The sequence below is a fragment of the Armigeres subalbatus genome, unplaced genomic scaffold (genome assembly GCF_024139115.2).
Source record: "Armigeres subalbatus isolate Guangzhou_Male unplaced genomic scaffold, GZ_Asu_2 Contig464, whole genome shotgun sequence".
NCBI lineage: Eukaryota > Metazoa > Arthropoda > Insecta > Diptera > Culicidae > Armigeres > Armigeres subalbatus.
In genome coordinates, this window is record NW_026943221.1 from 24415 (window position 1) to 168593 (window position 144179).

General features: G+C 41.3%; 2 protein-coding genes across 4 annotated transcripts; both read left to right on the forward strand.

The window, feature by feature from the left end:
* Nucleotides 1-6057: 6057 nt before the first annotated feature.
* On the forward strand, nucleotides 6058-8649 carry LOC134204222 (sorting nexin-29-like). The gene is made up of 4 exons (XM_062679052.1): nucleotides 6058-6643; nucleotides 6764-7765; nucleotides 7838-8144; nucleotides 8207-8649. Exons 1-4 carry the CDS (start codon nucleotides 6462-6464, stop codon nucleotides 8351-8353), a joined length of 1638 nt encoding a protein of 545 aa, XP_062535036.1. The 5' UTR covers nucleotides 6058-6461; the 3' UTR covers nucleotides 8354-8649.
* Nucleotides 8650-15025: 6376 nt separating this feature from the next.
* LOC134204221 (kinesin heavy chain-like) lies at nucleotides 15026-84272 on the forward strand. Of its 3 annotated transcripts, none has more exons than XM_062679048.1 (9): nucleotides 15026-15637; nucleotides 18837-19501; nucleotides 59493-60331; nucleotides 60398-61657; nucleotides 61731-61832; nucleotides 78001-78118; nucleotides 78196-78535; nucleotides 78591-78704; nucleotides 83820-84272. In XM_062679048.1, exons 2-9 carry the CDS (start codon nucleotides 19355-19357, stop codon nucleotides 83831-83833), a joined length of 2934 nt encoding a protein of 977 aa, XP_062535032.1. In that variant the 5' UTR covers nucleotides 15026-15637; nucleotides 18837-19354; the 3' UTR covers nucleotides 83834-84272. The 3 variants fall into 3 exon arrangements, with proteins under 3 accessions (XP_062535032.1, XP_062535033.1, XP_062535035.1); XM_062679049.1 differs by having other exon boundaries at nucleotides 15026-15458; XM_062679051.1 differs by having other exon boundaries at nucleotides 15026-15447.
* Nucleotides 84273-144179: the final 59907 nt, after the last annotated feature.

The following is a 144179-nucleotide window of genomic DNA, read 5'->3' on the forward strand; positions in this document are numbered from 1 at the left end:
CTAATGCTTTATGTTCGTATTTCAGAGATATCTCCGGAACCCAATGTCTAATTGCAAAAACAAAATGCAATGGGTTCAATGGCAAAGTCATAGCTTTCGTTTAAAGATAAAATCATGCAAATTGGTTTACAGACGGCTGAGATATTCATGTGACATTATTGTGTTAGTTTTCTGAAAATGCACTTCATGTTCGTATTTCTCACATATCTCTGGAACCAAATGTCCGATTGCAAAAAAAATTGAACTCGTACAATGACAAAGTCATAGCTTTCGTTTAGTGTTAAAATCGTGCAAATCGGTCCACGGACGGCTGAGATCTTGATGTGAGATTTTTGTAACGCACACACATACGCACACACACACACACACACACACACACACACACATACATACATATGCTCAGTTCGTCGAGCTGAGTTGATTGTATATACGACTTGGGTCTCAGAGCCTCGGGTAAAAAGTCGGGTTTTTCAGCGATCTTTTTACCCTTCTTAGGGTGTAAGAAGGGTAAAAAGGGATATTTCTGGAAATTTAACAATTTTTAAAAAATACAAAAAGACTGCAGATTTGATTTGCCGCCTTAAATGGCAATATTACAGCGTTTCTTTAAGCCCAAAAGAATTCAAATCGGGTCATAGACGGCTGAGATATTGGTGTGACAATTCTTCATTAGTAGTCTGAAAATATGTCTCATATTCGTATTTCACAGATATCTCTGAAACCGAATTTCCAATTGCAGAAAAAAATGAATGGGTCCAATGACAAAAACATAGCTTTCGTTTAAAGATAAAATCGCACAAATCTGTCCAAGGACGACTGAGATCTTGATGGGACATATTTTACCAATGTGTGAAGTTGATACGTCTAATGTTTTATGTTCGTATTTCAGAGATATCTCCGGAACCCAATGTCTAATTGCAAAAACAAAATGCAATGGGTTCAATGGCAAAGTCATAGCTTTCGTTTAAAGATAAAATCATGCAAATTGGTTTACAGACGGCTGAGATATTCATGTGACATTATTTTGTTAGTTTTCTGAAAATGCACTTCATGTTCGTATTTCTCACATATCTCTGGAACCAAATGTCCGATTGCAAAAAATTGAACTCGTACAATGACAAAGTCATAGCTTTCGTTTAGTGTTAAAATCGTGCAAATCGGTCCACGGACGGCTGAGATCTTGATGTGAGATTTTGTAACGCACACACATACGCACACACGCACACACGCACACACACACACACACATACATACATATGCTCAGTTCGTCGAGCTGAGTTGATTGGTATATACGACTTGGGTCTCAGAGCCTCAGGTAAAAAGTCGGTTTTCAAGCGATCTTTATACCCTTCTTAGGGTGTAAGAAGGGTAAAAACACAGATTTGAACCCCCACCCACCCCTCCGTGACTTGTTTGTAACATTTCCCTCATACCCACCCACCCCCATCTGTGACGCATAACGTCTTACTAAAATTTCACAAAAATGATAAATTGGTATTTTTAGTGAACTCTTCATTAACTTCCTTCATAGTACATAATAATACCCGTAACCCGTAACCCGTTACCCGTAACAGAACTAAATAAGCCCACCCACCCCCTAGACAAATCGTAACATTTTGTAACGCAATATTGTGTACCCACCCACCGCCATCCACCCCTTGATGCGTTGTGTAATTTGTGAATGAGCCCTATTATGTGGTGCTCTTGTGACGTCAGACGTTGCGTAGGGATCCTATATTAAGAGATGTGCGAATACTTTTCCATACGATTTAGCAACGCTGTTACTTTCGTAAACAAACGCTGCCAGCACTTGCCGCAGTGAAAAATGTTTAGGCTTGCACATGACTTTACATTCGAAGACACTTTTTGATTATTTTATCTATCTTCTAGCAGTGCATTTTCGCTAAAATTAAAGAGCAATACGAATGAACACAACATAAGGCATTAACTAGACTACTTTTACTTACGAAAGCAAAACAAATTGTTTATTCGATAAAACTTTGCATAAAATCTATTTCACCAAAATCGCAATACCTTTCGATCTGCAACAATAACGATGTTCATTTGGCACAGATTTTGACAGTTTTCAATGCTAGATTGGCTCAAGATGGCCGCTTTCGCATATCTCTGAATGTAGGATCCCTAGTTGCAAGCAAATCACTCGCAACGAGCATTTTGCTCGCAAAAAATAACAACTGTCAAAAATTTGCCTGTCTGACTACACCGAAAGTGATTGCATGCAAACAAATGACAACTCGTAAGCAAACGCTCGCTTGCAATGTGTGACTGCTGGGTCTGTCTCATTTGGAGAATTAAACTTAAAAGTGACAGTTCGAAAATTAAAAAAACACCCCGTTATAAGAATGGCTGGTGCTACCCAGCAATTCCAATAAGACATCGATGGAAAATGATTCGATATCTGTCAAAAGTAATCTTGCTCTGCGAGCAGGGTTATTCGATAATTATTGAAATGTCACTTTTAAGTTTAATTTCAGTTTAATTATCCAATTGAGACAGACCCTAAGCGTTAAAAATTTTCAACTCGCAGAAACGAAATTGCGCTTGCTAGTGCAGCACTAGCAAATTTTTCGCTCGCAAAAGTGAAAACGTTTTCAGGTGGCAGTGTTGCATTGCAAAAATAGGAATGAAATTAGATTTTGTGGCCGAAAAACAAGTTTTTCGTTTTAGCTTATATTTGCATGAGAGTAAATCTGACATTTGCTTGAAGTAAAAAACTGCTAGGTGTGACTGCAATTGCGAGTGCTCTCAGAAATCATTCCCTCGCACGAGTGATTTTCTTGCAACGTCTGACGCTTTACTGAATTATTTGAAACTATTCCACAAATGGTAAATCTCAGGTAAATCTGTGTCGGGATTTGGGTGCTTTTGAAAAGTGGAGCTAGTTGTTTTCCGTTTTGTCAAAATGTCAAAACTTGACAAAACAAACAAAAAATGACATCAAAGTTTTTTTATTCGACACAGCAGAAAAAAAGAAAAGGGGTTTTTTCGTCAAAGATCTTTATCGTCTGAAAATATTCTTCTTTAAAGCGCGTTTTCCTATAATTAATAGTACGTTCAGATTATGATCTATATCACTCGATATAGCGAATCTTGACATGAGATGCAATCTGCATTATTTCTAGATGATTTCTAAAACTAGATGTACAAACACTGATGTCAAGATGCTCTATATCAAGTGATATAGCGCATAATCTGAACGTAGTCTTAGAGTTTGTAAAATGATATTGCTTTACTGAATTATTTGAAACTATTCCACAAATGGTAAATCTCAGGTAAATCTGTGTCGGGATTTGGGTGCTTTTGAAAAGCGGAGCTAGTTGTTTTCCGTTTTGTCAAAATGTCAAAACTTGACAAAACAAACAAAAAATGACATCAAAGTTTTTTTATTCGACACAGCAGAAAAAAAGAAAAGGGGTTTTCTCGTCAATGATCTTTATCATCTGAACATATTCTTCTTTAAGGCTGTGAACCATTCCACCGATTCGTTTAACTTTTAGTTAAAATTTGACAGTTCGATGGTTATTTTCCGAGCCGGTGACAAGCGCAGTGTCATCATCATCAATAGACATAGACCGCTGTCATCATTGAAACGCAGTATGAAAAAAAATTATAGCCCGGGACATCCTGGCTACGATTTGGCGATGGGCTAAACAATAGGATGTCAATAGGCTGTTATTTTCCCATCGTGGTTGAATTTTTACTCCGAAGTCGACCCATTTGAGTTTTGACAGATAGATAGTTATTTGGAGCAAAATGGATTTGGCGCCAATTTTCTCACGAGCAAAGTTTAACTATCGAACTGTCAAATCTAACCATGCTCCGGAGCAGGGTTATTTTTAACCACGGAGAAATAACTATCGAACTGTCAAATTTTAACTAAAAGTTAAACGAAACGGTGGAATGGTTCACAGCCTAAAGCGCGTTTTCCTATAATTTATAGTACGTTCAGATTATGAGCTATATTACTTGATATAGCGAATCTTGACATGAGATGCCATATGCATTATTTCCAGTGAAAACTAGATGTACAAACACTGATGTCAAGATGCTCTATATTAAGTGATATAGCTCATAATCTGAACGTAGTCTTATAGCCTATTCAGATTGGGCTATTTATGACTTTGTTAAGTGAGAGGGTATCCAATTATTACGAGGTGTTCAGACTGCAGCAAGATAATATATCTTGACGTTTCCATGTTTCCTCATTTGCACGCTAATACAGGGTTGAATTCAAGGAGAGTTTTAAAATTTAATTTGCGAAATCAAGCATTTGTGTGGCGACAATCGAACTTTTTTTCTGAACAAAGTTTCTACGAAAAAAGATTAAAAAAAAAACATGAAAAGGGATTTTCGAAGAATATTTGAAGCTCTCATTAAGGATAATGAGCGAAGCTACATTCATTAGTTGGGTGCGCCGTTCTTCGGGGAATCAGACTATTCCTCAATTTATTTTTAAGTTTAAAAGTATTTTGATTCTGTACTATGATCGAACGGAGGTTTGATAGAAAAATTTAGATACTTTTGGGAATTCTCACAAATAAATAAAAAAGGACGATTGGACCAATTTTCAAGAAATATTATCGAACTAAAATGTATTTCCACCAGTATCTCCATGTATGAAGGGCAACTCAGCAATTTTTTTTTTTTTTCAAAAGTGAAAATGAACCATAGCGTTCTTCTCGCCAATCAATGATACAGCTTCTAACAAAATCGAATCGTGTGAATGTGATATAATTTAAACTGGATGTTGGATGAATTAATGCATTACCAATCCATGTTTTATTTAATGTTATTCTACTATTATATGTATATACCCATTCAAATCGTACAGTTGTCCCACGTGAAAAATGTTGAAATCCAAAGTATATTAAGCCATTCAAGGAGCAGAATTAAAACAATTTATGAAATCATGTTTATTCATCAAATATATTCGTTTTACAACCATTCCAACGTTTTAAATTGTCTTCCGCATTGGCCCTTGAACTTTGAAAATTTATTCGATTTGTTCTATTAAATCTAGGTTTAAGTTAAATTTTTCATGTTAATTCTAGAGAGCATCTGTTTTTTAAACAATTCATGTATAAATAATTATCATCATTATTTTTCATCATATAAAATGCTTTCCACAAAACCATCACAATCCGAGTTATTCTTCAGCGCTCAGAAGATTTTCATCGAACATGCATTCGACCCTGCTGCGACAGAAAGAGCATGACTGTCAACTACGAAACGAAATGAAAACAGAGAGAATTTTCTCTCTGGCAAAGAGAATGTGACGCTTGTCAGTTTTGTTTTGTTGAATTTCTCCCTGCATTCCAGACAGCATGAAAGCTCTCCCGTAATAATTGTTCGTAATAGACGAATCCAAGTAAAAAAAGAAGAAGACACACGACGGTGTTAACTTTGACAGATCCTACAGCTCAGCATAGGGAGATCATTTTTAAATGCTTATAATAAATTCTAGACAAAATGTAATTAAAATCTGATTGATGTATGATACGGAAAAAATTCCGAACTGTATGATAGATACATTTTGGAAAAAATCTAAAAATTGAGATAAGCTTCCAGATATGTAATTCGGAACTTTTTCCGTACCGTACATCAATCAGATTTTAATTACAATTTGTCTAGAATTTATTATAAGCATTTAAAATGATCTCCCTATGCTGAGCTGTAGGATCTGTCAAAGTTAACACGTCGTGTGTCTTCTTCTTATTTTTACTTGGATTCGTCTATAAATTCTTTATGACTCTTTAGCGGATATCTTTTGACAGCGCAAAATGTATGGAATATTACGTAAATAATGACATCATAAAAGCGTATTTACCCTGAAACGCCAATTATTATGTCATTAATGGCGTAATCTGAATAGGCTATTAACTGAATTATTTATACTTTTAAACTATTCCACAAATGGTAAATCTCAGGTAAATCTGTGTCGGGATTTGGGAGCTTTTGAAAAGTGGAGCTAGTTGTTTTCCGTTTTGTCAAAATGTCAAAACTTGACAAAACAAACAAAAAATGTCATCAATGTTTTTTTATTCGACACAGCAGAAAAAAGAAAAGGGGTTTTCTCGTCGAAGATCTTTATCATCTGAAAATAATCTTCTTTAAAGCGCGTTTTCCTATAATTTTGAGTTTGTAATATGATATTGGTTTAATATTCACGATTGATACTAAGAAAAAAAGTGCTGAAAATAAATCCATAAGTGAAATTTCATCTCGAAGAAGTGATTTGTTCCGTGAGGCGGGAATCCGCCCTCCGATTTCGCATTTGCGTGCTTGCTTTTTTTATGAGCGCCTCGTCACCTTATCTCAAGGCCAGCGTCTCGAGCAAAATAAAAACAACTTGAAGGCGATATCGTCCCTTCAACTCGCTTGATTGTACTCAGAACTAGTGCTGTTTGCGTACGGGAGAAACCCCATCGCGGCCAGTCGTGATGGTTGGGATGAGCAATTTCACGCTGGATCCTGCCATCCTTGGCGTCGTTGGCGGCAGCAGCAGTAGTCGAAGGCATGAAATCGAACGGAAGGCGCTAATGGACGAGCTGCTGACCGTGGTGAAAGAATGCCAGAAAAAGTATGGCGGAAAGACGGAACTGGCAACGGAGGAGGATTCAAGGTAAGGCATTTGCTTTCAGTCTAATGGGATTAGGTCTCACAGTCGTACCACATTTATAGTACAGTGTCACGTTTGCAGAAATGTGGAAGTTAATAATTAAGTGGATTTTTTTATTTTCAGAATTATTTTGCTCTGTGATACTTGGGAAAGAGTGCTGTCGCACGGTTTAAAGTCCACCAGTTCCGTGCTGAAAAATGTAACCGATTTAGTAGCTGGTGGCAGTGTGGAAATGCCGGTTGTATGGGATTTTGCCTTTAAGCATTTGACGAATCATGAAAAGGAAAGGTTCGCCGCCTTGCGACACGTATGGACAAATTGCGGAAAAGGAAAGGCACTGCTGAGGGCTATCCTTAATGAGCGAGCGCTTGAGCGTTATATGTTGATCTGGCTTGGGGATGAGAAGATCTTGGAGGAAAGCTACGAATGCTGGGCCCTGATGAGAGATGGAGAGATCACGGGTCTGCTTCCGAACATGGCTGCTGGGTTGAGCACTATTTTATTTGCCGTATCGATTGATGCTCCTGAATTGAACGCTCCCACGCGAGCTAAACCAGAAATGGTAGAACCGATCATAGCCACGCAACCTCCTGCAGGTCCTGCACGGAAGGTAAATGTCGTTCAACGTGAAATTCTGGACGAAGTTCCGACGAAACCAATTCTAAACTTATCCTCATCGCCGAACACGTTACAAATCGCTCCAAGAACGGCAAACATTGATATTATTCGGGAATACACCGATGTTGGGCCTAGCCAGTCATCTCGCCCTGGTGCATACTCGGTGGAAGATGCCCTCAACAGTCTCTCTATTGCGCAGGAAATAAAACGTGAATCAAAAACGGCAGGTGCCATCGGCGCCAGCAGCCCGGACAACGCACTGGAAGCATCCGAAGACAGTATTATTGGAAACTATTCTTCGGATACATCCACGGCGACAACAACGACGGCAACCAATTCTTCAAGTGGAACCATTTCCGGCTCGGACTTGTCCGTCGCACAGGAATCGCTGGACGAATCGTTCGTGGCGGAGCGGGACGCGGAGATGGTGACCAAACTTAAACGCCAACTGGTGGACTCGGAGGAACGCTGTCAAATGTTGGAGTCCCGTGTCGCTGAATTGAGCTTGTATGTAGTTTGGTGCTTCATTTTGAAAAGTGGAATTGAAACATGTCAAACCTTATTATTATTATTTCACAGGGAAAACCACCGGCTCCGGATGCATACGCGCTCGAATCGACTCTCGTTAATGCACTTCCAGATAAGTATTCCGAAAGCGGTCCTCAGAACACCGGTTAGCGGTCGACGGCGGGAGCACTATTGCTACGAAATACGAATATCACCGAACGGGACCGCAAACGATACCCTCGCCGGTGGTGGTGCCACCGAATCATGGTCCGTGTTTAGACGGTACAGCGAGTTCTACCGGCTCCACAAACGACTCCAGAAGGAGTACTCCAGCGTGCGGTCGTTGGACTTCCCACCAAAGAAAAAGATCGGCAATATGGTATGTTTCGTTGTGAATCTCAGTTTAGCTCAGGTTGTAACTCGAACATGCACTCTTTGCAGAACGCGCAATTCGTGGAACAGCGTCGCCAGCGTTTGCAGGTTTATCTCAACAGTCTGTTCATAACGACGTTACCGGAGGTATCCGCGTGCAACACCCGGTCCCAACTGGAGCGGGCGTTTCCGTTTCTGCACGATGCCACGCTATGAGCCGGAGCTATCGAATCTGAAGACGGTTATGTGTCTAAATCGATTGTGAAGTGATTTGGAACAGTAACCGCGAATTGAAAACCTTGATATTTCCTACGCCGATCATTGCGTTACGTAGATGAGTCGCACTTCTGAAGCGGACTTGGATTTCATGCTTAAATGTATTTATATCTAAACTGTGTTAATCGAGCAACCTTTTTGGGAAAGTAAGATCAAAGTTAGGATTACGTATTGTATAAACAGTTGTATGTAGAAAAAGAAAAAAAAATCGAATTAACATAATCATCAATACGGAATCGAATGGTACATTTCTGTTGTGATGACCTTTTCCTCATTAAACAGATTTATAAGTAGCTGATAATCGTTCGAATGCCAATAAGTGACTTTATAGTGTATGCAATTGTCCACCGATAGCTCAGATAGGGAAATCTGGCCAGTAATTCTGATGGTTCGGGAGATTTGAAACGGCTCACAAAAAATTCCGTTTTGCTTAAGGTTTGCTTTATTTCTTCTTCTTCTTCTTCTTATTGGCATTACATTCCCACACTGGGACAGAGCCGCCTCGCAGCTTAGTGTTCATTAAGCACTTCCACAGTTATTACCTGCGAGATTTCTAAGCCAAGTTACCATTTTTGCATTTGTATATCATGAGGCTAGCACGATGATACTTTTATGCCCAGGGAAGTCGAGACAATTTCCAATCCGAAAATTGCCTAGACCGGCACCGGGAATCGAACCCAGCCACCCTCAGCATGGTCTTGCTTTGTAGCCGCGCGTCTTACCCCACGGCTAAGGAGGAGGTTTGCTTTATTACTTTTCATAAACTCGAGTTCACCTTCGTGTTCCACTTTTGGCGGCCTTGCAGATGATGTAAATATTCGCGTGACCTTTTGCGCCAGACATTTGTTGAACGTGTTCATATCGATCACCTTCTCATCTCAGTTAGACGCCACTGGTAAAGCTACCCAAGAACGACCGATCAAGACATGACATTGGACACAATGGTCGCGAGTTGAGAATGGCCTCCGTTTGAGCGGAAGGTTGTCATCTGCTCGTAAGTAACTCGGGTTTCACTCACAACTCCGTTTGAGATGATATTTCATTGATTTCACATACATTTTGCTCTACAATATTCTTTTACTTTCAGTTGATGTTGCTGGTCTTCGAACAGTTGCCTGAGAGCTGCTAATCGTGATTTTGCACCAACAAAAGTAGTGGCGTTATCGCTGTGTATAGCACTCGGCAAACCACGATTACTGGAAAATCGCTTTAGCGCCGCAATGAAGTTGTCGGTCGACAAACTGGAGACCACCTCGAAATGGATGGCCTTAACGACCAGGCAAACAAACAAAACTACGTACCCTTTGTACAGCTTCATACTACGTCCTCCAAGTTTTAGCATAAAGGGACCGGCATAGTCTATTCCTACCTTGGAGAATGGCGGTGACGGATTTACTCTACAGCCGGGAAAGTTTCCCATGTACTGCTTAGTCCCATGCTTAGTTCACGAACGATTGCCAAAAGCGAGGCCAATAGCCCGTTTCCTTGAAAATGTTCTTGATGCAGCCTAAGAACAATGGATTTGGTAATGTGATTCTTCTGTGGTAGGAGCACCTGGTGTTTGCCATCATAGAAGAATATTTTGAACGACCACCAACTCGTATTAAGCCATCGTCGTCCACAAAGAGTGACAGATTTTGGTTCGGGTGTTACTGAACAGAGTTAGATTTTAGTGACTTCAAAACATCTTCGTAAGATTCGCGTTGGACAAGCAATAATATAGATTTCTCAGCCCTCATAGGTTCGTCGACAGTAATATCACCAGGGCACGTCGAATGCTGGGTAAAGCGTATCATTGGTACTTCGCGTACCTGAAGGAATAAAATAGACCCCATCTCGCGGTCCTTAGCCTCTTACCCAGCTACTCCTATCCCTACCTCATCGTGGTGCTGGCCGGAATACGAGCAACCTTATGGAAGATCGGGTAACCAACCCCGTTAGGAACTATGGTCGTATGCTGACAGGTAAGCGGGGGTTTGCAAGGTGCAAATCTTATTGAGCGCCTGTTCTCCATGTCAGGATTGGCTCACGCAACGAACAATCAACAAGAGAGTACGGACTGGAACCATCGGCGAAGACCACTGCGACGAAAAGGGACTAGCGATTGGAAACTCGGTTCGTGGAACTGCAAATCTTTCAACTTCATCGGGAGCACACGCATACTCGCCGATGTGCTAAAGGATCGTGGATTCGGCATCGTAGCGCTGCAGGAGGTTTGTTGGAAGGGATCAATGGTGCGAACGTTTAGAGGTAATCATACCATCTACCACACGGTAACACACGCCTGCTGGGAACAGCTTTCATAGTGATGGGCGATATGTAAAGGCGCGTGATCGGGTGGTGGCCGATTAATGAGAGAATGTGCAGGTTGAGGTTCAAAGGACGATTCTTCAACTTCAGCAAAATCAACGTCCACAGCCCACACTCCGGAAGCACTGATGATGATAAGGACGAATTCTACGCGCAGCTGGAACATGAGTACGACAGCTGCCCAAGCCACAAACGCTCAGGTTGGCCAAGAGGAGGAGTTTAGACCGACTGTTGGAAAGTTCAGCGCTCACCGGCTGACGAACGAAAACGGGCTACGACAAATTGATTTCGCTGCCTCCAAGAATATGGCCATTCGCAGCACCTACTTCCAACACAGTCTTCCGTATCACCTGGAGATCACCACTGCAGACAGAATCACAAATCGACCACGTTCTGATTGATGGACGGTACTTCTCAGACATTATCAACGTCAGGACATATCGTGGCGCTAACATCGACTCTGACCACTATCTGGTGAGGGTTAAACTGCGCCCAAAACTATCCGTCATCAACAATGTTCGGTACCGTCGACCGCCGCGGTACGACCTAGAGCGACTGAAGCAACCTGATGCCGCCACTGCATACGCGCAGCATCTCAAGGCAGCGTTGCCGGAAGAGGGTAAGCTTGATGGGGCCCCTCTTGAGGACTGCTGGAATACAGTCAAAACAGCCATTTACGACGCAGCGAAGAACAACTTCGAATATGTGGGACGAAGTCAACAGAATGATTGGATTGACAAAGGAGTGCAGACAGATTCTGGAGGAGAAGGACGCAGCATGGGCGGTTGCGCTGCAGCAAGGGACCCGGCAGAACGTGGAACGTTATAGACGGAAGCGGAGACAGCAGACCCGCCTTTTTCAGGAGAAGAAACGCCGCCTGGAAAAAGCGGAGTGCGAGGAGATGGAACAGCTGTGCCGTTCTTAAGAAACACGCAAGTTCTACCAGAAGCTCAACGCATCCCGCAAAGGCTTCGTGCCGCGAGCCGAAATGTGCCGGGATAAGGATGGGAGCATCTTGACGGACGAACGTGTGGTGATCGTATAGTTGAAGCAGCACTACGAAGAACATTTGAATGGCGCTGAGAGTACAGGCAGTGAAAGTCAAGGCAGCGGAGGAGATAACTACGTCAGTTCAGCGGACGATGGAAGCCTACCAGCCCTCACCTTGAGAGAAGTTAAGGATGCCATCCAACAACTAAAGACCAATACAGCAGCTGGTAAGGATGGTATCGGAGCTGAGCTCATCAATATGGGCCTGGAAAAGCTAGCCACTTGCCTGCACAAACTGATAGTCAGAATCTGGGAAACTGAACAGCTACCGGAGGAGTGGAAGGAAGGGTTATATGCCCCATCTGCAAGAAAGGCAACAAGCTGGAGTGTGAGAACTTTCGAGCGATCACCATCCTTAATGTCACCCACAAAGTGATATCCCAGATCATCTTTCGTCGTCTGCCACCATTCCAATGAGTTCGTGGGAAGTTATCAAGCCGGCTTCGCTCGACAACGGACCAGATCTTTACTGTACGGCAAATTCTTCAAAAATGCCGTGAATATCAGGTCCCAACGCACCATCTGTTTATTGATTTCATGGCGGCATACGACAGTATAGACCGCGTAGGGCTACGGAAAATTATGGACGAGAACAGCTTCCTGGGAAGCTTATCAGACTGATCAAAGCAACGGTGGATGATGTGCAAAACTGTTAGAAGATTTCGGGCGAACACTTCAGTTGGTTCGAATCGCGCCGGGGACTAAGACAAGGTGATGGACTTTCGTGCCTGTTGTTCAACATTGCGCTAGAAGGTGTCATGCGGAGAGCCGGATGTAAGAGCCGGGGTACGATTTTAAACATATCCAGTCAATTTATTTGTTTCGCGGATGACATGGACATTGTCGGCCGCACATTTGCAAAGGTAGCAGAACTGTACACCAGCCTGAAACGTGAAGCAACAAAAGTTGGACTGGTTGTGAATGCGTCAAAGACAAAGTACATGCTTGTGGGCGGAACCGAGCACGACAGGGCCCGCCTGGGAAACAGTGTTACGATAGACGGGGATACCTTCGAGGTGGTCGAGGAATTCTCGCTTAACTTTTCAAAAGGACCTAAGTAACATTTTTTTCATGAATTAATTTGAATACTGCAATCAATAGCTTTCATGTGGTTTTGTTGATTGCGCTATTCAAATCAATTCATGAAAAAATGTTACTTAGGTCCTTTTGAAAAGTTAAGCGAGAATTCGTCTACCTCGGATCCTTGCTAACGGCTGATAACAATGTTAGTCATGAAATACGAAGGCGCATCATCTGTGGAAGTCGGGCCTACTACGGGCTCCAGAAGAAACTGCGATCAAAAAAGATTCGCCACTGCACCAAATGTGTCATGTACAAGACGCTGATGAGACCGGTCGCCCTCTACGGACATGCAACATGGACAATGCTCGAGGAGGACTTGCAAGCACTCGGAGTATTCCAGAGACGGTTGCTTAGGTCCATCTTTGGCGGTGTGCAAGAAGACGGTGTGTGGCGGCGAAGAATGAACCACGAGCTCGCCCAGCACTGCGGCGAACCCAGTATCCAGAAGGTAGCTAAAGCCGGGAGGGTACGATGGGCAGGACATGTTGTAAGAACATGACGGCGCGAGACGGCGTGGTGCGCAGCGAGCGAGGTGGGCAGACCAGGTGCAAAACGACTTGGCGAGCGTGAGGCGCATTCGAGGATGGAGAGATGCGGCCTCGAACCGTGTATTGTGGCGTCAAATTGTTGATTCAGTGTTATCTGTTTAGATGTAAACTAAATAAATGAAAAAAATATCACCAGGCACCTGGCTCTTGTACACCTTACAATCGATATACTGATGAATATATGCCTACGCTCTCTGGATCATTCTATCATTGCTGAGTCTGTTGAGCACTATCGTCGGTTTCACCTTCACAACTGACAACACCAGTGATGATTTTAGTTCCGGTAGCATCAATTCATCAAACGATTCAGGTTCACATGACGTAAACTGTATTTCCCAAAGCATTTGTGACCACCGCACCACCACTGTTTCGTTTCCACACTTTTTCGAACTCATCTGATGCCCGGCGTAAAGTCTCTACGTGAAGCTTAAGGTGATTATAGAATGAAGCCCGTGGTGAATTTCAAATTCACCACACGTTTATCTACATACATTTCAAAAAGCCCAAATCTGGCGGAATAGTTTTCGTACAGTGCCGAAACACAAATTATGATTGATCAGCATAACTAAGCAAACGATCCACCATTAATTCAACCACAAACACGTTATTGTTCTTTCATCTCGTGCGCTTGAAAAAAATATTGGAAAAGAACGTGGTTTACAAAATGGCCGATTTCTGGCTTCATTCTATAATCACCTTAAGCAGATGAACGCTGAGACCTTCTTCTTGCAGCGCAGCACTTCTCGGTTAGAAGTGCCTGCCGATCGGATAAAATCTCCAAGCTTTGGGCCATTCTGCGCTTTGTATTCAGCGCCTGCTGTGCTTGTTTCTGTTGGGCTATAGGGCACTGCACGGACTACTTTGTCTCTTTCTCGCTGCAAAGAAATTAGAAAACAACAAGGCCAGTAAACGTCAAAATGTTTGAAGAACGAAAGAGAAACAGATATTTCCGTGCAGTGCCCTATAGTTGGGAATTGTTGAGCCCCTCGTCTTCTCTGCTATGGGATACTGTAAGTGCGTCCATAGAACATTTCTCGCGCTTAGTTTCATGGGGGCGTAACTGTATTCTATTGTATTTTTACAAATATAAAATTTATTTGTAAATTTCTTTAGATTTGATTAGTGTTGAGTTTTCTGAGGTTTGCGCCGAAACAACCGCAAAGATGTTGTACCCTGGTTTTGATATTTCGCGCTACTGTCATAAAACTTTGCGCAACTCGCATGTCATCAGTGTTTCTTTTGTGTTTTGTTGTCCGCACCAACACAACTACAAAATTAGCTGCTCGTTCCTCAGGTTCATTCATCCCTTCGTCTTCGTGCTCCAACAGTCGTTTCCGAACGGTGTAGTCGTCTTGTTGTTCCCGTCACGTCCGGAGCGAGCGGACAAAAATAACGGGAGTTGCTTTGCTTTCTTTACCGTGTTTTGCCCGTTCACCGTTTATCCAGTGGTCCACCCCCGACCCGAAACACCGACGAGCGGTTGCACAAAAGAGACAGCCGAGTGTGAACCCAAACAAAAAAGAGAAACGATCGATTGCATGTTTCGCTCGCACCCAGAGAGCGTGAGCAGGAGAACATCATCGTCATCAGCGCAGCTCAGCAGGAAAGTAAAGTAGTGCAAAAGAAGCCATTTTTCACCATCATCGCTCTGGTGCGGATGGCGAGCAAGCCGTGACCCTAGTTTCGATCTCGTGAAAATTTAGAAAACTGCGATGAAAATGTCCAATTTGGTGTGAAAATTCAGTGCACAGTGCTGAGGAAAATGTCGCAGTAGTGATTGGATCGTGCAATTAGTGCCGAGTGGTTCCGATTTCCTCCGTTTTTCACCGTTTCCGTCTCGGGTGGTGATGTTGAAAATTTCCTAGGTTTTTTTTTCCCTTGCCTACTTGGATCGGTTTCGGTACGGGGAGTGCTAGTGCTGCCGCTGACTGGAACAAAAGTCTTTTTTCGGGGCCCCCTCATCGTCATCATCATCGGCGGAACAGGCAGATAGAGGTGGCTACGACCGGTGTAAAGAGGTGCACCAAAGAAAAGACGGACAAAGTCAGTCGGAAGTAAGGGAAAAAATTAGATCGATATTTTTCCTCCGTCGTCATCGCGGTTGGGTTATCGCGGGGAGGACAATTTGTCGGTCGGGAGCTAGGCGGTGTGACCGTGTCCATCGTCGTCGCGGATTGCTAGTCCCGTTCGCTGGAAAGTGAGCGGTGAAAACGAAGAAAAAGTGCAATTTTCGGTTCGACGGACAGCACATGTGTCGTGTGTGGAGGAAAAAAAAGTGATTATTGGGTTTCTTTTTTTATTTTGAGGGATCATCCATAAATTAAGCATCGGACTAGATGAGATAAAGACATTCAAAATTTCCTGCATGATTGTAGCAACTTTTGTTTTGCCTTTTTCAACTCAGATCGACAAACTGAAGTGATGTCTGTGTGTGCGTGTGAATGTATGTATGTGCAAAATATACTATTTTTTGGAACTCATCTTAATCAATTTGCTTGCAAAAAGTTGCTTCATACAAGAAAGCCTGTACAATTGTTTCCTATTTTAAATTGGACAGGTCGATTTTTTCCTCTTGACCTGAAAAATAGTTTATAACTACCAGGTTTACGTTATTACTAATAAATTACAATTACAGATTGAAGTATGGGTTCTACAGTTGTGGTCAAAACTCGCGTGATTTTTGAAAACCTCGTATGTCCAAATGAGAGACTCTCTTTTATTACGCTCTCTTTCGCTAATATCTAAGCTAGTTTAGCATTTGTTGCAATATTTTCATCTCAGCACGATAGACAAAGCTATTTTCTTCAGATCGGTACTGGAAAATCCATGGTAAATGTTGGTTTGGCTTTGTAATAATCGAAAGAGAAAGTAAATAAGAGAGCCTCTCTTTTGGACTTACGACGTTTTCAAAATCACGCGAGAAAATATCATTTTGTTGTAATGCATGAGAAAGGTACGGTTACGGTTAGGCAGATTATTCAAGGTTTTCTCTAAATTTCATCACATTACGAAGCAGCAGATTTGAAATTTTCAAACTCAGTCTAGCATCTTGTATTTCGACTTGACAAGCTAAATTGAAACTTACATCTTGAAGAAGCACTTAGCGCTGGATGCGGGCATAGCGCCATTGCATGAGTATGTATCTTGTGTGGCAAGTACAATGGATACACTATGCTCAGCGAGTCGAGAATGTTTCCAACCAGAAGACATCCCAGACCGGACCGAGAATAGAACTCGTCATCTCCGAATCGGCAATCCTACGCTTTAGTTCGCAAGGCTAACTGTAAATACCAGAACCGGTATACTGTCGATGGCCTGATAAATTGTCCCATCTGAATGAAGCTGTTAGGAAAGCTTCAAGATATCTACATGCATGTCGTTTCTGTGACATACATGTAGATGAATCGAAACATCTGTTATGCCATTTTTCGGAAATATTTTAGAAGATATCCCAACAAATAATTTAAGTCGAACAAGCTGATTTTTTGTTTGCTGAAGATGGCTGTTTTTGGCTGTATAAACGCTTTACTTGTCATCAAAGTTTTTTTGGGATCAGTTCTTTTTAACACCGTGGTGATAGAACCGTCTATTCTTTGGAGAACAAGTCCCAATATGGTAGTACGATTTATCAGAACCATAATATCGCATCTGGAAAACGGTGGTAGTTGAGACGGTTCCATAAAATTCTATACTGATGTCTCAAAAATTGAAACAAAAACGGAAACAGGAATTCGGTCCTGGTATAGATATCGCTATACCGCTATATCGCTATAGTTGCAATGGGAAACTATCCAACGGTGTTCCATGCGGAGATTTTTGCTACAATGAAATGTACTTATGTCTGTCTTGAGAGGAAATATAGATGTGAATTTTTGCATTTTCACGGATAGTCAAGCCGCATTCAAAGCATTGAGTAGCTTCAAATGCATGTCAAAACTTGTCTGGGAATGCATTCTTTCATTGTGAAAGGTGTGTCAAGAGAACTCCGGAAATCTGTACTTGGTTCCGGGACATTGTGGCATTGAAGGTAATGAAAAGGCAAACAATCTGGCGAAACAAGGTTCAAACACACAGTTTATTGGCCAAGAACCTTTCTGCGGTACATCATACTGTACCATTAAAATTGAATTGAAATCCTGGGAAGCACAATGGTTGATGTCCAACTGGTTGGCCGGTTGTGCTTAATCAAAGAGATTTATAATTTTCAATGTTCCAGTAACCAACAAGCTCTTGGAGCTCAATAAAAGAGCTCTTTGTACCTATACTGGCCTAATAACCGGACATTGCCCGACTAGACAGTATTGGCCAGGTTCAGAATGATATTTGTCGTTTCTGTAACATGGGACGTGAAACCTCGGAACATCTGCTTTGCAGTTGTGATGCATTGTACAAGTATAGATCTAAATTTCTAAATAGTGGCTTTATGCAACCAGCAGAAATTTGGACTGCAAATCCTGGAAAGGTAGTGGGGTTTATCAACTCAATTTTGCCGGACTGGGAAAAGACGCGTCTAAGGTTGTTTACTTGATTAATGATGATCAACCTTCAAGGTGCGAATAGTTGATAGTAATCAGGGATATACCACAAAAGTTCAACTCAATGGACGCAGTGGTTCTACGCCCCAGCAAGGAAAACATCCTCGCGCTCCTCTAATGTGAACGTCAACTATACACATTTGGAAGTGTTGGCTTGACAAATGGATTGTGAGTGATTATCTCGGGCTCATTCAGTAGCTGCTAAGTTCCGAAGGCCAACGGTTGTCCATTGTAGCTTAAAAGCTCCTTAGTTGGTTGAAAGCACCAGTTTTGCGTACACTGAGGGTCGTGGGTTCGAGTCCCATCGAAGGAAAGTGGTTACCTCCAATACATTTTTCAAATCATAATCTTCCACATAATGACATATTCACATCTGAGTTTTCAGAACATTGTAAATGAATGGTGTGTATCATTGGATAACATTCAACGGCTGAATATGTCCATTAACAGATTATTGTGATATAGTTTGTGCCTGATGGTATCCATCTCAAACATAGAGCTCCTTCGCCATCAGAAGTCGATAGCGACTGAAATTTGGGAACGGCAGTGTGCTAGATCGGCCACATCCTACCAACACGAAATCTTAAGTAAGAGGTATTACAAGTTTTGCATTTTTATGAACTCGAAGCCTCACTACTGGCGGGTCCATCATCATCAAAGCTTAGATTGTAACTCAGAGGATCATGGTGGCGTTTTCTTTTTCGAAATCATCATCAATATAGTTTATAGCTTAACTTGTTATTCCGAGGTTGTATTTTGAATTCTAGCAACCATACGCGCCAAGTTAAATATAATTTTTCTGATCATTTGCTCCGTAGCTTATAGATGATCCCTTAATGGTAAAATCGAAACCAAGCGAGCGTGGAAAATAATTGTGATTTCTCTCTGCCCACATAGCCATATAGTCGTCCACTGTATCGCAACGCAACAACACAGTGCCAGTGCAGTCTAGTCGGGAAAATAAATCTGCCGTTTTCGGTTGTCCACGGCTCCCTGGTGCCGTCGCCGACGTGGATTGTTGAAAGTCGATTTTAGTTCGTGCGATCCAACACAGCTACGGAAGTGTTACATTTAGCGAATACGGTGAAAAAGTGCTTTATCCAAAAACGCGGTGAAGAAAACAGACGGAAGGAAGTGTTGCTCTTCTAGAAAACGGGGCTCCACCAGCCAACCAACGCAAACACGACAACTAGGCACAAAACGAAGTAGAAAGACAACGGCCTGCCCGCTGAGACGGAACGACCGACGACGTCGACCGTCTTGCTGCTCCTCGAGAGTGCGAGCGACCCCGCTCCATCGCGGCGCAGTCAGCGTTTGTGGTGCTGCGGAGTGCCAGTTAGTGAGTGTTGTGTTTTGTGATTCGGCAAGCTGAGGAGAGTGAGTGAGAGAACGGCCGAATAATAGAATAAAGAAAAATGTCGGGCGATCGGGAAATTCCAGCTGAGGATAGCATCAAGGTGGTGTGCCGTTTCCGGCCGCTCAATGACAGCGAGGAACGGGCCGGATCGAAGTTCATCGTTAAGTTTCCCTCCGGGCCGGAGGAAAACTGTCTTTCGATAGGGGTAAGTAGAACCAGCGAACCCCGGTGGGAGACGGAATTATGTAAGAATAGGCACTGTGGGAGAGGGATGGTATTTTGTTCACTGTGGTGCGTGGGAGTGGGTTGGATGGTAGAATGATTCATTCTCCATTGGGTTGGGGCTGTGTGGAGTTCCAACAGTGTTGTTAACATGGAGAGCTGCCGGGGTATAGGCGGCTGTTTATTGATTTTTCTCGTATGATGAGAATCGAAAACAGAGCATCGATGAATAAACCTACCTAAGTGGTATGTGCTCACATGTTTTGTGACAATGTTTTGATTCTTTTCTCTTGTGCTTTGATATCACATACTACAATGGTATTATGCCTTAAAACCTATTCAGATTATTAGCATTTACGAGGTATTTAACGTGGTATCATATGAAATGAAAATGAAATGATTGAATTTTGACATCAATGTACTCTTTATTATGTCATTAGGCTCGGTCTAATTATCAAATAAATTGTTTTCTGATGATTTTTTTTGCACTGTATCGAGGTTTTTTTTTAGGAAAAAAAAAACTTAGATTCATTTCCCTCCCTTATTCGCATTCCTTCGCGTACTTTCTTGTTTCTTACAATTGCTTGAACAGAAAATGTATGTATGGAATCACGTTACACGAATCAGCTGTATTAGTTTCGCCGGAAAACCATGTTCTAGCTAAGTTTGCCATCATTCATTTCGTTTCGTACGCTACTTTGGAATTAATAAACAGATGATGTGTCTGCAAGTTGTGCAGCCGAGGTTTATCAATCATTTGTCTCAGGGTGAACATTGAATCCGTCTTTGATCGGCCCTCACGAAAATTTGCCTGAAAATTCGCCGACGAAGCTTCAAACGGTTTCAATCTGTTGATCAGAATACGGAACATAATTTTTCGCCGTATTAGGGCCGATTATTCCTCGGTATCTACAAGAAAGGACACATACTCGATTGTGCTTACTTTCGAGGTATAACACTGCTCAATACCACTTATAAGGTACGCTCCCGAATTTTGATTCGCAGTTGCGAAGACTATTGTCAGCGACTACGGTTTTCGAAAAGGAAGATCAACAACGGACCAGATGTTTACTTTGCGTCAAATCCATGATAAATTCCGGGAATACAACTTGCGGAATCATCATCTGTTTGTGGGTTTCAAGGTAGCGTGCGACTCAGTGAAACGGAAACTGGAATGGCAGATCGGTTTTAAACAAAAGGCTAGAATTGGACTCAGTTTTTCGGTCTCGGTCAGTCATCTCGCGAGCTAATAAAGCAGGAACATTACTTACCAAGAAGCAGCTGGCCGTAATTTTTTCATCCATTTTCCTGACTCCTTTACGTTCCATCCCTACGTCCCTCTTTGCGCCACGGTAACTTTGATAGCATCCTCATTAGACAAGGCCAAGTAGATAAGAAATTAGTGGAATGTTTTCACCTGTCATAAGACGAGTTTATACAATCCCATTGAATTCCACCACTTAATTGTATCTTGACAGATACGTATTTCGACCTCAAAAGTAAGGCCGTCTTCAGTGTCTCGTACTTGACTCGACTCGAGTCTTGAGTCTTGATCAGGTCTCACATACATGCGAACCAGCGCACCTATGCATGTGTATAAACGGCTCACACTCGTGGCTGTTCTGTGCTTTCAATATGACCGTTACAAGGAGGTAAATTTGGCCAAAATTCTATAAACCACAGGAAACAGTGTTATTTGTCATAGAAACATGAAAAAACAAGAAAACAATTTTTTATGGGCCTCAGTATGGGTGTGGCGCCAATTTTCGGCTTAGTGTCGATTTTTGGCAAATTCTACAAAATCATTGGAATTCGGTCACATTTTTAATTGCAATAACCCTGTTTGATGGTGGATAAAATCATAAAGGGCATATGAAAGTTTATTCAAATCACAGACAAATGGACGCAACACATATTCCCCAAAATTCTACTTACTGGTGTGAAAAAGTCACTGGGTATAACTTGAACTCCCAATGGATGATACAATAGATTCGATGAAAAACGAAATGACGGGACATCAACAAAATCGGATTTCATTTATTTGGCCTTTCATTAAAACTATACAGATTAATTAACAATCTTCTTCATCCTCTTCTATGCTGATAATCTCTATTTGATCGAGCTCGTCAAAGAAAGATGACATTAGTCCATCATCATCATCTTTGTTAGGATTGTCATGTGATGCATCGAACTCTTCTTCTATCGACAGTAGTAATGATTGAACACGTGCAGGCAAAGCTTTTTCAGCCTTTCCTGTAGATGAAAGCTAGAGATCAGTGGGTCACTTGTGTCCAACAACCGGCAGAATACATCTTCAAAGTTGTTTACTCGAGATGATCGCCGAGCGTGCCGCAACCGGTATTCTCTGGTAAACTTATTTCTCGCCTCGGCAGCTTCTTCAGACATCTGTCCAACAGGCAAAGGCATGTTACGCAATATATCTCCGCCGTGTACTAAAATTTTATGCAACGTTGGAGTCATAGGTGCCCAAGGATATTTATCCACGTACAGTTCAGCTGTTTCCTTGCATAGCTGGTCAAATTTGGTCGAATCTATTGGCTGCTGACATGCAAGCGAAATTAGAATTGCTTGCATGTTTGTCGTTAGTTGCAGGTCGATTTCCAGTATTTCGGCCAAACGAACAGGATCTTCGAATGCACGTCGAGCAACATTTCCTGGTAAAAACGTAAAATAAGAAATTAAAATCCAACTCCTTCAATCACGATAAATACCTGTTGTGCTGGTGCCTCCAGATGGACGAGGATAGTCCAGCCGCAAATGCAGCTCCTTCCAAAAACGTTGTTGTATTTCTTTCTTACGATTTGCTACAATAGTTTTGTTCTTGTCTCCTCTAGCTTGATTAGATTTGATGGGCAGTTTGTAAGAAATGTGAGTGAGGACTTCAAGGAAACGTATCCACAAGTGAAGTACACTACATCCTTGATTCAGTATTTCTGAATTCGCATGGTAATATCGGACTGCATTCAAGTCGTTCATTTTTGAAGGCGGGCATCCACATACAATACTGGATTTTTCATTCGAAATGTGAAGCGATGCTTTTCCATCCAACATCGTCAAGTAAAACTCACAGTCAACGATTAGAGTTTTTTCTCCAAATTTGTAGTGAATTGGTTGCATGGTTGTTATTTTATGTTCCATTTCGCTTTCGGTTTTTCGACTCAGTTCTTTCGACTCTTTTACAAATTTTATAGATTTTGGCCTGCAAAATCTTACTGATTGCGGTTAGGTTAGGTTAACCCAGAGAACGGTATCATTCTGCGCAGTTAATCGCAGAGGAACCGTCGAAGTTATGAACAGTGATGATTCATGATGATCATCAGTTGAAGTGTAGCCTTGCTGAAATCGAGCTTGATCAGAGCTGCCATCGAATCCCCAAATGACAATCATCTTGGCGTTCACCTCTGGAGACTCAAACATGTTTACATGATTGCCAATATACTCCTGTTGACTTCGAATAACTCTAGTGACAGTGTGATTCATCAAATCCTGCAAGGGCACACTAGCTTCAACCTCATTTACCTGAATGTTATCCGGTCTGCATTGTTTTTTACAATCTCTCACTTGATGGTAAGGTGGTAGAAAAGAATGACCATGCAACAGAGCTGCATTCCTGATTCTCGTGTACTGTTCTTTCGTCAACTCACAGTCCAAAAGAAGTGCCAAGGCCGCTTCTGAACTCATCATTTTTGGACCAACTACACTGGATTTTGTTTTTACACGATTTACACTTTCTTAATTTTTCACCCATCCTAAATGCTTAACGTATATTAATTATCATGTGATTTTTCTTTGAATTATTTAGGATTTTTTGAAACATGTTGCAAAGATTTTGGTGGCAAATTGAAGTCACACGAACAAAAATACGAGCGAAAAAAAAATCGTGTAAAAACAAAATCCTATGTATATCAGAATGAGAATTAAGGTCCCTGGATTTCAATACTTCAACCACCTTCTTATCACCATTTCTAGCAGCAACATACTTTGCGATATCCAAAGCCAATTTCGTGTTATTCTCGAAACATTCTGCTGCTTTACTTATCGTTCTCCGTTTTGTAGTGGCGTTTCCCTAACCTCAATCTACCTGTGCACTGAACTTAAGTTTGAGGAATTGGTGTGGGAAAATGCCTAGAATTAAGGAACAAAAAAAAAAAAACTAGATTTTGATTAGTATAAACGACTCTGATAATTTTCTTTTCCATTTGGACTGTTTCAATTTCAACTTTTTGGGTCAGCGCACAGGTAAAAAGTGAGGTTACGCGACGCCACTGCCGTTTTGATCTAAATATTATTGATCTTCATAGCATAGTTTTCGACGACCTACCTTGCTTCCCCATGGTTTTTCGTCATCAGGGTTTTCTTCAGTGACCTTACTTACACAATGATTTCCGCAACATTAAATTATTTTTGTTATTTAGAACAACTCCAAATCTCTCTTCTATAAATCGGACACAATCAGCGATACTGTCTCGCGTTATTGGGTTTAAGAAAATATGAATCAAAGTGTTTTTATTCAACGCCATTTTTAACCAGTGCTTTGCGCTTAAACCAATTTTAAAACTGACGCGTCCTTCAAATGTTTGTATCCCCTGGCCTAAGTTTTGAAGCGCTGATGGTTGACACATACCAGAACATGAATTCACCAGCTAACAGAGTGAAAGAGACACATATTCGTTTTTTGCAAGTATGTAAACATATGCGGCTCCGACGGCGTTGCATGAAAAAACCTATGATAAGCGATATTGCGACTAGAGATAATTCAATGAAACAGAAACTATGTCTACCAGTAAACTGAATGAGACAGAACATTTTCACTTGTTGTGTTCACTAGTAATAGCAAGCAATAACGCCTTGCTACAATACCTTTTATTATTATGAAAGATCGTATTCTTAGTCAAAATCAAGAATACGTTCTTTCATAATAATAAATACTATAGCAAGGGGTAATTCAACATACTTTTCAATCAATACATTATGGTTAGATTTGTAAGGCGTATCAATTATGTACAAATGCGCCATATACGGTTAATATAATGACCTGGATCCTTCTCTGACCCTTCGTAACGCTTTTTGTGTGGGAGATACCCCAACCCTCCCCCTCAAAATGTAACGTAAAATGTGTTTGACGCCAAATTCAAATAAAGTTACAATATTAATGTATAATGCGAGGCTAAACTACTCATTTTTTGTGAGTAATTCCGTCAAAATTTGATGAAAATGAGTAATTTTACCAAAAAACGGACAATTTTTCAAATTGCTGTATCTCGCAAAGTTGTGCCTTTGGGCAGAATTTTATTTGTGGCTCTCAAAGCTTAACAGTTGAACATTGAAGTGCGTGATATTTTACTGCGGGGTACCTAACTGTTTTGCTGGTTGAATGTTGCGTAAAATTTGAACTTACAAAATTATTAAAAACAAAATTCTGGACGGACCTATTATTGGTTAATCAATTCCATTTTGTAGATCTGCTCAAGAGCTTTCTAACGATATATAAATATAATACTTTTAAGACGAAAATGTAGCAACGCTACCCAATTTACCAAAAAACGCAAAAAAATAATTTCTAGGAGGGGTCAGTTTTGAAAATAGGTAGCTTTCCTTTTTGTATTCAGGCGTTTGGTTGTTTGTATCATTCCAATGCACAAAAAGACACTCTTACATCAAAACATGTGCTTTTTTATCTCTGCCCGTCTATATGTAGAACACGAAACGATGCAACAAACCTTGCAACGAAACGGCGTCGCAGTTCGTTCAAGTTTACGACGTGAACGAAGAAGAAAATAATAAAATATGAGAGAGAATTTTGAGGAAAACTTTCTCTCTGTTCGTTTGTTTGGAAACGAAGCGATGCAACACACTGCGAGCATAATATCGACGCCTTCTCACATTTGGTTGCAACTCGTTCAACTTCAAATTTCCCTGCCCTTTGGTTCAGAAAGGGTAAGGGCGCGTTCTGCCAACTTGGTCGAGGCAGATTTCAAGTGTGAACAAGTTACGACATGGACGTTCTAAAGTGCCTGTGTAGCTTGTGAGGAGCCCTTGAAGATGTGATGTTGGATCAGTATCTTGATATTAATCAGAATTTATAATGTAAATTATTATATATTTTTTTAATAACACTACTTTATTCCGTTACGTATTTAGTAAACTTGAGTTTTAACTAAAAACACAATGTCAGTTTTGATCACAAACACAATGTCGGTAGTAATTACAAACATTGGCGGAACTAAGGGAAAAGTCTAGGGGGGCTAAATTTGTTTTGAGTTTTTCTTTTTTACAGTCAAAACACAGAAAATCTACTATGTTCGCTTTGTTAGCCTATCAGACAGCTAATTAAACATCTATTGACGACTTGAATATTCAAAATTATGTTCTTCGACGTTCAGACCTCATGACATAAAAAATCTAGAAATATATTAGGATTCCCGGAAATAACAAAGCAAAAAAGGCTTAGAAATCCTTCCGAAAGAATTCCAACCTTTATCTTATAATTAATGGTTAGTTATCTCTTCTTGAAATCTCAGTGTTTGCTAAATTTACTGGCAATTCAAAAATTAAAAAAAAAAAGGCAAAATTCTAAAACACTTTCCCAGATAAATTTAGGATTGCCAATCCGAAGATGACGAGTTCGATTCTCAGTCCGGTCTAGAATGTTTTCAGGTGGGAAACATTCTCGACTCTCTCAGGATAGTGTATCCTTTGTACTTACCACACAAGATACATACTCATGCATTGCCGGTCATAGAAAGCTTTCAAATAATAATTGAGGAAATGCTAATACTAAAAAGAAGTTAAAAAGTAGGCCAAGACCTAGTTGGAATGTAGAGCCATGGAAGAAGAAGAACAAGATGATTTTCGAAAGTATTCTTTTAATAAACCTTCAATAAACACTATTTATATTAAAGAAATAAAGAGATTGTACGCCCGGATTAGTAAAAATTACTATCGACACTCTAGAACTGCTGAGAAAATCCATTGAAAATTTACAATTTTTTTGAAATTTGACTCTATGAACCTTAAACATTTTTTTTTTTCCGAGATTTAGTGTTGTCTCAATATTAAGACCATATAAGCAGTTTTGTTTTTTACTTGAATTTTCTATAATATATGTGCAATGCCTATGCAAAGTAGCAAAAATTCTAGGGGGGGGCTGATGTAATCCTAGGTAGGGCTAAAGCCCCCCCTAGCCCCCCTGTAGTTACGCCAATGATTACAAACTTATACTTATCAGTATTTTTACTTGATTCGCGATCCTAATTAAAAACTCCGATATAATAATATTCATAGTTTATTGCGTGTATTCAGAATGTTTTGTTCAAAATTACAAGACCTAATAATGATCCATAATTTGCATCCGCTGAACCATTCTGAACAGCCGTATTGAGAATATCACCTGTAACATCTTCTCTGCTTAAATCACAAACGCGAGACGCCTGATTATGGATTATCTGATTTTCCTCAATCTCTGGTGCTTGGCTTCCCGGTGGAACTTATATCCTTCGGAAAGAATCTGTACCCGGGATGGGGGAGTCATTTAAGGCAACATTCGTTTGAACTGTGACTTGTCTTTGTGGGCGGGGACTCGAGCTCGAGCGTCGATTTCGGGAGTCTGGTGGCGCTCTCGCGCGGATTTTATGCATGTGCATGTGATTCAACGGACATCGTTTCTTGGAGCCTTGAATGGTGGTGCAGACAGGTAGAGGTCATTTTCATCAGTGATAATGATCTCTGCTATGCGGCAATACTTTTCTGAGGCGTTCCCTGATGATGATGAGTCGTAGCCACCAGTGGCGTTTCCCTAACCTCAATCTACCTGTGCACTGGATTTAAATTTAAGGAATTGGTGTGCGGAAATGCATAGAATAACTAGATTGTAATTAGTTTAAACGTCTCTGATAATTTTATTTTCCATTTGGGCTGTCAAAATATCAAAATTTTCATTTTTTGTGTCAGTGCACAGGTAAAAAGTGAGGTTACGCGACGCCACTGGTAGCCACGCTTTAACATAGCTAGGTAGGAATTAACCAGTAGAAAATATCATCAAGACATTAATGGGGAATTGACTCTTGGATTCACTGAGTAGAAGTTCTATCAAAACTAGGAACGTGGCTCCTTTTTATTTTGTTATGTCTCACTTTAACGAGCCATAATTAAAAATACCACAAATTAAAACGATGGTATGCAAACAATCTTACATTGGCTTCATTCTCGATATTTTTTTCTAATGGATAGGGAATAGGCGTGATGACCACCGAAACCACCGAAAAGTGAATCCTATAGCTGACCACGACCCATAAAATAACAGTAATGCTACGCTTGTATGTAAGGCTTTGAGACTATTAGACAACTTAAAGTAAATGGTCTTTGGTCACGTTTGCTTAACTCTTTAGCGGTGCTTACTTATACGCTTGGACTAGGATACTCGCCTGAGAGGAGGTGACCATAGCAATAGAGACAATGAACTGACATCAAAACGTAACATAATCTACAATGAGTATAGAATTGAACTGAAAACCCCAGTTTAATCCACCTACAGTGAGATTTTGACCCTTCCTTAGTCGTAAGGAAATATTGTCAGACTCCAGTATTTAAAACGAGATAAAAGTACTCAACATACCACGGAGATTGAACGTATAAAGTGACAAATTAATTGCCTACCAAAAGACGGATTTCATGGGTGGAGTAACAACAAAATGAATGAAAACGCACTGTACGTCATGCTGCCTATCTATCAGGCGCTCGTCGGATTAAATAGCTATTATAACATGATTAGTAAATATGGTAACGCTGGTATCATATGCATATACTTGAAATTTCCAGAGACCTCGATATTAATTAATCCGGAACTAACTAAATCAGCCATTGATCTGAACGAAACTCAATAGCGTTCAATAATAACATATATTTCGCCTTATGGATGCCTAATTTTGTAATACTAATCTTGTTTAATACCTTAAAAATGAGTGAGATTTATATGTTAGTAAATTTCAAAATTTGCACACATACGCACACATACATGCATATAAGTGCTCACATATGCTATCTATCATAAACTGAAGAAATTTTTGAAATCCCTTAAAATTTTTACGTTTTTGCTTTTCTTAGAAGATTGTTTGATACATGCTTCTATATGTTCCTCAATTAAAATCAATTGTTTCTTTGAAACAAATCAGAAAAATAAACATATTTCCATATCATATGGTTTGTTATAATTATATTTTCAATATTAAAGTAAATTTGTTCCAAATACCATAGATTTTATTTCATAATTCAAGGGATTATTGATAGATTAATACATAACACGCTTGCGTAACGCCTACAAAGCGAAATTATAGACACTTCCGAAGGAATGGTCAAAACGTAGGAAACATAAGATAACTAAGACAGACAGAGTAATAATGACACAGTGCGAAACATTCGACATAATTATGACTAGATTAACAGTAGATCCATAGACATAAAGATCTACCATAAGACTTCCTAAGCCTATCAAAAATTCGAAGCTCAAGAAATGTCTGTAAAATTATTACCTGTTGAATCTTATTCGGAGGCGATTTCGAAGCTTTTGAAGACCAACAGGCCCATAGCAACAGTATTCGGTGTTGTTAAGTTGAGAATTTTTGATGATTGCTGGGCGCACGGTTCTGAAGTGTGGCCTGGTAAATAGACTAAATAGATTTCAAAATAAATTTTAAACGAGTCATATTTATCAAAATCTAGTGCGTTATTATTGTTTCAAAATGCACTTCTATTCGAGTATTTTCTCTCTGTCATCATATCTACAATAAGACTGACTCTCGCGATAGATTATAAGCTTATTATTTTTCGAGCTTCATTTGTTTGATGGAAACTGCAAATTTAGAAAAAAAATGACTTACTATTTTTTCTTTTGCGTTAACATTGTAGTAGGGATAGTAGTGATGTTTGCTGATCTCGATGAAATTGTGAAAAAAAAATGGTTGTTGATATGAAAATGGTGATGTTGTGTGGTTATGAAAGTGTTAGTGAAAAGGTTAATACACAAGTTGGTATTCGTGGTGTAATCATAGTGACAGAAGAAGCTAGGTAAAAGATAGAGTTGATTTAAACGGGATGGGAACATGTTCGCAGTGAGTATGAAGAATGAATTGCAATATTGAGTTGAGGTGCTAGAAGTAGGAATTATTTTATAATTATACTAGAAATAATGTAAAATATTCGGTACATGTCCAATGAAAGCTAGAAGTGTCGGTTCTTATATGATATATAACAGCGCTGTTTTGAAGATCGATTCATTGTGTGTGTGTGTGTTCATGACTGTAAATAAGATATTTGTGATGACAGGGACAATAGTAATTATGATAGTGATGGTGGTGAAAACGATAATAAGTGATGCTACCGGGATTATTTTGTAGAAAACTATTTGAATCAGACCTTAACAGTGACCATTTGAGCAACGTAGCTTAGAAACGTCTGTTAATGATCAAAAATAGAGGCTCGTAGAAGCAAATTTAATCACCGGATCAACAGGGAATAGACCTAGTGTTAAGTTGGAGTGATGAGTGATAGTTATAATGGTGAAAACGGTGATCATGTTATTGAAGGGGAATATTTAATAAAACTATTTGGATCAGGCCTAAAACAGTGACCATTTGAGCAACGTGGCTTAGGAACGTCTGTTATTGATCTAAAATAGAGGCTCATAGAAGCAAATTTAATTACGGGATAACAGGGATGGACTCGGAGTAGAGTTTGAGTCGAGAGATTGCCAACGGGTTACACAAAAAAAAACTCGTTCAACTTCAAATTTGAACGAGCAAAAGACATATTCTTCTGTCGCTTCTACTAATATAGAATGCGCGGAATACAAAACTACACATGATACGGATGTCAGTAGTAACAACAGTACATATTTGACTTAGTTCGTGGGGAGCAGCTTGGTTCAGCATAGTTATTTGAACGTAGTTCATTGTCTTCAGCATATTACGTGGCCGAGTTGTTACTAGTACTGCTCTTTTATTTCAATATTATAGCCTATTCAGATTACGCCATTAATGACATAATAATTGGCGTTTCAGGGTAAATACGTAATATTCCATACATTTTGCGCTGTCAAAAGATACCCGCTAAAAAGAGTCATGAAGAATTTATTACGAACAATTATTACGAGAGAGCTTTTGTTCTAACTGGGATGCAGGGAGAAATTCAACAAAACAAAACTGACAAGCGTCACGCTCTCTTTGCCAGAGAGAAAATTCTCTCTGTTTTCATTTCGTTTCGTAGTTGACAGTCATGCTCTTTCTGTCGCAGCAGGGTCGAATGCATGTTAGATGGAAATCTTCTGAGCGCTGAAGAATAACTCGGATTGTGATGGTTTTGTGGAAAGCATTTTATATGATGAAAAATAATGATGATAATTATTTATTCTCCACTTATTCAACATGAATTGTTTAAAAAACAGATGCTCTCTAGAATTAACATGAAGTATTTAACTTAAACCTAGATTTAATAGAACAAATCGAATAAATTTTCAAAGTTCAAGGGCCAATGCAGAAGACAATTTAAAACGTAGGAATGGTTGTAAAACGAATATATTTGATGAATAAACATGATTTCATAAATTGTTTCAATTCTGCTGCTTGAATGGCTTAATATACTTTGGATTTCAACATTTTTCACGTGGGACAACTGTACGATTTGAATGGGATGTATATATAAAGTAGAATAACCTTAAGGGTCTGTCTCATTTGGAGAATTAAACTTAAAAGTGACAGTTCGAAAATTAAAAATTCACCCCGTTATAAGAATGGCTGGTGCTACCCAGCAATTCCAATAGGACATCGATGGAAAATGATTCGATATCTGTCAAAAGTAATCTTGCTCTGCGAGCAGGGTTATTCGATAATTATTGAAATGTCACTTTTAAGTTTAATTTCAGTTTAATTATCCAATTGAGACAGACCCTAAATAAAACATGATTGGTAATGCATTAATTAATCCAAAATCCAGTTTAAATTATATCACATTCACATGATTCGATTTTGTTAGAAGCTGTATCATTGATTGTCGTGTAGAACGCAATGGTTCAGTTTCCATTTTTGAAAAAAAATTAAATTGCTGAGTTGCCCTTCATACATGGAGATACTGGTGGAAATACACTTTAGTTCTATAATATTTCTTGAAAATTGATCCAATCGTCCTTTTTTATTTATTTGTGAGAATTCCTAAAAGTATCTAATTTTTTCTATCAAATCTCCGTTCGATCATAGTACAGAATCAAAATACTTTTAAACTTAAAAATAAATTGAGGAATAGTCTGATTCCCCGAAGAACGGCGCACCCAACTAATGAATGTAGCTTCGCTCATTATCCTTAATGAGAGCTTCAAATATTCTTCGAAAATCCCTTTTCATATTTTTTTTTAATATTTTTTTTTCGTAGGAACTTTATTCAGAAAAAAATGTTCGATTGTCGCCACACAAATGCTTGATTTTGCAAATTAAATTTTAAAACTCTCCTTGAATTCAACCCTGTATTAGCGTGCAAATGAGGAAACATGGAAACGTCAAGATATATTATCTTGCTGCAGTCTGAACACCTCGTAATAATTGGATACCCTCTCACTTAACAAAGTCATAAATAGCCCAATCTGAATAGGCTATTAGGTGTTCAAGTTCATACATTTCGAGGATGTCTCTGCAGAGGCGTCGCGTGGAATAATTGGGAACCTGTTCAAAAATGTTCAATAATCAAATAACATTCTTATTAACCCTTCAGCACGCGCGGGGTCCTGAAACGCCAGTGCAGGCTCGCTCGTATAAGTTTTTTTTGTTAGTGTTGTACACTAGTGGTCTAAGAGGTGGGTCGCCACTCGTTGCTAGCACGCTTAGTTTCCAAAGGCAACGTTCTTGCACCATATGGTGCCCTACCAAATAACTATGACTGGCGCCACCAGTTACCATCGGAAAATATCTTTATAAAGCTCACTTTTCGTTGTTGGCCGTTAGCAACGGAAAAGCATCATTCAACCCACCCCATGCATAACGAATAAGTTTTCATTGAAAAAGTGAGGTTATGTAGATCATTACAGCTATATTTTAGCCACATATTAAACAAGATACAATTTTATTGCAGATTATTAGTAAAACAATGTTCCACATGCAGAGACTATCATCCACTTAAATTAACTGACCTTCAAATCTTGGAGCTCTCTGTTGACTTCGTCACAGTAGCTGATGTCGTCCGGGTTCACTCTTATCAGCAATGGAATACCAAGGTCTACTTGCTGCTTACTTCAATCGATATTGTCTTAACCAATACGTCAATGGAATCCTTAATCTACTTTTTCGATAGCGATATCTTTTTTTTTTCGCGCACAACACGGATTTTTTTCTGTGAAGCTGCCGTATTTATGTACAACGATGAACGATCTGCCACTTCGGAGTGTTCGGATAACCGATTATAATAATTACACTGCCGTAATCTGAAAAAGTGATGTATGCGCCATTTTACAACATACATGATTTCCATTTTTCTGTTAAAGAAAACGATGAGTACTAATCGTTAACACCATTTTTGCCTTTCTCGTATACTAAGTATACGGTAAAGGCTATATGATCGCTCCAAAAACAAACTTTTTATAGAAGGCCCGGAGACCCATAGTGTTATATACCAATCGACTCAGTTCGACGAATCGAGGTGATGTCTGTGTGTGTGTGTGTGTGTGTATGTGTGTGTGTATGTGTGTGTGTGTGCGCAAAACTACTCAAAAAATGTCACTCATTTTTCGGGCACTTATCCTCAACCGATTTGCTCGCAACAAGTTGCATTCGACGCAGAATCCTGTCCCATTGTTTCCTATTTGAAATTGGTCAGATCGGACTATGGGATCAGAAGTTATGGCCAAAATACAAATTCATACGAAAAAATCGCGTAAAAAATGTCACTCATTTTTCGGGCACTTATCCTCAACCGATTTGCTTGCAACAAGTTGCATTCGACGCAGAATCCTGTCCCATTGTTTCCTATTTGAAATTGGTCAGATCGGACTATGGGATCAGAAGTTATGGCCAAAATACAAATTCATACGAAAAAATCGCGTAAAAAATGTCACTCATTTTTCAGGCACTTATCCTCAACCGATTTGCTTGCAACAAGTTGCATTCGACGCAGAATCCTGTCCCATTGTTTCCTATTTGAAATTGGTCAGATCGGACTATGGGATCAGAAGTTATGGCCAAAATACAAATTCATACGAAAAAATTGCGTAGGAAATGTCACTCATTTTTCGGGCACTTATCCTCAACCGATTTGCTCGCAACAAGTTGCATTCGACGCAGAATCCTGTCTCATTGTTTCCTATTTGAAATTGGTCAGATCGGACTATGGGATCAGAAGTTATGGCCAAAATACAAATTCATACGAAAAAATCGCGTAAAAAATGTCACTCATTTTTCGGGCACTTATCCTCAACCGATTTGCTCGCAACAAGTTGCATTCGACGCAGAATCCTGTCCCATTATTTCCTATTTGAAATTGGTCAGATCGGACTATGGGATCAGAAGTTATGGCCAAAAGACAAATTCATACGAAAAAATCGCGTAAAAAATGTCACTCATTTTTCGGGCACTTATCCTCAACCGATTTGCTCGCAACAAGTTGCATTCGACGCAGAATCCTGTCCCATTATTTCCTATTTGAAATTGGCCAGATCGGACTATGGGATCGACCAATCCACATATTGGTGTTATTTGAGATTTTTCCAAACCTTTTGTACGAACGAGAAAGGCACCATCACCGCTAGGTGGATTAATCTGAGTTTTTGTAGTAACACGTCACTTTGTAGTAGTAGTCTACCTTGTGTTGGATCCTGTTGGGCAAAATTCGTACGAGAATTCGTGCCTACTGCGATTATCTAATGAACTTCCGTACCAGGGCACCCCACACTACAAAAAAATCCACACATTTTTATTGGCAATAATCTAATAATTTGACTTCTTATTCATCTTCTTATTGGCATTACATCCCACACTGGGACAGAGCCGCCTCGCAACTTACTGTTCATTAAGCACTTCCACAGTTATTAACTGCGAGGTTTATAAGCCAGGTTACCATTTTTGCATTCGTATATCATGAGGCTAGCACGATTATACTTTTATGCCCAGGGAAGTCGAGACAATTTCCAAACCGAAAATTTCCTAGACCGGCACCGGGAATCGAACCCAGCCACCCTCAGCATGGTCTTGCTTTGAAGCCGCGCGTCTTACCGCACGGCTAAGGAGGACCACATGATGTTTATTTGTGCACACATAACCACTACTCTTCACGCGAAGTAGAAATATAATCTATAATCAAGTGAAATGTATGTGTGGTCTCTAATATTTATTTATTATTTATTCAGACTAAGGCCAAAGTGGCCTGTGCGGTATATAAGAGTCTTCTCCATTCGGCTCGATCCATGGCTACACGTCGCCAACCACGCCGTCTAGGAGGGTCCGCAAGTCATCTTCCACCTGATCGATCCACCTTGCCCACTGCGCACCTCGCCTTCTTGTGCCCGTCGGATCGTTGTCGAGATCCATTTTCACCGGGTTACTGTCCGACATTCTGTCTACGTGCCCGGCCCACCACAGTCGTCGGTGTGAACGATGGATGACTCTCCCAACAGCTGATGCAACTCGTGGTTCATTCGCCTCCTCCACGTACCGTACGCCATCTGCAGCACACCATAGATGGTACGCAGCACTTTCCTTTCAAATACTCCAAGTGCGCGTTAGTCCTACACGAGCATCGTCCAGGTCTCGTGTCCGTAGAGGACTACCGGTCTAATGAGCGTTTCGAGCGTGGTCTCTAATATGCAGTTATTGAATAATTTCTATGTAGATTCATATTGAATATATTTGAGTCCGAAAAATTGCAAACATTGATGTGTATGACAAATATAATCAAGTTTTTTTTTTCATAGTCAATGAACGCGTACATAACGCATGGAATAATAATCGATCAAATTATTTATCATCATGATAAAGCTTATGACAGCTGTAGTTTACTCTACTCTAATCTATTGTTGACTACGAATCACGACAGTTGAACAAACTCAAAATAAAACTGAGTGAACACTTGCTACCAATAATTTACGATAAAATATGTTTGGATTCACTAGCCTGGGTTTGTCCCGTTTGTATTCGCATGGGTTTTGTAACCTTGAAAGATATGTCCCAGGGGAGCTGTTTCGGTTTTCCATCTTACGCTCTTGTTTTCAGCGAAGACATAACACAAACTAGCGTAACAATACTCTCGCGGAATCTCTTCTGCCGTTCACTTTTTTGTCGATTCATAATATTTCAGCTCTTCTCTTTAACCTTCAGACTCCAAAAAATGACAAACGCCCCCTGCGCCACGGAGCCACATAGGCATAACCCATGTTTGTTCTTTTCAAGGACACATCGAATGCTGTACATACATAGCCTGAGGGGCGGGTAGTGGCTACACAAACGAATCCTAAAATATCCTTGCTTGGTGGGTTTGTGTACTGTGTATACATATAGGGTCGAATTTGAAAGCAAACGAACCAACAATCTGCGTCGACTGTAATCAAGACGCGATACAGAAAGGGATGGCGCCAGCAATGCTGTTTACATACCGAACTGATTAAATTTTGACGGTCCTGTCGTACTCGCTGCCCACAGATGCTTGATTTTTTTTCAATATCAATTCAATATTATTATTCCGTTCAGTCATTTATCACTATGATAAGATTAATTATTGAAGATCTTATCTGATACTCTACAGGAATACGTTGATGTGCAATAATCAAAAACCTTTACTAACAACTTTCATTTAATCCTGAAAGAGAACGGCAAGCACTCGAGAGCTACCAACGTGCAAGAGAGCCGCGTCACGCGGTATCGATTTTTCATCGTAAAAGATGTTTTACCAATGAATTATTGGCAGTGGCTGATTTTCTACCCGCCGCAGCCACATCCAGGCGCTATAGTATATGCACAAAATAGCCAGCAAGAGTTAACCACCAGAAATGTGTATGGCGAAAGACATCTAACGTGAGTTTTCTCAAAATAAGGAACTTTTCATCAAAAACTATTTGGTACCGGTTATGAGGGATGGTGTCCGCTACTACGCCTACCAAATATTTTTTCGATTAAAGTGCTTAATTTTGAGAAATCGAACCTTAGATGCCTTTCGCCATACTGATTTCAGAAAGTTAACTCCTAGTGTGCCGCTGTAAGCACGCTCAAAGCAGTCGATTCATTGCGAAAGCTTTTGGCAATGATTGCTTTTCTTTTCCCAAGTGTTGTTGCTTTCCCATTTCGTACGTATTCTCCAATGTCAGTCTCAAATTACGACGCTTTCATTTTCACCCATTTCAGCTAAACGTCAATAACTATCAATCAACACCATCGCAAATGGAAATTCGCGAATGAGCGACGGGCGATCCTCTCTGCGGTCTCCTGTCGCTTCGTCATCGCGCGGTGAACATGTGCCACCAGCTGAGTAGTCGTCGTCGCCGTCATATACCCCATTATTGTTATAATTAGAGTGTACGTGCTCCGCTGCGAGGCACTACTACACTAATCATATTTTGCGCCAGCGAACACAGTGCTGTAATCATCGCGGAGAAGGGGAAAAAAATCATCAGCTCCGGATGAGGTCATGGTCTGCTTGGTCAGTATAGTCACTGTGTCTGCAACAAATGCGTCATCGATGGCACTTTTTGCATGCAGACAACAACATTTGAAATGCTAAATTTGTGGTCTTCCAATTCGACAGTATTAATTACTCTAATGGTCGAAACAACAAATTCAAAACTTCAACAAGTTTGTTAATATTTTCATCGAAACAAACATTCAAAATATTATTTTTAAGAATCAACCATAAAAAAATGTTACAACAGTTCAAAAGTAACAAATTTCTGTAAAATATAAAAAAATAAAGAAATCTATTTCATAGGACGGGTTGACGGATGATGGGACGCTGTCTCAATTGCAGAGGATAGGTATGACCTGTCTTCCTCACCTTCCTGGCCTTTGTAGGGTATGCTTTACGTCAATTTGCCCTCCTATCACTGTGAAACAATTTCCACTTTCTTCTCTATCGTTTCCTTTGTCTACTCTAGATGTGATACTTGAAATATGTCTTGACGATAGGGTCTATCGCTTGAAATTAGTGTTCTCCAGTTTTGAGCTAGCGTATTGTCTGGATTGCAGCCACAATTTAGGAATGTCAGTCGTTTAACTATCTTATCGCAGCACACTAATGGCTAAATGATAACGTTAATGATGATGAAGTTTGACATCAAACTGACAAATTTGCTTTGGATCTAATCAGTTTGCACATAAGTAGGGGCACAATCGTGTTGAATTTATTTAATTGCTTTATTGTTTGATCGGGGTTCTACGAAACTGCACTCCCAAAGTTTTTGAGACTGTTCTGTGATACTTTATTCGTAAAGGGAGTATGGCGTCTATTTTGACTTCACTCGAATAGTTTATCACTTTTCGCGTGTTTGACTTGACAGGTTTACGACGCGCTACATTCCCAGTGCATTAATACTTCAGTGCTCGAGTTTTTCCACAGTCAATTACCCGACGATGATGACGTGCCGTTTGTGAATTTCAACGGACAATTTTATCGATGAGCTGCTGCTGTGGCTAACTTGAACAAATCGGACCGGGCGGCCACATTATTAGCCTCTCGGTGCCGATCCACTTAGCAGCGCCGTGTGGAGAAAAACACCGAAACCAGTAGATACGGGATTGGGCGAGAAAGGAGATACCGAGCTGTCGAACCACTTGACTGCTCGCAGTTTTTAATTTTTCCCAGCCGGCACACAAACACGGCTGCTGCTGCTGTTGTTAAAGTGGACTGGATGAGCAATTCGGCTCGATTTCAGATTCAGTGGAACGACGATGCGACGCTGCTGGTTGGTTAACTCTGTGTTGCTTCTTGGCTGGGCCTAATGGAGTGCAAGATGCCCATTCACACATGGCATTACCGAGTCATGTTTTGATGCGATCGTCAGTGGAGAACGATTAGATCATACTCTTGTTATATATTTTGGGATGACTAGATAGTGACTAACGAAACACTACCATCCAATGTAATGGAAAGTTTGCACATAGAATATGAACATCGTTTCTAAGAAGTTGCGCAACTTACGAAGAAAGCTGAAGTGTCCGATACTTTGATGCATGAACGTTCTTTCCTTTACGGACATAGCACGCTTCAATTGTAAAATTTTCCTGGCACATTAGTATTCCTTATTGCCGTCTAAAAGGTTATTGTTAATTGACTTTATCGATCGCAGTATTGTGTGATTGGGAAGGGATCTTGCATATGTTGGGTTTCTATTGGAAAGTCTTTAGCATTTCCATTATTATGGCTCGGAAATTTCTTCTGATTTTTTTTTTCAAATTTCTTTAAAAGTCTTAAGCGGGTTGTATCCAAAAATTCACTGAATTTTAAATTATGTGTAACATACAACTAAATAACCCTATGTCGTCCTTCGGAAATATTTCATTTCGGACATAATTAGTGCCGATGAGGACTCAAGAAGCAGGAGCAATGGCAGACGTTCAGCAAGTAATTCTACAAATGGCGAAACTCCTGCATTGGCTAGCCTAGCCGAATACAACATCTAGCTATTCGAAGCAAACACTCAAAGCATTATTGGCAACTAAATAATATTGCAGGGCTGGTAGCAAGTCACTTTTTAGTGACTTGGTCACTATTTTGAGCCTAGTCACTAAAAAGTCACTATTTGCATCCAAAAGTCACTAAAGTCACTATTTTTCGGAAAATGGTCACTAAACCGTTTCGCACCACCGTTTGTAAAAAAAAGTTCAAAATAAAAATCATTTGTACCTACCATTATCATCAACCAAATCAAATGTAAATCTGTTAGCAAAATATATAAAGTTTGAAAAATTGCTCCAAGGCCGTCTTATGAAAGGCAGAGTGGGTTCGAACCATGGACTTCGGGATCGAGAGACACACAGACAGACCACACAGCGCTTAGGCATACGTTTAGGCAACGCCGTATATAAATCGCAGGATTGTTACGATTACGAGGATTTCGCGATTTTCGCTATTCTCGCGGATTTGATGCAGATTTACATAACGGTTAAGGCTCACGGTGTATTTGTCCGAAGAGACTTATTTTCAAAAAATCAGTATCTCCAAAATACCCACTACACGAAAGTATAGGTTTTCCTCTTTCACGTAGGTGCATTTTTTTAATGTTCTATCGGGAGTCATTTTTCCATACATTTTTAGAGGTGTTAAATCGGCTATCATTTGAGATTTCTATGGAGTTTGCACAAAAAAAGTGAAAAAAATAAAAATTGTTCTAGATCCCCCGATAGAACATTTTAGTTTAACCATTATATGAAAGAGGAGAGCATATACTTTCGCGTGGTGAGTGTTTCAGAGGTACTGATTTTTGAAAAATAACATCTCCCCATACAGATACCGTGAGGCTTCGCGCGGATTTAGTTTTGGGTGGAAATTTAATAAATAAGGAGCGTAGGGTTTTGTTTTCGAACTTTCTTCCGAAGTTTTATCTGTCAAACTAATTGATGCGTTGTTTAGCGCATCTTTAGGCGAATCCAGCGCACTACTTCCTAAGTTGGGTATGTTGCCTGTATCTAGAGAAAAATCCACCAATCCATAAAAAGCTTCCTAACTTTGTTTCTCTTAGAGGAACTTTCACTGTAATTTCTGTAAATTCCGTAAAAATTCCACTTTGAATTTGGTTAATAATTTTCGGAAGGCTTTTCTTAGGAATTCTTCAAACAATATCTACAGGAATTCTCAAAAAGATTTCTACCGGAATTCAAAAATCCGCTTGTATTTGAAGGAGATTTTTTTTCAGGGATTCGCGGAGAAGTTTTTATAGTAATTGACGTGCAGTTTCCGTGGAAATTCCTGAAAGCAGGAATGTCTACAAATTATTCTTCCGTGAATTTATGGTATGAAAGAATTTCCGGAAGTTTTTGTGCTGACATTCGCCATCGGATTTCTGTTGGAATTTCCGTTTGAACTCCTGGAGAAAGATTTCACAAGGATTGAAGTATTTTCTGCACAATTTCTGAAAAAAAATCCTAGAAATTTTCACAAGGTTTTCCTCAGAAAATCAACTTCCGCTAAAATTTCTGAAAAAAATTCAGAGTTTTCCAAAGCATCAAATTCAAGATTTTGGATCACATTTTACGAAACTTGAAACTTAGGAAACTTAGGTTCGGTAAACTTCATGTTATATATGGGTTAATGTTTTTAATGAAACCGATGCAGTTCCACAAAAAACTTCGAGCTCATGATAAACTTTATTACCACAATGCTGTAGAACTTGCTTCAAAATCGTTGTTGAAAATTATAAGCATGGTTTAGTGTAAAAACTTGTAACTCGTTACCTGCTCCCGTGTGTTACGGAATAAGGTTTACCATGGTCATATTGCTAGCCTCTGGATGTCCCAACGAATACCTTCCTCAATATCCAACTCTGTGGTATTTATGATGGTGTCGCCAAGTCGGTTAACCCCTGCTAAGATCCATCCTCTCCCTAGTTACGATGAAGATGCACACGGCCAGCAGTAGTAATCCTCATGATTTTGTAATTTTTGTCTTCTCTTGATTTCTGATAGCATTCTAATAAGGATTTGAAAAAACATGATATCCCTAGTTTCCGATCTACTACGAGTTACACATTAACAATACGAATGCAACTCAGCTCACTACCTGGTTAGTACTTCATACAAAAGTCACTATTTGGTCACTTTTTCTGCTTCTGAAAGTCACTATTTGGTCACTTTTTTCGTCATCGTTGGTCACTAAGTCACTATTTTGAACGGCATTTATCGCTACCAGCCCTGATATTGATTCGTCAACTTTATTCTGCTGATGCTGCCCAAAGACCTCAATTTTGTTAACACTATAGACACCATCAAGAATATCTTCGAAGCACAAATGTCCGTGTTCAACAAGCGATACCAGCGCCTGCAACTAATTGAAACGTAGGCAGAGTACAAAATTAGTTAAGTTGGGAAAGCCAACCGTGCTGATAGACGACTTTCAACGGTTCGTCAATCTACAAGCTAAAAATCAGCAGTGTACGCAGTTCAGGAGAAGAAATAAAAAGGAATTCATCGTCTTCAATACCAATGAACATAATGTCGCATCTAGCACCCAAAACTACAGTTCCGGCGGTTACAGGAATATTAATTGTCAAAGCTGAGAAATGAAGCTTCTTTCAACCTCAACTAGGCTACTCGGAAAACTTCGTAGACGAGGCATCCATCTTAATCCACTCAAACTTGAAAATGAAGACTATCGCTACAATTCCCCTTGTAATTAACGTTTCCGAGCTTTGGCCGTACCTGGGCGCCGCCAATTATAAGAATTGTGCACAGCTTTCAGGAATTGTGTTATCCAATGGACAAGCTTTTGAGGAAAGAAACAAAATTGCGTTGTACTCCAGTCCGGAATGCCGGTGGGCTTTCAACCCGTTTGAGACAAAGCTTCAATCAAATTTATTGCTGACGCAATACGATCCCATCAACAGATGTCACACTTCAAACTACCATCAAGTTTATCCATGACGGATGGCCCGCCTGCTCCAAGAATTTCTCCACTGTAGTTCAACCATATTACAACAGACGAGAATCACGCAGCATAATCGACGGTTGTTTGGCGATAGGGATCTAATTTCTGAGGTGTTTCGACGAATGATTCTGTACGAGCAAGAAGCTACTGGCCTGGTATCAACCACGACATTGAGGACTACGTTAAACGTTGTCCACCATGCTCAAAAGCAGCCAAGATGCCTACACAGACGGCATTAGAGTCGTGGCCGATTCCTGCCAAACATCCTGGTCTAGGATTCATTCTAGCGAGGCTACAATATCCAACCCGAAAACATCCTAGACCGGACCGAGAATCGAGCTCGCCATCTCCGGATTGGCAATCCTACGCCTTAGCTAGCAAGGCTACTGAAGAATGTAATTATGAGTACCAAATAAAGTTAATTGTTGTTACGTTATATCTCGACTATCCTCACATCGTAACAAAGTGGCGACTAGTCGGTAAAAAGTCGAGTAAAAGTCGTATCAACACCCGGAGCAGCAAGTTCGACTGGGGATCGGCCGTTCAAGGAAACTATCCTACAGCTGCTCAGCAATCAACACTCGTTGATGACCCGGATGGCAGAACAAATGGCAAGCATCCAGGGGAATATCCAGAATACCAGTCGGAACGTGCTAATATTGGATTCCCTAGCGAGTAATATCACGGAATTCACTTACAAGGGATCCTCTTTCGATGCTAGGTTCTCCAGGTATGCGGACCTCTTCGAGAAGGATGCTTCCAAATTAGACGACGACGCGAAAGTACGACTGCTGCTTCGAAAACTCAATCGCGCCGCACATGAAAGGTACACTTCATACATTCTTCCGAAGCTTTCAAAGGAGTTTTCCTTCGAGGAAACGGTTGCCAAATCGAAAACTATTTTTGGTAGTCATGCTTTAACTTTCCATCGCCGATATCAGTGCCTGCAGACGGCGAAAAACTAAAAGGAAGATTTTATCTCCTACTCCTGCAAAGTCAACCGAGCTTGTGTTGACTTCAAACTGCAGGAGCTCAAAGAAGACCAATTCAAATGCCCTATTTTCGTGTTTGGTTTACGTTCACCCAAAGATGCTGACATACGGATGCGCCTGCTTTCGAAAATCAACGGAGCGCAGGATATTACCTTGGAAAAAGTAGTGGCGGAGTGCAAAAGTTTGATCAACGTTTGAAAAAAGACACCGTTCATATCGGTAGTCAATCTTCCCCCACCGTCGGAGCTGCTGCAACGCATGCTGTTCGAGCGAATTCTCCTAATGGCAGGCACCATAAGAAGAAAAAGTGGTGGCAAGAAATCCGACACTTCTAAAACACCGTGTTGGTCATGCGGCGGCATGCATTTTTCCAGTCAGTGCACTTTCAAAAACCATAGATGCCATGAATGTGGTCGGATCGGCCATAAGGATGGCTACTGTTCCTGTTTCACATCCGAATCTGGGTCCAGAAAAAAGCAGCAAAGTTATAAGAAGTACGCATCAAAGATTGTGACAGTTAAGAAGGTGAATCGCCGCCGGCGATACGTGGAAACGGCTATCAACGGAGTTCCAGTTGAACTGCAGCTGGACTCGGGCTCAGACATAATCATCATTTCAAAACAAAATTGGATCAATGTCGGAGCACCCCAAACATCTCGACCGGACTGCAAAGTTCAAACAGCTTCTGTCGAAAAATTGGGAATCACAGCCATGTTTCGTATTGTTACGTAAGTTCAGCTGACTTTTCCCTAAATGTTTTAGGCTCAGACTTCATGGATGAGTTTGGGCTCTGGGACATTCCGTTCTCATTTTGTAAGCTGGTCAGCAGTCCACAACCAGATCAAGCCGGACGCTCAGCCGATATTCAAACCCAAGCGGCCTGTATCGTACAACATGGAGGCAGTAGTTGAGGACAAATTGAAGCGACTGGAAGACTCAGGCATCATCACACCAGTAGCCTATGCAGATTGAGCAGTTCCAATTGTCGTGGTCCGCAAGCCGGATCGATCCGTTCGCATTTGCGCGGACTTTTGCACCGGGTTGAACAACACCCTTGAATCAAACAGCTACCCATTACCACTACCGGATGACATCTTCAATCGCATGGCGCAATGCACGGTATTCAGTCATATCGACCTATCAGATGCGTATTTGCAAGTTGAGGTCGATGGGGAAAGCAAAAAACTGGTTACAATCAACACCCACAAGAGTCTATACCGCTTCAACCGTCTGTCTCCCGGTGTGAAGACTGCACCTGGAGCGGTATCCCAGGTACAAGCCCATATCTCGACGATATTTCAATCGGCGGTCGAAATGCCGAAGAACACAAGCGGAATTTGTACCCTGTCCTACAGCGTTTGCAAGAATATAGCTTCACGGTGAAGCTTGGAAAGTGTCGTGATTAATTATTTTAGAGCGTCTTAGGGGAAATGCTACAAGGTTAAAAGACTATTATTCTTCCATTTACTTCCACTATTAACTTTTTTATGTATCAACAAGCAGATACGCATTTCGTTTCCTACTTGGAAACTTCTTCCAGTGTTTGTAATCGATAACTAACCTTGAAGACGTTTCCAAGTAGGAAACGAAATGCGTATCTGCTTGTTGATACATAAAAAAGTTAATAGTGGAAGTAAATGGAAGAATAATAGTCTTTTAACCTTGGAAAGTGTCGCTTTTTCATGCATCAGGTGAAGTATTTGGGCCTACTTCTGGATTCTGAAGGCGCAAGCCCGGATCCACATAAGGTGAAAGCAATCATAAACATGGCTCCACCTCACGATGTATCCACACTCCGATCGTATTTAGGTGCGATAAATTATTATGGAAGGTACATTCGAGAAATGCGTACACTACGCCAACCGCTTGATGAACTGCTAAAAGAGGGTTCCACCTTCCGTTGGTCGGATGCTTGCCAGCGCTCTTTTGATCGCTTCAAGGAAATCCTCCAATCACCACTGTTGTTGACGCACTACAATCCTCGTCGAATGTGAGGATTGGTGCCTGCATTGCTCATCGATTTCCAGACGGACAAGAGAAAGCCATCTATCATGCATCCCGAAGTCTAACACCAGCCGAATCCCGCTACAGTCAAATAGAAAAGGAATCTCTGGGTTTGGTGTATGCGGTCACAAAGTTTCATCGGATGATCTACGGAAGGCATTTTGTTCTCCAGACCGACCACAAACCACTATTAGCGATTTTCTGGTCAAAGCGTGGTATACCTCCGTGCACAGCGAATCGCCTTCAAAGGTGGGCTCTCACAATGATTTCCGTATAGAGTACATATCAACAGATCACTTTGGCCACGCTGACATCCTCTCACTTCTATTGAATTCATATGTTAAGCCAGACGATGACTTCATTATTGCATCCATTGAAAATTAAACAGTCATCTGTAACATTGTTTGCCAATCCATCGAGCAACTTCCGGTATCATATAAAATTATTGCCGTCAGGATCGGACACTGCAAGAAATTATGAAGTTCGTGCAAAACAGATGGCCAATAGACGTAAAATTTCTCTCCGGAATTCCGGAGGCTCATCAGTTCTTTCTGCGCCGAGAATCGCTCTACTGTGCTCGGGGCGTACTAATGGACATTGACAGAGTTGTGGTACCGAAAACGTTGCAGCAGAAGCTCCATAGAGGACATTCTGATCGTATGCGGTCATTAGGACGCAGTTATGTTTATTGGCCCAACATATATGAGCAAATCACCGACCTTGTAAGCGCTTGCCAGCAATGTGCATTAGACTGGCCCAGGAAACAAAAAGTTGTCTAATTCCACGGGGCACCCCCCAGGATTGTGTCTTTGGGTGAGAAAATCAATCTCTGAAAATTTCAGCCCAATCGCTTGTTGCATAAGCTGGCGCATTTGATTTGAAGTTTGTATGGGGATTTCAGCCAAAATGTATAGGAAAATACACCTCCGTCACTCATTCGATCTGAAAATTGATTCTGATTGCTCGATTGACCTCAGAATTGCAAAAACGGCAGTTGGTATGCTACAGAACAATTTCACAGAACATTGTATGATGATTAAATGAACTTTTATATAGGTTTCTGCTGATGCGATTCGATCAAAAAACCCAAAAATACACAAATCAGCTCCTAATAATTCAGTCGAAAATTATATAAAAGTTCATTTAATCATCATGCAATGTTCTGTGAAATTGTTCTGTAGCATACCAACTGCCGTTTCTACAATTCTGAGGTCAATCGAGCAATCAGAACCAATTTCCAGATCGAATGAGTGAAGGAGGTGTATTTTCCTATACATTTTGGCTGAAATCCCATACAAACTTCAATCAAATGCGCCAGCTTATGAAACAAGCGATTGAGCTGAAATTTTCAGAGATTGATTTTCTCACCCAAAGACAATTTGGGGGTGCCCTTGAAATTCGACTCACATTTTTTCTGCCCATAGTAATCTGGGCCAGTCTAATGTGCATCGGTTGCGAAACCCCAAACCAATCGTGGCCAATCCCCGAAAAACCATGGCAGAGTGTCAGTGTACACGTGGATTTGGCGGGCCCTCTAAACGACACGTACTTTCTGCTTGTGGTTGATCCTTTTTCTAAATGGCCGGAAGTGATTCCAATCAAGCGTATTACCAACGCCGCTACGATCGCCAGCCTTCAAAAAAAATCGGTAGATTTGGAATGCCGGAAGTTTTAGTGGCCGATAACGGAGCGCAACCAATCAAGCGACGCTTTCGAAGGATTCTGTGAGACAAATGGGATCATGCTCTGTGTGGCAGTGAAATAGCACTTGCCGTTTACTACACACTTAATTTTTTTCGCCGAGATCTCAGCATTTTTTGTTTATTTTCCCGAGGTGGGCACCGCCGAGTTTCAGCAAACATGATTTTTGCCGAGATCTCAGTAAAAGTGACGTTTCAGTTGCTGAGATATGGTAAATATTATGCCGAAAATCAGTAATAAACCAAATTTTATGCGGAAGTTCGGTTCTGAAATTTACTGAGCTACAGCGGTGCCCGATTTTGCCGAGCTCGAGAAAGAAAAAGTTAGTGTGTATATAAGTTAATATTCAATGGCTTTGAAACCATCGAAGTAGGCCTGATAACAATAATCGAAGCAGTCGTTGCACGTGGATGTCAGTCACACGTGCTGCACCATCGAAGGTAAAAGGTTTTCTTGGAGACTCCCGCTTGTATATTAACGGAACAAACTCCACATTTGGCGATCCTGCCAGATTAAAATCATTAAAATCATACATTTATTTAGAATCTGGTTTTAAACAAGCGGGAGTGCCCAAGGACAAATTGTATGTGTACCATTCTTCGTTTGTACTACGCGGGTGATAAAAAAAAGTGAAAGTTAAGTGTTCGAAAAAAAAACACTATTCCAGAATACATAAATGGTGAGTACATATATGTGAAAATATATACGTCACAGCTTTACAATTGCCTTTCAGTTTGGCAACTGTGTTCTCTGCTGGCATTGACGTGCGAAGGGCGCTTGCAATGTTCATACGCTTGCCATGCTTTGCTTTTTGGTTTGATTAACTTGTGAACCAGTGGCGTTTCCCTAACCTCAATCTACCTGTGCACTGGACTTAAATTTAAGAAATTAGTGTGCGGAAACGCATAGAATTACTAGATTTTGATTAGTTTAAACGACTCTGATCATTTTATTTTCCATTTGGACTGTCAAAATATTAAAATTTTCATTTTTTGGGTCAGTGCACAGGTAAAAAGTGAGGTTACGCGACGCCACTGCTGTGAACATACCCTCATTTACGTTGTGGTATTTTCAGACCCATATTTCGGCTCAACATCACGACCGCTGAGTCAACACTTTTCCTAAACTAAGATGTCAGCAAATATCAGTGGAATACTAAGGAAAATAGATAAAAAAAAAACGTCTAAAATGTGTCTAAAAAAATCGGGTTGCTAATTTTAGTTATGAGCGCGAGTGGTACTCGCATAAAGTGCTCAGTGTCGCTATTTTTGTAATGAGCGCGAGTGGTGCTCGCATAAAGTGCTCAGTGCAACTTAGTGTTGCAATTTTTGTAATGAGTGCGAGTGGTGCTCGTATAAAGTGCTCAGTTTCGATATTTTTGTAATGAGCGCGAGTGGTGCTCGCATAAAGTGCTCAGTGTCGCTATTTTTGTAATGAGCGCGAGTGGTGCTCGCATAAAGTGCTCAGTGCAACTTAGTGTTGCTATTTTTTCAAATGAGCGCGAGTGGTGCTCGCATAAAGTGCTCAGTGCAACTAAGTGTTGCAATTTTTGTAATGAGTGCGAGTGGTGCTCATAGAAAGTGCTCAGTACTACTCATACTAATGTGATATCCAGCAGGTTAAATGGGAAGGTTTCTCAGATGGTTCGAGACCCCTCCCCTCTTTGGAAAGGGGGGCTTCCATACAAATGAACCAGAAATTTCTGGATAACTCGAGAACTAATTAAAGAATAAATCAATTTTAGACGAAACGAAGTTCGTCGGGTCTGCTAGTTAGTAATAAAAATGTTTGGTCTCATAACAGTCAAATTCAGCTACCCAACAAACTTCCTAAGCTGAAATAAAGCTAGTTTTCAAGCAGAAGAAGGCTAATTTTTGTTGAATAAGCGCCTTATCAGTTTCCAATGTTTATTGGGAAGCAACTAATAAGAAAATTAATCTTTGAATACAGCCATTTTCATAATATTTGGCAAGTGTAATAATAAAAAAAGGCAAAAAACGAAAAGTCCTGAGAAGGGGGGGAATGTGTGGCAGTGAAATAGCACTTGCCGTTTACTATATCAGGCCTGGTAGCGGGTCACTTTTTAGTGACTTGGTCACTTTTTCCGGGCTAGTCACTAAAAAGTCTCTTTTTTCGACCTCAAGTCACTAAAGTCACTTTTTCTCGCAAAAAGTCACTATTTTCAACTATTTTGAAACTATTGACTACCCAAGCAACCAGAAGTTCGGATAAGAAGGGCTATTTTGGCTTAATCAGCTCTCATTTTAAGTAATTTTTTGTATGGTGGGAGCGTAAAAGTGAACTTTAAAGTTCCGTTAAGGGTGCTTGGAACTTGATGTGAACCATAGTGAACCAATTAGTTCGTTTAGATCAAGTCTCTCCAATTTTGAAGATTGCATGCGCTGTCGAATTCCATAGCAAAAATCGTTCATGAATACGCAACTCAAGTCGGAAAATCTGCGTATTTTGGAGTAAAAATATTTAAAAATTCAGAGAGCATGGTCCTCATTTCAAGCAGGAGGTCGAACGTTCAATCCCAAGCTCGTTGTACACAGCAAAAAAATGTGTAATGTGTGTCGACGTAATCACAGCGACTTACTAAAATTCCAGATGTAATCAAAGTACATCGTGCTGTGTAATATTCAATAATCGATGGATTCAGTGGGTTGCAGCGATTTCGATGTAATATTCAACAACTTTTTTTACTGTGTACATGAATCTTCATAATTTTTGTATAGTTTTCTACCAAAACGATCCTACTGTTGTTCCTGTCGCACTAAAAATTCCAAAAACACCCGTGACGCCTATGACAAATCATTAGAGTTCTCTGCATCTTTCTTAAGTAGGCAGCTAATCCAATGATCGTAATTTTCACTTATTTTCACGAGAAGAGAATGCTCATTCACGCAATGCTCATTCACTCGTCGAGAAATAATTTTCAGGAAAGAAAAACAGGTGTTAAGAGTTATAACCATATTTCGATCACTTCCAGTGGCATAAAAATTTGATTTGCTTGCAGACTACTCATAGTTTTAAGTTGTGCTGCTTTTTATACTAGCGACAGACATATGATTTCCGCACAATGATTTTCGTATCACGCTGTACGCGTACAGTAGACCTCTTCATGGTTTCAAAAATTATCGAAAATTCAACCGGTCAGCCCAGAATAACTATTCTTATGTTAAAATAAACCTCCTGTTAAATTTTCAGCTAATTCGGATAAAATTTCGAGGTGGCTCAAGTCGATTTAGTGTTTTTGGGCTATTTTAAATTTTGAGAGAACTCCATTGTATGGACATGGAATTGAAACTTGGTGAGAGAATTCCATTATGTACATATATTTAAATAAATTATATTAACTATATGATCACATACAAAAAATAACCATCAGTGCACCCGATTGAAGCGATTTGGATAGGAAGAGTTGGTTTACCAACTTCCTATTGTTAACAATTCGTGGATAAAGGGCGGGCTCTTCTCCCCATCTATTGGGTCAATCTGGGACACGAGGGCTTGTGTGTATTATTATCTGTACGAACTTTCTTCTGGAAGGAGATTCTCTATTCATCCCGTGGATTTCGCATAAGTATCTCGACTTATGGAACCACCCCGCCCATTTTGGCCCTTCATACAGGAGTTTGATGAAATGCAAATAATAATATAAACATGATCAAATCGCGTGTCAGATATGGCCAGTGCTATCGGCAGGTGCCTTGCTACAATAGATGGTAGTATCATCATCATCATCATCATCATTTTAAATTTTGAAAAAAATCTACCAAGAGATATAAACACCGAAAACCATCGCAACAACCTCTATATGGAAGCTTTTGGTGTGCTCTACAAGTCTTGTGAATATTACGATTCGTTCCGTTCACGTTTTGGCCATGTTAAAGTGATTTTCAAGCTTTAAAGTGCATAAAAATACTCTTCTTCTTAAAGTCGTTGTTCTACAAAATTCTTGAATTTATGACAAATCATTACTAATTTATTATATTTATTTTCTTCTTTTTTCCCTGGACATTTGAGTATCATAATTGCTAATGTTCGATTTACCGTTAAATTCTTAAAAATCAGAAGCTGAACATTTGTCATAAATTTGCACGCTAGGATTTCTTTAAACAAATTATTCGAACAAAACTTAAATCAAATCATATGATATTTGATGCTTATAACAAACGACTTCCAAATTTGGTTCATTTCACCATATGTCTGTATGCTTTTACCATTTAGTGCGTCGTAGTAACAAGTGAAATTATAGCTTCTTTGTTCGAACAATTTGTTTGACCAAATCCCAACGTGCAAATTTATGATTAATGCTTCTGATTTTTAAGAATTTAACGGTAAATCGGACGTAAATGTAAATGTCCTGGGAAAAAAGAGGAAAATAATTATTTTAAATTAGCAATGATTTGTCATAAATTCAAGAATTTTGTAGAACAACGACTTTTAGTGGAAACAGTGTTAAGTGTTAAGACTTGTAGAGCACACCAAAATCTTCCATATAGAGGTTGTTGCGATGGTTTTGAATTCGCGTAGGCAGTTCATTCATCGATATGAAAGCGTCATAGTTTTCCAATTTTTCGTATAGTAATTTTAGCAGAAATATGGGAGTTCTAGCAAATATTCCGCAGGGCAATTATTTCTGCTGACGTTAATCACTCTATTCTATGGTTTGGAGTGATTTCAGTGCAAACGGCACTGATCGTTCAATTCATTTGGACATTATGAAGGATAAAGCCAGCACCGTTAAATTGGGTCATAGATCCAATTTCGAATTTGTCCAAAACAATAGTACAAAACATTATTCCCATCTAAAAAGTAGATGCTGACTAATGGCAAATCAAAGATCCCGCAACCTTCCCAATCGCCAGACCTCATTCCAATTAAAACCTATGGGATCCTTGCATAAAATGTTCGAAATCACACGATACAGAACTCAAACCATTGAATATCATGCAAAAGTGACGGTAGATCTTCCCAGTAATAACCCAAGAACTGGCCAAATCAATACGAACACTTCCAAAAATCCACACATTTTTATTGGCTGACAGACATATGATTTTATGCTGTACAGTGATGTTGGTATCATATATGTGTCACAAGTATTACTGATATTGAGTAAAATGTCCGTGGGGTTAAAAGAGACGGCAATAATTTTACTTAGTCACTGAGTAGATAAAAGGTACCGAGTACTATTTTCATTTTTCTTCTGAGCTCGTTCTAAGAGAAAAGAGTGGCGAGTGAAAGATGTTTTCCGCCACAAATTACAAACAAATATTCTCCTTCGACCCAAAAATGCTTGATTTCGTCCCATCGTACTTGCAATTGAAATTGAAAGTCACTATTTGGTCACTTTTTCTGCAACTGAAAGTCACTATTTGGTCCCTTTTTTCGTCAGCTTTGGTCACTAAAGTCACTATTTTGAGTGGCTTCGGTCGCTACCAGCCCTGCTATATAAGTAAATATTCAATGGCTTTGAAACCATCGAAGTAGGCCTGATACCAATAATCGAATAAACAATAATCGAAGCAGTCGTTGCACGTGGATGTCAGTCACACGTGCTGCACCATCGAAGGTAAAAGGTTTTCTTGGAGACTCCCGCTTGTATATTAACGGAACAAACTCCACATGCTCCTCAAACAGCGCCGTTTCATCCTCAGAGCAATGGACAGGCGGATCGCTTTGCTGATACGTTTAAGAGAACCGTAAAGAAAATACAAGCGGGAGGGAAAGACTTAAGGCCGATGTCAACGTAGCGGGTTTTCAAGCTGCGTTGACGCAGCGTTATTCGGCGTTGAATCAGGCTGGGAATGCACACGACAAGCGGTAATTTGCCGCAAAACTTCTAACGTCAAACCCATCTGTCACGCCAAATGTCATCCGCCTGCCAGCTGTTGTCAGTCTGTCATTTTTCATTCTCTTCCAATATGAATCGAGTTCTCCATTCACATATTGTCGGCGTAGCACCAACTTAGAATTCGGAAGACTAGTGAAAGTAACTCAGTATTATTCCAAAATAAAAAGTTCAATTAATGCTTTTTAGTAGAGTAGAAAAATTAACTCACTGTAGATTTAAAAGTCACCCATCACTTCTAAAATGAAAAGTTTGAACTTTCGAAATTATTGTACAGCTTTGAAATTGAAATCATGCCGCACAATTCGATTGTTTGAACAAACACGTTTTCAATACAGAGAGACAGATGTTTGGCATCGCTTTCCAATATGTTTTCTACAATCATAATAAATGAATATTACTACAATTTCACAATGTTGCTCATTCTTTATTTCCATTCTTTATTTCCATTTTACTTAAATTTATTACTTCATAGGAGCAGATGAATCTTGAATAATTGTGGATTCAGGCATTCAATCGTTCTTGTCTTGAATTGAGCATCTGTTGCATTTGGGGTACGATTTTTATTAGTTCCATTTATCGGCGAATCATTTGTTACGGAATAAATAGTCATTAAACATTTTGGTCAGATACTGTAGTCGCTCCTACAAATAAGGTGCTCAAAATCCTCCTCCGAAAGCATTACAAGCGATTGCTGGCGTGTTGCTACGTTTGTCGTTGCAATTTTCACTTCACTGCAACACAGTAGTAGCAGTAGCGTAGCCCACAACACTAGAAGAAACGCATTAGTCCCAGAGTCTTACTGTAGCTCGCCATCTCTTTATCTGATCTCGTTTCTTCTTGCAATTGCAATCCACATTATTTGACGACATCCTTCCGTTGACATTCCTAAAAACATGAACATATATCAGCAATAGAAAAGCCAAGATATAGGAACCTCGGTATCGAAACTATATTTAATAATACTGCCCATGACGGAACTGGTATCGCCTTCCTTGGTGTATACAGGGTCCCGCGAAATGCACTTTGTTGGTTGAATTTTGCCTGCTCTGTCATTCAACCCAAAACAGCACATACTTTCGTTGACTTTGACTCTATCCACCAGCATGTACTAACGCAGGAACGAAAGAAACACTTACCGCTCCGAACTATTATAATTGCTATTATTTATTTTGAAAAGTGTTGCAATTTGCAAATTAATTTGCGAAACCAAAATGAACTGATTTGCGAAGTATTTTTGTTTGTTTTGATTTCGCTCTGACACATTCTTTCACATCATCATTTTCCCATTAGAAATCTTGTTGGAAAGAAAAAGAATAGAGAAATGTCAAAAAAATACTGTCGTGCACGCTGCGTTCCTGTGGGGAATTGCGGTGACTTTGCGGTAACGCTCGCCGCAAATGAGACGCGTGTCGACGCCGCGTTAACGCAAGTGCGTGTGCATGATTCTATTTGATGTTAGGTACTTCCTACCGCAATTGCGTTGACGCTGCGTGCACGCAAGTTCAAAACCGCTACGTGGACATCGGCCCTTAGATGGAGCACTCCATGCCATGATAACAAATTTATCAAGCTTGTATAATACAAGTGCGAAAAACAGAATCGGATAGGCACCCCCACAGAGAAGTGATGATTTTCGCTTTGTTTAAGCTCATTTTGTGTTGGGAACCGCACGGTTGTGTAGAACAGGTTGAATTCTCCGAATTTGAAGCCTTTTAAAAGAAATTTCAAGCTCTATGTGGAATAAGGATGAATGTCGCAAGAGAGAATTCTCATCGCCGACTTCCCCTCTTTTAGATAAAAAAACAATGAAAGCTTGCACTCTGAGGTGATAAACCGCGATGAAATCCTCTGTTTGTCACTTTTATTTGAAAGGGGGGAAGTCGACAAAGAAAATGCTCTCTTGCGACATTCGCCCTTTTACCAGATAGAGCTCGATTTATTATGGGGTGTAGGCCTCCGAATCAGTGCTTTACCATGACAGCTTGCGAAAAAAATCTTTTTTGAATTCAATCCTTGGCACTGATTTGACAGCCAAAATGGAAAATAAAACTATCAGATTCGTTTCACCTAATCATAATCTAGTTATTCTATGCATTTCCGTACACTAATTCCTTAAATTCAAATCAATAGTGCACAATGAGATTGAGGTTAGGGAAAGGCCACTGGAAGTTTTCATTTTAAAACAAAGCTTATCATCTTTGCAAGACTGCTTCCATGCGAAATTGATCAAAGTGCCCACGACACTTTCATTTGGAAAAAGGCACTTTTCTCCCTGTCTTATGACGATCATTACCTTTTGCAGTGAAGGTGTACTCGCTAACGGATTCTCTATCCTCAGCATTTGATGCCCAGTCGGCGTCTGCGTGCCAGGACAGTGCTTCAGCATCGTCATTTCGGTTGTTTAAAGCTACTCTTTTCAATGCTTGCCAACGGGTTGAACTTGGAGGCGCCCCAAATTTTCAACGACATAGCATAGTTGAGGTCGGACACATAGCATTGTGTACATTGTGCCCAGCAATTGACGATACGGGTGGGACACGGGATTCTCACCTTGGAGCTTCTTCATTGCTGCCTTAATGTGGTTGCAGTCTTGCATTCCTAATTTCTTCAGTCCATGGTCCACAGCAACTTCTTGCGTCAGGGACATGCATCTGGAGCTTCTTAGAAAGGGCACGCTTGATTTCCTATACCAGGTCCAGCCGGTCGCCAGCGTTCAGCAAATCGTCTACGTAGATGATGGATGATGAACACACCCCTCGATCGTCGATTCTGGTATATGGACAGTAGTCGTGCCGAGAACGGGTAAATCCGATATCCAGAAGAAGGTCGTTCAGCTTATTGTTTCAACATCGGGGGCTTGCAAACGAGATTCGGCGGTGTCCTAACTCCTTCATGTATGGTCATAAAGACGGCTTGTTCGAGCTCTTCATATTGAGTTGGTGAACGTGAATCCTTTGGTGGGATGCTACTGCGAGAACGGTTCGTATCGTATCCATCTTCGCTACGTGAGAACACGTTTCATTGAAAAACGGAAAACTACTCTTATCGAACTTGACATCTCTGGCCAGGAACAACTGCTTTTTCTATTTGTTCCACAAGTGGTAGGCGTTCGGCGCATAGCCGATCATAACAGCAGGTTTGCTTTTGAGTTCCATCTGATTTGCAACCACGTCAAAACACGTCATTTGCTCAGGTCTGGCTTGCGTCCAGTCCACATTTCCGCAGCCGTCTTCCAGCCAGTTACCGCACTGGTTGGACTTCTGTTTGTTAGGTACACAGCCGATAAAACGGCTTCGTTCCACAGAGTTTTCGAAACTTGGGCTTCAATCAGCATTGTACGCATCTTTTGAACGATTGTCCGATTGAACCGTTCGGATATCACACTTTTCTGTGGTGTGTACGCTGCGGTTGGCTCGACTTTGATCCCCTTGGAGGCGTAGAATTCTCGCTGGTCATTAGAACAATACTCGCGACCTTGGTCGACAGTCAGTTTTGAAATCGAATGACCCAGAACAGCACTCATATTCTCATACTCTCGGAACTTTTGGAACACCTCTGACTTCTTCTTGATAGGATATGCTACTGCGAAGTGCGTATAACCATCAATAAAGGTAACGAAGTATACCGAGAACCATCCCAAGCCGCTGGTGTGATTGGTCCGCTCACATCGGAGTGCACTTGCTCTATGGTTACTTCGGAGTGCCCGTGAACGGTTCTAGACACTGCTGTCTGAGAACACAAACATCACAAAAATACAACTTATCTGCCTTCTTGGGCATACCTGTTGCCATGTCGTGCTTGATAATTGTCTGCAAACTATTGCAAGTCGATGATTTCACGCAGCTCCACACATGTTGGCTGTCGACGCACAGATCATGCTCGTAAAAATCGCCCCGCATGGGACATTTCGCAATCAGCTCACCTCCGTGCTTCACCATAGCTTCCTTTTCCGTGAACGTGAAACCCAGGTCTGCCTTTGCCATCTTCTTAACGTTAGGTACGAAGAATACATCCTTCAGGTTGATTTTGTTTCCTTCCTTAACGCACTTAATCGTGCCTTGGTGCCAGGAAATTAGGGATTGGTCATCTTTCGCCACGTTGATGACGACAGGTTGCTCTAGATTTGTGAGGTCGGTGAAAATGTGCTTCACATTTGTAAGGTGGCCTGAGGCTCCAGAATCCAGCTTGAAGGAAACCACATCTTGAAAGCGTATTCCAGTCATGAAGGCCACCGCCTTACCTCCGGAAGCAACGTTTGCTTCGGCACGCTCGTCTGTCTTCAGCCCCACGCGACAGTATTTGGCCTTGTGGCCCTTCTTCTGGCAGCGGTTGCACTTTTCAGCGAACTTACCGGGCTTCTGCTTTGATCCTAGAAATCCGAGAAATGTTGTAGGCAGGAATCCGCTACCGGGTTGATTTTCTTGAGCTCCTCCGCAAGAAGACGCTCGCGACATCCAACTTTTAATTTTCCAGCACAGCTGGGACACGATATCGTTCTCTTCAAGCATCACTCCGGCCGGTTTCAGCTGCCGGATCAATTCTTCGAAGGTCTTGAGGTGATCTTTGACGGACGAACCTTCGGCCATTCGCAGCTTCGCAAGTTGCTTCCTGATAAACGTCTGCGTCGAGACAGACTACTCTCAATCTCCTTGGACGTCTCCTTGTCCCGCACTAGAACCAGCAGATCGTCATGCATGAATGCAGGTAGGCTTCCCGTCTTCTTCGTGGAACTTTGGGAGCTCTTCCGCTACTGTCGGAGGATCCTTTTTGTTAATATCCAATAGCTTCACGGACTTCAAATATATTTCCACTCGAAAACGTCAATTGTCATAGTCAGTGCCCGAGAAAAGCGGAATCACGTGGATCGAATGCTTGCATGAGTCGCTCATAACTTCTTAATGGTTGGAATTAAGCGATGCATCAGAACTCAACAGCGGAAAGATAATTTATTTAACTAGCTTGAGTGGAGGTTTGAACAGGTATGACAGAAAATCTTGCACAATTGTTTATTCAAAGAAAACTGCAGTCCTGAAATCTCCAAGGACAGATTGTTTAACGTCAAAAGTTCGTGATTTCATTTTGAGCTGATCACAAGACTGCTACAAAAAGAGAGTGTCTGGACTCATTTCGAACAGTACTATTCTTTATATATGGACAAATCTTGAACTCAGGTATGTGCGGATACGGATTAGGCAGAAAGCCGTAATTACCACAAGTCTAAAGGGTGTGCTTTATTATTGTCAAGGCGGTATAGTCTCACGGGCATGTCGTAAACAAACATGCGGCCCATGATCTACCGCAGAAGCCGAAATTGTTGCATTATCTAAAGAATGACAAGAAGGACTTTGATTAAAATGGAAGATGTAGACCAGCCTGAGACTAAGAAAGACCGATCGCTTCTGTTCGTACTTCAGCAAATCATTTCAGATTAGAATCTGAAATGGCTAATGTTTAAACACGCTATTTCTCCTTATACAGCAATAAAAGGCTATAATTATCTTCAGCTGATTTTCAGCCTGTAAAAAAACTTAATTTGCTAGGTTTGATTGGCGAAACGTTTGTTACTTGCTGAGAGAAAACTAAATTTAGACACAAAATCCATACATGTCGACAAGTTTGCGATTCCGAATAAGACCAGAGGAATCTTCAATGCTTGTCATTTTTTTCTCTAAAGCTGGGTCTCCTTTTCTCCATCATCAAAAAGCATTTACGTCTAATCCGATTTTTCGGGAAATGCGTTGCATTAGCACAAAAATTGCATCGCGATGCATCGATCCGAGCAGGGTAACTGCTCCAACTGCTCACCGATAATTGCATTGGTTCACTGACCCTTTCGTTCCGATTTTCACGTTGCAAAGTTATTCATGCTCATAGTCGTAATTATGGTAATCAAATAAATATTCAAATCAAATCGTTACGCAAATATTGACGTACGTGGTGCACAATGCGAGTGCGCTATGCCGTCATTTGGGTTTGGGTGTGTGGATAATTTGATCGCAGATGACTGATCTGTTCGTCATTTACGGCTATAGCACGCTGTAGGCTATTGAGTGGATTTTTTGTTTGGCTTCCATGCACTATTGCCTTCACATGCGTAATTGTTTGATTTTTGCTTAGCTTCGAAAGCATATGAGACAGTCATGCGTATAGCAAGCGAGGCGGCACTCGATTGTGTTAATTTGCGAACTTGGCAACTTAAATATTTCCTCGGGATTTGGTTTTGGAATTACCCTTTACATAGAGGCGGCAGTGGCCACCATAAAAGTAGAGGCGGAGAAACAAAAACAGGCGAAGCGAATCTTGATGATGATATGCTTGGAAAGCGAATCGAAGCAGGTAGATAGATTGAATCGAAAGTAGCAACATTTGGGAAAACGTTCATATTTATGTCATAATGGATGCAAGACATATGTGTGTTAAAAATACTATTAGTAAATGATTTTATTTTAAATGCTTGACATAATAGAGGTTTGGCTTTTATAGGCAGCAGGTTTTCTAATGGAATAAAAACCATAGAAGTCCTAACTCTATGATGTTTATTTCCTCCTTTTCAAACACGTGTCTACGCAGCTTTCAGCGATGTCTGGTCCAAAATTCTTCTTTTGAAAGCTAAATATTTTTTGCTACTGAGTTCCGCCTACGGTTGGGTTTGATCTATGTATGGTAAAGGTTTTTTTGCCTGATTCCACATGTGCCTATTCTTTTATTTTTTTGAAATATTCAAAACTAATAATCCATTCATCATGCTCATGTTCATAATCAAAACTAATAATGCATTCCTCTTTTCTGATCCATTCCCGCAGGGCAAAGTATACCTCTTCGACAAAGTCTTCAAACCGAACGCCACACAGGAAAAGGTCTACAATGAGGCGGCCAAGTCGATCGTCAGCGACGTGCTGGCCGGGTACAACGGGACGATCTTCGCCTACGGTCAGACTTCGTCCGGCAAGACGCACACAATGGAGGGCGTGATCGGCGACCCCGGCAAGCAGGGTATCATTCCACGTATCGTCAACGACATCTTCAACCACATCTACAGCATGGAGGTGAATCTTGAGTTCCACATCAAAGTGTCCTACTACGAAATCTACATGGACAAAATTCGGGACCTGCTGGACGTGTCCAAGGTGAACCTGAGCGTACACGAGGACAAAAACCGAGTGCCGTACGTCAAAGGCGCCACGGAACGGTTCGTGTCCAGTCCGGAGGATGTGTTCGAAGTCATCGAAGAGGGTAAATCCAACCGGCACATAGCCGTGACGAACATGAACGAACACTCGTCCCGATCGCACTCGGTGTTCCTCATCAACGTCAAACAGGAAAATCTCGAAAATCAAAAGAAACTTTCCGGCAAGCTGTACTTGGTGGATTTGGCTGGTTCCGAGAAGGTCTCGAAAACCGGCGCCGAGGGTACGGTGCTAGACGAGGCGAAAAACATCAACAAATCGCTCTCGGCCCTAGGTAATGTGATATCGGCTCTGGCCGACGGCAACAAAACTCACATCCCGTATCGTGACTCGAAGCTGACGCGAATTCTGCAGGAGTCGCTCGGTGGTAATGCACGCACCACCATCGTCATCTGCTGTTCCCCGGCCAGCTTCAACGAGGCGGAAACCAAATCGACGCTGGACTTCGGACGAAGGTAAGTCACATATTCAATTTGCGATATCCCGTTGATTAAATTGATCTTAATTTCCCCCATTCGCAGAGCCAAGACTGTTAAGAACGTGGTTTGCGTGAACGAGGAACTGACGGCCGAAGAATGGAAACGACGGTACGAGCGGGAAAAGGAAAAGAATGGCCGACTGAAAGGTAAGGTGGAGAAATTGGAAGCGGAACTGGCGAGATGGCGGGCAGGCGAAACAGTTAACGTGGACGAACAGCTTGATCTGCAAGACGTTATGGAAGCCAGCACACCAAACGTGGAAGTCCTGTTAGAAAAACCTCCCGATCTTCCGGTCCCTGCTACCCCAAGCGGCCTAGCCATGGTGGGCTCGATCACTGCGGACGAGCGAACAGCCCTGGAACAGGAACGAGAACGTCTCTACCAGCAGCTGGATGACAAGGATGAGGAAATCAACCAGCAGTCACAGTACGTTGAGAAGCTGAAGGAACAAATCATGGACCAGGAAGAGTTGATCGCCAACACCCGAAGGGATTACGAGAACCTCCAGGCAGAAATGACCCGCATCCAGCAGGAAAACGAAAGCGCAAAGGAAGAAGTTAAGGAAGTTCTCCAGGCCCTCGAAGAACTGGCTGTGAACTACGATCAAAAATCGCAGGAAATCGAATCCAAAAATAAGGAAATCGATTCGGTCAACGACGAGCTACTGCAGAAGCAGACCTCACTAAACAGCGCCCAGTCGGAGCTGCAGCAACTGAAGGACATGTCTGCGCACCAAAAGAAGCGAATCAACGAGATGTTGAGCAATTTGTTGCGAGATCTCTCGGAGGTCGGACAAGCGTTGGCAGCCGATCAGAACGAAATGAAGCTTAACGTAGAGGCATCCGCTGGAAAACTAGAGGAAGAATTCACCGTAGCCCGGTTATACATCAGCAAGATGAAATCCGAAGCGAAGAACGTTTCGCAACGGTGTTCCAACCTGGAGAACCTCCAGCAAGAAGCCAACAAGAAGGTGGGTGACTACGAGAAGGATTTGAGCGAGTGCCGACTGCTGATCTCGCAACACGAGGCTCGCATGAAGTCACTTCAGGAGTCGATGCGGGAGGCGGAGAACAAGAAGCGAACGCTGGAGGAAAACGTGGACGCCCTGCGGGAAGAATGCGCCAAGCTTAAGGCCGCCGAGCAGGTGTCGGCAGTGAACGCCGAGGAGAAACAGAAGGCTGACCAGCTGAAGGCTGCATTCGAGAACCAGATGGACCAACTGCGGGATGCCCACACGAAACAGGTGGCGACACTTCGTGATGAGATTTCCGAGAAGCAGGAATTCATCAACGAACTGAAGGAGTTAGTATTTTTGTACTAGATGTTCGACCCTTTCCCAATGATTTGTTTTAATTGAATGTCTTCTTCGTTTCAGCACCAACCAGAAGCTATCGCTTGCCCACCAGCAGATGACGGCCGACTACGAGAAGCTGCGACAGGAGGAAGCCGAGAAGTCCGCCAAACTGCAGGAACTAATGTCAGTACCCTACTCATTAAGCTCTACCATTGAATCTACTAACCATCATCCCCAACAAACTAACAACAAACTCGCGTCGTCCCCTGTGACGAAGAAATCTCCCACGTCTCCCAACGATGGCCACTTCGACTTCGGCAACTTGCGCCGTTCCGGTGCGACGCACTGTCGGAGGCCATCGTTGGCAGCGGCCGTCGTTGACCACGACTCGGTCCACGACCGCAGCGATAACGAAGACGACGATAACAACGCCTGCAATCGGGATCAGCTTGATCGGGACGAACAGAATCTGTTGTTTCAGCGCCGGCTGAAGCTGTCCAAGTTGCACAAAAATTTGCTCAATCGTAGAAACCAAACGGGGATGGGAACTGGCGGCGGAAGTCCCACGATCAACAGCTACCGGCAGTTGATCGAGGAACTGGAGCGCGAGGAACGCGAACGCGAAGAAATGGCTAATGGAAGTGGCGGCACCAATAAGATCAAGGGCAAAAGTTTGATGTCGTGCCTGGCATCGACGATTCCGTTGGCGCTTCCGACGTTGCAGTTGCACCTGCTGCTGTCGCTGACGATGGTTCTGCTGACCCATCGCTGTCCGCAGTACTTGATTATTCTGTAATGTGGGTAAATTTAGGGGTACACTACTGGGGGTTATTGGGAGTCGAACGGACCGCTCCTGTCGCTTTCCTCGCTCGAAGTGGAAAGTTTGTCGCAGTGATGGGGTTCCTTGTTCGGCGTGTTGTCACACAGCGACTGAGAAAGGTGGCAAGTAATTTTTCTCTTGGATGTGAAGGAGCATTTCCTAATTCAAGACGAATCGAACTGACTGTAAATTTGGGGTATTGGATTTATTCGAAAGTTCTATTTTTGTACATCAAAATTGTGTACATAAAATTGGTAGCAATTAGCTAACGTTGTTGATTAGTGATTACGTAAACAATGTTTAACATTATTAGGGAATAAACATTAATGTTGATGGCTTAATTCTACTTGTAGTCAATAAGTGCCTTTCTGTATGGTTTTGAAATCTTTTTATTTTATGTTGGTTTTAATGTTAATCGATTTGTGGGCATTACGTTGAAATCAAGAGCAATCGGTCTTATTTGTAGCTTTTCTACCAGTGATTTTTATTTTTTATACGATTATGAATTTTGTAAAATTTTGACGAATCGTCTATATAAAGTCATTAGCAAATTTTGAGATTTTTTGAACGATAGTTTCTCCGAATCAACATTATTTTTTCGTAGTTTAACAAAAAAATGTCTTTTGCGCTGTAAAACATCTACTTTTAAACTATTCAGATGAAGAATACGCCCTCGATCGCAATTGCCAACTCCGCATCCAATGTAGACAAACTATCCGGGATGCAAAACGCATTGGCTGGGAAAAATTTGTGGAAAGTATGAACTAGGGATCCTATATTAAGAGATGTGCGAATACTTTTCCAGACGATTTAGCAACGCTGTTACTTTCGTAAACAAACGCTGCCAGCACTTGCCGCAGTGAAAAATGTTTAGGCTTGCACATGACTTTACATTCGAAGACACTTTTTGATTATTGTGTCTATCCTCTAGCAGTGCATTTTCGCTGAAATTAAAGAGCAATACGAATGAACACGATATAAGGCATCAACTTGACTACTTTTACTTACGAAAGCAAAACTAATTGTTTATTCGATAAAACTTTTCATAAAATCTATTTCACCAAAATCGCAATACCTTTCGATCTGCAACAATAACGATGTTCATTTGGCTCAGATTTTGACAGTTTTCAATGCTCGATTGGCTCAAGATGGCCGCTTTCGCATATCTCTGAATGTAGGATCCCTATTATGAACGTCAAATCAGCCGGGTCCGATAGAATCCATAGAATCGGATATCTGTTTTTCATGAACCTACCTGGCAAAAAGAACTGCTGGAACTGCTCAACCAAGCCTGGGCATCCGACAGTCCCCCGTGTTTTGATGATTTGCGTGTTTGGAGGACCGCCAAGTAAAGATGAAATGATTTTGCGTGTTTAGAGGACCGCAATGGCGTATTTGGAGGACCGCCAAGTAAAATTGTAATGAATTGCGTGTTTTAAGGACCGCAATGGCGTGTTTGGAGGACCGCCAAGTAAAATTGTAATGAATTGCGTGTTTGGAGGACCGCCACGAACCACGTGCTGAACCACGCGTACGATGACCATCGTTGACCGTTGAAGTTCTTGCACGATTAAATGTCTTCTGGTGATGCGCTCCTTCTTAGGCTTGCGCGCGTTGTTCGAGAATCGCATTACCCATGCGATTATTCGTTGGAGCCGTCGGAAAGAACTGCAGGTTTCAAATATTTCCAGCTGCTCTTCGATGAGCGCCGGCATTGCTGCTACATTGGCCTTCAGTTCCGGTAGATCCTCGTCGAGCACATCATTCTCCACCTCAAGACTAGTAACCGGGGAGTTGATATACTTGCCACCAGTCCAGAACAGTTCACAAATCATAAGCTCGCATCCCGAACAGCACAAGTCAGACAAAACTAGTTGCAGCAACTTGATTGTGACTGAATCTGGTCCCATATGAGTTGCAGTAACCTATGTGTAATATGTGTACTGCTAGGGATGGAAGCATCCCACGAGATACAATGTCCGCAGGGTTGTGTTGGGAACGAACATTATTCCAAAGAAGTCCATCGGAGTTGGCTTGAATCTCGGTTATACGATTACATACGAATGTTTGTAGCTGATAAGGATTCTTTTTCAGCCACGCCAAAGCTATTTCGCTGTCGGAATATAACACTACCTTTCGTATGTTGATGCTGAGGGTTGGCAGCACCTTGCAGACCATACGAACGAGTAATAATGATGCGCCACCGCACCAAATGTGTCATGTACAAGATGCTAATAAGACCGGTTGTCCTCTACGGACATGAAACATGGACAATGCTCGAGGAGGACTTGCAAGCACTCGGAGTATTCGAGAGACGGGTGCTTAGGACCATCTTTGGCGGTGTGCAAGAAGACGGTATGTGGCGGCGAAGAATGAACCACGAGCTCGCCCAACTCTACGGCGAACCCAGTATCCAGAAGGTAGCTAAAGCCGGAAGGGTACGATAGGCAGGACATGTTGCAAGAATGCCGGACAGCAACCCTGCAAAGATGGTGTTCGCTTTAGATCCGGCAGGTACGAGACGGCGTGGAATCGTAAGTGCTCGGTATGGTGCCACACTCGATTTGCTGATAATCAGTCTGGATTTGATGGTTCTATCATCCATTATGCTTTGGATATAAACGCAAGATCCGTACGCCGCATTTGACGCATCTGCAAATCCGTGCAGCTCGTAACAAACAGCACCACGAAACGTTACCTGGCGAGGGATTTTTACCTGCATCAGATGAGGGAGCGCGGTCTTGAGTTTGTTCCATTCCATTTGTGTTTGGTCGCCAACGGGTTCGTTCCAATCCAGTTTACATTGCCATAAGCGTTGTACCAATAGCTTTGCTAATAGAATGGAAGGTGCGAATAATCCTAGCGGATCGTAGTGTTTCGCTACCTCTGAGTAGATTATACGCTACGTAACTGGTGGGTCGCGTTCAGTTGGCGCTTTTGCGCATTAGGCAATTAATAGTTCATCGGTGATTGGCTCCCACAGTAGCCCGAGAACCTTGATGACATTGTTGGCATTACGATCTGCAAGCGGCTTCATCGTTTCTTTCTCGTCTTGCGGAATACGTGCAAGTAGCTTGGGTGAATTGGAGCACCACTTGTGAATTGGGAATCCACCACGAGCCAATTGTAGCTGGTGTTGTGCTTCGATAGCATGGTCGATCGTAGCCGTCCCTGATGATAAGACGTCGTCAACATAACAGTCAGACTTGATGATATTTGCTGCTACCGGGAATGTCGCTTCTTCGTTGGCGAGCTGCATCAAGCATCGAGTGGTTTGGAAAGGCGCTGAAGTAGTACCGTAAGTGACGGTCAGTAGCTCCAGAATCTTCAGCGGATCGTTCGGATTCTCCCTCCAATATTTACGTTGCTTGTGTGTGTCGTCGGGGTGCACATTAATCTGACGGTACATCTTGGTTATATCCGCCGAGAAAACAATGGTGTAGTCGAAAGCGAAGCATGATAGAGACGATGTCGCTTTGAACTACTGGGCCTATCAGCAGCACATCGTTGAGGGACAGATTTGTTGGAGCAGATTTAGCGCTTGTGTCGAAAACAACCCGACATTTTGTCGACAAGCTTCCAGGACGTAATACCGCGTGATGTGGCAAATAATCTGGCTTGATGTTCGTATCGTCGTCGACCACATTTACCTCTCGGCAGTGACCGAGTTGCCGATTTTCTAGCATGAAAAACGTCGCATTGCTAGATTTCGGCAGCTGTCCATCTGATTGCCGTTATCGTTAATCGAACCACAAATCGTCCACTGTCGTCTCGAAAGTGTCTTGATGTAAAATGGTCTTCACATAGCTGTTCTTCGGTCGAGGTAGTGGCAGCCTTCGGAACTTCTTCAATTTTCCAGAATTGGCGAATCATTTGTTCGACAGAATCGAAAGATGCAACATGGGAATACTGGATCACTTCTTCTTTTCGTGTTGGCCGATAAGCACCAGTTACTAGCCATCCTTGGTGTGTGTCTCCACAATTACACGTTGATTCTCGTAGCATTCTGTTAGGATTGTTCATGCCTGTGCGTAGTTGCCTTCGCTTATCGTCTTTGCATCGAGTACACCTGCTGCCGCTCCGACCAGTGCCTTGTCCAGGTGGTAGAGTTTGATGGCATCCTAATCGCGGGATTGTGCCATCCCATCCTGAAACATGGCTTTGATTTCGGCTACTTTGTGTACTCACCATCGAAAGTCGGGATCGGTGCTTTCAGCGGCTGCTGGTGTATGACAACTTGTGCTGGAATAATCGGTTGTCGCATGATTCTTGCTTCCACTTCGGTGGATGTGTGGTTGAAATAGTTTTCTTGCGCTTCCAGCTCATCATCCGGAACAATGGAAACAATCTCACTGTGGTATTTCGAGTATTCAGTGTACGCCAACTGTAACTTTGTTGCGTACACTTTCAAATTGAATAACTCGTTCGGAAGTTGCACGTTGACACTTTCGTAGATGCGCAGAATCTTATTCATCGCCTGATCCCTCTGGCGTTTGAGGCATTTAATTTGTGCAGCAATCGCGGGATCGCATGAAGCAGCCTTCGAGTCATCCCTATTTTTGTTCGTGTTCCAGCATTATTGTTGGAACTAGCACCTTTGCTGAGAACTTCTTCGAACCCGAGGAATCCCGATTCATCTTTAGACGTTCTCACTGGCGTACGTTATATCATGTTGGATTTTATTATTCACTGTTCTGCAATCGCAGGCTCGCCCGTAACGCTGGGTAGACAGCTTTACGTGGTGTGTTACGGGGTAAGATCTACCACGGTTGCATTGCCAGCTACAGGCAAATCCTGACCCGACGAATACCTTCCTCATTATCCAACTCCGTGGTATTTATGAGGGTGTCGCTAAGTCGGTGGCCTCTCGTTAAGTAAGTACCACATCAACACTTCCTTCCTCTCACTAGTTACGGTGAAGATGGGCGTGGCCAGGAGTAGTAATCCTCATGCTTTTGTTATTTTTGTTTAAGACTGGAATCAAGGACCACTCCTCTTCTTGATTTCTGATAGCATTCTAGATAAGGATCTCAAAAGTAAAACATGAGTATCACTAGTATCCAATCTACGAATTACACCGTAACAATGCTAATCCTAATGCTAATGCTAATGCACTGTTCTGCAATCGCAGGAAAATTTAATGAACTGTTCTGCACTTTGCAGGATTGTACTTTCGTAGTGTTCTGCCTCAGCAGGAAATTTCTTCACTTTTTCGGAAACTGTTGCCCACGTGGCGACGTGTACTCAGAAGTTTAATCCGGTTCGTTACGGACCATATGTTCGGTCGGGAAAAAAACGAGTTCGGTGGACACAAGATGGACAAACTTCAAGACGTTGCGAACACGGTTCTTTGCGGGCGGACAAGTCGGGAATATAGCGGTCGGAATAATTAAAAATCACGGTCTCAGCGCACTGAAAAACACTAGATATTATTGGGACCCATCGAGATGTTGCTTCGTCGGTAGTCGGACTGAGAGTGATGCATAAAATGGAGGCAAACACGATTCAAATTTTTCTTCTTCCGTTGCGCGCGCTTTCGCGCCGTTTTAAAACTTCCTCTTTCGTCCTTCTCGCTTCCTGTTGAAACGCATATACATTGCGTTTGCGTTGGCTGACTCAACTGTTAAAAAAGTTAAAGTAAAAAAACGCAGAAAAACAGCTATTTAAAAAAATAGACGTAAGTGGAGTTATTACTTTGTTTTATTACAGTATACATAAAACATAACTTTTAATTGTGCTGTGTTTGAATTTATTATGCGTTTCAGATAAGCGCAAAAACTGAATAATATATCTGGTGGTTCTTTCATAGATGATAGTAGGAAACGAATCAACGAGTGTGTAGCGCATTGTGTCAAAAAGGCATGATTTAAAGATTTTGCCTACTTAAAAAAACGAACAGTGGGTAATGTCTGTGACATAACCGCTAAGTGGACGTATGACTTGACTTGACCATGCCTTTAAAATACATAATATGTCCAAATTTCTCACATCAACTATTTTGGATAAATAATCGGCGTTGCATACCATTCCTTGGCAAAATCTTCTCATCAAACCGACACAGAAATCAAATCTACCTCAAACCTCGAACCTCGTGGGCCAATCAGCTAGTGTCTTGTATCCCGCTTCTTTGTCAGCCAAAGCGTCACCATCATCAACGCGTTCGAGAAGGGCTTCTTCTTTTTTACGCTTGTTGCTCGCTGCTGGCGTCTATTTCCTAACGGGACTTTTCGCTTGATACAGGCCAATAAGCCGGGCAAGCGAGCTTAGAATTGCAGTTCAGGTGGGAAGTACGTGTTCTTTTCTGAGACAACATTGTTAGTAGTAGAAGGAAGGAAACACCCGGAAACAATGTTTATCTACATATTTTTTTATCAATGCCAAAATATCCAACATTTGATGAAAAATCGATTGATAGTTTATTAATGTTTGAGCTGTTAACGGTGTTTTTTTTATCCAAATAAGATTATGTGAGAGATTTGGACATCTCACAGATAGAAAAATCCACTGAAATTTACGCTAAAAATCATGCACATAAATGGAACGCCATTATTAGCGTAATTCCATACCGGATATAGCCTAAATGTATACAATATTCAACGTGAATCGTCAATATTGCATACAAGTTGTAAGCAATCTTGTTAGCAAGAGGTCAATTTCAGCGTAGAATAGCGTTAATTTTCGCATGTCAAGTTTTACGCGCTGTTTATTTTTCATTACTTTTTTCTGTGCTTATGAATCTTTAAAGGCATGGTCAAGCGAAGTCCTTCGTCCACTTCGCGGTTAAATCAGAAAAATTATCCACTGTTAGTTTTGACGCTTTTTATGAAAATCACGCATAAAATTTTAACTCTAGAATATTGGATTGGCACCCAAGCACAATTTCTATCCCGAAGGGTTGTCACGCAAGCTAATTAAATTTTTAAAACGATTCTACTGCGAAAAACTCTTTAGTAGATCTTGAAAACTTGAGATCGTAGAAAACTTGATCAATGAATCGTCCACTTTGAACGTACAGGGGCACACTAGAAGTTAACTTTCTGAAAGTGTGTGGCGAAAGGCATCTAAGGTTCGATTTCTCAAATTTAAGCACCTTAATCAAAAAAAATATTTGGTAGGCGTACTAGCGAACACCATCCATTATAACCGGTACCATATAGTTTTTCATGAAAAGTTCCTAATTTTGAGAAAACCCGCGTTAGATGTCTTTCGCCATATCAATTTCTGGAGGTTAACTCATGCTGGCTATTTGCGCATATACGATAGCGCCTGGCTGTGAAAGTGGCGGGTAGAAAATCAGCCACTGTCAATAATTCATCTTGATCAGTGTTGTCATTGACAGTCTACCGTCACACCGCCGAGCCGCGTTTACTGTCCGGTAGGCTTCTCCTTTGTGCGGTGGCCTCGACAATGCCGGACCGAAAATGCCGATGATGCTGACGATTCTGCCTTGCTCTTGAGAAAGCTTAAGTTTGCGATTGCGTAGCTGAGACGATGGAGCAACACTTCAAAAGTTCTGGCGATGCCGTGGTTGCTTTGCCTGTTCTTGTCAGATTTCAGGGTCAGATTGAGAGGAAAAAAATCGCGCTGCGCTTTTTTATGCCTTCCTGACCTAGCGAGAGCTCATTTGCTGACGTCTGCACCAATCAGAGCGTGGCAATAGAATGAAGCAAGAATGATGCGGTACTCATATTTATAGGTTCTCGTGAATTCAATATTTTGCTTTGAAAACAGTTTTGGGCCTATTGAAACAAGTTTTCGGATATTATCAAGCATGAATATGAAAGGCATACTTGAAAGCTGTTGATTGAGTGGTTAACTACAGAAAACTGTTCAATAGGGCAAAAGCTATTTACGTTTGAAATCTTTCAACACAGCGTAACGCGGTCGATTTAAAAAATTTGAAATGACACCCGGTATAGTAAAGAGAGACGTAAGTCCTACGTAAAAAAATCTGCTACCTAAAACCTATCTTTTTTTTGTTGTTTAATTCGTTTATTTAAAGGCTCACTCGCCGAATTCAGCTTTACAGAGCCACTATCTTACAATAATAACTTTTTAAACAATAATTTTTATACGGTAACGTTTTATTTGACAAAGTGTCGATAATTTTTTCCGGGCCTGCATTCTGGGAACATTGGTCAGAACATACTCTTTTTATTTCACTCTCTTTTTGCCTTGATCGCCGTCGTTTATTTGTCACTTCATTGAAATCGGATGATGTGTTTGATGCATTGTCCTCAATGTCTGTCCAGTCGCTATCGTTGTGTTGTTAACGTTCTTCAGCTGTGGATCGTATGGGTACGGAAGACGTCATTTTTTCCTTGTCCATTGGCGGAAAGTCGGCTTGACTAAATAACTCGTCGGTTGGAAGCGGAGCTGTTGGTGTTACTGTTTCATCTTGGCATGATGGTATGGTTGTTTGGTGACATTTTTCCCCTGGATGGGCTGGTTTTGCGCATTGACGGCAAAATTTGGGCTGTGTAGGGTATGTTACCATCGATGTTTCGTTGTGTATAGTGATGAAAGACGGTATATGACGCAACAAGTTCATCCTTAGAACTCGTACACCGTTCGCGATACCGGGAAAATAGTGCTTCCACGTTTCGTTTCTTATAGAAATCACCTCTTCAAATTTAAGCTTATAATCTGCTATGGAGGAATCACTCATTGATGGAGGGAGGTCATGTACCCGAACGGTAACTGCCTCACAGTCCACATAAACAGGTATGCGGAATTCTTTTTCTGCACATACCATACCATTATCCTCTTCCAGTTGTGTCCCAACTGGTAGCGAGATGCGACATCTTTGTTCTCCATTTCAATAAACACACAGTTGCGGGAGTTGTGCAACTGTATGCTTTTGATTTCCGAATATTGGATTTTTAGTTCATTATTCAATAAATCTTGAACTTTCCTAGCATCAGAACACTGAAATCCACTATTAGGATATTCTTTCTTGCACCGCACATTTTCCACAGGTTACGAATAGATGCAAGAGAATTGAAGTGAACACGACCGATGAACGCGAAAGAAGGCTGACAACTGATGATAAAACCTATCTTGGGTTGGCTTGGATTAGGAACGAAGCGGCCTCTAAGAGATGATCAGTGTTACTTTGGTCATTGAACAAGATAAATTATGTTCTTATGCCGTTTAAAATACGAAACGAAGATCATAATTAACATGTTTTGAGCACACGGTAAAGGTGAAATCAAAATCGATAATGTTGTAGCGATACGCTCACTCTAGTCACATCATCACGCTATTTACAAATAGGCACTAGGTTATTTGTTGTACTAAAGCTGCTGCCGTTTGGATTTGCGATGGCTAGAAAACGCTATAGATTGTGAAAGCAAACAAGCAATTCCATTTTTTTTTTGAGACAATCAGAGTGATGTTTATCGCTTCTCATACCAATGTTCTATCTCAAAACGATGACCTTCGAAATTGATACCAGCAGAGGAATCAACAGACTGTTAGCCTCTTCAAAGACGAGGACAATACGAAAAGTGCGGTGAACCATCTGTAGTGGAGTGCAAATGGAAGACAGCATATGGATGAGGCGAATGAACCATGTATAGCAACAACTGTTAGAGAAAATGAACTTTTCACATCGGAAATATCGGTACGTAGCCAGAATGCATGAGCATGAGGAAGCCATGTGGTGGAAAAATCGCCATAATCGCAGTTCTTCGAGTTCAATCCATTTGGGAAATCAATCGGCAATCACCATCGCAAACAATGGTTCGTACAATCAAAAACAACCACGAAGCACATCAGCATGCGATAATATTTCGTGCATTAGAATTTACAGCAGGGTGTATTGACACCGACAGTTGCGGCTTTATTCCCTTCGTCACCATCAGGGAGTCTATCCACGCACATTTGTCCCGTCTGCAGCAGCATTTAACTTCCTCCTCTAGAGCCAAATACCGTTAACGAGACTTATATTTGGCTGCTCTGGTTCTTATTCGCTCTATCTTGACCTTTACTTCTCTAAGCTCCTCAATCTTTCGCCAGGTTGCATCAGCAATTCCCTTTTTTCGCCGACTGCGCAACTCACCCAGGTTGTTTTTGCTCGTTTCATGATGGCCGTCCACTGCAAGTTTAAGTTACCACCGTAGGTATTATGTAGACAAACGGTCTAGGACAGGGCTGCCAAACGTACGCCTCACGGGCCGGATGCGGCCCTTGGCTCTATTTTTTGTGGCCCGCGGCGTGTAACAAAAACACTTAATAACCGGCCCGTAAGTTATTACTTATTAAAAAAAATAAATATGTGCTAGCACGGAGTCGAATAATCCAGCACGGGCCAGTTTTGTTGGTAATGAGATTTTGGCAATACGAATGAAACCAATTCATGACGGAGAACTTGTTAGGGAATGCATATCGGCTGTTGGCGATATCGTGTGCTTTAAAGAAAAGGCTCCTTCAGTAGTATAAGTTTCTCGTAAATTACGATGAAGAGTTAAAGTTCTCACAGAAGATTTAAATATTACGTTTCGTTTAAAATCTACCTGCTTCTGATTCTACCTGTTCGTAATCGATGAAAATACTTTATATAAAACACAAGACACATGTAGCTGTCTTCATAAGGGGCATTAGATGATCATCTTCAAATCACAGAGGAATTAGCAGCTTTGATTCCAATGAAGGAAACGACTACCGGTATAGACCTGAGGAGAGCTGTTAAGACTTTTATAAAGGAGGTTGAACTCTTCTTTGAAAACTTAAGGCCAAACAACTGACGAAGCTCCGGCAATGACAAGAAAAAATACGGGCGCTGTGACACTTGAAAATTAAAGGAATTTGTTTATTTGTTAATTCATTGTTAATCAGCCACAAAAGTTAAATTGTGATTCTTCTTTGCAAGTTAATTTTTTCATTTTCATTTTTCCAGAAAAGATCAATGTGTAAAAACGATCAATATTCGTGATGTAGCGATAGCGACGCTCTTTATTAACCCTTTCCTTCCCATGGTAGCTGTAGAGCTCCATAAAATTTTGCACCTTCCTACATTCATCGAATTATTATAACTACAAAAAGCAGTATTTGGCACAACTTTATGGTTTCATTAGACTGCAAATATAATCAATTTTGAGTAAAAATAGTGAAACTATTGAAAACAATCAAGTAACTATTGAATTACAATCAAAAGCTTTTTTTCGTTTTCCACTAATTTTAGCTATGCCGAATAATCTTTTGTTCTAGCATTTTTTTTTAATAGGTGATTCCTTCCTATCGAAAACTTTGAAAAAAGTCGTGGGAAAGAGAGGGTTAAGAAAATCAACTTTACCTTAGCGAGGAAACTCAACCACCATTAGTTCCAATTTATGTTAACGGAAATGGAAACAAAATACAGAGATTTGTTATGTTAGATCGTTGGCTAACCCATAGTAAATTGCTTGAAAGAATTTATTTTCTTCGAAAAGAAATCACAATTTTTACAAGATAAAGCAAAACCAATGTCCAAGCTGCATGATCCTGAATGGGTGAGTGGCTTTACCTTTATAGAACTTGTCACCAAACATATCAATGACTTTTATTATTCAACAAGCAAAATATTGAAACAAAATTTATACAATTTGGCATAATTGATTGTCCAAACAGATACATTTCTATAATCCAGTAGAAAACAGTTCATGAAAATCTTTTAAATATGCTTGAATCTTTTCGACAGATATTTTTAAATCTATTCGCTGATTTTGGAGAACACAGATCCACAACACCGTTTACTGATGTGAATAATGTGCCTGAAATGTTTCAAATGGAGATAATTGACCTACAATGCAACAACGAGCTTAAATCTAAATTTCAGAAAGACACATCTTTTGTAAGATATTTTCTCTCTTCAGAAGTACATATCTGCGTGAACGACTCTTGTCAAGAATAAAAGCAGTGAAAAGTAATTGTTGATCTTCAATATCTGCTTGCAAAGTATGGTCACCGATTGTGAAATCCATATGCGTTGAATATTGGAAAGAATCCAACAATTCCAAACAAAAAAATACTTTGGTTATTTTTAAAATGTATAAAAAATATGGCCCACCAGCAAATTGTCATTCTGAAAATTGGCCCGTGGCTTGAAAAGGTTGAACAGGCCTGGTCTAGGATGATATTTATTTAGTGTTTAGAATCGGGAGAGGCTCGAATATGTTCTAATGATAAACTTTTTTTACAATACCAAAGCTCAAAAACATTATTTTAGCGATTGGGTGGTGCTCTATAGGTTCATGACTTTGATAATGCGATTCGGAATTCGATTATAATTCATTTATCCATCGATCAAATTCGATCGCATCAATCCAAACGTAGCCGGGAGCGAATATTATACAAAAAAACAATTGTGTCAGAAGGAATTTTCTTATTTTTATCAGGAAAGATGACCGATTGCTCTTTTAATTGTAATTTACCACAACCCTCTTATTGTAAGGCTATAACAAAATGCTGCTTCTGCTTCCATTAGCCGTTTTCTCAAAGGTGGGGAAAATTCAGCCGCACTCGAAATAAGTCATCATTAGATAATAAGCTGAGAAGCATTTACATATAATACCATGACTATTTCTCATAACAGTGCTACGATGAATTGATTAAAAGCGTTGCGATACGCGTTGTGATACATTCGAATGTCAGTATTGAACAATAATTTGTAGAAAATCAATCGTAGAAAATATTTCGCATTTCGTATTTTAATTCCACCTTGTTGCTTAGCAAATACAATACAAGACCGACTAAAAGTGTAAAAATCGTAAATAAATGTCTGTATGTACCAACGCGGTTAAATGTAAATACAGTAGTGCAATAATAGCAACATCAGTATCGCATATTCGATAAGCGCCTATCTCACGAGTCGTAAGTGATTGTTGGTAAATCAAAATGGTAAATGCACGTTCCCTCGCAGTGATCCAACGAAAAAGCGGAAAAAATATATGAATAGGCAATTTAATGCGTGCTTGATGCTTTTCCTAATCTCTAACTATCTGATTTCACGAATCTTTTTTGCAGTAATAACCCTTATATGTATATTCAATCGAAAAAGATAAATCTGAATTTTTCGTTGTAATAATATAATTGTATTACTTAAACTTGAATTTTCGTTTCGCCATGCTTAAGTCACTCTATAGACGAACTTTTCACAAGCTGCTTAACCACGATTCACGACACAAACACAAACATTGACTATTGCTTTGTTTCTCCCTTCACCGTATAAGTTCGATTTTTGATCTCGCCTATCTGTTTAAAAAAAACTGTTTGAGTTTCTTCCGCCGAAAAATGATCGCTATTCGCTACAGTTTGCTACAAACCAAATATGAACCGGTATATGAACAAAAAAAAATGGTGATGATTTGAGCAAATTTGTGATGCAGTTATCCCGATTGCCAGAGTATGACTAGGTCGCGCGTGCCTCGAGTTTGCAAATCATGCCCCTCCCCAAAGAATGTTAATTTGATGGTGAAACGCCCGAAATGAGAACATGATGTGTGCTTTTCTCTAAAACAATAGATCGATGTTGTAGAAAGTCATACTAACGATACTCGTGAATGTTTCGATCCGAGAAGACAGTGTGTGCGTGAGTGCATGTGAATATCAAAAAATAATGTGAACTAACGAACTGAAGCACATTTAATGTGTGCGAGGAAACTGCCAGAGAATCGCGATCATTTCTTGACTAGAGTAGAGTTTTGAGTTGATATTTTTTTCGCGATTAGATTTATGTTTTATTGCTTGTTATGTTTCCATTGTTTGTTTTCACTTAAATTGATTTTCAGATCCATCCGATTCCTGGCATTGTTTCCTGATTATATTTAGTTGTAATTCTGTTTTTAATTAGTTTCTGTCACGTATTTTGCGTTGTTGCTATGGATTTAAACAACACTGGGTTAAATATTTGTACTTTTACAAAAAATAATTGTTGTAATATTTAGTTTGGCCGACTATTCCCAAATAAGTTCAAAGACATTCTTAAACAGTCCGAATATGTAGTAGAGTATTGCACTGAAACCTGATTCAATTTGCAAATTCCATATTTAGGGCAGAATTCGAACTTCGTGAATTTCTTGTTTTATAGGAAGTTATGTTGTTTTGAGATACCAGCTTCAGCTGTAATATCAACAAAGGGGGTAAATATTTTGCCTTTCAATTCTCAGGTTTTACAAAAAGGTCGTCCGCATTTGATATTGAGAGATAACAAAAAAAAAAGTTTATTGCTAATCAAGATGTTTTTGTATAGAAAAGCAACACAATTTGCTTGAAATAAAACGACTGGACTGTTGCAGATGACCGATTCGGTATCATTTTGCTCATTTTGCTTTCTCAACTGGGAAATTGTCGCCACAAAACTAAGTGTATACATTGAATACTTTCGCAGTTTTAAAGCTTTGAAATTTTGGAGCCATGTTACGATATTTTTGGAGTACAAGTATTTAAAAGTGAGCTGAGTATAGCTTTGGCTAACACCTGCCAGCATGTCGATCAGTTTCAAATCGCACCAGGTGCCCCAAGTCCCATTACACGACGTTTGGTCGTTCTTTATTTGGGTTTCGGTGTCCAAATAAACATTTTCAATGCGAATATGATTTCGTCGGCATAAGGAATCTCTCTTATTATTATGTAGAATGAAAGAATACACTATAAAAATTGATAAGACTTTCTCCTGAATGTGCAATTTGGAATTGATTTAAATGTCATCCATACTGCAAAACCCTGTTTCCACCGAGTGTCCCACGTCGGAGCAAAACAGCAGTTCCCACTTTAATATTGGAAAACCAAAGCAGCATGGTACATGACCCACAAAACAACAGGCTCAGAGAAACCGCCGGACACAAATTTACAATCCCACCACCTGGTATACCACCTGGAAATGTGGAATCCTAAATAACTTCAATATGGGACGGTCGTTAGTGATTTAACAATGCAAATACAGCACCTTACTAGTGTTGGTCTTTTTTTTAAGTGCTTGCATTTATTCGCATGTCACATTTAACAAATCGTACAACTTGAATATCTAAAAAGCAGTTTATCAATGTTAGGAATTATAATGTGCAATAAATATTTCAATTCATTTATAGTTTTTGGGCTAGAATTTTATTTCGCTAACGAATCAATACAAATCTATGTTAGCTGCGATATCAAGGTAATGTAAACTAATGAACAAATGTAAATGTCTTTAGATGATAAGAAATAATATTAGAAACAGATGCAATATTATATTCGTATATACAATTTCGAAGAAAAAAACATGCTAAATTAGTAAAAAAATCAGTTAAAATAATGTATCAATGATGTAAATTGTAAAATCATTCACTTAAAAGAACGTACTTATTGTTGATCGAAAACATTCACGAAAGATGATAGTTCAATAAAGTTCTAAAACATGAAAAATACTAAAAAAGGCGATCAAAGGAGCAATAAAATCAAATCCACACATGTTCTCATTTCGACTCCTTCCCAAAATTAAAGTTACTTTGCGACAAACAACCGTTTTACCGAATTCTATTTGTTTCGTCCCCCTGTTCGCAAAATTCCCCGCAGGCTTACAAACGAGCGACGAGAGCAGGCTCGTAAGGATCTCAAGGGACTGGAAGACACCGTCGCCAAGGAGCTACACACGCTGCATGCCCTGCGGAAGCTCTTTGTACAGGATCTTCAGGTTTGTTTGCTAACACGCTTCTACAAAACAGAAATCCAATGTCATAACATATCTTTTTCTAACATTTCAAATGTTAGTCCCGCATCAAGAAGTCCATCAACTCGGAGGAAACCGAGGATGACGGTGGCTCGCTCGCCCAGAAGCAGAAGATCTCCTTCCTCGAGAACAACCTGGAACAGCTGACCAAGGTGCACAAGCAGCTGGTGCGGGACAATGCGGACTTGCGGTGCGAGCTGCCGAAATTGGAGAAGCGGCTGCGGACGACGATGGAGCGGGTGAAGGCGTTGGAGACGGCCCTGAAGGAGGCCAAGGAGGGTGCAATGCGGGACCGCAAGCGCTACCAGTACGAGGTGGACCGCATCAAGGAAGCCGTGCGCCAGAAGAATCTGGCCCGGCGGGGACCGCAGGCGCAAATCGGTAAGCGAGCGGTACAATTCTACTCATTGTGGTTATTAATGGCGTTTCATTGCAGCAAAACCGATTCGTGCCGGACAGGGACACATCATGTTCAAGACGGTTACCTCCGGCGGTTCACCGGTGACACCGAAAGCGGTGACGGACGAGAAGAGGAAATCCATTGTGAAAGGTAATTATCTGATTTTTAGGTTCGCAGTTGGGTTAGTCTACACGACATTCTTCTCAAATCTTTAAATATTTCATTTGAAAATCTATTCGTACAGAAAAACTTGAAAATTAATAAGATCGGACTGCCTTGCGAGACTTCAGAGTTGTTGGAAAATCCGTTTCAATTCTGAACAGCCTATTTTGACGCTTACTGAATGGTTTCGCAAATAGGATCTAAACCGGACAACGATCAAAGTTTTTCCAATTAGTTAAGTGGTAATTCGTAATCAAATGTGTCGAACGTTAAAATCATTTATGCAACATATGATCATTTTGATCTGTGATTGGTAGGACCATGCACTGCTAAAAAAGTTTACACACAAAAGACTTTGAAGTATGCTCTTTTGACTATAAAGTATTCAATTATGACTTCAAAGTACGCTCTTTCGTGGGAGAATGGGACTACACACAAAAAGAAATAAATATTATGCACAATTATGACTAACTTTTATTCAAAAATGATTCACATTTATGCATAAAAACAGGAAAAGTGTGTAAAACTTAATTTTTATGCATCAATTTTTACTCCTTTTGTGGGTAGTCTCCCGCATTGCATTCTCCCGCAAAAGAGTGTATTTCTGCCCAAAAGAGCATACTTTCAGCTGTGCGTGTGGTGCATACTAAGTTTTTCTTTCTCGAACTCGGCAAAATCGGGCTCCGCTGTACCTCTGTAAATTTCAGAACTGAAATTCGGCAGAAAAATAGGTTTATTACTGATTTTCGGCAAAAATCATGTTTGCTGAATATCGGCGGTGCTCACCTCGGGAAAATAAACAAAAATACTGAGATCTAGGCGGAAAAAAAAGTTTGTGTGATGTTAGTGTTACGATGGACAACACGGAGTTATAGTGACTCGTAACAACTAATAACTTTATTATGCGAACTACATATACGCACACGTTGTGGCTTCTATTCGTGATGAATAGGATGATGACATGATGACGTTCGACGCGAAGTTGTCACGTATCCATGTTGATACGGGCTGATGTAATTCTTGCAGGAATTAAACATTCTATCGTTCATCAGCGACTCGAACACTTTTGGCTCCACTCCGAGGGATTCACTGGCACGGAAGTTTCTCGGTCTAGTTTCCTTCCTTTTAGAATTCACGAAAGACCAAAACTTCTTGTAGTATCGTCGGAGATTTTGTTGCATGAAATGAACATAATATTTGTTTATTATAGCACCGATAATCATTGCGGGCGATGTTGAAGTTTCGTTTAGTGAAGGCACACCGTCGAAAGTCCACGGTGGTTTCCTCGGAAGCTTTCGCTTCGGTACAACGGCTGAAACGCAGTAGCACGCCTGGTCTAAAACATTCCTGCCAATACGGGACAAGCATTGTCGGAGCTGTTGAAAATCGGTTTTGCGAAAATTGAGTCGATCGTCATTCATAGGTCCATCGAAGCGTAGATTACATCCGTTGTCCATTGATATATCCAACGCGGGATGTTAGTTGTCAAATGGCACAACGGCCGGAGTCTCAACGACAGTGCATTCATGCAGTGAATAATCATTGATAACCATCAAGTGGAGCATGTTTGATTGAAAGTTGGAAACCCGGTTGATTTGGCTGAGTCCTAGAAAAGCAATCCCATCGACTAGTTGGCGGTTCGCAGGTGTAGTTGCTGACAAGAGCGGATCAGGAAACGGGTGGGTGGAATTTTAAGCGAATTCCAGTGAGCCAAGACGATGATGGTTCGAGCACCATTTCCTTGAGAATAGGATCCAATTCGATTTGGCAGGACACAAACGTCAAGGTGGTCACATCTCTGCCACTGAGAACATGGTGAGCCACCTCCGCCACGTCCGAAATATTTAAACAGTGTGATCTATTTTCTGCACGTCGTCATCATTATTTGGCGGAGTCAATCCCGTCATGTACATCCAAAACTTATCCGGTTGCATAAAAAATGGCACGAAAAGTTGAAATTCCCTGAGATTGATACTTTTCGATCCACATAGCAGCAGTACGTTCATATAGTCTACGGTCATCTCGACGGCGTTTAATACCAAGCCACGTCCATGCCGACGGCGAAAAAAAAGGAATTCCTTCCTGGCAGCCCTCCGAAAGAGCCGCATACTCAACCTCAGTGAAAGATACCCACCAGCGAACGCTACGAAGTATTTGTTGGTAGAGCTGTCTCCTTTTTCTTGTTTTATACACAGGGTCTGGAGGTATATTCGAAATTTTGGCAGTCTGAAATTCGGGAGGCAGTTTTATGAAGATATTTTCTTCCAGGTTCGCGTAGCGATAGATGCATTTGATGTTAAATAGGTTTGTAATCAGACCGTTTCGAATCGCGATTGTCAATAGTGTTCAAAGATTTGTTTGACCACGGGTATCAACATCTCGTCGTAGTCCGTGCTATACATTTGGGCGAGCAGGAATTCGAGGGCGATTTTTCGGACCCAATTGTTTTAGTACCAGTTGCTCCTGTGAATGAGAATAGAAGCAACACCTTAAAAATGAGAGGCGATTCGCGTCGGGACAACATTTTGCAGTATTTAGTTAATAGAAAGGCTGTCTTCATTCTAGTGTGTTTGTTTGCATATTGATAAAGTTATCGACTTTATCGAGAGTTTCTTCCATCCGACTGTGCAAATGCTTCTGTTCTTCGAAGATCTCCAACTGTTTGATGAGCACGAGCCGTTGAAGATCTGATGTTGTCAACTTCGATGTTTCCGGAGTTTCAAAGTTACGCTGCAATTTGGCAAAAGGAAAACGGTGTTATATTTACTAATGTGTTTAGATAAAACAGTAGATATCTGTTGTGAGATCGTCTCTTAGTTGTTGGAATCGGAATCGACGTTGAAGGCGAATTTCTCGGAGAGATAAACTCAACAGCATCTTCTTCCGCATCGGGTAGTACCCTGGAGACATGTTGATGGTGTTGCACTTCAGAAATCGATTTTTGTTCAGAGGTAGATGTCCCGGCTGAAGTTCCATCTGAAATATTTATATGTATAAAGAATTGTTTAATAAAAAAAATGATATTTCTTACACGGTAATTTCGCCACAGTAGGGTTTTCTTCGGCTCCTAGCAGCCTGTAGAATATTTTCTCCCCTTCATTCAAATCGATTTTTTTTATTTCCCGTAGCCTTCATGTCCGTTTTGTTCTTGATGCGAGTTTTCATATTGTTGATCTTTTTGGAAATCTGCTGTTCCGTTACCTGTATTCCTTTTCGGAGAAGAATGAAATCAATCATTTCTCGAGTCGGTCTCGAGTCTGAGATTTCTTCAGTAGCGCAATGCCGCAGTTTTCCAACGCCGTACTGAACTACACATCACTGATTCTGCTCGTTGAATTATCATTCAACATATCCGCCTCATTTTACGTAGCCAAGTTATCATTGACGACCACCGGAGCGCACATTTCACTTTCCTCCACTTGAGCGACCATCCATTCCACTAGATCGTAATCGATAATTCGATCAACAATAACAGGTTGATCACCGTGTTCATCCGTCGGAGTGTTCCTCTCAGCTGTAGCGACAAAACCATTAGCATAATGCTCATCCTTCGAGTTATTCACGAATCATGTGAAACTATCTTCGGAATTTAAAGAAGAAAATTGCGCGCCATTTTAGCATCCACCGGGAGGCAGCGAATCATCTCTCCGAGGTAGCGGTTCTTTCGTTCCGCCACACCGTTTTAATGCGGGCTGTAGCCAGCCGTCATCTGTGCCTGTATTTCTTCCTGTTTATAGAAATGGCACAGCTTTTCTCCAATGTGGTCTCCTCCTTGGTCCGCCCAAAGCGGTTCTGTACGAGTACATAACACATACTGATGACAATTCTTTTGGGAAAAAGGTGTTCGTGAACTCTTTGCTTTCAAGCAATAAAAATGTCTCTTAATCCTAATGCCTCACTCAAACACCATAAGCAAACAAGTCCGCTTACTGGGTTTTCCTTTTTCATCCGAATTATCGCGGCCGATTTCCTGTGCCCGAACCTCCTATGCCCGACGTGCATGACGTATTCTCGTTTACGTCAGTACAATCAAATGGAGAAACGGTTCGAACGAATCGCATTCATTCTAAAGTTACCTAGTGATTATTGTCATTGATGTCGCAGTTTGGATGGAGCTGGTTGATGGTAAGGGTAGCGACTAGGTACTTGGCTCCTTAATTGTTCTGTGGTTTTGTGGATTCAAGCTGTTGGCGCGAAGCTAGTAATAGTTACCCTAGATAAGGGCAAATGATATAAAAAAATAAGAAAAAACTTTTTAGCCAATCGTTAAAAAACAGATCAATTAGTTTCCATTACAGATTGTTTGACAATACTATCAGCAACAAGACTATTAAAAACCATGCAAATAGGAGAATGAATTCACTGATAATTGAAAGTAATTATTATTGATTAAGTTTGTATATCATCAATTTATAAACTTTTTTTCTGTTCAAGTCGAACAATAAAAAAATAGTATACGAGAAAGGCAAAAGAATTCAGGTCTGCTTCGAGAAGCAGTGAGTGTTATTGATTGAACGATTTTCTATCCTTCTGGCGGCCTTTCTGTTCCAGTCTATGCTATGGTTTTCTTCAGTGCCCCGATTTCTAGATCTTTGCTGGTGCTGACAACCTTTGCGAACAAGCTTCCCTGGCAGCTTCCGGAGGGTAGTTCATGTCCTCTTCGGGCTTGAGCACAATGGATGGCTTGATCCACACGGAGGTACTGCATTTCTCGTTTTTTCTGGATCAAATTTCACACCTTTACTCCTAGTTTTTTCAACTGCTTACGGAGGTAATCGTCCGGCAGCGGTAGGGCGTCGGCAATAGACACCACAAATTTGGCCGAGTATTGTCGTTTAGTTTGTCAATCTTTAGTAACCTCTGGAACTATCTTTAGCTACGGACGTTCAGTACGTTACTACATTTTCCTTATATGTTCCTCCAAGATAGCTCTCTACAGAGTGACTAGCAGACAGACTAGAAAACAGACAAGATATTCATACATTATCCAGTGGAGTAGTGAAGCTTTTCGAAAAGATTTCTTCTTACTACTCTACGTTTTTAGATGTCTAACGCCGCTACAACCATAATCAATAACTTATCTTACCAATTTCTCTTCCACAGAATCCGACAGTTGAATCGACTAAGCGCAACACCAGCATGCGCGGCTTAGCAAACGAACGCAATTCTCAAAGAGAAAACAAGAAACTGCTACCGTTTAAGCGCTAAATTTTCCACGCTGCAATTATTAATATAAATTCTACATATGGATATGTAACTACAACTACTACTACTACTAAAATTACGGCAACACAGCTAGTGACGTGAACCTTCTCCCGCCCTTTACAATGCTAGGTGTAAAAGACGGTGGTGGAGGAGGCGAAAGGAAGACGATGAGGTACTATTCTCTTATTTCAGCGAAGCAAAATTGTGCATCAAAAATTTTACCACTATAGAGGCAACAAAATTTATTAGGATAACCAATGATGAACATCAAAACTATTTTTTTGTCCTAGATGTTAAGCACCAAATATTGTAACGAATAAAATCCAATTTAGAAAGAATGACTCAACCAGACTTCAGAGAGTTTTGACTTGAACGAAACAAAAAAAAACAAAGAATTTGGAAACTTAGCAGACACGATACGTGGTGCGTTTCATGGTTAAAAACAATAGATGATTACAAACAAACAAAATTTCTAAACTAACGCAGCATGAGAAATTTGGTGAAACAGCTCTAATATTAAAAACCGAAGCCAGCAAAAACACACAAAGCTAACAAAGCTGACGGGCAATGTTTAATCTCTTAACCTAACCGCTTAGAGGTCAGGCCGCTTTAAGGACCAGCTTGACAGTTTTTGTGCTAAAACGCTATAAGCCAGCACCCGCAACAACAATAACAAAATATGCTATTTATTAAATTATTGCTTATTTTAAATAAACAACAACAAAAAAAAATGAGAACGAATAAAAATTCTACCATGATTGATATAAAAACAAAACGACAATGACTACATAATATAGGAAGCATCCACCAACGCACTCTCATATTCAGTAGACTACACAGCTCAGCGCAGTAGATCGTCGGTCGCTCGAATAGCAGCAATTATCAGCGAACAGGAATTATTCCTCTTTCGTTGCACGTTTTCGTTCCATATTCGATTTGGGCTTGAAATACTAGAATAAGAGATCAGTGAGTATGCAGTATTTGATTATTATCCAAATTTAAAAAAAAAATGTAGATCACTAGCCTTATGCTAGTATTTCATGTTCGTACGTATTTAGTTGGGGTTTGGGGAAAGCGAGTGATTTTTATTAGTTGAAATTTATGTTTGCACGTGTAATAATCATTTCAAGATTCCGTTCCTTTATATAGATAAAATTAGAGGAGAGTGATCAGGAAGTCCAGAACATAGTCGGTTTAGGAGAATAAAACCGTTTTCCCAAAGTTATTTTAGACATCAGAAAATTCATCATAAATCGCTATCCACGCTTTATACACATAAATTATATATATTTTTTTCTTTTTTTGGTTTTGCAAAGTTAATACATGTAGATTATTTTGGGTGGAATACAAGACCGTACGCAAAATTTAAAATTATAGCAAAGCAGATTGGACATTTTTCGCGTCGTCATCGTTGCAATACAGTATGGCTAATAACAATTCAGGATTTAAAAAGAGTCAAGAGTCCTCTTTCTATGGAGGTAGTGTTGCTGTGTTTCTTTGTGATTAAAAAAAAATGATCAGATACAGAACTCCTACCCGAGCGGAGTAGGCTTTTGATGATTCGATCTGTAGGATCTGCCGCGGAAACATCTAATATAAAAAAAACGGAGAAAAATATAGAACAAACGCTGAAACAAAAAAAAAAACAAGAAAAAAATATTGTGCACCTGCTTGAAGTGAACCGTGTTAACGTGTTTTCACATTTTTCTGAAGTGATGACATCCTTGTCCTGTCTTCCTTAGCCGTTTGGAGAGCGGCTGTTCGATTTCCGTTTCAATCTAGGAAATTTTTGTGTTGAAAATTTTCTCGACTTCCCTAAGCATAAAAGTATAAAGTGTTGGCCTCATGATTGGCGTATGCAAAAATGATAGCTTGGCTTAGAAACCTCGCAGTTAATAACTGTGGAAGTGCTAAATGAACACTAAGCTGCGAGGCGGCTCTGTCCCAGAGGGGGATGCAATGCCAATTAAAAGAAGAAGAACATTTACTCATGAGTGAATAATCTAATTATTTTGAGTAAATAAATTTAATTATTTTGAGCAATTCCTAAATTCTACGATCGAAAACGGAAGCTTCCGTTCCAACCTCCATTCTCTCCGCACCTTTAAATCGGCCACATCGCATACGGGTCACCTTCATCGCTGTTCGCCTATTCGCAGCATGGACAGGCTGGCGACCGCCATCACGTTACCGCCGCCATCATCGAGGAACTTCGCCGAATCAGTGAAGATCTGTGAAGACCTCATCGAAGAAGAAGAAGGAAGTAGAAAGACGAAAAAAAGAAAGAAGAACGAAGAGAAAAGTACATATAAGGGAAGAAGGGAAGAGGAAGAAGGGAGAAGGTAAAAGGAGGAAGAAATTAGAAAGAATGAAAAGCGAAGAAGGAAAAAGGAAGAATGAAAAACGAAGAAGAAACACGAAGAAGCAAAAATAAAAAAGCAGGAATAAAGAAATAAGCAAGAAGAAAAAGAAACGAGAAAGAAGAAGGAAAATGAAGAAGAAAAATAAAGGAAGAAAGTAGATAGAAAAATGAACAAATATAGAAGAAGCGAGAAGGAGGAGGTAATATGAAGGAAGAACTTCTCATTTTTCACATTTTGCTTCTTTCTGGTCATTCGGCTTAATGTCCATTCGGCCCAGTACTGGTAGTTTTCGTGATCGTCATGTGAAAGCAAAAACAGTTGTATTTTTATTTTCAAGAGACCAAATGAAAATGTAGCGGATTCCCGGTCACCTGTCACATTCACCCTCATTCTTGTTTACGGAAGAACGATACTTTCGAACGAATGCGATTCGTTCGAACCGTTTCTCCATTTGATTTTGCTGGCGTAAACGGGAATGCGCTTCAACTTTCGTTCGAAAGCGCGTTCGTACATAAACAAGAATATGGGTGATTACAAGCAGTCATGATGGCGACAGGGCCCGCCTGGGAAGCAGTGTTACGATAGACGGGGATACCTTCGAGGTGGTCGAGGAATTCGTCTAACTCGGATCCTTGCTAACGGCTGATAACAATGTCAGTCGTGAAATACGAAGGCGCATCATCTGTGGAAGTCGGGCCTACTACGGGCTCCAGAAGAAACTGCGGTCAAAAAAGATTCGCCACCGCACCAAATGTGTCATGTACAAGACGCTAATAAGACCGGTTGTCCTCTACGGACATGAAACATGGACAATGCTCGAAGAGGACTTGCAAGCACTCGGAGTATTCGAGAGACGGATGCTTAGGACCATCTTTGGCGGTGTGCAAGAAGACGGTGTGTGGCGGCGAAGAATGAACCATGAGCTCGCCCAGCTCTACGGCGAACCCAGTATCCAGAAGGTAGCTAAAGCCGGAAGGGTACGATGGGCAGGGCATGTTGCAAGAATGCCGGACAGCAACCCTGCAAAGATGGTGTTCGCTTCCGATCCGGCAGGTACGAGACGACGTGGAGCGCAGCGAGCGAGATGAGCAGACCAGGTGCAGAACGACTTGGCGAGCGTGGGGCGTATTCGAGGATGGAGAGATGCGGCCTCGAACCGTATCAAATTGTTGATTCAGTGATATCTGTTTAGATGTAGACTAAATAAATGAAATGAAAAAAGTGCATACGTTACGAAATTTATTATTCTTATTATGCGAGCCGTTCAAGAGTTTCCCTGATCGAAAAGTCTTTAAAAGTCAGGCAAACAAAACACGACCGGTGGTCTCTCTTAAAGAGTGGCGCTTAAGCCACCGAATTAGCAAAACAACTTCGAGAACATTCCATGAAAGGTAACAAGACGGCCGGTGATAAAATTTTGAACAGACAGCCTTCAATGATGCTCGGATCTCCCTCCACATGGTTTGAAATTACGACCGTTCCCACAGGTCAGTCCAAATTTTGTTTGTATTCGCCTCGGAATGCCCTTTACTTGATTTTAAATACATTTTTAAAAGTTTATCACGGGGATCGCCAGAGATGTTACTGTCGATCAAGTATGCGCCTTAACTAAAAAACGTCCGGGAAGCGGGAAGATAAGTTTTATGGCTTTAAAGTTGGATAAAATTAGTTTGTGACTGTCAGACCGCATCGTGCTTTCGTGCTGTGCGGTTCTTTCTCTCTTTGCGGAAGGAAGTTTTTAATACTACCCGAAGCTATTTTAATTTCAACGGTGCTTCTTAGCGCTATTTGTACCCACTGATCCCGTTACGATCTTTGCAAGGACCCGTGCCTTCGTTTTACGTTGGACCCGTTTGCGGAAGTAAAATTCCGACAAGCGGTGGTAATCCTGCAGGGACACCGTTGTGGGAAAAAACCTCTTAGAAGGTCACGTCTCCACGGCCAGCCATGAGTATTAAGAAAAACAAGAGGAAGGGGAGTCTCTGAATTCTCCACTTCCTTCAAAGAAACAAGGTTTCAAGACCGTCCTGCCCAAGCGCGGAAAAAATAGAAGGAAGCTGGAGAATTCAGATATTCCTTCTAACTCTAATATCGGAAATAATTCTTCTCCAATCGAACTGAGCAATCAGTTCGATTTGATTAATGATGAAATTGGCAAATCGAATCTACCTCTAGCCCAGGTGATTCGATTCATGCGAAAAAGCAAAGGATTCCGCCAATTGTGGTATCTGTTGCCGAGTTTTCTGGCTTCCGGAATGAGATTTTGAGTAACCTTCAGGGGATCAAGGTTTCATTTCAGATTGCTAGGAAGGGTGACTGCCGCGTTTTGCCGGGATCCTTTGACGATCGCAAACGTCTTCTTCACTATTTAACTGAGAAGCGCCATAAATTCTTCACATACGACGACAAAACTGAGCGATTGTTCAAAGTCGTCTTGAAGGTCTCCCAGTGATGACAAATCACTGGATGAGATTAAATTGAAATTTCTCAATTACTTGGATTTTCACCAGTCCAAGTAATTAAGATGAAAAAAGAAATCCCATTCTGGAACTTCCCAGAGGGCATTTCTCAAGAATTTTATTTAGTTCATTTTAACAAAAGTGAACTAAATAATATGAAAAGTTTGGAAAAGGCCTGTATTATGTCTCATGTCCGTGTTACATGGGAACATTTCCGCAGGCCTGGGGGAAACCCTACCCAGTGCCGTAAGTGCCAAAAGTGGGGTCATGGAACCAAACATTGTCACATGGATGCTAAATGCATGATATGTGGTGGAACCTCTCACGCCAAGGACGCATGTCCTGTGAGAAGATTCCAATAAATTTAAGTGCGCAAATTGTAGGGGCAATCATAAATCCAATTTCTGGGAATGCCCTTCACGCAAACAAGTTTTGAATTCCCGTGCAAAATTGATGACGGGAAATTCCAATCGGATTCCAGATTCGTCGAGTAGAAATTTTTCAAACGCTCAAAATTCGTTACCGGTCGAGCAATTCATACCCACCACAATTCACGAACAAATTTTGCTGCTCGTCAACGGGTAGCAAGAACTTCAGTAAATTCCAATTTTTCTATAGGCCTATAGGCCTATAGGCGAATTCGAGAAGGATCCAGTGGTAGAGTGCGCTGCGAGAGTTTGGGAGAAAAGTCGTCATAAGCGATTATTTACATTCAAAATCAAATTTTCTCCATAAAATTTACTTCATTTTTTGGTATGTTATCACATGTTTTCCACTGGCAATGGCTTCTTACAATCTTTAAGCAGCTGTTGAAAAGGAATCCCACGCAAATAAGCCGCGAATTAAAAATCCGGGAATTCATAACCAAGATAGTGCGGTGGAGGCACTGCAAGAGATGTGCTATTTAATCGGAAAAATCATATGCAAGCACCCACGGGATGGAAGCTCACCTCAAAGAAAACAAAATTTTCTTCCAGTTTTCGAATATTTCAGCTTTCATAAATGGTTGGATTAACCAGAAAACGCGAAAATCGTACTCCCTCTGTATGCTGCCAATGCACTTTTTTGGCCAACGACACTTTTTTCGTGGTTGTTGTGACGACCACCAGATGTCGAAATGATCGATGAGCTTTACTCAAATTCGCCTATAAGGACAGGACAATAAGGACACTTGCCTGTGAGATTCATCCGACCATCTGTGAAAATGGAGCTGGTGAAAAGAGCAGTTTAACTGGGGCTGACATAAGTTAAAGGTTCGAAATAAAATTAATTAAAAAAGTTTCAGCAGATATAGAAAACTTTATGGAAATGAATTTTACTCAGTCTGGCAATTAACGTGGAGGCGTATATGTAATTCTTTGACGTTGCTTAACGACAATCCGAAAGTGCAGTTGATTGCCAGGATTCAAAGCCTATTGTTGATCCGAAAGATACCAAAAGTTAGTTAGTACAATGCTGATTGCTGGTGAGTTACTGCTAATAGTATTGGCACCGTAATAGCCAATCAGAAAAGGTTTGCAAGGGTATCTGCTTATCAGACAACAACATTAGAAGCTAATCTGTTTTGACACGCATTTGTAGAATGTCGATTACTTACACTCTGCGCATGTCATACACAGTGGGGCAGCATTCGCTTGCGGAAGGAACAATATTATGCATCTCGAGATAAAATAGAATACTGCGGTTTCCTGCTGGTTGCTTCTCAGGTAATCGCAACGGTCACTAAACACAACAGAGTCAATGAAAATCTCACCCACCGTATGCACTTGCCATGATAAACACTCTCCATGTTTTGTATGTTTTCTTGGTAACAAAACGCGCCGACCATTTTTTAGGCACTATCAAAATCATCGCCAACATCTTTATTCTAAAATTATGTTAGTTTTATTAGTAAATAATGTCAATCTGCATTAAAAAGAGGGCTCAATTTTGGGAAATAATGTGATTATTGAGTACATAAAATTTTGTTCACAGTTGATTTGACAGATCTTATGGCCATTTCTGCTGGCGACGATTTTGGCGTCAATTTGTTTTGCGACGATTTCAAATCGTCGCGGCCGATAAGGTGGGAAATTGATAATATCTATAGTATAGATAGTGGAATATATAGATGAGCGAAGATAAATCCTCTGTCTCCAAACGAACTGTCAAACGTGTCTCCAAACGAGCATGACGTCACGATTTCAATGGAAACGTTAAGGGCTGTGACGTCATATGCGCGTGTGCACGGGCAGAAAAATCGACTCAGCCATGCTTTCGCTCATCTATAGATTCTACTATCTATAGTTGCCTCTCACTAATACAATCGAACACTGCTGTCATTTCGCGAAAAGCACGTGGTTTTGTTTTGAGCGGGAAATCTTTTAACACGGCGGCTATCTTGACGTTTACCTTCGCAGTCGAGCCTGCGAGTGTAAGACCGCCGCAGCACTCTAGAAAAAGATAAGCGCGACAATATTTTGAAAGAGGAGAAAGCCAAAAGATATTTTAGTTACTAGATAAAGATTGTCGCTGCGGTTCCCTTTGTTCTGCTGTCCGGAACATGTGTGGTACATACCTGTCAAATCGTATGGATTTTCCTTCTTTGACATTTAGCTCCCCTATCCTCGCCAGCAAAAGATGTTCCGGACAGCGACGACAGCGACAATCTGCATCTAGTAACTAAAATATCTTTTGGAAAGCCAAATCAGTCGTTTTTACGTTGCTGTTTTGGTTCAGTGTAGTTTATAAGCCCCTCGTTTTGTGCCCTCGTTCATCATCGATCTCTTCCGTCTTTTTAACATCGGGTTCGGAAGTTTGTTGCTATCTCTTTCTGTCGCACACGAAATGAGATGGCACTACCAACCGACCGGCACACGATTTTCCCGCATATCAATTTGCATCTGCTGGAAAAAGACCAACAACAATCATCAGCGTCATCGTAGCCGTGTCGGTGTTGGTGCCGCCTTCCATCACTGACCATCAGACAGCCAGCAGCAGCAGTGAGGTGTCACTTGAATGAATGCGGATATTCTTTCTCCTCCCGTTCGTACGTTCGGTTCGGTTTGGTTGATTATTCGTCGGTTCGCCGTTTATTGTGTTGCGTTGTGAGGACACACAGAACCAGTTTTTGGGTGCGTGATTTTTATTTGATTTCGGTTCTCGGGAGTTTCGATTCTGGTGGTTCCCGTGGCTTTCCGTTCCGGCTAGTGTTGCTGAATTCGCTACGAGTGGTGGAATTTTGGTGGCGCCTGCTGTTCCGGTTTCCGTTACTCTTGCTCTAGACTTCGGATGACGGGTCTTCGCCAACTTTGATCAACGCGGAGGCGACGTAGTTTGGCTTTTCCAAAAGGGGTTATTTCGGTGTCTTCCACGGATAATTGCCGCCTCGTAAGTAGGCCTTGTGGCTTAGTTGGTGTAATTTTGGATTTCCAGCAAGAAAGGGTCGGTAAGCTTCCGGGAAAAACGGAGTTCACGGAAAGGAAATCTGTGATCCAAAGGGAAGGAAAAAAGAAAAGAGAAAAGTGCAACGTGAATAATTTCTGCAGAGGAGCGATTTCTCATCGAGTGTGTGTGCTCCAGTGTGCGGAAGCAAGATAGCGCAAAAGAGTGAAAAGTGCGTGCCACAGTGCCTAGTGAGAGTGAGTGGGACAGCAAGCGGATAATTACCAACTGGATAGCGCGCTCGAAAGGGGATTTATTAAAATAACCTGACTGGAGATTTGGAGTAACTAAATTAGCTGGCCTAGGAATTTGAAACTCATCGTAAGACCGGACTTAACTGGGACTAGAAGGTTTGTACCATTTTACTACCGTATTAAAATTATTTTATTTATCAACACACTAATCTAAATCTGTATCTAAAATACTGAAGCGCGGAATTTATTGAGACATTCTTGTCTGCGATGTGCAGATATTCCGTGATTTCGGATTCCGATAAATTGTTGAGCAAACCGAATGGGTGTCGTTTCATCGTGAACATCGCGTACAGGTGGTGGTGCTTACTGACCCAGTGTTGCCGAATATTCTGTTATTCGATATATTTTTCTCCTAGGATTAATCCGATTAACTTTTTGCCTTTTTAGTATACTAAGTACAGTCAAACCTCCATGAGTCGATGTTCTATGACTCGATATCGACTCATGGAAGCAAATTATGCCATATTAAAAAATATTTTCTGGGTTACTATGATGGTCCCTTCAAACGGCTTTTCAATGATTCTCTATTCCACATCTCAATATTTCCATGATTCGATGGTCCCTTCAATATCGACTCATGGAAGTTTGACTGTATACGCAAAGGTTTCAGGATCACTCCAAAACTCAACTTTTGATAGTAGGCTTGGAGATCCATAGTTTTATATACTAATCGACACAGCTCGACGAATTGAGGTAATGTCTGTATGTGTGTGTGTTTGCAAAAAAAATTGTAAAACACTTTTTTTGGACTTAGCCTAATCCGTTTTGCTTGCCACAGGTTGCATTCGACGTGAAATCTTACCTAATTTTTCGCTTTTGAAATTTTAGCCAATCGGCCATTGCGTTCCGGAGTGCAATGCATTCAGACCGTGAAAAGATTGAATTGTTTAAAACAGTAGGATCTATCCCCCTGAAGTATTATATCGACCTCTCTAATGTGTTTTTCTTATTTTCAGAATGTTCTCTATCCTGTTGAAAATCCAGGCTACTCTGATTCGCTACCTCCTACTACTGATTCCAAAGTTTTATCTCTAACTCGATATCTTCGATATACCCAAACGCAATATTTGACAGAAAATATATGGGCTAACTGTCAAATCTGCCGTTTCCGTTCCGCTGTATTGCGTGGGGGGGAGGGGGGGGCTTTAATTACTGGTTGCTTTGATATCAAGTAAGGATGAACTCGCTGTAAGAACTGAGATGTCCTGTAAGATGTAAGACATATTCATCCCAAAAAAACTGAATCCATCAAATGGTTTTTTTTGTCTTTATTAGGGAGACATTCAGCCCGAGGCTGGCTCGTCTCCGCATCAAATTGTCCTCAGTTCTATCCAATCGAGAAATTGGTGGCGATAATTAGGCAGTTAGTTATTTAGGTGCACAGCGGGCAAGGTGGATCGATCAGGTGGAGGACGATTTGCGGACCCTTCGCAGACTGCGTGGTTGGCGAAGTGCAGCCATGGACCGAGCTGAATGGAGAAGTCTTTTATGTGCAGCACAGGCCACTCCGGCCTTAGTCTGATAATAAATAAATTAGTGGGCTCTCTTTAGCCGTGCGGTAAGATGCGCGGCTACAAGACAAGATCGTGCTGAGGGTGGCTGGGTTTGATTCCCGGTGCCGGTCTAGGCAATTTTCGGATTGGAAAATGCCTCGAGGTTCCTGGGCATAGAAGTATCATCGGGCTAGCCTCATGATATACGAATGCAGACATGACGTAGCTTGGCTTAGAAACCTCGCAGTTAATAACTGTGGAAGCGCTTAATGAGGTGGCTGCGAGGTGGCAATGTCCCAGTGGAGGATGTAATGCCAATGAAGAAGAAGAAGAATTAAGCAGAAACTGGAGATAAAAGAAGCAGTTATCAGTGACATTGGCCAAATAAATAATTGGTGGAATCAGCTAACCAAAATCATGACTAAAGAAGGTGTGCGCCGGCTGACAAGCGTCATCGACAGAAAAGGGCAAATCTTTTCCCAAATGATATAATACAAGCTTTGTACCATTTTCAGAAAGTTTTTCGATTGAACGAAAACCTTAAAAATACACACATTTAAAAGTGCCCCATTTCTAAATGATCTGATCTTTAAGTGCCATCAGTGGCGTCGCGTAACCTCACTATTTATCTGAGCGCTGACACAAAAAATGAAAATTCTGATATTTTGACGGCCCAAAATGAAAATAAAATTATCAGAGTCGTTTAAACTTAACAAAATCTAGTTGTTCTATGCATTTCCGCACAGAAATTCCTTAAATTTAAAGCCAGTGCACAGGTAGATTGAGGTTAGGAAAACGCCACTGAGTGCCATATAGGGTTGGTGTCATGGGTAAATACGAGAAAGACAGTATCACTACTCGGTGCATTAATCTGTTTTTTTTTTTCATTATTAACATTTAACATTTTTCAACATCATCCACGATACATCCGTGAACTTGGCATCGCTGATCACCACAACTGAGTAATTAGGTTCTGTAGCATGACGTCACGAATGAATTCGGTCCTCGTCGAATGAACTTTTTTGACAGTTTAGTAGTACTTTCCACTGACTCCGACAAGGGTCGAGTTCGTGATTGGTTGGCTGGCCCTGACTCCAACAAGAAGTACTACTAATCTGTCACCAGATTGAGGTTACGTACAGACGCTGCAGAACCTAATATGGGATCGTAGTTTTCCAATCATTATCATCATCGACGTCGCTGCTGCCGCCGCCGCCAGCGAGCTCAAGCAATCGACAGCCAGTCAGATGATTGGATGTTTGATGGCTGGTGCGGTTGTGTTTGTGTTGTGTATCTTGTCCGCACCGTCCTGCTGATGGCTGGCCGGGCGGCCGTGTCTGTCTCGCTCGCGCTCCGACTCCATCGTCTGGCGACGTTGTTGGTTGGAACTTTTTTGTTTGTTTGTAGGACTTTTGTATGGGTGAGATTTTGGATTCGACCGCTCGCTGGCCGCTGTCGGCCGACCGTCGATAGATTGATTGCAGCCGTTCGTCGTTTTGTTCGCGGTGCGCGATAAGGGAACTTGCGTTAGAAAAATCATTACGTCTAATGTGGGTGATTATTCCTGTCACCGCTCAATTATCGTGATTGGAAGTGATTTTCCTCTCGATCAGGGATACTTTGTATTAGATTCAGATTGTCACGAAAAGATTTTACATAATTTTTCAAATTTAAAGGAATATACAAAGTGCAAAAGAATATTCCATGAAATTGATAAAATAACTTCAGACATCTCAAGAAATTCTTTTCAGCGAGAAATTTTTTTTATATCTTTATTACGGAGACTTTTAGCCGCTACTTGCTATTTGTGGAATGAAACAGTAGCCCGCCGCTCTTCTTCTCTTCTTCATTGGCATTACATCCCCCACTGGGACATTGCCGCCTCGCAGCTTAGTGTTCAATTAGCACTTCCACAGTTATTAACTGCGAGGTTTCTAAGCCAAGTTACCATTTCTGCATTCGTATATCATGAGGCTAACACGATGATACTTGTATGCCCAAGGAAGTCGAGACAATTTCCAATCCGAAAATTGTCTAGACCGGCACCGGGAATCGAACCCAGCCACCCTCAGCATGGTCTTGCTTTGTAGCCGCGCATCTTACCGCACGGCTAAGGAGGGCCCTACAAGTAGTAGCCCGCCGCGGCTCGCAAGAAGTCGGATCGTGTTTGATTAAAGATTTGCTACAAATGCCAACAACTATTAAGCAAGTAAATTACTACAGCGATCGTTGCGCGGGTCAAAATCAGAATCGAAACATAATGTTCATGTTCGCTTATGTGATTGAACAGCGTGCTGAACGGAACAAGCCGTTGGAGATTTCTCATAAATTCATGAAGTCTGGTCATTCTCACATGGAGGTAACGCCTCATGACTGGGCAATCTTCATCGCATCCATCCGCCGTACCGTGCCATTCCACGTTCTTGAGTTAGAGCAGAAAGATTTCGTGGCATTAAAAATGTTACAAAGCCGATACAGTGTCCCAAAAACAACATTATCGGGAAACAAGTTTCGGTTCAAAGATGTTTTCGTATTCAAATACAACACTGAGAGGGTTGGAGTTGAGCAATTCCAATACAGTTTGGCAGAGAGCGCTTTAGAAGAAATACGGTTGGTGTCAGATCAAATTGTGAGTCAGGGAATTCAAAATATCAAGTTAGAGCCAATTGAAACGCAACCTATATCTCTTCCAACTGCAAAGTTGAATGATTTGCGTAACTTGATGCCATACATCCGACAGAAGGATTACTATTCAACGTTTTTGAAAGGTCTTGTTCCGTCGAAAAAAGGAAGGCGGGCCAAGCAGGACGTTTTGGATCACTTCGAGGCCGACATATATGATGAAGAAGAAGATTAAATAAAATTGCTGTATATTTTGTTGAGTATTATAATAAATAAAACGATGTTAACTGATAACCTCACATGTTTTGACACTTATCCTTGAACAACTATTGCATGATATCCCATTATTTATATTGAAAATTGGCCAGATCGGACTGTAAGCTCAAAAGTACCATTTAAAATAATGCATGAGAAAACCATAACCATCGCTAGGTGATTTAATCAGGGGTTTTCATTGAAGATTTTATTCATTACCAGCTGAAAAACCATATAGATGAATATCTATGCCTATGGTATTCGGATTGGGCCGGATCGAACTCGTCATCTACACGGAGAACCTCGTAAACTCATTAAAGGGTAAATTTTCACCCATTATGGGGAATAAGTGGATCTACTCATTTAATGAGTAAACCACATTTTACTCATAAATGAGTAAACGCAATATATGTCAAAAAATGTTGGATTTTTACCCATTTTTGAAAATTGATTTTTGTTGAAAATGGGTAAAAAACTCCCATTTTTGAGAATGGAGCTAGAATGGAAAATGATAAAAATGGGATTTTTGCGAATTTAAAGAAGAGTACAAGAAATAAAATGCTCAAGCTTACATATTTATTTTATAATACAGCTTATTAGTAGGTATTTATAAACGAAATGATATTGTTTTAAATCCAGGCTTCCCTCGTCGTCGTGTGGTTGAAGACTCAGTTGAAGATGCACAAGATGCAGTCCCGTCGGTTTTGATCCTGATAAATAAAAAAAATGAACTAGAGATTAGTGACATTCAATTGCAAATCATTTCAATTACTTACGTTGAAGCTTCTCCATGGTTCCCGCGTATATTCAGGACACAAAGTTCCCTTAAACTTCTGCAACGCCGCAACACGTAACTGGCAGCTAAATTTGATGCGAAAATTTACAACATTTTTTTCACCCATTTATGGGTTTATAAATAAACGTTTTTGAAGTCGGTCAACATTCTCAAAATGGGTGTTTTTTCACCCACTTCAAGTTGTCAAATTTCCCCCATTTTCTGAGAGATCAATACAAGATCTAAAAATGGTTATATTTTTACTCATTAATGAGTTTACGGAGTTATCCGTGTAAATTGGAGATAACAAAGAATTCAATTCCCAAATCTCTCAACTCATATTCTAATATAAAAGTAGTGACACAATTGAGAAGAAAATGGAATTAATTTTACATATTACATTTTAATTAAACAATCGCACAACAATGTGACTTACGACGTATTCAAAAATCATGGTAGATATATTCATCTCATCGCAAAACTTAAATCAAAAATAAAAAATCGGCAAATGATCACCATAGAATGTCCTTATTTAATGCTTCTGAACAAGTGACAGGCAATTACTGCGACCTGGAATTCTAATCGAAGTACGAATACAGGAATACCTCGATAGTACGTACAACTCCGTAATTTTAGTGTACGTACTATCGAAGCGTACGTACTGTCGAAGCAAAAAAATAACGAACAAAAAATTTTTTTTTCCTTTCTATTTATTTGGGAGTGGTGTAATGTTTATCAAACCGCTCGGAAGCCAAAATTTTGATAAAAGGGTCTGTATTCTAAGCAAATCTCGCGTGATTTTTGAAAACGTCGTAAGTCCAAATGAGAGACTCTCTTTCATTACGCTCTCTTTTGCTAATATCTAGGCTAGTTTAAAATTTGTTGCAATATTTTCACCTCAGCACACTAGACAAAGCTATTTTCTTCAGGTCGGTGCTGGAAAATCCAATGTAAATGTTAGTATGGCTTTGTAATAACCGAAAGAGAAAGTAAACAAAGAGAGCCTCTCATTTGGACTTACGACGTTTTCAAAAAACACGCGAGAAATTTATATTTGATGTAGTACACATCGGACCAGCATGACTCAGATTTTTCTTGAAATGGTACCTTCATGTAGCATTGCGCAAAAATATTGTCCTTGTCAATGTGAGGCTATTGTTTTTTTATGAAATATTGTATGTTAATGCTTCGGAACATCCATAAATTACGTGATATTCGTAACGTTTTAAAGATATGTTACACATCATGCCTAATTATGCATGTTGCTACAAAAAGTTACGATTGGGGGTGGATCACAACATTTTTACGTGACGTATTTTATGGATTCCACCTATTGGCGATCAAAGGTTGCATGAAGAAGAAGGAGTCGAAGGATTATATTTGGAAAATATTGCACGGGGAAGCATACGGATTTTTTTTAAAACTCCTCAAAAATTCTATAAGCAATTTAATAAAAAACGGAAAGCAGTACGGGTTTGGAAAATACTGAAGGGCATTTTGGATGATTTTTTATAGAAATTTGAGGCGAAGTACCGTAGAAATTTTGAGAATGGCTGCAGGATCTTCCTGGAGAATCTCTTAAATAATTTCCAGAGGAATTTCAAGGGGAATTTTTGTAGGTAATTCCGAAACAGTTTTGACCAGTGGTGGAAATCTGTGAACCTTGTTCACCAGAAGGTAGGCCCAATTACACTCTTTTCTTACCCGTGAAGCGAGTATTTCCAGCACTCGTTTACATGGGAATTTCCGAACAATTTTCTGGTGGAAGTTCTGGGAAAGGGGATGTGGAAATTTCTAAGAGAATTCCTAAGTGAATTGCTGAAGAAATTACCGAGAAAATAATGGAATTAAGAGGGTACCGTGCTGTGCCCTTATTCCGTTCACCTAAGACAATGCGCTATGTCTGAAAGCTCTAAAAAATAGCCGTTTAGTATTTTGAAGCTGCAATTTCGCTACATAGTGTCATTTTCTATATACAATTGAAAATAAAATATGTTGGGATGTATTCATAGACTTAGGCTCCACTAGTGAAAACAAAATTGACCCAATTCCAATTCCTAATTCCAATCATCTGAAATGGCATTGTTCCTAATTCCGTTCATTCGTGTTCCTAATTGAAAACGCCCGAAAAATATTTGATTTCTTGGAGATGGTTATACCATTTTTCTCACAAATCCATCTTTTCATTTATTATAATATTGCAAATAAAAAGTTTAAAATGTAATTTCCTTCCAAATTCAAAATACAATGAATGATACTTCCTTAGTATAGCCAAGTTGGCTGTTTTTCCATTTTTGCACTTACCATTCGAGATACTTAATTCAACATGAACATTGATGCCAGCTGCCCAGTAGCATTAGGTACCACAGAAAAGCACAGATTAGAGGTGTGCGCCGGTCCGATATTCGTCGGCGGCGGCGTTTATCAGAATTTTGGTCGGCGGCGGCGGCGTTTTCGGCGTCACGCCGAAAGTCATTTTAGCCGGCGGCGGCGGCGGCGTGAATCGGCGTGGCGATTTTTCCATTGCGTTGCATATTTTTTTTTGTTTTGCATTTTTTTGGGATATTATCAAGACATTCGAGAAACGATCTTTCGAATTTCGCATGAAAATCTCTCCAGAAAACTCTATAAGTTTTTCCAAATTTGGAAATTATTTTCGTATTTCCCAGGGAACTGCTTTGAAGTTTCGAGAAATATTTGGAATTTCCAAATAAAATTGTTTGGAGTTTCACCAGAAAATGAGTAATTTCAGAATTTTCACGAAAAATTGTTCTTAACTTCTATAAGGAAATCTTCGGAAATTCACGGAAAGTTTCTGTTGAGTATTCTTCGAAATTTGCACAAAAATCTTCATAATTGCAGGAGAGTGTGGCTCGTAGAATGGTTGTTTTCATGTTGACTTTCTCAGTCTAGAATAATTAGGACGGCTACCCAGGCAGAAGCGATGAACAGATTAACAAAACATGATATGGACTTGATTGATATAAGAGATAAATGAACAGGGAACAATATCAAAAATTTGCCCCGAAATATCATTTAAATATCAATATATGTTATGGATAAGAACAAACTAATGGCACATGATATTGATCACTTACTAAAAATAGCATAACTTGATCTTTCCATGATATTTTAGTGCAAAATTTTGATATTATCGTCTGATCTTTTATCTCTTATCTCAATCATGTCTATATCTCATTTTCTATCTAATCAAAATTTAATATTAATGAGCTATTTTTGTCTACTCGGGTAGTTTGTCATGGCCAACGATAAAACAGTCAATTCTTAAGAATTTTCACGAAGGAGTTTTCAAGGAAAATTTTCTTGAATTTTCACGAGAAATTCTCCGTAAGAAAATTTCTTAAGAGTTTCTACGTAGGATTGTTCAAATGCAGTTTTCAATAAAAAAATCTTTGATTTCAACGGAAAATTGTTCGAAATTATTGGATTTCTACTGAATTTTTTTATACAGTAGACGTTCGATAACCAAAAGTCATTTAACTGCAATGCTTTTAAATGCAATTCAATAGTTACATAAGATTGCAGTTATCGGACAGCTGAACTTCAAAACGATGTCAAAGTCTATGATCTGCATTGCACTGCGCAATCAGGTGCACTTCTATTGCGTCGGACGTCGCCTGACAATTGTTTGATGACAAGAATGCGTCGCAGTTATCGAACGGCATTCGCTAACCGAAACGAAAACATGTTGCAGTTATTGAACGACTAGTGTATTGTCCAAAAGAAATTCTTGGGAAATTCCATTGGCCGAAAGCGACATACTGCCGAACTGGTAAATTGGCCGAAAAAGTTGTTTGCCCTAACAGGTTGTTTGGCCGAATATGTCATCAGCCCGAAAATGCCGTTTGGCCGAAATGATCGTTTGGCATAATGTGGCCAAAAATATCGTTTGATCCTACATGTTATACGGCCAAATGTCAATAAGGGTCTGTATGTTCAAATATGACGTAACGCAAAAGGGGTGAGGCGTTGTTTAATTTTTGTTACAAATTATTATGCAAAATATGGGGTGGGTGGGTGTCCTTCGGAATATTTTAGTAATTTAGTCAAAAATATCTATCGGTTTGGCCTTATGACATTTACGTTGAAAAGACCTTTTTATCAAACGACTTTGAACGAAATTTCGTAACCTCTACTTTTCAAGTCAATACTGACCTTTAAGTCAAAAGTCGTCTACCCAAATCCCATTAAGCCGAATTGAACGTTTATCCAAAACTGTTATCAGGTCGAAAATGGTTTGACCAAAAATGTAGTATGACCGAAAGCGGCATACAACCATAATGGACATTCAGCCGAAATGTTAATTTGGCCGAAAAAATCGTTTAACCGAATAGATCATTTAACCCAAAATCTGTTGGGTAGGAATGGTCATTTGCACCGAAAATGGCTTTTCTGCAAAACAACCCTTCCGGCCAAATGGAATTTTCTGTCAAATGACCTATTCGGCTGATCGTCTTTGGGAGAATGATCAGTTGAGCCAAACGACACTTTTCAAAGAAGTTAGAAAGTAAGATTGCAGAAAGGGCCAATTCTTGGGCCAAACGGCTTTTCTGCCAAATGACAATTCTGGCACTTTTGGTCAAATGATCCGTATTCGGTCAAACGACTTTTCAGTCGAACGTCATTTTCAGCTAAATGAAGCGGGCTTGGTAGTCATATGGCTACTGCTTTTGCCTTATACGCAGGAGGTCGTGGGTTCAATCCCAGGTCCGTTCCATTCTACTACTTTGTATCTTTCTCTATATTTCACATGTTCTAGCAATCGCTAGAACTGGAAATGGACTTCCATACTGTTTCCATTACTATTCCTATACCTTCAACTTGAGTATTCTAACATTAATCTGCTAGAATTGGAAATGAACTATAAAGCTCGTTTCCTACATCCAATTAGAAATTCCATCAGTTGCCTTCTCCTATCTATCACATTGGCAGCTCGTTAACCAAGACGAACCTCTGCCTCTCGGAACCTAACCCAAAAATTCCAACAAATTCCGCATGAACTCGTGGCAAATGCAGAGGTATATTCGGCTTGCAGTGGGCGAGTGATTGTATCATCATTTCCTCCCACTTCCCTACATTGACTTGCATTCTGACGTGGCAGGCGCCAGTATGACCTAACAAATGAGATCACCAGTACTTGTACATTGATGATGTGTGCTAGTCCCAAGCAAACATCTGTTGGTTCCCTGTGCAAGAACAGCTGATCTGGCCATAATGGAGTAGCAACTACGAGCAGTCAATCAAGCTCAAGCTCAAGCTCGAAATGTCATTTTCAGCTAAATGACATGTTAGGGCAAATAACTTTTTACAAGTTCGGCCAAATTTTCTTTTTGCTTTCAGCCAAACTATATTTACGGTCAAACCAGTTTTGACCTGATAACAGTCTCCGTTAAACGTTTAGTTTTGCTAAATGGTACTTGACTAGATGTCTTTTGGCCTAAGAGTGAAATCAGCAGTGATTCAAATCGTTCGGTGCTATCAGTTTGAATATGAATCTGAAACATTTCAACCGTTAAAACGACCAAAAAGATATCAAATTAAGTAAACATAATCGATGATTTCACAACATTAAAACAAATTATTGATTTACTCTCAAGCTTTTTTTTTATTCCTTTATTTATTTGGTAGGCACTCTGTGTTACTTAACCGCTACTGTGCCGAGATCCTCTGCAGCCAGAATCCACACAGAATCTATTTTTAGATTATTCCATTATTCATTGTTGTTTGTCGTTGCTTGTCCATCTCACCGTGAGTCCATTGTGTTCGTTTTGTCCATGTCGTGTATCCAATGATCGTTGCATTGTCCGGTTGCCATTTACCCGGGTAACGTTTGGAGGAATGCCTCCGAGAAGAACAAGTTGTCAGTCGTCATCAGGCAGCCGTGACGGTGAGGCGTGCACCCCGATACGGCACCGCATAGGTTGAGCATCCGGCGACTGACGAAGGTTTTGGTGGAGGGGCTGGGAATCGAACCCATGACCGACCATTCGCTTGAAAGGCGAACGTGTAGCCAACTACGCTACGGGACCCCCCACTCTCTCAAGCTTTGCTCGGGTAGACTTCTATCAAACAGTCTTTTCGTTTGAACAATATATTCGGACAAACAACATTCAGCCTTGTGGCCTTCAGCCGAATGGATTTCTGCCGAACGACTCTTTGCCATTCAAAAATTTAATTTCAATGAGATTTTTTTTTTAATTTCAACGGAAAATCCTTCGCAATTTTTCATACGAAGTTTTGCTTAGTTTAGTTTAGAGTTTAGAGCTTTTCGAAATTTGAACAAGAAATTGTATGGAATTTTTATGGAAATCATTGGTATCTTCACGAAACATTCTCAGTTTCAACGTGATGTTGTAAAGATCTATCAGGATATTATACGGAAGTTCCACTGAATCTTCGGAATTTCCACTGAAAATTTTGTGGACTTCTTCAAATTTGAATAGGCGTGAAAATTATAGATCAGCGGCGTGACAAATTTTAAACGGCGGCGCGCCGATGCAAAAATGTCGGCGGCGGCGTCGTGCCAAAAACAGTCGGCGGCGGCGGCGTGGCGCGGCGGCGCACACCTCTAGGACAGATACGATTCCTTATCGGAGTTCTACACCTTATCCTCAACGTAATTTTGACTAGAGCCTGGATACTAGCCCTTTAATTCTGACCTGAACCTTCCAAAGCAATGTCTCTGTTTGTTTGGAATTGTTCGTACCACTGTTTCGTTCAAATTGAATATTCTTCAAAGTTCCGGTTCTTTAAAGTACCGGATAACCCTACTTCTACGAAGTATTCACGGATTTCGGTAAAACATAACTTTTTTTTTTGCAGCTCAGAGAGGGCAGTGTTTTTTTTATAGAAATTCGCCAAGAAATTTCCGGATAAACAAGAACGCCGCAATTATGGATTGTGCTTTTTAAAACTGTCCGTATTCTCCGGAAATCCTTTCTTATCATTGTCCAGCATTCACTTTATAAATCATCATCAAATCATTAACTGAAAAAACTGTATTTTCCCGGCACGAGTTGAAAAAGGTCTCATAACCTTTTCGAGTAGAGTCGTTAACGGAATTCCTTTCGGTCTGCCTGCTTGCGGGATAGAATTTCGAATGTTCACCATTCATATGGCTTCATGTACGATGTACCTTTTCTTGCTCATAGATTATATTCTCAAACACGGAATTTTCGGAATCCATCCTCCAAACCCAATGAACGGAATAAGGAACGAGTAGATTTAGATGTACCCTTATTCCGGTCAAGATATTTTTCACTTTTCAGCATTTTCTATCGGGAAAATACAGGTAACAATTTGGTAATACGCTATAATGTTACCTGTTTTGTCTTGTTATGCTGCTGTGTTTGAAAACCAGGGCCAATTTTCACTGAAAATGCTTAAATATTATGACAGACGTTCTTAGCAAGTGGGTTAATGAAAACAGTCAAAATGGCGCTCGTAGTGACGACCAACAAATTTTGTTTAAATTTTCACTATTAATCGCCAAAAATGACGCTGGTTTTTATTTCATTTCATGCATACATAACCATAGAAAAGTACAAGGATATTTTTCTGTTGTTTTTAGACAAAAACTCTTTTTTATTATTTATCATTTTGTCTTGCGTGAACGGAATTAGGCGCTGATTGGAATAAGGGCACAGCACGGTATATTTGGAAGAATTAACGGAGAAATATTTGGCTATAATTTAAGATGGATGTTCGGAGGAATTTCGTAAAAAATCGCGGAGAAATTCCTAGAGAAACTTCCGGAGGAATGCTTGGAGGAACTTCCAGAGGAATTCCTGGAGAAACTTCCAGAGAAATGTCTGGAAAAACTCCCCTAGGGATTCCCGAATAAACTTTCGGAGGAATTCCTGGAGGAACATAAATTTCAGATAAATTCCGGAAAACTTGTAATACACGAAATTGATTCACGCTGACTCACGCCGCCGCCAATCACCACCAAGCCACTGGTTGGCCACTGGCTGAAAATGATCTATCACGCCTCACCGTCGATAAAATTTTAATCGGCGCACAGGTCTAGATAGAATATCAAGTTAAACCATGTTTGGAAGAACCCTTGGGAGAAACTAATTTTCCAGGATAAACTTCTTCGGAAATCTCAGTAAGGCGTCTCAGAGAAAATTTTCGACCAAAAGTTTTCCTCATTTTAGTAACGCTGCTAATTTGTTTCTGAAAAAAAATTGTTACCGACAAGTGGATAGAATGGAACTAAACTTAATGTGAACTTAATTAAACAGTACAATTAAATTTTATAAATCACTATTCCCATGATGGAATTAATTTACTCCTCGGGGAAATATTGTCTGGTCTATCAGGTGAACTAATGCATGGGGAAGGGTTCTAGAACTGGAACTAATTTCCTAGATAGATAAAATAATTCATAAACATAATAATTGTTCAATTAAGTGGATAGCTAATCTGCTTTCTAAGAAAATCATGCACATAAAATTTCAATTATTGCTGATAACACTCTGACATACTCACGCAAGTGCATGTGCGAAAGCGTCCAAGACAAAAGAATTCCTCTTGCTGATATTCTGCTTTATGAGGGCTTGGACGCGCTCCGCATCGCTCAGCTGTTTCAGATGTTCCTTTAATTGTTTAAAATGATAGTATAATATGTGTTACGTAAGACTGGCAAACATTTATGACACGCTGCTTTTCCAAAGTTTTGCTACTAGATTCGTTATAAGCTCACGATGGTGTTTAAATCAGTTGTGAAATTTTTACGTAACATATGAAGGACCCCCGCATGTGCCATGATCAAAGCATATTAAAATTTTTACTAAAATCGTACAGAAAACTGAACAAAAAAAAAAATTTTTTTTTATGTACGTACTATCGAGGTAAAATGTACGTACAATCGGGGGTACGTACTATCGAAAGTACGCACTATCGAGGGTACGTACTATCGAGGTATGCCTGTATAGGGTAAAGTGCCCAATAGTGGACCCCCAACCAATAGTGGACCCTCCAGCCATTTTTGCATTATTACAGCACAATGTCAACATTGTGCTATGAAATTCTATCGGGAGAACCTACCTTACAGTCCTATGATTTGATTACATGCGATGGAAATGCTATGGATAGTCAAATTAGATGATTTTTTACAATTCTATAAAAAATAAACACGAGAGTGTCCATTATAGGAATATTTTGGGGGTCCATAATAGGAAGAAGAACGTCATGAAACGGGACATGAAAATCAAATGAAGTGTCGACTATAGGGAAGCAATTTCCTATTATGGACCCCCAGGGGGTCTACTATAGGGCGAATTCAGTTAGACATTAAAATGTTAATTGCAACGAATAACGCCGTGTATTTGGGTGTTTTATGTATGTATCGCGAAAAGGGGATGCAGAGCTTGTTGTTAGATATCAAGCACAGTGATTATGTTGAAAATTTCTATGCCTTACGACAGAAAGAGCAAAATTTCGCTACTAGGGGGTCCACTATTGGGCATTTTACCCTATATTCAATCAGTGCAGTTATGCTTTTTGAAGCAACCAAAGGAATAGAGATGACACTTTTCTAAGTAGCTAACCGAAGCGTACCCAAATCCTATAGGCTGTTTCTTCCCACCAGATTTCTTAGAACAATATGTTTAACAATACACCCCGGAAATAATTACAATGGTCGGAAAACACGTGAGAATCGTGAAAAATTTGGTTTTTGGTCGATAAGAAAAATTTGTATATCTCATGACAATATGGGTGTCTATCAGTCGTAATCTATATACATAAAAATGATTTTTCTGTCTGTCTGAACCAGAGTGTAAAATAATCGAAATTTTCTGGTGAAGTCCCAATTTCTTCACTTGCAGCTCACTTCCAGACACATTCAATGTCGGCTCTGGACTTCCAATATTCAGTAGAATGTTAGTCATTGAATATTTATGCATATTCTACAAACGGATAAATTATCTGAAATCTGAACAGGTTTTAAATGAGTAAAGTAATTGATCACATAGAACTGAATTCGATTTCCATCCGCGAAGCACATTCAACGGTAAACATAAATATAAATAATGCTAATTATGTTTTTTTTTGCGCACATAGTAAGCACATTTAGTGACCGTCGAATGAATGAATTGGTGGAATAGTCGTCTGACTATGTCATTCTATGTTTTGAATAATCATGCGATGTTTGTCAAAATGTACTTAGATGCAGAGGCTTTTGGAGTCGGGAAAGGTTCTTAAGATGGTTCGAGACCTGTCCCCGCTTTGGAAAGGGGTAAATGGAACCAAATCTGGTATGTGGAGGTTTTGGAAGGGAAGATATGTTTCTGTGGTAGTGAATGATTTTAAAATCATCTGTTCTTAGTGTTGGTAAGTAAATAGTCTTCATTTTTTCGGTATTGCATAGGATAGAATAGTCGGGCCTTTATTTCAGATAATCCAGCCCGTTCTGATACTCGATAGCGCCAGATTTAGTCACTATAATGTTGCTACAACATTTTATTTCCTGACGTGTGGTGCTCGGGAAGGTCGATAACTTTAATTAACTGATTCAGTTCCACCATTTTGAAGTGATGGAGACGCATGACCGTTCCTTGCATATATAAGCAAAAAACTAAAATTTTCAAAAAAATGTAGCTCAAAAACGGCTTGGTGGACCTTTCTAATTTTTTGACTGTATGTGTAAAAACGTTTGAATTTTCATTAAAAAATTTTCCTAGGAATTCCTGGGGAAATTTCCGTAAGAATTCGTGAAGGAGCTTCCGGAGGAATTCCTGAAGGAACTATTAGAGGAATTCCTGGAGGAATTTCTAGAAGAATTCCAGGAGGAACTTCCGGGGGAATTCATGGAGGAACTCCGAGAAAAATTGGAAAAAATCCTGGAGGAATTACTGAGGAAACTTCCGGAGGAATTGCTGGAGGAATTCCGGAAGAATATCTGGAAGATTGTCCAGAGGAATTTCGTGATGAACGTCTCAACGGTCTCGTAGAGAAACTTCCTGAGGAATTCGAAGAGGAACTTCCGAAAAAAATCCGAAGAATTGTTGACGATTGAAATTAGTTCACGCCAAACCCGGCCGTCTCCGATCACCAACAGCGTGACGCCGCCACCGCCGCTGTCAGAAAATGATCTATCACGCGCACAGTTCTAAAAAGCAAAACTAAAGGTGAAGGTGGGTTGAGTATCAAAACATAGCTTTGAAAGCATTGGTACAATAAAAACTGTCATATACTGTAGTGATTTTGGTGTCGTATATATAAAAAACAAAGAAGCAGATTTGAACAAAAACTGGTTGAGCATAAGCTAAACTTAACCTTTCATTACACTGGCTGCTGTAACCTCCCCTCAAGCATGAAAAGAAAACCCACATAGCTGAAAGCAACATTCCAGAGACTTCATACACCGCTCACCCCCATGTCACACTTTTTGTATGAAGTAGTAAATATCACTGTAAAATTCTGGCTATTTTGTAGAAATACACGTTTCACTGATGCCTTCTGGGAAGCCTAATTATTATGCTAAAGATTCGCAACCTCGATCAAAATCGACTCCCAACTTTTGGAACGACAATTCAATATACATTCGACAGTCACCAGTGAACCCAAGTACACAAATTCTTCTACCACCTGTGGCAAAACTTCCTCCTCCCAAATCTTGGTAATGACCCAGTGCAGCGCTCTAGCCAGTGCCTCACCACCGTGTTTAAATAGCTCTCCTGGTAGTTGGTCAACCCCAGGGGCTTTGTTGTTCTTCAGCCGGCTAATTTCCTCCTGGCTTTCCTGGAGATCCGGAGCCGGTAGAATTATGTCCTGCGCGCGTTCCCCTAGGTCCATCACCATACCGCCATCTTCGTTTGCCACATCGCCATTCAGGTGTTCTTCGTAGTGCTGCCGCCACCTTTGGATCACCTCACGCTCGTTCGTAAGAAGGTTCCCGTTTATGTCCTTACACATATCAGGCTGTGGCACGTGGCCCTTACGTGAACGGTTCAACTTCTCATAGAACTTTCGTGTGTTATTAGCGCGGTACAGTTGCTCCGTCTCTTCACGGTCTCGATCTTCCTGCTGACGCTTTTTCCTCCGGAAAATCGAGTTTTATCTGTTCCGCGCCTGTTTATATCGTGCCTCGTTCGCCCTCGTGCGGTGTTGCAGCAATCTCGCCCATGCTGTATTCTTCTTTTCTACTAACTGCTAACATTCGCCGTTATACCAGTCGTTTCTCTGATCCGGGGTCACCGTGCCAAGTGCAGCGGTTGCGGTGCTACCAATGGCGGATCGAATATCTCTCCAGCCATCTTCAAGAGACGCTGCGCCTAGCTGCTCTTCCGTTGGGAGTGCCACTTCCAGCTGCTGCGCGTATTCTTGGGCTAGTCTACCGTCTTGTAGCCGCCCAATGTTAAGCCGCGGCGTCCGACTCCGACGCGTGTTGTACACCGTCGAGAGTTTTGAGCGCATACATACTGCAACGAGGTAGTGGTCGGATTCAATATTCGCACTGCGGTAAGTGCGGACGTTCGTTATGTCGGAGAAGAATTTACCGTCGATTCGAACGTGGTCGATTTGGTTTCCAAGTGAAACATACAAGCGCTAAAAAATAGCATTTTTGTCATGCCCTCAAATAATCCGAATTAACTCCGGTATCCGGCGGACTGACCATGGATTTGAACAAGTTTTTCAAAACTTGATTTATTTTCCCGTCGAACGCTGTCAGAATCAAAAAAATCGGTTGATATTTCACCGAGTTATGATCATTTAAATTTTGATAAAATTTTGCCTGTTACGATCATTCTGTCCAACCCCTGTATATCGAGGTATGGAACATGGTATGGTATAGAACAATATTTTATTCCAGTAATTTTTTTTCAAATAACACCTTGTAATGACATTTAATTCTGCAGGTTTTATCGCCGTAGCTGACTAATAGTCGGTATAATTGTTTCTGCTCTTTCAGGCTTGAGAAGAAAAACATCTTTTTATATATACCATATTTTTACTTCAGTTGGCAAAAAGTATTTTTTCTTATGATCATATGATCGTACATTTATTTTTAGGGATTATTGTCACTATAAGTTGTCGCGCAGATAGCGACAGCATGTTTCAAAAGTGTTTTTGAAGCCAGGTGATCATTGATCATTCCAGCAGTGCTGAAGAAAAATCGAGTAAATCTGCATTCTGAACCTTGCTTCCATGTTTTCCTATCAATTTAATTTCCTGAAACCTTTTCTGCATGAACATCGGAGCACATTAACATGATAGTTGATGTTCAACCGGTTTTTCCTGGAGTTTCTAGCAATTTTTCAGTTGAACTTCGCCGATCCCTAACTTGTTTTTAGGAATGAACGCATCCTTATTACGAAGCAGTGTAAGGCAACATTATTCTTACATGAAGATCAACATTAAGCTCGTCTAAATCAGAGGAAAACAGACATTTGCTATTTATATAGCCCGGGATAATAACAGGCCTACATAATATTTATGGGTATACCCCGTTAAGCATAAATACGTTAGGCAGAAAGACGTTAGACATAAGTACGTTGGGCATAATGGACGTCAGGCATTAAATGACCCAAAGAACAGGCTATGACACGAAGAAGGCAGGATTATGCCAAACGTCCGTACATTATGCCTATCGTCCTTATGCCTAACGTACTTATGGCCTAACGTCACGGACCCATATTTATGAAGTAATGAATTTCATTAATCATGTTAATAACTACATAGTGGTGCGACAGAACCCCAAATGCTACGAAAAATGGGCACAATGAAAACCTTCTCTTGTCAGGTAATGGTGTAGTGCATTTTCTGAAATCCTTCGCGGGTCGCACTTTGGGGATATCTGCCTTAATAGAAAACGAATGGAACAAACAAAATCTAAGATAATGAATGCCAAAAAACGTGTTTCTGTCCTCGATTCGGGTGATAATCCAATATGGATGCAGCCATTGACAAAACTTACATCCAACCTGAGATTCATTCATTTGGTGATGGGAAATCAAAACGGAGGCAGATCAAACGAACATAAAAGACGGAAGTCGCCTATTAAAACCTTTTTCCCACCAAGTGTCACCTTGCATGGCGGAAAGGAAAGCAAATAGAAAGGTTAGGAATCCATTCGCTCTGTCTGTATGCACCACAGCACGACCAATGGAATCGCACTTTTGAATCCGATCCATAATGACTTGGACACGCGGATCAGTAGCCCGCCACCATCGCATAGTGGCGATCAAACATACTACGCAGAGAGATGCTATGTACCTGCAATCTATATGTACGATGGGGAACTTATGTCTAATGTATAGATGATGATGATGATGCTGCTGGCTGCTGCGCTGATGTTGATAGAAAAAAAAACATATCGCATCCTAGCGTGAACGGCTTGGGGTTGGACACGGAGTCGTCGCCGGCCCAGCCGCAACACATCTCCCTTACTATGCCACCGCGTGAGCCGGGTGAAAGTTGTTTGCTTTGCCGATCGTTGTTGCTCGATGGTTGGTGCAGCACAGCCCGCCGGTTTACGCGAAAAATCCAATCATTTGGATACGGCTGAATTGGAGGAATTTGTGATGTTTGCGAGAAAAATTTCCATTTGTGATGGATTTGAACGGCGAATGATCCTACTGAATGAGCTTCCTATCCTTACCATCTGATGGTGGATTATTGTTGTAATGGTATCGATTACGATAGGCGCACCTTTGCCCTCTAATTTCCTGTGTTAAAATGTTTGTTCAATACCGGTCATAAATAGGTAACTACTGAGCAAACCGGCAGTGCACCGCCGAAGGCGAAGAGAGTTCAGAGCAAATTAATTTTTGCAATCACCATTTACTCCACCGAGCTGGAAGATAATTGTTTGCATCATTAGCACACATATATAGGCATACGGCGACACTTACTTCCACAGTCCAGTGCGAGTGTGCGCGCCCACTTTATCAAGATATGTACTCAACCGGGCCCGGCTTCTAATCTACACACAATTTGGTACCGCGGCAGCACCGAATGCGGGTGACACAAATTGAGAAAAAATGTGTGTACAACACTGATAACGATAACTCCCGATGCGGACCGGTGAGATATTGTGCCACGCTGGCGGTGAGTAGGCGGTAGATGTGTACCAAAGATGAGCAAATTTACAGTGTGTCAATAAACGGAATTGATTTACTATTTATAGGAAATTTGCTCCGCTAGCAAAGTGCGAATATTCGCTACACTGGAGAAGACATGAAAAAATATTTTATAAATTAGAAAAAACGTATTCCAAAAGATGCGGATGATTTATTTCTAAAAAAATTGAAGGTGACACCCTTACTAACCTCTTCTATTATATTTTCCCGGTTTGCACAACCAGTATGTAGTTTAATTGAAATTTACGCAATTTGCACGACCTGAGAAATTTGCCTAATTTGATTAAAAACATTCTCCTACTTCAATTGCTGTACATTTCAACTAAAACTCCGCGTCCTTGGAGTGGACATCGATCGCCGATTAACCTTCGTTCCACACTTCCGGGCTGTTAAGGTGGCCTGTAAGTCCCGGATTAGTCTGATGAAAACCCTGGCCAAAAAACATCGGACTAACAACAGACACACCAGGTTAAGGGTGGGCCAGGCGATTATAGATAGTCGTCTACTGTACGGCCTGGAGCTAACCAGCTCCGCGCGGAGCGATTTATTGACCGTCCTCTCTCCGGTCTTCAACAATTGTGTTCGGCTGGCCGCTTGTGTTGACGCTGGTATCCTCCCCTTTCGACACCAAGTCCTAATGGCTATCTGCAGCAAGACTGCTTCTGGCTGCCACCTCAGTGGAATGCAGGATCCCTCTCCTCGACGAGGCTGACCGGATCTTTCGAAACGTGGCAAGCACTAGTCTCCCCCCAGTGGCGAGGATCCACTGGCACGGAGCAAAAAGCTGGCTAATGCCTCCTGCCAGGGTCTACCACACCATAGCCACCCGGTTTAGAAGTAGGGAAAATACAGACGAGTTGAGAAGATCGTTCCTAGAACTGTTGGGAACACGATTCCAGAACCATGAAATCCGATACACCGATGGTTCAGTCTCCAGCCGCGGTGTCGGTTTTGGAGTTTCCGGTTCCGGCTTAAATAGGTCGGACAGTTTAGCTAGTCAATGCAACATCTTCTCAGCTGCTTTAGCAAGCGTTGGGCACGAAGGTCTTCCCTACACCCGTTCCATCCCGCTGGCGGACCAGGACTGGGCGCGGATTTAGAGTAGCAACCACACACTATCCCTGAAGAAGATAAAAGGCTCTACTAGCCCATGGTAGAAACTGACTTCCAAGAAAGTGCAGGAGCTCGTAGCTTAGGGGGCTTCAGCCTCCTCCTCTATTTTTCAGCCTTTATTTTACACATCATTCTGTGGTGATGGTGGACATGATAGTTTGTTTGCCTCTGTGCAGTGATAAAAATATAATTATTACGTGTGAAAGTGTACTTGTGCCACGAGAAATTAGTTTCTAAAGTGTGCCTGAAGTATTTTTATATCAGGATAAGTAGGAGATATATTATCTCTGTGCCTAATTATATCTAATTTTGTGATTTATTACCCAACACAGCATCCCGCGAAGCCGTAGTACAACCTATAGTTTCGTGCGGCAAGCTGTCGTTGTCGTTTTTTGCACCTTTGATTTTCTATCTCTGTGTATTGTGTGGTGTTTTGCATATTGATATCCACTGCTGTGTAGCGATAATGGAATGCGAAAAGTGCAAAGTGGGGATCGCTATCAACGATTTTCCGCTGTGTTGTTGTCAGTGCGATAAGCACTTTCACGCCCGCTGTTCTCCTATCGAGAATAAGGCAGCAGCGAGGTTGATAACGGAGAACGCAAATGTGCTATTCAAGTGTTCGGACTGTCTGTCGAGTCGGTTTTGCGACGGGCAGAATGTTAAGGTGTCGGATGTTACCCGTATTGAGGAAGAGATGAAGAAAATTTCTTCTCTCTCCGATTCGATTAGTGGTATCCGAGATCACATTGCTGCCCAGATAGATAGCGCGTTGAAGCTCGGTATGGAACAATTGGCAAATAAATTGAATTGCGTTTTGGTTGAGGCTATTAGTGGCTTCCAAAAATCTGTTGGTCAAGAGTTGGAAAATATGAAATGTTCATTTTTTCAATTTAATTCGAATAAAAGTTTGGCTGCAATGAATGTAATGCATGGTACTTCAAGCCCGGCCTCAGAGCCAGGTCAGACTCCCAGACCTAAAAAGCGTAAAGTTCAGGATGATGTTAATGAAGCGTCAGAGAATTTGTTGACTGAGAATGTTAGTTTCGCGGATGTTGTAAAAAAGAAAGCTGGGAATAAAGTTAAAATTAGTAATAAAATCGCTGTTTCACAGGAAGCGAAAACTAAACGTAAGGCTCGTCCGGTTATTGTGATTAAACCAAAAGAGTCCAACCAGAGTAGTGATGCTACTCGGAAATTTTTGAACGATAAATTAGATCCAAAAAACACACAAAATCAGTAACTTTAGGAACGGGAAAGACGGCTCTATTATTGCTGAGTGTGCAACAGGATACAATGTAAATGTTGTGAAAGATGGCATTCAAAGTGAACTGGGTGAAAGCTATAATGCTGTTGTTCCCACTTCGGTGCCAAGGCTTAAAGTGATGGGCATGTGCGATAAATTATCCTCCGATGACTTCATCGAGATTTTAAAAATCAAAATGAAGACATCGCTATAAATGAAGTAAAGGTTATCAGGACGTACGAAAATCCACGTTTCAAGTACAACAAATACAATGTTGTGATTGAAGTCGATAAGGATACTCATAGTTGCTTGCTGACCGCGAAGAAAGTGAATATAAGGTTTGATCGGTGCCTTGTAGTTCCCGAAGTTAGTGTTCTAAGATGCTTCCAATGTGGAGAATTTGGGCACATGAGTACGGAATGCAAGAATAGTATTGCGTGTTCTAAGTGCAGTGAAGGTCACAAAACATCTGATTGCACGTCAACTGCTTTGAAATGTATCAATTGTTTGAAAATGAATAAAGAACGTAAAATTAATCTGGACGTAAACCACGGAGCATTTAGTACTGAGTGTAAAGTTTATAAAAGGTTATTTGATCGTAAAAAGAGCAGCTTACGTTTCAATGAATAGCAACCAAGTTCCAGTAGAAATGTGAATAATTTAGATATTTTGTATTTGAATATTGCTGGTTTGTCTACAAACTACGTTGCACTACGTAGGATTGTAGAAGATAAACGTCCACTTTTAGTATTTCTATCTGAAACTCATATTGTTAACTTAGAAGCATTTGATCAATATAGTATTCCGGGATATAGTGTTGCTGCTTGTCTATCACATTCGAGACACACCGGCGGAGTTGCTATTTATGTCAAAGAATCAGTTCAGTTCAAGCTTCAATTGAACGAAGTTTGCGATGGCAATTGGTTCTTAGGCATTGCAGTTGTACGTGGCATGAAGTTGGGTAATTACGGTATTTTATATCACTCTCCCAGTGCTAATGACCAGCATTTTTTGGAAATTTTTGAAAACTGGTTAGAGTCGTTTATGGATCCTAGAAAATTAAATGTTATTGCTGGCGATTTTAATATCAATTGGTGTGACGATTCAAATTCGAATCATTTGAAGCGATTAGTTGACTTTTTTAATTTAAAACAAAAAGTAAATGAGTATACGCGTATTTCTCTGCACAGTAGAACTTTGATTGATCATGTTTACTCTAACTTTGATTCTGTCACTAGTGCTACGAATTGTGATTTAAAAGTAACCGATCATGAAACACTAGTCATTAGCATTACAGATGACAGTAGTAATAATAACGATTTGGTAAAACTTAAGTGCTGGAGAAAATATTCGAAACAAGCAATTACGAGCCTTATCGAAACAAACGTGGATTTTCGAGAAAATACTGGTAATTTAGATCAAAGAGCAGCTGTTATCACGAGCGTCTTAAAATCCTGTACCAATCAATTAGTTGAACAGAAATTAGTAACTTTGAATAATTCAAACAGCTGGTACAATCTAGATCTTTTACGTCTTAAACGTAAAAGAGATAAGTTGTACAAAAATGTCGTAAAAGTAATAATGAAAATCATTGGAATAGGTACCAGGTTGCGCGGAATAAATATTCGCAATGTTTAAAGCATACTCGATGCGAATATATTCAGAGGAAAATTTATCAGCATCAAAACAACAGCAAAGAGTTATGGAAAATATTGAAAACTTCTTTAAAACCTAGTTCTTGTAAACCGCGAACCATAACTTTCAATGGCACATTAGAAGAGTCAGAAGAAGAAATTGCGTCTAAATTCAATGATTATTTTGTCAACAGTGTTTCAACCATTAACCGATCTATCGAGTTAGTGGATGAACCTGACGAAATAAAACAGCCAGTCAACAGTAACTTGAGATTCGAAAGTTTTCACCCCATAACATTTCAAGAACTTGAAACGATTTGTTTTAATTTAGGAAAACGGCTGGAATTGATAACGTCAATGCTCAGATTATACAAGATTGCTTTCATGTCATTGGATACAACCTGCTGGGCCTAATTAATGAATCATTGCAAACTGGGCACGTGCCACAAGTTTGGAAGGAATCGTTAGTGATTCCAATTCAAAAAGTTACTGGAACGATTACAGCCGAAGAGTTTCGTCCCATCAATATGTTGCACACAGTAGAGAATCTTTTTGAAATTGCTGTGAAAGTCCAGCTGCTTATGTATTTAAATAGTAATAACTTGTTAATACCGGAACAAACGGGATACCGGGAAGGTCATTCCTGCGAAACCGCTTTGAACTTGGTATTAGTTAAATGGAAAGAAAGCATAGAGCGTAAAAATACGATTGTTACTGTGTTCTTGGATCTGAAACGCGCTTTTGAGACAATTTCTAGGCCCTTATTGTTGAAAACTATAGAGCGCTTTGGAATTTCGGGTTCTGCATACAATTGGTTTAAAGCTATTTGTCTGACAGAACTCAACGGACTGCTTTTAATGATTCTGTATCTAATCCCGTGGAGAACACCCTCAAGTGCCACAGGGAAGTGTATTGGGTCCCTTTTGTTTATTATGTATATAAATGACATGCGACAGGTTTTACGTTTTTGTGATATAAACTTATTCGCAGATGATACTGTGTTATTCATTGCAGCTAGAGACTTAGAAGATGCGATTGAACGCTTGAATGAAGACTTGCATTCTTTAAGTAGATGGTTGAAGTACAAACAGTTGAAATTGAATATTAGTAAAACAAAGTACATGATTATTTCGCGAAATCGTTCAATTGATAATGTTTCTGTGAATATTGATGACGAGACACTTGATCGCGTACGGGAAAATAAATATCTTGGCGTGATTATTGATGATAAATTGAAATTTGACCAACATATTGACAATGTCATCAAGAAAATAGCCAAGAAGTATGGAATCCTCTGTCGACTGAAAAACGAATTAAATATTGCTAGCAAAATACAGTTGTACAAATCAATCATCTCTCCTCACTTGGACTTTTGTTCTTCCATTCTGGTTTTAGCAAATCAGATACGAATAAAGAGATTGCAGCGTATGCAGAATAAGATTATGCGTTTGAGATGATTTTGAGATGTAGCAGATTCACTCCCTCACTTCTTTGTTGGATGCTTTGCAATGGCTCTCAGTGAAGCAATTGTGTAATTAACAATGGTGTTCATTTTTAAAGTAATTAACGGATTGCTGCCTCGATATTTGTGTGATCGAATTGAAAGAGGAAGTGACATTCATAGATATAACACTAGAAACGCGGAAGATATAAGAACACCGTACTTTTTGCATGGAGCTTCACAAAATTCTTTGTTTTTAAAGGTATCAATTATTTCAATTCGATGCCTACACATATCAAACGATGCAACTACACTATCACAATTCTAGAGACTTTGTGTTTCACACGTAAAAGCTGCCTTTTAAGCAGCTACTTAGTTGACTTTTATAATCCAATAAATTTTGTATCTCGACGAAGTTTGACCTGCGGATATTTTGTTTGGACAGTTGTATTTTTTATTTATTGAGGCACTGGAAAACTATTTTGTTCGCCTCGATGATGATGATGGATTTTATATATATTGACGTAATTGTAATTTGACTTTTTTTTGTAGTCTACAAAAGTTTGAGTCTCGCGCGCGCAAAGCAGATATGGATGATTTTTAAAATTTATGTACAGTCTTGCGCATTTTCAACTGTTTGAATGATTCTTCGGATTAGTAATGGGCTATCTGGTAGAGTTTTGTTCCCGTGGTTGATACCGAAACTTTTGATATCGACGGAGCGGTAACACAAGTTTTAGTTTTGTTGACGACTTAGATTATTAATTTTATTGATGCTTACGAGTGATAAACGTTAAGTGGTCTTGTATAAACATGAAACGCGATTCTTGGTGGAACTTTTGAAATCTGTGCGAGAGGTATCACAAGTTTTGCATTTTAGTATAAACTCAGTATCACTACCGATGCTTATGAGAATCTGTAGATGAAAACAACAGTTTTTTCTTAATTTACATTTTTGCTGGATAGTAATGAAAAGTTATGTAATTCATATCTGTGATGGTAATCAGATCTTTTTGTTTTTGCAAATCTGATTAAATTGTTATTATATCATTCAATTAATTATCTTAAAGATAAATCGTCTAGCTCAAACCTTTGTAGGGGTATGTGGCGGGAAAAAAAAAAAAAAAAAAAAAAAACATTCTGCCATGTCTTCGAAATTTCTTTCACCTTTTCACCAAGGTTTCAAGAGAATACCTATTCGAGCAAGATGGCTCCTCCGAAAAATTTCGGGCTCTGAAATTGCCATTTTACCACACACTTGGCTTTCGAACCTTTCCATGAAAGGACTGAATGATCCTATAGGGTCCATTAAGGCAGACCCCAACACAGCCCACATCCTTCAAACCAAACACCGGAGAACAGCGCACCAAAATTCAGGACTACGGAGCTTCCCCAGGAAACCAAAAACTGCGATGCTGACAGGAATGCGGTCCGTGCTCCAGGAGGGAGCAGCACCATTACTTACATGGAAGCGTCTTCTTCCCATTAGGCGGACCCCAGTAACAGCCTTGGTGTTTTGGAAAGTGTCATCTTCTTTTATTCATTTTATCGTTTATTTCGTTTATTTTATCTGTTTTTACAATTAGTTTGCTTTTTAAAGTGTTAGGTTAATCTAAAAATAGTTATAAGAAAATCAACTGGCGAGCCCTAGGTTGGCACGCAAGGGGGGCCCATCCGGCCCACCCTTCCCTCTTTCATCAGCACACAATCATGCATCGTGGCGGAACCCTTGGTTGGACCGCGAAGGGAGCTCCTCAATACCGGTGATGAACTTAACCTAGAATTAAAAAAAAACCTTTATAAAATTTAAAAAAAGCTTCATCTGCCAACTCAACGTTATGCTCTGTTTCCGCCGCTATAGTAGATGCGCCCGGAATTCGCGTTCTCCAGTTCTGGGCCATCGTATTTCCTGGATCACGAGGAGGTAGGGATAGGAGCTGCTGGGTAAGAGGCTAGGGACCGCGAAATGTGGTCTATTTTAAGTTATGGAAACATCCCTTGGAAATAAAGGATACTTCCACTGGAAGTTGAGAAAACTTCCCCCAGAAAGATACTTTGCCTGGAAGTTGAGTAAACTTCCCCGAGAAGTAATACTTCGCCTGGAAGTAAGGAAAACTTGCCCTGGAAATTATAAAATCTTCCCCCGAAAGTTGGGGAAATTTACCCCAGAAGATGGGAAACATCCCCCGGATGTTGGGAAAACTTTACCCAGAAGTTGAAAAAAATTCCTCCCTAAGTTAAGAATACTTTCCCCAAAAGTTCCGGAATTTGGGAGAACTTCCTCCGAATGTTGGGGAAAATTCCCCCGAAGCTTTGGGAAACTTCTTCCGGAAGTTAGTAAAACTTCTTCCGGAAGTTGGTAAAACTTCTTCCGGAAGTTGGATAAACTTCCCTTAGAAGGTTAGGAAACTTCCCCCAGAAGTTGGAAAAAACTTCCCCTAGAAGTTAGAGAAACTCCCCCCAGCAGTTAGGAAAACTTCCTTCGGAAATTAAGGATACTTCCCCTGGAAGTTTAGAAAACTTCCCCTGAAGTTGGGGAAACTTTCCCCAGAAGTTGATGAAACTTCCCTCGGAAGTTGATGATACTTTTCCCGGAAGTTGGGGAATCTTCCTCCAGAAGTTTGGAAACTTTCCCAGAAGTTGAAAAACTTGGGGAACCTTCTCCCGGAAGATAGGGAAACTTTCGCCGGAAGCTGATGATTTTTTTTCCTCCAGAAGTTTGGAAACTTTCCCAGAAGTTGAAAAACTTGGGGAACCATCTCCCGGAAGATAGGCAGACATTCGCCGGAAGCTGATGATTTTTCCCCCGGAAGTTGGGGAAACTTCCCCCGAAAGTTGGGGCAACTTCCCTTGGAAGTTGAGGAAACATCCTCTGGAAGTTGTGGAAACTTCCCCGGAAGTTGAGGAAACTTCCCCCGAAGGTGAAAAAACTTCCCCCGAATGTTGGAGAAACTTCCCCCTGAAGTTAGGAAACTTCCTCAGGAAGATGTTAACATTTCACTCTGAAGTTATGGAAACTTCCCCCGGAAATTCCCCTGGAAGTTGAGAAAACTTCCCCCGGAAGTTGAGAAAACTTCTCCCGGAAACTTCCCCTGGAAGTTAGGGAAACTTCCCCTGGAAGTTAGGGAAACTTCCCCCAAAAGTTGAGGAAGCTTTCCTAAGAAAATGGAAAACTTCCCCCTGATGTTGGGGAATCTTACCCCCGAAGTTAAGGAAACTTTCCCCAAAAGTTTAGGAAACTTCCTCCGAAAGTTGGGGAAACTTCCTTCGAAAGTTGGGGAAATTTCCCCCGAAGGTTGGAGAAACTTGCCCCAGAGGTTTGGGGAAACTTCCCATGAAAGTTGGCGTAACTTTCCCCAGAAGTTGGGAAAACTGAACCCAGAAGTTGGGAAAACTTCACCCAGAAGTTGGGAAAACTTGTTGTTGAGGAGGTTGAGGAACCTTACACGAAACTCGGCACGAATTATGGCATAAATCAGCAGTTTTGTGCCAATTTAATAGCCGTTCGCGATTTGGTGGGCTTATCACTGCACTTCACTTCTTCTCAAAGGGCATTGAAAAAATCAAGTTTTCACACACTTCTCCACACATGAGCTGCCGGAAATGTTGATGGAATGCCAATTAGACATCACTTTTTGAAATCAGTCACTTATTTGAAGCGAAAACTTAATAAAAACTGCTATTTTTGATCGAAATAAAAAACACTAAAAACGGATCGCGGAGCGAATGGAAGCCTCCTTTCGAGAGCCTCGGAAGCCTCATTTCAAGAGGCTCGGAAGCCTCATTTCAAGAGGCTCAGAGCCTCCCTTTCAAGAGGCTCAGGAAGCCACCTTTCAAGAGGCCTCAGAAGCCACCTTTCAAGAGGCTCAGGCCTCCTTTCAAGAGGCTCAGGCCTTCTTTCAAGAGGCTCAGAAGCCTCCTTTCAAGAGGCTCAGCCTCCTTTCAAGAGGCTCAGAGCCTCCTTTCAAGAGGCTCGGAAGCCTCCTTTCAAGAGGCCTCAAGCCTCCTTTCAAGAGGCTCAGAAGCCTCCTTTCAAGAGGCCTGGAAGCCTCCTTTCAAGAGGCCTCAGAGCCTCCTTTCAAGAGGCCTCAGAAGCCTCCTTTCAAGAGGCCTCAAAGCCTCCTTTCAAGAGGCTCAAGCCTCCTTTCAAGAGGCTCAGAAGCCTCCTTTCAAGAGGCTCAGAAGCCTCCTTTCAAGAGGCCTCAGAAGCCTCCTTTCAAGAGGCTCAGAAGCCTCCTTTCAAGAGGCTCAGAAGCCTCCTTTCAAGAGGCTCAGAAGCCTCCTTTCAAGAAGCTCAGAAGCCTCCTTTCAAGAGGCTCAGAAGCCTCTTTCAAGAGGATCGAAGCCTCCTTTCCAAGAGGCTCGGAAGCCTCCTTTCAAGAGGCTCAGAAGCCTCCTTTCAAGAGGCTCAGGCCTCCCTTTCAAGAGGCTCAGAAGCCTCCTTTCAAGAGGCTCAGAGCCTCCTTTCAAGAGGCTCAGCCCTCGTTTCAAGAGGCTCGGAAGCCTCGTTTCAAGAGGCTCGGAAGCCTCCTTTCGAGAGGCTCGGAAGCCTCCTTTCAAGAGGCTCGGAAGCCTCCTTTTAAGAGGCTCGGAAGCCTCCTTTCAAGAGGCACGTAAGCCTACTTTCAAGAAGTTCGGAAGCCTGCTTTCAAGAGGCTCGGAAGCCTCCTTTCAAGAGGCTCGGAAGCCTTCTTTCAAGAGACTTGGAAGCCTCCTTTCAAGAGGCTCGCAAGCCTCCTTTCAAGAGGCTCGGAAGCCTCCTTTCAAGAGGCTCCAGAAGCCTCCTTTCAAGAGGCTCAGAGCCTCCCTTTCAAGAGGCTCAGGAAGCCTCCTTTAAGAGGCTCAGAAGCCTCCTTTAAGAGGCTCAGAAGCCTCCTTTCAAGAGGCTCGGAAGCCGGTTTTCAAGAGACTCGGAAGCCTCCTTTCACGAGGCTCGGAAACCTCCTTTCACTAGACGCAGAAGCCTCCTTTCACGAGGCACGGAAGCCTCCTTCCAAGAGGTTCAGTAGCCTCCTTTCAAGAGGCTCAGAAGCCTCATTTCAAGAGGCTCAGAAGCCTCCTTTCAAGAGGCTTAAAGCCTTTTTCAAAAGCTTGGAAGCCTCCTTTCAAGAGGCCTCAAGCCTCCTTTCAAGAGGCTCAAGCCTCCTTCAAGAGGCTCAGAGCCTCCTTTCAAGAGGCCTCGAAGCCTCCTTTCAAGAGGCTCAGAGCCTCCTTTCAAGAGGCTCAGCCTCCTTCAAGATGCTCAAGCCTCCTTTCAAGAGGCTCGGAAGCCTCCTTTCAAGAGGCTCAGGCCTCCTTTCAAGAGGCTCAGAAGCCTCCTTTCAAGAGGATCTGAAGCCTCCTTTCAAGAGGCCTGAAGCCTCCTTTCAAGAGGCTCAGCCTCCTTTCAAGAGGCTCAGAGCCTCCTTTCAAGAGGCTCAGCCTCCTTCAAGAGGCCTCGTTTTAAGAGGCTCGAAGCTTCCTTTCAAGAGCCTCAGCCTTCCAAAAGCCTCAGGCTTCCTTTCAAGAGCCTCAGGCTCCTTCAAGAGGCTCGGAAGCCTCCTTTCAGAGGGTCGGAAGCCTCCTTTCAAGAGGCTCAGGCCTCCTTTCAAGAGGCCCCAGCCTCCTTTCAGAGGCTCAGGCCTCCTTCAAGAGGCCTCAGAGCCTCCTTTCAAGAGGCTCTGGAAGCCTCCTTTCAAGAGGCTCAGAGCCTCCCTTTCAAGAGGCCTGGAAGCCTCCTTTCAAGAGGCTCAGGAAGCCTCCTTTCAAGAGGCTCAGAGCCTCCTTTCAGAGGCTCAGAAGCCTCCTTTCAAGAGCTCAGAGCCTCCTTTCAAGAGGCTCAAGCCTCCTTTCAAGAGGCTCAGAGCCTCCTTTCAAGAGGCTCAGAAGCCTCCTTTCAAGAGGCTCAGAAGCCTCCTTTCAAGAGGCTCAGAGCCTCCTTTCAAGAGGCTCAGAAGCCTCCTTTCAAGAGCTCAGAAGCCTCCTTTCAAGAGGCTCAAGCCTCCTTTCAAGAGGCTCAGGCCTCCTTTCAAGAGGCCTGGAAGCCTCCTTTCAAGAGGCTCAGGCCTCCTTTCAAGAGGCTCAGAAGCCTCCTTTCAAGAGGCTCAGAGCCTCCTTTCAAGAGGCCTCAAAGCCTCCTTTCAAGAGGCCTCAAGCCTCCTTTCAAGAGGCTCAGCCTCCTTTCAAGAGGCCTGGAAGCCTCCTTTCAAGAGGCTCAAGGCCTCCTTTCAAGAGGCTCAGAAGCCTCCTTTCAAGAGGCTCAAGCCTCCTTTCAAGAGGCCTCAAGCCTCCTTTCAAGAGGCTCAGAGCCTCCTTTCAAGAGGCCTCAGAGCCTCCTTCAAGAGCTCAGGAAGCCTCCTTTCAAGAGGCCCGGAAGCCTCCTTTCAAGAGGCTCAGAGCCTCCTTTCAAGAGGCTCAAGGCCTCCTTTCAAGAGGCTCAGAGCCTCCTTTCAAAGAGGCCTCAAGGAAGCCTCCCTTTCAAAAGAGCTCAAGGCCTCCTTTCAAGAGGCTCAGAAGCCTCCTTTCAAGAGGCTCAGAAGCCTCCTTTCAAGAGGCTCAGAAGCCTCCTTTCAAGAGGCTCAAGCCTCCTTTCAAGAGGCTCAGAAGCCTCCTTTCAAGAGGCTCAGGCCTCCTTTCAAGAGGCCTCAAGCCTCCTTTCAAGAGGCTCAGAGCCTCCTTTCAAGAGGCCTCAGAGCCTCCTTTCAAGAGGCTCAGAAGCCTCCTTTCAAGAGGCTCAAGCCTCCTTTCAAGAGGCTCAGGAAGCCTCCTTCAAGAGGCTCAGGCCTCCTTTCAAGAGGCTCAGGAAGCCTCCTTTCAAGAGGCCCCAGGCCTCCTTTCAAGAGGCTCAGAGCCTCCCTTCAAGAGGCTCCAGAGCCTCCTTCAAGAGGCTCAGAAGCCTTTCAAGAGGCTCAGAAGCCTCCTTCAAGAGGCCTCAGAGCCTCCTTTCAAGAGGCTCAAGCCTCCTTTCAAGAGGCTGGAAGCCTCCTTTCAAGAGGCCCCAAGCCTCCTTACAAGAGGCTCGAAAGCCTCCTTTCAAGAGGCTCGGAAGCCTCCTTTCAAGAGGCTCGAAAGCCTCCTTTCAAGAGGCTCGGAAGCCTCCTTTCAAGAGGCTCAGAAACCTCCTTTCAAGAGGCTCAGAAACCTCCTTTCAAGAGACTCGGAAGCCTCCTTTCAAGAGGCTCAGAAACCTTCTTTCAAGAGGCTCAGAAACCTCCTTTCAAGAGGCTCGGAAGACTCCTTTCCAGAGGCTCGGAAGCCTCCTTTCAAGAGGCTCGGAAGCCTGTTTTCAAGAGGCTCGGAAGACTCCTTTCCAGAGGCTTGGAAACCCGCTGTCAAGAGGCTCAGAAACCTCCTTCCAAGAGGCTCGGAAGCCTCCTTTCAAGAGGCTCGGAAGCCTCCTTTCAAGAGGTTCGGAAGCCTCCTTTCAAGAGGCTCGGAAGCCTCCTTTCAAGAGGCTCGGAAGCCTCCTTTCAAGAGGCTCAAGCCTCCTTTCAAGAGGCTCAGGCCTCCTTTCCAAGAGGCTCAGAAGCCTCCTTTCAAGAGGAAGCCTCCTTCAAGAGGCCTGGAAGCCTCCTTTCAAGAGGCCTCAGCCTCCTTTCAAGAGGCTCAGAAGCCTCCTTTCAAGAGGCTCAGAGCCTCCTTTCAAGAGGCCTGGAAGCCTCCTTTCAAGAGGCTCAGAAGCCTCCTTCAAGAGGCTCAGAAGCCTCCTTTCAAGAGGCTCAGCCTCCTTTCAAGAGGCTCAAGCCTCCTTTCAAGAGGGCTCAAGCCTCCTTTCAAGAGGCTCAGAAGCCTCCTTTCAAGAGGCCTCAGCCTCCTTTCAAGAGGCCTGGAAGCCTCCTTTCAAGAGGCTCGGAAGCCTCCTTTCAAGAGGCTCGGAAGCCTCCTTTCAAGAGGCTCGGAAGCCTCCTTTCAAGAGGCTCGGAAGCCTCCTTTCAAGAGGCTCGGAAGCCTCCTTTCAAGAGGCTCGGAAGCCTCCTTTCAAGAGGCTCGGAAGCCTCCTTTCAAAAGGCTCGGAGCCTCCTTTCCAGAGGCTTGGAAACCCCCTGTCAAGAGGCTCAGAAACCTCCTTTCAAAAAGCTCGGAAGCCTTCTTCCAAAAGTCTCTTTTCAAAAGACTCGATAGTTTCCAGGACTCTTTTTCATGTATCTTATGAGTTACGCTTATTTTATTTATAATGAAAAAGGGGGTACCTCAACGAATTGAGAAGTTCGAAGGGGTACCTCTCGAGAAAAAGGTTGAGAACTTGGCCTGTTTTTCAACTTAGTATTCTATTAGCATTTCCTCAATTAATAATTGATTGATTTTCTATGCTCGCTATTGCATGAGTATGTATCTTGTGTGCCAAGTGCAATGGATGCCCAGGGATTCCTTCTCGAAAATATTCCGGACCAAGAATCGAACTCGCCATCTCCGGATTAGCAATTCTACGCAAGACTAACTTGAGCCCCGCTGCTGTAAAATCCGCTAAACAAAAAAAAAGGTCAAAATGCGCATTTATATTTATCAAAATGCAATTCAAATTAATTTAAAACAAATGTAACAAAAAATCAAGATTTTCATTAACTTGTTATGCTCACATTTTCCTGTTATTCAATATTTCATTTTTTCGTTTGTATTTCCTTAAATTTTGAAACCATGTTGTTCAGAACGCACTGCACTTGCTCTGCACATTCACTGGCACCGATCGTTCATTTGTTCAACCATTCGCACATCCAAAGTGGCACCCCATTCAGCATTCTCGAATAAGGTCAACATCAGTGCGATATATTATTTGCATTCCACTCTACACTGTCAACTTCGTCGCCGATCGAAGGGTCTCAACATATTTACACACCGACTGACTACCAACGCTCGCTAATCCGGTCCCCGTTTGTTGCACACAGTCCGAGAAGCAACAATGCAACAGCAGGTTGCGCCATAGAGGTAATTCGTCAAATGTCCCATCAGGTCCAGTCCAGCGAAGCCAGCCAGTCACTCCGAGTGACAGATGGTGACGACGAAACATCGAGGGGGGTCGAGGTGAGAGGTGAATATCAACTTTCAAAGCCTGTGCCAAACAGTCGCGTCGACCGGCGACGAATGTAAACCAAAGAGTCTCTAACCTGTTGTACGGTTCCGACTTCAGCAGACTCAGGAAAGCGAAGGCCCGGCCAGAGTGCATTGGATGCCTTACAATAGGTGCTACACATAGGCAGTGTGGAATCGGTAAATTTTCGAAATTGTAGCTGTTGATACGGAACCGCTCCAGCTCCGAGACAATCGTCAACGCCAATCTGGATTGGTTGGTGTGCACACGCTCGCTGGTCGAACTGGCTGTGGAACTATGGGGGATGGGGTGGCTAGAATTGACTTTGCGCTTCAATTTGTGATTTTGGTATTGTCATTGTTTCATTAGAACATTAGAACAAATCAATTGTGGAAAGCTTCCAAATATAGAAGTTATAATAAAATTTTTAAAGCTATATTTGATTGTTAGTGCAAAGTTATTTATCTTTTCGGAATTTTGGCAAGGGCTTCATCTTCATTTGCCAACGGGTATTAGATGGTTAATATATTAGATGAAAACTTAGCCAAGATCTCAACTGTGAAAATATCATCGACACATCCAAAATAGTTTGACTTAAGTGTTGACCCCTTAAAGAATGTTCGAGAAGATAACTTCAAATCCTCCCACAGAATATTCAAATTACTCATAGTGGTTGGGTGCGCTGCGCACATTGTTGGTCATATAGCTAAAGATCGCCATCGTATACGAATATGCAATGCCCAACGAACGGCCGTCGGTCGTCCGTCCGGCAGAGGACGACGACAGTCGCCGCTGGAACGTCGTGCTGGAACCGTGTTAGGACCGTGTACCGCGCGAAACATTTTCCCCCCGTAAATCTCCCAATCTCAGAGGTCTTTACCGGTGTGATGTGTCGTCCGAATTGCGTCATCGGAGCTATTTGAAGAATTCCGACAGCAAAGCGCGAAAAAAAGATAGCTGGAACCGAAAAAAGGGTTTCTATGTCGAACGGCGAGAAGTCGGAGGAAGAGGACAAACTCGCAGCAGCGAGCTGACGACGCGAGATAACAAAGTCTCATCGTGCTGGGTGGTGTTTCGCGAGCACGGGCGGACGGACGTGGAGGCCGTAAAATAGTCTTTTACACACAGGTGTGGTGGCGGGACATACACACAAGCGCGCGGTGGAGCTCGGGAAGGAACGGAACGAGTGAAACTCGATGCTGCCTAGAGAAAGGGATCGAGCGAGAAAGATTGTACAAAATATCCACGCGGAGAAAACAGTGCGCGGGACCAAGACTTTGATTGTACCTGTTGCGAACACGGCGGTGACGACGACGACGAAGAAGAAAGAGAAGCAGAAGTACTAACTTGCTTTTTGCAGTGATTGTAATTGCGATGTTTTGCCGATGCAGTCTCGGTCAGTGTTGAATAGTTGCTGTTGTTATTGTTGTTGCCCCCAAAGCGGATGATGCCGAAGTAGTGGTGCAGTGTTTATTATCATTAGATCGCTGCTACGCTGTACGTTTATGAATGGTTTTATAACGAGTAAGTGCATCTGGCTGGTTGAATAGCTGCAACGAACAGCGAGGTTCGTCACCTATTGGACACGGTTGGTCACGCGAGTGAGTTTTATCTCATCGCCATCCGTCCACTGGGAGTTACTCTGCAATAGAGCGGATTATGTGCGGAGATCCTATCGACTTATAATGAGATCCGAATGATGCTTTGGCCATGTGAATCGGTTATTAAACGTTGACGCAAGTGCAAGTGAATCGCGATAACGACTGTTTTGTTACCCGTCGATTGGGCTTTGGACTGGAGGTCCCTATTTACCATCAGTTAGACCAGCAATGGTGTGAGCGGTGTGTAAATCAGATGCGAGATATTTCACCGGATAGTAAAGCACCGCAACGACACAAAACCGGTGCAACTTGTTACTCTGTAAGATATTGCTCTCACTAGAGTTTGTAAAAAAGTTGTTAGGAAACATACATACCTTTGAAAACACATTCCAATTAAAAACCGGAGACGGTATTGAGCAATCGTGTTTAGCATAGGAGCTAGTGTTGGAAGTATAAGTCAGCATCAAGGTAGAAGAGGAAGATTGTATTAAAAAATACGCAAAAGGCAAAAAAAAACAAAAGTTCATTTGCTATAATTCGGGATTCGGTAGTGTTGGGATGCACTCGAATTGATTAATAATTATTAACAAGCGAAGATAAAATCTATCGGGATCGTTAGAGTAAAGAATCGCAACCAAATGAAATCATTTGTTTGTATCATTAACCGATTTTTAGATGATTCCTATGGCTAACCTTTGCGTCACCAAATTTGATTATGTTTTTACTGTTGCATTTATAAAAGGAGCAACTAGATTTTTGAGAGAAAAATGGAACAGAATGGAACAGCCTCCAGAGTGAAACTCCCAAATTTTTTGCATAATTTTCAGTTTTTCTTGATTGATGACTTGTGAGGGAAGTAAGATTTTTAATTTTCTTGTAGGAGATGTTCATTTTTGATACACTTAGTTAAGTTTGCCATTTTAGGGTATTCTTATGAGATATTGCGAAAAAAGATTCGGCTGCCGGTGGGACTTGAACCCACACTATTCCATTGAGTACGCGGACGTGTTACCAATTATACAACAGCTGCCTTTGCGAGAAGTTGTTCCATAACCAGCTAATAACGATGGGATAGCAGTCTTTTCACATGGGATAACATCTTTTCCAAAATGTCAGTGTACAATTGCTAGAGAATTTGCTAGAGAACGGAGAACAATAGGGACTGGCAACAATGGGAAAGAAATTTATCACTTGTGCAGCGGATCGGCGAGAGAAAAACAGCAGCGCCGATCAATCACGGATTGAAGAGAATATGGAAAATATCATACTTAAAAGATTTATTGTAGGGTAGAATGGGACAAGATTGGTAGCTTTAGGGGAACTCTCAATATCTTAAAACAAAATATTGTAATATAATTTTTCAACATGGATCCATAAAAATAGCTCACAATCTTTAAGACAAGGGTATACAATAACGAAAATTCCACTTTTCAGTTCATTTTGGGTCATTAAAGTAAAAGTCTATGTTTCTGTTAATCGAAAGTGCCGGGTTGAGATGGGTCAAGCAGCGGGGCAAAATGGGTCACCTTTGAATTCTGCAATTGATATTGTTTTTAGTCACAACTTCGTCTCGCCCAAAATTAATTGAGACGATGAAGTATCCAAAAGGGGCAAATGTAATCGCAGAGAAAACGTCAAAACTTCTTTTTTCCCACACGCCAAAATCGTTTCCATTTGCTTGATTAGTTTTCGAGTTATTTTTAAGTTTTTATTATTTTTGTATGAGAGCCTTTTAGAGAAGGGAGGGGTCTCAAACCATCATAGAAACATTTTAAGTCATCAAAAACCTCCACATACCATATTTGGTTTTATTTGCTTGATAAGTTCTCAAATTATGTGGAAATTTGTGTTTCATTCGTATGAGAGCAGCCCCTTTTTCCAGATGGGGAGGCGTCTTGAACCATCTTGAGAACCTTTCCTCGCCCCGAAAACCGCATTCAGTAGTTTCCGAATCTATAAGGGTCGGCCAGACAGAAATTCGTTTTTATGTAAATAGAAGAGAAAAAGATATCGAATATCGAATTACACACAGATAGATAGATTCATTGGGTAAAAGGGGATTTTTAGCTTTTGATGAAAAAATTGTTCACCCCGCCGAAACCGGAAGACTGCGGTGGGCCGGACAGGAATCCGGTGAAAATGATTCTCGACAACGATCCGACTTGCTCCCGTCGGCGAGGCGAGGTGAACAGCGATCAAGGTGGATCGATCGAGTGAAAGACGATTTGCGCCCCCCTCTGCAGACTGTGTGATTGTCGACGTGCAGCCATGGCCCGAGTCGAATGGTGAAGACTTTTATGCAATCCACAGGCCATTCCGACTTTACACATAAGTCAAACAGTACAAATAAGACTAATGACTAACAAGACTAATAACGATTTACAATGATATGGAAATGCTAATATGATCCTCCAAACTTAGACGTACATGTTCATGGTAGAATTAAAGGCGAAAAATAGTTTCTAAAAAAATAGTTTCGTTAGGATACGGCAGGCACGAAGAATGTTTTTGAAGAAGTCGATTTGAAAGCAAGCGGAGATACATCAGCTTCCACACTGATATTCTTCCCTCCTTCCCTCCCCCTTCATACGGGAGCTTGGCAGTAGGAAGGTCGTGTGATATGTGCCATCACAAATATTGCCCTCCGCTCGCTTTCGAATCGACTTCTATAAAAACATTCTTCATGCCTGCCGTATCCTAACGGAACTATCAATTCTATACTTTCACCTCTAATTCTATCATGAACATGTACGTCTAAGTTTGGAAGATGTTATTAGCATTTCCATGGGGCCCTCCTTAGCCGTGCGGTAAGACGCGCAGCTACAAAGCAAGATCATGCTGAGGGTGGCAGGGTTCGATTCCCGGTGCCGGTCTAGGCAATTTTCGGATTGGAAATTGTCTCGACTTCCCTGGGCATAAATGTATCATCGTGCTAGCCTCATGATATACGAATGCAAAAATGGTAACCTGGCTTAGAAACCTCGCAGTTAATAACTGTGGAAGAGCTTAATGAACACTAAGCTGCGAGGCGGCTCTGCCCCAGTGTGGGGATGTTATGCCAATAAGAAGAAGAAGAAGATTAGCATTTCCATATCATAAGACTAATAAGTTTAATACGACAAATAAAACAAATAAGACAAATAAGGCAAATACGACAAATAAGACAAATAAGACTAATAAGACGAATACGACAAATACGACAAATAAAACAAAAAAACCAAATAATACAATTAAGACAAATAAGACTAATAAGACTAATACGACTAATAAGACTTATAAGACAAATAAGACACATAAGACAAACACGACAAATATTTGAAATAAGATAAATTCCTCCAGCAATGCCTTCGTATGTTTCGCCAGCAATTCCAATTCCGCCAGCAATTCTCCAAATATTATGTTATTTCTCCGGAAATTCCTTCCTGAAATCTTCTTAAGGAAATCTTCCGGATATTTTTTTCAGGAATGATGGATTTCCTCCAAATATTCTTTCGGGAATTTTTCCAAACATTGCTCCGGGAATTTCTCCGAATATTCCTTCATGAAAAATCTTTTAAAAACTCCAGATATTTCTCTAGGAATTCGTCCAAATATTCCTCCAGAAATTGTTTTGAATATTTCTTCATGAAATCATTCGTATTTTCCTTCAGGAATTTCTCTTGATATTCCCTTGATATCCGGAGGCACTCCTGAAGGGAAAACGAATTCCTCGAGGAATATCCAGTCGACTTCCAGGAGGAAAATCCAGAGAAATTCAGAGTAATTTCCGAAAGAATTCTTGGACAAATGTTCGGACGAATTCTTGAAGGAATATCCGAAGGAATTCTAGAACGAAAATCTGGGAGAATTCCTGGAGGAAGATCCGAAGGTATCCTTGGAGAAGTATCCGGAGGAATATTCGATGGAATTCTTGGACGAATATCCTGACGAATTTCTGGAGGAATATCCGGAAGAATTCCTGGAAACATATTCAAATGAATATCTGGAGGAATATCCGGAGGCACTCCTGGAGAAATACCAGACGAATTCTGTGAGTAATATCCAGTGGACTTCCTAGTTGAATATCCGGAGAAATTCCTGGAGGAATTTCCAACGGAAGTCCTGGAGAAATACCCGTAGGAACTTCTGGAGGAATATGCGAAAGATTTCGGACGAAGTATTTGGAATATCCGAAGGAATATTTGGAGGAATATCCGAAGGAATTCTTGAACGAATATCTGGAATAATTTCTGGAGGAATTTTCGGATTATTTCCTGGAGGAATGTCCGGATGAACTCCTGGAGAAATAACCGGAGGAACTCCTGGAAGGGTATACAGAGGATTTCCTGAAGTAATACAATGAATGAATCGCGTAAATTAAAACCGCGTGAAAAAAAAAACGTGTAAAAACTACTTCCATCAAAATCGATTTTTCGCGTGTTTTCCTAACCTTTTCAAAAAACCGCGAAAATTTTTTTTTTTAAATTCCGCGAAAGAAAAATCGCTGAAGTCCCGAAAATCTCGTATAAAATTACTTCTAATCGAAAATTGGTTTTTCACGATTTTCACGCAATCTATCGACCTACTTCAAATATGATGCATGCTCCTTGTGGTACAGATAATAGAATGTGCACACAGCATAACTCGAGGGCAGCAGGGACTATATCCAAGGGGTTGACGATCCCTCCCAGGCGATCTGCGAGTTGTGGCGCCTACCTAGGATGTGGTGGGGTTTGACAGTGGGCCCTGTTAAACCTCTATAAAAAGCTGCATGAATCCGCAAGTAGGCTCCGCCAAAGCGACCGTGTGCCGCTCAAAGCGCACAAGCCCAAGTCCTGGTGTTAGGTGGTACGCTAAACAGCCCTGACACGACGGCCCTCCGACGAGACAGGAGGTTTGCGCAGGCCCAATAAGCCGCCTTTAAAAACAACTATTACGAACGACATTGAAGATAATACGACTCGATACAATCGGCAACGACCTAGGCGACGAATAAAGGATCACGATTGTAAGCTTGGAACATGGAACTGCAAGTCGCTAGGTTTCGCAGGTTGCGACAGAATGATCTACGATGAATTACATCCCCGCAACTTCGACGTCGTAGCGCTGCAGGAAATCTGCTGGACAGGACAGAAAGTGTGGAAAAGCGGGCATCGAGCGGCTACCTTCTACCAAGGCTGTGGCACCACCAACGAGCTGGGAACCGGCTTCATAGTGCTGGGTAAGATGCGCCATCGTGTGATTGGGTGGCAGCCAATCAACGCAACGATGTGCAAGCTGAGGATTAAAGGCCGTTTCTTCAACTATAGCATCATCAACGTGCACTGCCCACACGAAGGGAGACCCGACGACGAGAAAGAAGCGTTCTACGCACAGCTGGAGCAGACATACGATGGATGCCCACTGCGGAACGTCAAAATCGTCATCGGCGACATGAACGCACAGGTAGGAAGGGAGGAAATGTATAGACCGGATAGTCTGCATACCGATTCGAATGATAACGGCCAACGATGCATAAACTTCGCAGCCTCCCGCGGAATGGTAGTCCGAAGCACCTTCTTTCCCGCAAAAATATCCACAAGGCCACATGGAGATCACCTAACCAAGAAACGGAAAACCAAATCGACCACGTTCTAATCGACGGTAAATTCTCCGACATCACGAATGTCCGCCTTTACCGCAGTGCGAATATTGAATCCGACCCCTACCTCGTTGCAGTATGCCTGCACTCAAAACTCTCGACGGTGTACAACACGTGTCGAAGTCGGACGCCGCGGCTTAACATTGGGCAGCTACAAGACGGTAGACTAGCTCAAGAATACGCGCAGCAGCTGGAAGTGGCACTCCCAACGGAAGAGCAGCTAGGCGCAGCGTCTCTTGAAGATGGCTGGAGAGATATTCGATCCGCCATTGGTAGCACCGCACTTGGCACGGTGCCCCCGGATCAGAGAAACGACTGGTATGACGGCGAATGTGAGCAGTTAGTAGAAGAGAAGAATGCAGCATGGGCGAGATTGCTGCAACACCGCACCTCGATTTTCCGGAGGAAAAAGCGCCAGCAGGAAGATCGAGACCGTGAAGAGACGGAGCAACTGTACCGCGCTAATAACACACGAAAGTTCTATGAGAAGTTGAACCGTTCACGTAAGGGCCACGTGCCACAGCCTGATATGTGTAAGGACATAAACGGAAACCTTCTTACGAACGAGCGTGAGGTGATCCAAAGGTGGCGGCAGCACTACAAAGAGCACCTGAATGGCGATATGGCAGACAACGGTGGCGGTATGGTAATGAACCTAGGAGCACGCGCGTAGGACATGCGACTTCCGGCGCCGAATCTCTGGGAAATCCAGGAGGAGATGGGCTGGCTGAAAAACAACAAAGCCCCTGGGGTTGACCAACTACCAGGAGAGCTATTTAAACACGGTGGTGAGGCACTGGCTAGAGCGCTGCACTGGGTCATTACCAAGATTTGGGAGGAGGAAGTTTTGCCGCAGGAGTGGATGGAAGGTGTCGTGTGTCCCATCTACAAAAAGGGCGATAAGCTGGATTGTAGCAACTACCGCGCAATCACATTGCTGAACGCCGCCTACAAGATACTTTCCCAAATTTTATGCCGTCGGCTAGCACCAACTGCAAGGGAGTTCGTGGAACAGTACCACGCGGTTTTTATGGGCGAACGCTCCACCACGGACCAGGTGTTCGCCATTCGCCAAGTACTACAGAAATGCCGCGAATACAACGTGCCCACACATCATCTATTCATCGACTTCAAAGCCGCATATGATACAATCGATCGGGACCAGCTATGGCCAGGCTTGTAAAATGTCATCTGCATGTCATTTGACTAATTTGTTCATAACTTTCTTTAGAAGCAAAATTTCTTCCATAATTTTGAATGTACTCATAACGCTTGAGTAGGGATATATTTTTGTCCAAGGGTACATTGCTCTAAGTATAACATCAAAGGCTGGAGAGTGAAAACTCTCCAAAATGTCACGTGTCATTTGACATAATGTCATTTGAATGACATTTTGCCTCCCACGCCCCAGATTACATATTTACAGTAAAGTCTCGTTAGACAAAGTTGTAGGCCCATTTAACCGCTATAAGTTCGTCATACAACATGAATTGATAGCTACCTTCTGAAAATCTGGGAAAATTATACAAACGAATGCAAATGACATTTTACAACACTGGCTATGGCAGCTAATGCACGAACACGGTTTTCCGGATAAAGTGACAGGGTTGATCAAAGCGACGATGGATCGGGAATTGCGCGCAGTTCGAGTTTCAGGGGCATTCTCGAGTCCCTTCGAAACGTGCAGAGGGATACGGCAAGGTGATGGTCTTTCGTGTCTGCTATTCAACATCGCTTTGGAAGGGGTAATACGAAGAGCAGGGATTAACACGAGTGGTACAATTTTCAATAAGTCCGTCCAGCTATTTGGCTTCGCCGACGACATAGATATTATGGCACGAAACTTTGAGAAGATGGAGGAAGCCCCCATCAGACTGAAGAGGGAAGCCAAGCGGATCAGACTAGTCATTAACACGTCGAAGACAAAGTACATGATAGGAAGAGGTTCAAGAGAAGACAATGTGAGCCACCCACCGCGATTTTGCATCGGTTGTGACGCAATCGAGGTGGTAGAAGAATTTGTGTACTTGGGCTCACTGGTGACTGCCGAAAATGATACCAGCAGAGAAATTCGGAGACACTTAGTGGCTGGAAATCGTACGTACTTTAGACTCCGCAAGACGCTCCGATCGAATAGAGTTCGCCGCCGTATCAAACTGGCAATCTACAAAACGCTGATTAGACCGGTAGTCCTCTACGGACACGAGACCTGGACGATGCTCGTGGAGGACCAACGCGCCCTGGGAGTTTTCGAAAGGAAAGTGCTGCGTATCATCTATGGTGGGGTGCAGATGGCGGACGGTACGTGGAGGAGGCGAATGAACCACGAGTTGCATCATCTGCTGGGAGAATCATCCATCGTTCACACCGCGAAAATCGGACGACTGCGGTGACCAGAATGTCGGACAGTAACCCGGTGAAAATGGTTCTCGACAACGATCCGACGGGCACAAGAAGGCGAGGTGCGTAGCGGGCAATGTGGATCGATCAGGTGGAAGATGACTTGCGGACCCTCCGTAGACTGCGTGGTTGGCGACGTGTAGCCATGGACCGAGCCGAATGGAGAAGACTCTTATATACCGCACAGGTCACTTCGGCCTTAGTCTAAATAAATAAATAAATAAATGAATAAATTAAGAAATATCACATTTTAATAAGGGGTCGTACACTTATTACGTAAGCAATTATTCTGGGTTTTTTGTCCCCCCCTCCCCCCATGTAAGATTTTTTTCATACAAATGAATTTTTATTTATATGGAGCGTAAGATATTGACCGACTCCCCCTCCCCCCGTAAGTGCTTACGTAATATGTGTACGGCCCCTAAGATGATTCTGTTCTTAAAAAAATTAAGAATAGATTCGTAAAAAAACTAGTGTGGAGAAAAACTAGTTAGTCGGATTTTAAACATCTAAAATAAAACATAAAACTAATGCGATTTTTTTACCTCAATGTTTTTTGTATTAACTTTGATACTAAAGTCTGCCATTTAGAAATTATAGTTAACAAGGATTTCTAATAAGATACCATGGTCTGATTGGCGCCTCGGAATGCTACGTCGAGTTCAAAATCTCAAAAACTTCATATAAATTTGTTATTCAACCGTAGTTTTACTGGACAAATCGTATTTTCAAAATTTCTTCATTATTTCAATTACTTTATATTTTTCAAACAAATGGTCCTACTAAAGACTTATAAGGACTCACAAATCCAAAGAATTCTCTGTCTAGGAATCTTTTTTTTTGTGCTGCTAACAAAAAATACTTTGAGCTCATATTAAACAACCACAAATTGTTGTAATTATAAACATAATAATTTTGTGTGACAACTTGTAACTCACACCTTGCTCCCGTGACGCGGAATAGATACCTTCTCGTAGTATGTTACTAAATCTGGATAACCATAGTCATAGCTTTTGGCTAATTCAATGAAAACCATCCTCAATATGTACTCCGTGGTACTTATAAGGGTGTCGGAAAGTCACTGGTTTCTTGCTTACGGTGAATATAGGCGTGGCTAGTAGCAGTAATCCTCAAGTTTTTTTTTTTTTATTATTTTGCTTTTATTTGATTCCTGATAGCATTCTGGATATGGATTTCAAAAATAAACCACGACTTTCCAATCTATGAATTACACCATAACAATGATAATGTAACTTGTAGCTCAATTCCCGATTTAAAACTTCATACAAAAGTCATTATTTGGTCACTTTTTCTGAACTGAAAGTCACTATTTGGTCACTTTTTCGTCATCGTTGGTAACGAAAGTCACTATTTTGAACGGCATTCGTCGCTACCAGCCCTGATATCTACGACTCTCCAAACTGTCCTTGAGTACAGATGTTAATATTCAAATCGATCAACATGAAGATCTCCACAGTGTCTCAACTATTTTTATGAGTTGCAATAGCATCACGGTACTTCATTACACCAATTCAGACAAACTACAGAATCCGTTCGACATCTACGACACTCCAAACTATCGTTGAGTACAGATCTTAATATTCAAATAGATCAATATCTTCGATGTCCCTACTAGTTTTATGAGATGGAATAGCTCAAAGGGACTTCGCTACATTATTGCAGTCAAACTACAAAATTCGTTCGACATCTACGACACTCCAAACTCTCCTTGAGTACAGATCTTATTCTCAATTCTTGTACATATTGCGGATGAGAAATTCTTCGGAAATTCCTCGGGAAATTGTTCAAAAAGGGGAAGGTTAGTTTGGTCAGAAGTCATAAGTCATTCAGCGAATAATCATTTGGATGAACGCCACCTGGCCTAAAATCATCTAGCCGAATTCAAATGTTCCGAATGTTTGGTCGAAACGGTTATTATGTTGAAAACGGTTTGGCCAAAAGTTGTTTGATCGAATAGGTTATTTGACTAAATAGCCGTTTGGCCGATATGGTCTTTCAGCAGACAAGGGCATTGGGTTGAAAATATCATTTGGTCGAATGGGTCATACAGTGGGAAATGCCATTTGCTGCACGGGTCTTATCACAAAAAATGTAGTTTTCTGCCAAACCAGGGGTCATATCACAAAAAATGTAGTTTTCTGCCAGACGACAGTTTGGGCCATATGACCTATTAGACCAGATAAGTTTCTGTTTTTAATGGTTTGTTCAGTAGAATAATATTTTCGGTCTTTCGGTCAAACGACCCTTTCCCCGTTCAAAAATTTGTTTCAGAGATATTTTTGGGAAATATCTTCCTTTCCTTCTTCGGAATTTCCATACGATTTTTTAGAATTACCACAAGAAGTTAATTGCATATTAATCGGTAAAATCGGCCGTACAAAAATCATTTTTTTGTTATGCACATGTTTCGAAATGGACAAATTGATAAGAAATTTGCGAAAAAGAATCCACGTATCTTGGAGGGACTTGAACCCTCAACCTCCTACTCTCTAGATAGGGCTGATAACCTCTACACAACAAGACCACTTAAAGTTCACGGAAAACCTTCACCTCTTGGCTCTTTTTTGCAAATTTAATATCTTTCGGATGCTTGATTCGTCCAATCGACACATGTGCTTTACTGTTGTCTATCCACAGTCACCCACATTGTTTATTATCGAGAACTTCACACACTATGTCCCCAGTACAGAAACAGGATGGGCGGATTTGTATAGGTGTATCAATCACACTCTGCTATGCCAACTATTTGCTTGGCTAAAGCATTTGATTAGTATGACGGTTCTACGCACGTGGTCTAGTACTGGCACTCACTCCCTAGATCATAGCAAAAGTTAATGTATAGTAGGTTTTGTCTTTATTTTCTCAAGAAGGGATTTTCGAAGGAAAATTTGAAGGAACTCCAAAAGTTAGACACTTCAGTCAAAAATTGCACCTCCATCGAACCGTTGAATCGCGCCATGATTAATTAATGACGATCAACGGGCACGAAAGTGAAACACACAAAGGCAATTTTATGCCGGGGGTTTACAGTCATTGAGGACTACTTCGGATGACAACAACGAAAGTGAATGTGAATGTTTTGATTTTTATCGCTCTCCTTCGGGTGTGGACCGCCCGAGACAAACGGCCTTCAACTTTCGCTGCAGCACGTCATCCAGCCGTAAAAAATGATTTGAACACCGTTACGGGTTTTTAGTAGTGCCAAAGCGATAATGCATGATTGAACTGATTGGACGTCATGGCTGTGGCGACTGGCGAGATTTTATCGGAGAATTTATTAATTTCAATACATGTGTATTATTCATAGTTTTGTTGTCAGTTTGTCATTAACTCACAAATATTCAACGATGACTAACATATTTTTTTATTGTTTTTTTTACAGATCTTCAACAACGTGTTGGATTTAGTAGTTTTTCATTCGCCAAGTTAGCTGAAACATACATTCAAAATGCCTAAATCGGTAAGTAGTCAAGCAAACGCCATCCTTTTTGTAGACTTTCAAATAATCCTGAAAGTAGGCAACAGCTGTATCATTCGGAAATGGAATTCAACTCCCAATGGATCCAACAACTTCATCAGACTCAATCCAATTGTTTAAACTCTTTGAAAACACGCGAATAAATTCGCTGCATTGATTCATCGCAATTCCGCTTCCTCCGGAGACGGCCCACGCTTTTTCCCCTCTTTATCTCCCACTCGTTTCCCACGGAGACAGTTCCAAATGGGGGAACGACGAGCGAGCGGCAGCCACGGTCTTACGTAAGCCGCCAATCGAGAGACAACTGCGACGGCAACGACAACAATAACTAGAAGACGGTGAATCTCACATCATCGGTTGCTGCAGTTGTGTTATTGCCATTTTTGTACAAACCCACCTGCTTGTAGAAATTTGCTGACAGGCTATAATTTTACTTCAAAAACGTAGGCAAATAATTTCGATTATTTTTAGAATGGAAATCGACAATCCGAGCTTACGGGCATGTCGCCTTGGCAAGTAGTCTTATCTCTATAGGTGGATCAATCGGCAATTTCGCACCAATGTCGTCGTTCTATACCCGTACCATATTTACATTTTCTGTTTAGACGAGTGGGACTTTCCAGTAGTCGCGCATCCTCCACCGGCGCTCGTTCTTGACCTGCTGCTCTCCCCAATTAGACCTCCAAACCGGCACGGAGCGCCCCATCGCGGCGGTAGGGTGAATGAAAGAGCGTGTCGTTTATCGTTAAGGTAATAGCCCCACAGTAATGAATATTATCTCTGGGATTTGTTCGCGACGGAATCTGCTTTGTGTGTGCGTTCGCCGCAAGACGGAAGATTCACGGCGAATGAGGTTGAAGGCGGTGGTGGTGTAGAATCGCGTGTTTGCGATGTTTTCTTCTTTTATTGTTGCCTGCAGCAGCAGCAGCAGCTTTGCGGGTTTGTTTTCGCTGGAAATTAGTAGGAAGGTGGCACATAAATTGTTTTTTTCTTTCGCCTTATTGAGAGTGTTGTTGTCTTCTAGAATCTTCGGAATGATTACTTGCTTGACAGGGGATTACGCTGAAGTTAAAGATCAGCTGTTATCAACCTTATTCAACCTTTAACGTTTTGCATTATTTAGCACCTTGTAGTTATGTTTTTCTTCACGTTGTTAGTCAAAATTGCCTAAAAAAGGCTAAGGCTCAAACTTTAGCGTAAAATGCTGTGGTTGAGTACATTTATCGTTGTAAATCTTTATACATAATATTGAAGTTCTAACCAAATTATACCACCAGCCTTGCTTATTTTGGACTTTCGGCTATTATATTATGCCAAATAATCAAAAACTAAAACATACATATAAAGTATACGGCTACGATTTTAAAATGTATGTTTAAAATTCTAAAATTAAAAACTAATCATTTTAAAGAGCAAGAAAAATGGGAAGCTACATTTTTGGTGCATTCTACGAAAAAAATATATATTTCGGAATAATGTGTTCTTAACAGGGGTCGTAAGCTCACCCATTCTCTCGAGTAGATGTTGCTCACTAACACAGATTTTCGCCTAACTATCCTGGAATTATCAGGGACTCATTTACTCACCAAACCATACTCGTCGATCGATCCAGGTCGTCTGATCATTTCAGACAAGGATCTAGCAAAGAAACGTATGGATAAACTTCTGTCCATATTTACTAACTTACTTTTTACTTATGGGTCCTGGACTGACTGAAACATCTTCATCCTGAGCAATGTCCAAATATTGCCTTAACCTGTTGCCAAGATAGATTTCCGAAAGAATTCCTGGGGAATTTACGAAGTCATTCTTTACTCATATTGAGGAATTAAATAAGGGATTGCTTTGTATTTTTTCGAGAATTCCATCGGAAATTCTTCAGGAATATATCAAAAAAAAAATACAAAGTTACTCAGGATCTTTCAAAGCAATTCCTGGAGGAACTTCCGAAGCAATATTTGGACCAATTTTGAAAAAAATTTCCTCTGGAGCATTTTTCAAACATTTTTTTTTTTGAATCATATTTAAAGTGATTTTCAAAGAAATCACTTTAGTAGAAATTAGACCTGTGCGCCGCCGACGACAAAAATAAGTCGGCGCGCCGCTGCATGGAAATTTTTCACGCAACCGAATATTTTTTACCACGCCGATGGCTATTGAAGAACTATTTAAAAACTTTTTTTGAGCAATTTCGAGATGTAATTGAGATTATATTACCTGATGAAATACTAAGCTGGAATATCGGTAAACGCAATCAAAGTTCGAAACATCATAGAGAGAACTGGAATTAAATGAGTGGCGTATTTCTTAATGAATTTCAAAATCCCGCAGTTGATGACATTTTCTTCTCGAAATTACTTCTTTAGGAATTCCGGGAAGAAAACATGGAGGAACTTTCCGAATAATTCCCGGAGAAGCACCCCAACAAGTTTCTGGTGGAACCCTTGGAAGAACTCCTGGAAAAAATCCTAAGAAATTCTAACAAAAACCTCTAAAGAAAATGATGGAGTAACTTCCGGAGGAGTACTTGAAGTAACTTCAGGAAAAAAAAACCTTGAGAAACTTCCGAAGGAAGAAATTCTTGAAGAAACTTCCTGAGGATTTGCTGGAGGAAATTGGATGGATTTTGTCAGAAGTTCCAAAAAGAATTCTTGGGGCAACCTTTCGAGGAATTTCTGGAGAAGCTTCCCGAATAATTCCTGGAGGAACTTTCAAACTAATTCTTGGAGGATCTTCTGGAGGAATTCCTGGAGAAACTTCAGAAGAAATTCTTGAAAAAACTTCCATGAGGAATTGCTGGATAAATTTGGATGTTTTTTTTTGTTTTGGGAATTCCAGGAAGAGCTCTTAGAGAAACTTTTCGAGAAATTCCTGGAGAAGCTTCTTGAAAAATGCTGCCGGCAAAAATTACTCAAGGAACTTCGCTGGATAAATTTCTGAAAGAACTTTCGGAGAACATTCTCGAGGAATTGCTGGAGGAATCCTTCCGGAAGTTTCTCCAAGAATTCCTCCGGAAGTTCCTCCTGCCATTCCTCCGAAAGTTCCTCCAGGAATTCCTCCGGAAGTTTCTACAGGAGTTCCTCCGAAAGTTCCTCCGGGAATTCCTCCGGAAGGTCCTCCGGAAGTTCCTCCAGGAATTCCTCCGGAAGGTCCTCCGGAAGTTCCGCCAGGAATTCCTCCGGAAGTTCCTCCAGGAATTCCTCCGGAAGTTCCTCCAGGAATTCCTCCGGAAGTTCCTCCAGGAATTCCTTCGGAAGTTTCTCCGGGAATTCCTCCGGAAGTTTTCCAGGAATTCATCCGGAAGGTCCTCCGGAATTCCTCCGGAAGGTCCTCCGGAATTCCTCCGAAGGTCCTCCAAATTCCTCCGAAGTTCCTCCAGGAATTCCTGCGGAAGTTCCCTCAGAATTCTTCCGAAAGTTCCTCCGGGAACTCCTCCGGAGTTCCTCCGGAAGTTCCTCCAGGAATTCCTCCGGAAGTTCCTTCAAGAATTCCTCAGGACTTCCTTTGGAAGTTCCTCCGGAAGTTCCTCAGGAAGTGCCTCCTGAAGTTCCTCCAGGAATTCCTCCGGAATTTCTTCCAGGAATTCCTCCGGAAGTTCCTCCAGAAATTCCTCTGGAAGTTCCTCCAGGAATTCCTCTGGAAGTTCCTCCAGGAATTCCTCCGAAAGTTCCTCCAGAAATTCTCCCGGAAGTTCCTCAAGGAATTCCTCCCGAAGTTAGTCCAGGAATTCCTCCCGAAGTTCCTCCTGGAATTCCTGGAGAATATTTTGGAAGAATTCCTGGAGGAACTTCCGGAGGAAATCCTGGACGAACTTCGGGAGGAAATCTTGGAGGAACTTCCGAAGGAATTCCTGGAACTTCCGGAAGAATTCCTGGACGAACTTCGGGAGGAATTCGTTGAGAAACTTCCGGAGGTATTCTTGAACAACTTACAGAGGAATTCCTGA

Excerpts from the sequence above, each read along its gene's own strand:
- LOC134204222 (XM_062679052.1), top strand. The coding sequence starts at position 6,462 with ATGGTTGGGATGAGCAATTTCACGCTGGATCCTGCCATCCTTGGCGTC. Across the intron at positions 6,644-6,763 it reads GCAACGGAGGAGGATTCAAG|AATTATTTTGCTCTGTGATA; the intron begins GTAAGGCATTTG and ends TTTTATTTTCAG. Across the intron at positions 7,766-7,837 it reads CGTGTCGCTGAATTGAGCTT|GGAAAACCACCGGCTCCGGA; the intron begins GTATGTAGTTTG and ends ATTATTTCACAG.
- LOC134204221 (XM_062679048.1), top strand. The coding sequence starts at position 19,355 with ATGTCGGGCGATCGGGAAATTCCAGCTGAGGATAGCATCAAGGTGGTG. Across the intron at positions 78,119-78,195 it reads TCTTTGTACAGGATCTTCAG|TCCCGCATCAAGAAGTCCAT; the intron begins GTTTGTTTGCTA and ends TTCAAATGTTAG. Across the intron at positions 78,536-78,590 it reads GGGACCGCAGGCGCAAATCG|CAAAACCGATTCGTGCCGGA; the intron begins GTAAGCGAGCGG and ends GTTTCATTGCAG.